The following is a 144179-nucleotide window of genomic DNA, read 5'->3' as shown; positions in this document are numbered from 1 at the left end:
TGCATGCATTAAGCGTCACGTAAATGGAATATACCAAATCTAAGTGCTTGCGAGGTGAAATGTACTTGAGTCTCTTCAATTTTTTGTGCTCAAATTTATATATTGAAATTTGTTAATTTATAAAAGATCAAATTGTTTGAGATCTTTTTGGTTTTGGATTTTGATCCCTATCTTTAAAAAAATAAGAAATAAGTTAGTATAATTAGTGTTTTTTTTTTACATTTAGTTTAATAAATTTTAAAAATATAAATTTATCTTAATATTTAAATGAAAATTAAATTGTAAATATTATCGTTTAATTTAAATATAATTAAATTAGAGTTAAAAACAATACATAAATATACGTATGCTTACAAATATAAAATAGAAAGAAATTCCAGTCATATAGAGTAAGCTTTAATTCTCGGAAAATTATATCAAAAACAATACTTTTTTTCTCAAATATAAAGCAAAACTACTTGACAAATTATGTTAAACCATTCATAAATATATGAGTTCTTTTTTAAATTTACAAAATAATTTGCATTTCAATTGCTTCAAAGAAAACTTGATAACATATACAATTAAATGAGAATGTAAATTTCTTATTAACGCTTTCAATTGCAAGCATCTACAAATCTCTAAGAACATGTTACATAGACAACCAAAAAACTTTGACTCAACATAATTCAATAATTATATATCTATTTAATGCATTAATAAGTCACATTGGCTATAACTACCATAATTAACTTTTTAGATTAACAAACAATAAAATTAAAACGTAACAAGAAACAAAACCAAAACTTATTTTTCAAATAATGACATATATTTTTTCACATTTTAATATATAATATATGTTCTCGCTCAGAATACAATTTAATATTGATCAAATTTCAAAAAAAAATATGTAGAATTATATAGAATAATTTGTAATTGCAAATCACTATGTTTGCAAGTTTTTAATGTTAATTTTACAATTTTTTTCAAATAAATAATACCAATATAATTTAGAAGTTATAATATCATGTTTTAATTCAAATGGGAGGGTGTTAACTTAATTTATAATCTCATGTTTCATATATATTATTTTAATAGGTAAACTAAACAAATTTATGCAAATTATTTTAATAGGTAAACCAAACAAATTTATGCAACAAAATATTATTATGTTTTATATATATTATTTAATAAGTAAACCAAACAAATTTGTACAACGGAATATTATTATAAAGTTATAATATAGGTAAATAAAAAAAATAATATTAGATAATAATTTTTTCTATTTAGTTTTTTAATAAATGTGTTTAATTTATTTAAAAATAATAATATAATTATAAAAATTGAAAGTAATTACAATAAAAGACGGTTTATGAAAGAGATAATGTCATGCTATGTAAATATTTGCGTTTTTTAACTCACAATTCATGATTTTGTTCTCTAATGTATTGCAATATTTTTTTTAAATCACAATATTTGAGTTTTGCCCAATTATATATATATATAAAACAACATTATTGAGCTTTGAAAGGTATGTCATATTTGAACAAGGGATACAGAGTAACTATTCTCACTTAGTTTAAATATAGTTAAATTAGAGTAAAAAAACAATAAAACAATAAAGACATACAACTTTATATTAATAAAAAATATAATTAAAATAGCAAGATAATTCATGATTGCACTATATCTGACACAGAGAGATAATAAGAACTCTATTGGCTGATGATTTATTTTATGAACTTTATTATCATATTTGTTCATTTTATTTTGTGATGAAAGTTTCTTACTAAATTATTGTAGAAGATAACTAAAAGGCATTGTCATCCATTTATGAAAACATATCTTTTTTTTCAATATACATAAATATTTTTGTATTATTTCTTTGTCATATAATCATGAGATTTATTAACAACCATTGAAATTATTTTATCTTTCACTTTCAATAATATCAATGAAAATGTTCAAGTATTTTTGTAAAAGTTAACTACTAAATTATTAGAAAAGAGAATTGAAATATGTTATATAATTTATTGCTAGGGTTATTAAAATTAATTTGTTTTTTACTTTTAATAATTATATTGAAAATGTTGTATGAATTATAAAAAAAAATTATTGTGATAATATATTATTAATTTACTATAACACATGTACATGAAGATTTTCATGAAATTTATTAACAACTATTAAATTATGTTATCCTGTCATATATATATATATATATACTTATTCTATATAATATTTCAATTAACCTAAAAATATAATCTTAATACATTATAATTATTTCTAAATCTTGATATATAAAAATAGGCATTATAGAACTAAAAGCATATAAATATTGGAAATAGAAAGAAATTGAAAAAATGATTTTTTTATCAATCCATATATATACACCATATTAATTAAATATTTTAAATATAAATGTTTTTTAAATTAAATTTTATATAATTTTTTAATATGCAATTTTTTTTTTAAATTTTAGTGGGATTTTCATCACGTCTAATATATCACCAGAATCTGAGTGAGAAATTGAATTAATGACTTTATATCAAATACCTTAACAATGATCATCTATCAAAAACCTCATAAACTAATGTGCAATAAATTTATAATTACATATATATATATATATATATATAATTTAAAATATTTCAATAATTTTTCATATATATAATATAATATTTTTTATTAAAAAATATTTCCTATATTGATTAAACATATAAATAAAAATAAATCCATTATATTTATTACCTAAAAAAAAATACTATTACGTTTGCAATAAACAACAATGACATTTGAGTGCGTTTGAATTTAATGGCCTTATCTATCCTCAAGAATCATGGGTTGGACCATTTGTACTAGAGTTTCAATTAATGCTTAGTACCTTGTAAATAACAAGGTCACATGGCTTAATTATTGAATTTTGACCACTTTTGAGCAAGGGCTACATTGTAGATACTCTTGCTTAGCGAGCATAGTTATATTGCTTAGCTAATATAGTTAAATTAAAGTGAAAAACAATGAAGACATACATGAATAGATAAACAAAATGTTTTCACTAGCCATACAACACTGCCCATATTTCCAAACAAAAAAATGTTTCTACCCTAATAGAGTAAGAGAATATTGAAAAAATGGTAAAAATATGTTGCATTGGAAATAGGCTAACTAACACTATATATATATATATATATATATATATAACTTCTCATCAAATTCTATTTTTACATAGTGTTACATTTGCAGACATCACAAATATATACTAATATACCAAGAAGAGATTTATATCAAGCACAATAAAAGAACTAATAAATTAAGAAAATGATGAAGTTGTAATGCTTTCTGTAATGAATGCACAAATACAATATTAATTTTAGGTGATATAATTTTTAATAAAATTGTGATTTTTTTTTTAAGATATTAATTTTTATTTCATTATAAGCAAAATTGACTAGTACAATTTCATCATCACTTACATAACTAGATTCCAATGTATTGTAAAAAAGATTCAAAAAAATTTACATTTGCATTAATTACCTTATGACTTTTCAAAATGAATAGAGTATTTGACAAGACTCGTTATTAAAAAATCATTTAAACAATATGAAATAATAATTTAACTAACCATTATCTCATTGACTTTGAAAAAATGCTAAAATCTAGATTAAAAATTATGTAATCTAAGCAATGTAAAATAATAATTTAGCCAACCATTACATTATTTAATTACCTCCATATTTTTCAAAGTGGAACGTTTCATTCACTAACACAATTTAGTGAAATTATTTAAAATATAATTTAAATCATACTTCTATATATTTAAAAGTGAAACATTGCATTCAATAGAAGAATTTGGGGAATTTTTTTTAAATGTAATTTAAATAATGTATAATAGTAATTTTGTCCACAATTAGGTATATTTAAAAGATTTTTTTTCCCATCTATAATTTTTGAATCACAATATTTCATTTTGTGACAATTTGGTGGGAATTATATCAAGTTGGTAAGATTCCCATTAATAGATTTTGAGTATAATCTACAAGTATATTGACTAAATTTATCACTGTTTTAATTAGAGATAATATTGAAATTAATCTATAATCTCAAGCATTTAACTATTTCAGGACTAAAAATTATAAATTCTATTAAATTCTGAAAACATGTGCAAAGCATGCTAAATATAATATTTTTTGAGTGCTCTCCAAAAGTTCGCGCTGGTGGGGAAATGGTATTTCCCGGAGTTGGATGACGCACAAATGCAGAGCTGGGTCACAAAATCATGGTCTCCCATCATTGGATACACCCCGATTATCTCCCGTCTCATGAAGGACTGGCTTTCTTTTCATTTTCAAAAGGAGGCCGATTTGGAGCTGGTTTTGAACAAACCGTGGGTCTCGGGCAGAAGCTTCCTTGCTCTGTCAAAATGGTACCTTGGTTTTGACCCCCTCAAAAACACCCCCTCTCACAGTATGATTTGGGTAAAACTACCCAACCTCCCTCTTCAACTATGGACGCCGGAGATTCTTGCCACTATCGGAGGCGCCATTGGTAAGTTTATTTATGTCGACCCTTGGGTTAGAGGCGAAAAGGACAAAAGAATCGCTTGGATTCTTATTGAAAGACCTTACAAGGGAGGTTATCCTGACCAAATAGAAATTTTATGGGAAGGCACAGCGATTCGACAAAGGCTCGACTTCTGGGGCATCCCGTTCCGCTGCTCCTCCTGTCATCGAACGGGTCATCTCCTTAGAGATTGCAAATTCCGCCGCCACAGGTTTCACTCCATCTCAATGAAAAAGATGCCGAAAGAGGACTCCGAATCCCAATCTCAAAAGGCCTCCCCCCGGGGGGAAAATTTCTCATTCAAATCCATAGAGATTCGGAGCTCACAAGATGACTCACAATTCAATCCTGAGTCTCCCAATTTTGCAGGTTTTAAAAGCTCCCCAGTTTTAGCAGCCTTCAAAGAAGCAGCTCCACCGTCCCCTCCTCCCAAGGACAGGTCACTCTTCTACAGCCCTCCCGTCTCTGCCCAATTTGAAGAAGAAGCGGTTCCCCCTCCTCCGGCCATGAATGCATCTGACTTTCTGGTGGGATCGCACCCTATTCTCATATCCTCCTCCTCGACGTCTCCTATCAGATCACCTTTTGTCTCCCTCAAAGGGAAAGAAGCACTTGCGACCCCAACCCCTAACAACTCTCCTTCAGATTCCCCGATCAATAAATGTGACAGTGATATTGAACAGCTTCTAAACTGCCACCCCTCGATTTTGGAACCCCTGACCATCCACAAGCCGGCCTTCCCCACCATCAGCCCTAACTCTGCAAAGAATATTACTGTCAGGAAGAAACAAAGAGGGAGGAGCCGGCACTTCAGAGGCCGGACCATTGCCTCTGATTTGGGTATCTCAAACCTCCCACTGATAGATGTTCCTATTTTCGAGTCTACCTCTCCACAGCCCCTTAGAGCAAATTTGGCTGGTCAGCCTTCTAAATGACCTTCCTCATTTCCTACAATATCAGGGGCCTTGGAGCTGGCCCAAAATTTTTGGCTCTAAGGGAGACCCTTCTTTCTGCTCGGGCCCACATTATCTTTATCCAGGAAACAATGCATCCCTGTTCGATGTTTTTGGCCTATTTCAGAAAAATGTTTCCTCTATGGCATATGGCTGCCACCAACGCAGATGGGTTGTCAGGAGGCTTGGTCACAATGTGGGATCCACACATGATCAAAGCAAAAGCTTTCAAGTGTTCTGCTGGCATTCTCATCACGGCCTCCATCAGAGGACGTCCAAACTCTCTCAACTTGTTGAACATATATGCGCCCTACAGACACAGAATCTCATTCTGGGACTCTTTGTTTAATTCTCATATTTTAGACATTAATTCCTTGCTTATTGCAGGTGACTTAAATCTTACTCTCTCCTCGGAAGAATGCTGGGGTCAATGTCGACCTGTTGACAGATTGGCTGACAGGATGAGAACTGAGTTTTTAAAACGGGACCTAGTCGATATCATCCCAGAAAATATGTCTCCTACATGGGAAAATGGCCGGCTGGGCTCTGCCTACATTGGAAAGAGAATTGATCGCTTTCTTCTACACTCCAGTTTAATCCGGCAATGGGGAATGCCGTCCGCAAATACGGGAGGGGCCTTCACATCTGATCACAAGCCTATCCTCCTCGAATGGCGACTCACTGAACGTCGATTGGGATACTCCTTCAAGTTCAATTCTATTCACTTACAGGATGAATCTTTTAATGAATTCATAAAGTCTAGCTGGAAGGATATCAATCAGGCCGAGGATGCTTTTCTTCTCACCTTTCGGGACAAAATCCAGCTGCTAAAGGATAAAACAAAAGTATGGCAGATTGAAAAAAAGCGCAGAGACTCACAGGACCTGCTCGACATCAACCTTCATCTTAGCCGGCTTGCAACTACCATTCAGAAAAATGGCAGGTCACTCCATATGGCTTCCCTCATTTCCTCCCTCGAAAGGAAGAAAAAAGAACTGCTTTTAAAGGAAGAAGCTTCTTGGAGGTTAAAGAGTCGAGCTATATGGCTCAAGGAGGGCGACCAGAATACTAGATTTTTCCACAACTATGCTAATGGTCGCAGATCAAAGAATGCCATATGGAAAATTCAGAAGGATGATGGAGAATGTATCTTCTCCCAACAGGAGATTTCAACAGAAGCAACCAGATTCTTCAGGGAACAATACCGGAGGCAACACAGTGATCTATCTGATTCGCTATGGGCAGTGGACCCTTTGCCGATCATGTTCGACGATGCTGCCAACGACGACTTCTACAAGCCTGTTACGGAGGAGGAGCTTTCCGAAACCATCAGGGGCTTTAAAAAAGATAAAAGCCCTGGTCCCGATGGGTTGCCGGTGGAATTTTTTACACACTTCTACGATCTATTTAAAAACGATCTGCTGGGTATGGTCGACGCCTCTCGCCTCTCCGGAAGTATTAATAGTGCTCTCTCGGCCACTTTCATTGCTTTGATCCCGAAACAAGCAAAATCCACATCCTTTGGTGATTACAGGCCGATTGCATTGTGCAATTCGCTATATAAGATCATTTCTAAAATAATTGCTGAAAGATTGAAGAAAGTTCTCAACTCCTTCATAACAAAGGAACAACATGCATTTCTAAAGGACTGACTCATAATGGACGTTGTCGCCATGGCACAGGAATGCCTCTATTCCATATACGCGAAGAACATTGATGCTGCTGCACTCAAAATTGATCTAAAAAAGGCATTTGATTGCGTGGACTGGAGTTTCCTCAGAATTCTCCTTGCCAAAATTGGATTGAGGCCCATGGCTATCAGCTGGATCATGTCGTGCGTCGAAAGTGTCCACTTCTCAGTGATTATTAATGGAATCCCATCCTCTTTCTTTCAAGCAGAGAGAGGGCTCCGTCAGGGATGCCCTCTCTCCCCCCTCCTGTTTATATTGGTGATGAATTGTCTTAGCGCGCACATCAACCTCGCTGTTGCGGACGGCCGATGCAAGCCAGTCAAGATCTGCAGAGACGTTCTCCTCTCTCATAACCTCTTTGTCGATGACATTTTAATTTTTGCAATTTTGTGTAAATCTTCTTGGGTCTGCCTCTATATGCTTTTTTCGAGGTTTCAAGGCGCCACCGGACTAAAGATCAACTGCGGGAAATCTGTGTTATACCATAATGACACAAACCCGACTTTGGCTCTCTGGATTGCTGAATGTTTTCAGATCAATCTTCGTCAGATAAAGGAAGGTTTCTCTTATTTGGGGTTCCGTTTAAAAGCCACGAGATATAAAAGCCATGACTGGGCTTGGCTGGTCGACCGTTTCTACAATAAGATCTCTGCATGGGAACTTCGCTTTCTGTCCTTAGCTGGTCGTTATATCTTGGTCCGGGCGGTTCTTTCCCAACTTGCGGTTTATTGGTGCCACCTCTTTCTTCTCCCTGCTTCTGTCATCAAGAAAATGAAGTCCATAGCTTCAAATTTCCTGTGGGGTGGACGATCCTACAACACAAAGTTTCACCTTGTCAGGATGGATACTATTTCTCGTCCAAAAGAAAAGGGAGGCTGGGGTATTCTAAATATGTATCTCTTTGGAGAAGCGCTCATCTGCAAATCTCTACACAGGGGCATTTTTGGGAACAGTCCGTGGAGTACCTTGATCAACAAAAAATACCTGAAAGGTAGGAATCTGGCTTTCTGGCACAGAAGGTCCACTCTCGGAATCAGGAGTGGATCCCCTATCTGGCACAGCTTCAAAAAGATCCACCCCTTCTTCCTCAAAAACTTAAAATGGACTCTTTCCACTGGCTCCTCTGTCTTCATTGGTATCGACCCTACCCTTCACAACCTCAAGTCTATGATCCCTCCCCCTTTACTCTCCTTTTTTCACTCTAGGGGCCTCTTTACCTGGAACCACCTCATTCACTCTTGGTCCTCTCTTGAACATAATTGGAAATCTGACATTCAGCTAGACATTCCCCCCCTCCGTCCTTCATGGCTCTCCTTCATATCCAGATTCACTCATCGGGGGGTTCTCCAAATTGGCACCAAGGACGAACTAATCTGGTCCACCAGCAACTCTATACACCCCATCTCTGTCCGGAACCTTTACTCTGTTTCATCTGCTGCTCTGCCTCCTCTTCCATCTGTCTTTCCCCTCACTCTTTGGAAAGCCCCGTGCCCTCTCAAATCCATTCTTTTTTCTTGGCTCCTTTTCTCCAACAAGAATCTCTCCTGGGATGTTCTACAAAAGAAAGGATGGCTCGGGCCCGGTAGATGTCCCCTTTGTCTCGTGGCATTGGAATCCAACTTCCACATGTTCTTACAGTGCTCTGCATCCACAGCTCTCTGGTATGAACTCTCCTGCTTCTTCGGTTTTCCTCACAAGTTGTTTTCTTCGGTACAGGAAGCTTTCTCCTGGTGGGGCACCCAATGCCCAAACTGGCAGGCTCTTTTCATTATCTCTTGTTGGAATATCTGGAAGTGGCAGAACCGGCGCATCTTTCAGGACTGCCCCCTTCCGCTATTCTCCATTCTTCCCATCATTCGGGGGTCTCTGCCTGATCCCTCCTAAGCAAGGGCTCTTTTGGTGTCTACTATACATATTTTCTTTTTACAATATAGACTCTTTTCATATAGACTTTTTCTGTTGTCTATAATCTTCTCCTCTTATCTGCTCCATCCTGCGCAGATCTTACAGCACCATTGAACAATTTTGGGTCATTATCCAATCCTGCATGCTCTTTTGGCTGCATTAGTTTTGGATGTCGAATATATGCTGATTTATCTTCACGAATGTTTATATATGGTTTCGCCCTACAAGATTTTGGTATCTGGCCAAGGCTTTCTGCCTTCTTTGTATCTGGAACAATATATTATCTGCCTGTGGCTTCTCGCCCAATGTATCCATGACCTTTATATTTTCTTAATATAATACATCCAGCTTTTTTCTCTGAAAAAAAAAAAGAAATTTTATTTTATCTCAGGGAACGTGCGACTAACTGTAGGGCCGCCAAATTTGGAGCATAATTCTTATTGCCCCAATTTCATGTCCATGGTTTCCGATTTAAATGTCGATCGGAGATCGAAGGCTTTTGCAAACATTAAATCCGGAGGCCAAACTGTTTTTCCGGGTAACGGTAATGATGTGGGAGAATGCACCTAAAATAATAATTACAAAATAAAATTGCTTTTGATTATCAATAATTTTAAATATTAATAAATAAATAATAAAATTTAATCTATAATAATTTTAAATATTAATGAAAAATAATAAATGTTAAATTATTGAAATTTTTAAATATTAATAAAAAATAATAAAATTAAATTTATAATGTTAAATTATTGAAAAACTGAAAATTGTTTTGGTAAAAAATAAATAATAATTCTATTAATAGAAAAATGGAATGTTATTTATTTGTGGATAGGCATATTTTTTGGACTTGCGAGTGGATGAAGAATTTTTGACTCTTTGTTTGGGTGACACTTTTATTTTTATTTCTAATTCTCGGTGGATAGAGCCTTGTTGACTCTTTTATTTTTTATTTTTAAATCAACGGGTGTATTGAATTTGGAGGGAATTTGCTTTGTGTGAATGCTTATGTACTCTTGTGATTTTAGTGAATGTTGTGTGGTTACAACATAGATTAATAAATATTTAGTATATTTGAAACGATGACTTTTCATTCACAAGACTAGTTAACGGTTCTCACTCATGGAGCAACAAGTGGCCTCTAAACTTCCCTCCCCAAGATGGCAACTTTATACATTAAATTATGTGGTCGTACAGTCCGTACATAATTGCATTTGTAAAAGAAACCTAATATTATTAATCCTTAATAACCTTAATCATACACAATCTAAGCTTTACTATAGTAGTAATTAAAAAAAAATCATATGCAAACGGACGAGCTCTGCGCACGTTGCCATTCTAGGGTTCCCTGCTGCGCAGCCGATTGGGCTTTCGACCTTAGCTCATGGCCCCTCCAAAGGCTCCACCGGAGGGGGTCGACATTCAACAGGCATTCTCCAACCTTGTGAAATCATTGCCACCACAACGCCCTCGACCTGCTGTTTCAAAATTTGTCAAGAAGCTAGATGGCCTTCAAGAAGTTCTCTTGCCTCCTGCCCTACCTCGCATGGCTGCCCTGTCGCTGGCAGAAAAAGGACTCATTGGTCAGTTCACGGGCCTCTGGCCCTCTCCAAAAACCGTCCAGAGATGGGTTGAGAGGAACTGGTCTGATAAGATACAAGGGAAAATATCCATCAGATTTTGCGGGAAAGGGTACTTCACATTTCACTTTGAATCCAAAGAAGACAAGGATTTAATTTTCAGAAACGGGCCCTATTTCATGGATTCCAGGGGCCTGTATCTCAACAAATGGACCCCTGATTTCGACCCTGAGCTCGATGTCCCCAGTGTTGTTCCGGTTTGGGTCCGGCTCCCTCATCTCCCTCTTCACTGCTGGGGGGATGATTCGGTTCGAGCCATTGGGAATGCAGTTGGCAAATATGTTGATCGAAGCGAGCCAAAAGACAACATGCAAGCCTGTGCCCGGATTTGCGTTGAAGTGGACCTCGGCAAAGGCCTCCCTGAAGCCATCAAGCTCAAAGTGGATGATTGGAGCCATATTCAGCAGCTGGATTATGAGCAGATCCCGTTCAAGTGCAAGGTATGTCACGAATACGACCACTTTGCAAACCGGTGTACTAAGCTTATTAATGTAGAGAACGATCCACAAGAGGAACAATGGGAAGTGGTTAAAAAAAATAAATCGGCCTCCCTGGTTAAAGCTCCCCCTGAAGCAGACCCATCGGCCTCTGCAGCAGGTCATCCTTCCCCCTCTTCTCCTGCACCCTCCAAATCTCCTCCCCGTTCCCCTCCTCCACCCTCTTCATCTAACCCCTTCTCCATTCTTTCCCTCCCTGAAGACCATCCCCTAGATCCTCCCCCCTTGAAAGCCTTCCCCAAAGTTCTTCCAAATCCACCTTGCCCCTGATCATCTCCTCTCAGCCCCCTCTGGATCCTCCCTTAAACAGAATCACCAGGAGTTCTTCTAAAGACCATGGAGGATCTAGTGATACCTATAAGAAACCTGGTCTGGGCAGGAAATCCGCCAAGCAGCATCGGGATGAGAATGCACAGAAAGATATAGCTATGGGAACTCAGACACCTATAGAATCTTACATCCTGGGTCAACATGATAAAGAAACAGATAACAAGGAACAAGGGGGGCGAGCACCACCCCGAACACCACAATTCCAATGATGAAAATCCTATCTTGGAACAGTAGGGGGTTTGGGCACCCCTCCAAGATAGCAGCCCTTAGAGATCTTATACATCATGAGAAACCTGGAATTATTTTGCTGCAAGAAACAAAGCAAGGTCAGCGGGAAATGAATGGTATTATAGAACAACAGAGACAGTTTAAAGGAAGCATCAGTGAAGCAAGAGGAGCTTCAGGAGGAATAGCCACTATTTGGAACCAAAACATATGGAACTGTAATTCGGAAATCATCAATCAACACTGGATCAAAACAGTCTTGGAAAACAAAGAGGACAGGCAAACTGTAATCATCTACAACATTTATGTGCCCAACCATTTCAGAGACAAGGATTGTTGTTGGCGTGATCTAAAAGCCAGCATTGATGAAGAAGGGAACTCCAACATTATTTTGGGAGGCGATTTCAACCTTATCCTCCATGCCAATGAAAAGAGAGGAGGTAGCTTCACTTCTGATCCCTACAGAACGCATCTGGAAAACATCATGCAAGAATACGAACTTATGGACATTGTACCAAAAAATCGACGATACACATGGAGTAATCGCAGGATTGGCGCAGGTAACATTATGGAGAGATTAGATAGAATTCTAATCAATGTTTCGCTGCTTTCCATGTTTTCTGTTGGATACGCCAGCATTTTGACATGCCCAGCTTCAGATCATTTCCTATCACGCTCACGCTGGAAAATCATAGCAATCTTGGACCCATCCCTTTCAGGTACAGCTCCCTTTGGAACGACATACCAGCAGTAGCAGAAATTGTCCTTAGCACCTGGAGTCAGCACGTCGAAGGGTCCCCTGGCTTCATCTGGGAGTCCAAATTAAAAAAAAAAACAAACAGGCAATAAAAGAATGGGCCAAAACAAGCTATAAAGAACCTGAAAAGGAAAAAAAGGAGCTTAAAAACAAGCTTAACAGCACTCAAAGAGCGATAGAGGAGTTTGGCCTCTCCCAAGAAAGCAAACAACAGGAAAGCGATCTCTATTCACAATTGTGCCGGGTTAAAAGAGCAGAGGAATTAAAATGGAGGCTAAAATCGAGGCAACTGTGGCTGCAGGGGGGAGACAGGAACTCAGCGTTTTTTCACAAGCAAACAACAGCCAGAAAGATAAGGAACAATGTAAGCTCCATTATAGATGCTGAAGGTAACAGGCAAGTAAATCAGGACGTCATCCGAAGGACAGCAACAGAACATTTTCGAGACCTCCTTACAGAAACTAAAGAACAGGAGGATTATACTGAGCTATTACAACATCTTCCCACAGGGATAAGCAAGCAAATAAATGACAGTTTAACTAAAGAGATCGATGAGGAAGAAGTCAGCAGATCGGTATGGACTCTTCAGCCTGACAAAGCCCCAGGTCCTGATGGCTTTCCCATATGTTTCTATCGAGCATTCTGGGGAATCATAAAAAAAGATCTGATAAAAATGTTAAAATGGATCCAGCGAAAGTGCAAAATAGGGGGGTACACCAACGCCACTCACTTGGCCCTCATACCCAAAGAAAACCGGCCCTCTTCATTTGCCCGATTCCGTCCTATTTCCCTTTGCAATTCTTCCTACAAAATCCTGTCCAAAGTCATTGCCTCTCGCCTCAAACCCTTTCTCCCATCCCTCATCTCTGAAAATCAAGGGGGGTTCTTAGCCAATAGACATATAGCTGACTCCATCCTTCTAGTCCAAGAAGCCATTCACTCGAGCCAGTCCAGGAATGAGAAAGGTTTTATCCTCAAACTTGATTTGGCCAACGCTTTTGATAGAGTGAGACACTCTTTTCTCTTGGCCGTCTTGAAGAAAATGGGATTTGATGCAGGCTTTCTTAACCTCATCAAAGCTTGCATCACCGGGCCATGGATCACACCTCTCGTAAATGGCAGACCAGGTGATGCCTTCCAATCCTCCCGTGGTCTAAGACAAGGTTGCCCTCTCTCACCTTATCTTTTTATTCTGATGGCCGAATCTTTTAGCAAAGCGCTGGATTTCCATCGGAGGGCTGGCCTCATAACAGGAATAAAATTTGGGAATGGAGTCAAGAATATAAACCACTCGCAATTTGCAGATGACACCTTGCTAATTGGAGGGGCTTCTATCACAATAGCCAGGCGTTTCAAAGTCCTTCTGGATAAATTCATGGATTATTCTGGTGGTCTAGTTAATCAGCAAAAAAGTTGTATTTATGGTTGGAATACAACAGCGCAGGTCCTCCATAATATTGCTGCAACATTTGGGGTCTCATGCAACTATGACTGGACTCATTTTTCATATTTGGGCATTCCTGTAAGCGCAGGGCCCTTGAGGGCAGAAGTCTGGGACACTATAATTGATAAGATGAAAAGGAAAGTTCAGCAGTGGGGCTCCATATGGCTTAACCCAGCTGGTCGTCTCATCCTTCTTAAATCCGGTATATCCTCTTTGCCTCTATACCAATTTACTCTTCTTCAAGCCCCTGCCTCCTTTCACCACAAAATGGAAGGCATCCTTCGCCATTTCTTGTGGCAAGGAGGGAAACATGACAAAAAGAAATTCAATTTGATTAGCTGGAAGCAAGTAATACAACCCCAAGATCGAGGTGGTCTTGGCATCAGATCCCCCAAATTTCTTAACTTAGCTTTTGGAGGCAAAATTGTTTGGAGACTCATAACCGGCCTTCCTGCATGGTGGAAAAGGGTCTTGGAAATTAAATATTTTAATTTTCCAAGGCATCAGCTCCTTGATCAAGACATCCCCAACAGAGACTCCACCAAAATCTGGCGCTTATGCAAAAAAGCAATTCCTATAATTGCCCAAAATACCTCCAAAATTCCCAAGGGAGGAGCCAGCATCAATATTGGAGCTGACAAAATTATGGGACAACAACCTATTAATACGCAAGCAGGAGTCAATCCTATCCTCTCCTTTTTTGAAAGAGTTGGCATCCATCATCTGGATCAGATCTCTCAGTGGGATCCTTCATCCCTACTTTGGTCTGATTGGTCCTTCCCTGTTATACCCAATGAGCTCAAAGCTAGTTTGTCAGCCCTCCATTCTCATTTGCATAGTATAGCCCCTATCAAAAAGAATGCCTTAGATGAGTTCAGATGGGACCCTTCTGGATCCTCATATACCATTAAGGCTGCCTACCATCTCCTCTGCAGCAGCAATCATCCCATGCCAATTTGGAACCATTGGAAGTCTGAGGCCCTTCCAAAAATCAAGTTTTTATGTGGAAGAATGCAGCTTCATTAGCGTGGCATCATCGGCCCCTCTCGCTGCCCTAACTGCCTGGCTGCTGAGGAATCCATCCACCACCTCTTTATTGACTGCCCCTTTGCTATCGAATGTTGGGAAAACTTGTCTCAGAACAATCAAATTCCGTGGAGCAATCAAAATACCATAGGAGAAATTCTGCACAAGTGGAAAAAGAATTACCCCTGGCAGTGAAGGAAGAATAGCATAGCGAAGAGGGTCTGGGATATTCTTCCCTACAACATGCTATGGAATATTTGGTTGGCTCGCAATCGAAAAGTTTTTAAGGATAAGGGCTCGACTATTAGAAGTCTCTGCAGCAAAGCAAGGGGCCTCGCCCTTGAAACTATATCAGCCAAGAACCAGAGGAAAATAGACATTACCGAGCTCAGTGTGGAAGAACGCAGCTTCATTGGATACTTGTTGGACAAAAACAACAGCGGGCAGATAGGCAGCGTGGCTAGTAACAGACAAAACATTGTTCCTCATAATTGGAAAATTAGACTTAAGGAAAAAGAGTTTGCAGCTTGGATTCAAAATTGCAACAGGTACTGCCTTTTCTTTGACGGGGCTTCAAAGTTGAACCCTGGGGCTACAGGAGCTGGAGGAGTGATCTTAAATGCTAATGGGGACATTGTTTTATCATATGAATGGGGTCTCGACCACATTTCCAACAACAGGGCAGAAGCCCTGGCCCTTTACCAGGGACTTATTCAGCTAGGAAAGCTCGGTATAGGTGCAGCCTTCATCTTTGGAGATTCGACTGTGGTTATTAGCTCAATGGTCCAGAAGAGAGACTCCCTCAATGTCTTCCTCCAGCAGATCTTAAGCCGTTATCACATTCTAGCTCACCTTATGCAAGATCTGTGCTTCCACCATATTCTTCGTAGTTTAAACAAAAATGCTGACATACAGGCCAACAAGGCATGTACCAGACCACTGGGTTGTTTAGTTTGCAACGGAGTGGAGACCTATCATCATTTGCCATGACTGTAAACAGCTTTTTTTCCATTCAGCTTTACAATAAATCTGTGAGTTCTGATATGATGGAAGTATTGAAGAACCACAAATCTCTCATTGTGACTACGATTTACAGAAGGCTCTGGCGCACTCAGAAAACCCACTTGCACGAGATATCAGCCAGGCGTTCATTCCCTTTTCTTCCCTCCGGCCTCTTCTCCCCTGCATCCCCGTTTCACCTTCAAGACCCCCCCTACCCTCTTGCGATTTCTCCATTATGCCCTGAGATCGCCATCCTGAGCCCCTTCTCCTCCTTAATCCTCCCCTTTTCCCTTTCCGCTCCTTTGATTGCTCGGAATCTGCGGACCAGTCTTTGTCTCAAGCCTCAGAACCCCCTCCCTCAAGGATCCTCCCTCCTGGAAGCATAATCCATCAACAGCGCTCAAAGAACAACGTCCCCAAGAGCATCGCTCCTAGATCATGCCTCGGGCCTCTCTTTTTCTCAGAATTTGACCTCATCTATCTTATGGCGCGGATCAACCAGGCGCTTCAATCAGGCATATCAAGCTTCTCGTCAACTATAACAGTCAGACATATCAACCATCTCATTATTGATTGATAATGTTCTGCAAGTGTTGTCTTTTAGCGTTTCAATTTGTCAGGATATATTTCAGTTTAGCTTTTATCTCAAAGCCTAAGTGGCGGGAACCTGGAGGATACTGTTGTTGTAAATCCCGCTCTCCTAGCACCACTCGGCGAATAATTATGTACTACAGGGGAGTAGTATTCATCTCCTTTTTTATTTTCGAATCGTAATATAGCAACGGATGATGTTAAAAAAAATAAAAAAAAAATCATATGCATTTGTAAAAAAAAAAACTAATGCTATTAATCCTTAATAACCTTAATCATACACAATCTAAGCTTTACTATAGTAGTAATAAAGAAAATCAAATTAGAGCAATGTTCTAAAGTTTAGAAATAAACTTAATTATACGGATAGTTTTGGAGCTTTAACAAAAACAAATATGTCTTAAACTTCATCATTATCGGAAAACCTTTGAAGTTTGTGTAGATTTCGTTAGACTTCCTACTTATCCGAAAACATTTGAAGTTAGTGTAGATTTTGAACTCGCCTTGGTATTTAATGTTCAGAGAGTTTTTGTGGTTTACCCTGCAATTTTCAAAAATAGTGGAATCCGTGTGAATATTGGGTAGTTTCATTTGGGATCCGATCACAATTTTTTCCCTTGGGATCAGCATGGTTATGAATGTTGGACCCAACTGTACCCAGCGAAATACAAATATACCATCATGACATAATAAGAGGAGGGTTGAGACAGCAAATCACAATTTAAAAAACTAAATTTAAAATAATCCAATATAATAATTTATTTTTGGTTATAATGTTAACATTACATATGTCATTTTAACTTTTTGGTCGAAGTAAAAAAAATTGTTGTCAACGCATTTGTGAATGCGTAATATCCTGCCGCGGCAGGAATAATAAGTTTAGGTGAGGATAGTGCAACCCATGCGCCATAATAGCTAAATTGATTAATTTCATTTTTTTAATTGATTGATTATGTTCATTTTCGATGGATTGAGAAGGATGTTTTATCATTCACTAAGAAGAAAAGTTTATGTATTGATTGATTTTTATTTTTTTATGAATAATAGGTTATAATTTAAAAAACAAACAAACAAACAAACAAACTTGAGATATCAATGGAGAGTTCATAGCCGAACTCAAATTTGTAATTGTAATATTTGATTTGATATTGTAATTGTTATATTTTTATTTTTATTTTCTTCTATAGTATAGTTATGATGGGTTTCCAAGGTATGTGATGGTTGGTTGAGGGGGAAAGATTGTGTCATCAGGGTTTTGAAGGAGTTTTGAGAGATTTTTATGGGATCTAATGGTATTTGTTTGGTGTATAGCATCATCCACATAGTTTGTTTTTCTTTCTATTACATTCTGACAATTTTCAAAAAAACGTAGTTATTATTGGCCCTGACTTAATTAATTACGCTTGAGGTGGCATTCCAGGAGGAATATTTGATGAAATACCTTAGTGTATTAGCTCATTGGAAACAAGAAGATATATAGGATGAGATGCTTAGAACTGACTTCCAATGGCTGGATAAAGTATGGTGGGCGGTTGACCATTTTCCCAGGTTAGAAGTGACTTTAATTAGTCACTTAATTAAATTAAAAGAGGGGAAAATAATTAATTGAAGGAAAAATGGCCAAAAATGAATTAGTGAAATAAAATAAAATTAAAAGTCACTTAAATAGAGTCAAAATGGAGTTTCTAGAATAATATTAAAATAATCAAAATAAGATGCTTCTAGGGACTTGGAGATCTATCTATGAAGCTTTTAAGAGGAGGAGGAAGCGATCATTTGGGAAATCTTGGATTGGAGAATTTGTCTTTGATATGGGGTGGATAATTCAGTTCTCTACCATAGTAGCCCCATGACGGAAACCCTCGAGTGATTCAATGAGAGTGGGCGAGTACCATTACCATTACCATTCAACTCAAATGCACGAGCTCTCACCTAATGATGAACTCTTTTCTTAGTACCTGGAGCCAATTGCACTAACCAAGACTCTGCATGCACTTCTTTATTCAAATCACACTTATCCACCAGGTCAGGATTAACATAACTATAATTAGATCTAGGTTCAATCAAAATAGAAACAACTTGATCACAAAGCTTACTGTCCATCTCGATAATAGATGCTTGATGATCGCCTGCCTATCATACAACGTTGGATAAATCTGATGAATACATTGTCCAACATCCACCATTGTTTATAACTCATGAACACTATAAATCTGTGGTCTACAACCATTATGATGTGGGTAATCTCTCCTGCGGTGATCCTTGCCACAAGTCCAACACTGTAAAGGCTTCCTACCATCACTCTTGTTTTGCTCCTCAGACTGAAATCCATGTCCTTTGTCAAATGCATTGAACTTCTTGTGCGATACTACATTCTCTTTGTTACCTATGTCATGTAGTCTTCCTTGCTTCTTATCCCACCTTCCTTTAGTCTTGTCATTACCTTTATAATTTTGTTTAGATTCAGACTCGTGTTTCGATTGCTCGTCACAATGTTTCAACTTTCTGATGGCTTTCTTGAGCGATCTAGGCTCACCAAACTCAATCATGTCTTTGAACGCTACCAACAACCGACTAATGAATCTCTAAATCTTCACTTTATCCTCCTTAAGATAAGACACATATTTCAACAACTCCAAGAATCTGCTAGTATACTCCTCATAGGTTATAAATCCCATCTTCAACTCATATAACTCCTTTGCCTTGTCATCATAGTATCTCTCAGATAGATACTTTTCCCTGGAAAGTCTTTCAAACTCACTCCAAGTCAACTCCTCTTCTCGAATGCCTCTGACATTCTTCACGTCTTCCCACCAAATGTTTGCTTTACCTTTAAGACTAAAAGTAGTTATCACCACTTTCATGTTTCCTGAATATTCATGCAATCTAAATAACTTATTCATCCCAAGAAACCAAGCTTTTGCATCCTATGACTTCTTCATTTCTCCATCAAATGTAGGTGGCTTTTCTTTCTTGAACTCTTCTGGAAAATACTGCTTCTCACTCCTCCTATACAGATGGTGACGGTGATGACCATACTATCTCTCTAAACCAGAACTAGGATAGAACCCATGATCACTGCCCCTCTAATCACGTGTATCTAGAAATCTGCCATCTTTGACTGTATCCTCTCTATCCAACCTGTGTCCTGATCGATACCTACTGCCATATGCCCCATTGGTCATTTCCTTTAGTCCATGACTGATCCTAAGTGGTCCCTATCTTTGCAAATTTGATAAACTCTGAAGAATGACTGCATTAACTTTTGCTTGTTTCTCTTGTGCCTTAACAAGTCTTTCCTATGACTGAATGATCCTATCGTTATCTTCTTTGCAACTTCTTATCTATGCCTTCAAACTTCTCAATGTATCTGTTATGGGAGGGGAGTACTCATTACCATGTTGCTCATTTAATCTGTAGGGAAAGTCACATGAACTATAGTTCACCATTTTGCTTGTCATATTTGATCATCTACTTCCTGCAAGCAAACTATGTCAAAAAACCAAACATAAACATAATCAAACGTACCTCAGTGAAGTTTAGGGGAGGCTATCTCGTCTGTAAGTTCAATCTAGATTAGCATAACATATGTATATATATGTATAATGAAATCAACATGTCCATCATCCCAACAACAACATCAACTTCTACATGACAACACAACTATAACAATGACCATCACCATGCATACATATCAAACACATAGACAACAAACATGCATGCATGACAAACACATTCCACTCATCCAATCCAAGTGTTGAACCTAGGAGCTCTGATACAACTTTGTAACATGCTCACCCCATATTTACCCACTTTAACCTACTCACTAGGGTAAACATGAAGATGAGAGTTACTATGCGAGACCCAATTGCCAAAATGCACTTACGGAAAATTGGGTCCATATGTCCATAACCGACTATAACCACCGAGTGAGACATGGTAACATTGTTATTAGCCCAACCTGACCCAACATTATTTCTTTTTAGGTTCGTCTCCTTAAATTTAACAAAACTTTATATTTTTGGTAGTTTTATTGGGTTCTAAACTTCTGGGCCGTTTTGAGTGCCTAAACGACATTTTTAGGGAAAATAGAGAGACCAGAAAAGTGCATACTTAATTCATTTGTTTATTTTGGCCTTCTCATAGAATTCTTCGAAACAAGGTATTATGATAGTCAATCGAAGATTGTATGCCAAAGTTATGACCCACGGAAGTTGGAGGTCCAAATTACTCATTTATACAAACACTTTGTGTACATAGTACCTGTAGGTTATAAATACATATTTGTTCATTAATTCAATAAGCTCACCAGAGAATCATAATTGACACAATGACAAAGCTAAACATTCAATCTCAACCTAGAACTTGACCTAGATTGACTAGAACATACTAGGCATTTCGTCAAACAGATTGTGAACATGTAATCTACAGGTTATAAATGCATATCTGAACATAAGGGTTTGATACTTATCTGAGAATCATCAAGAAGGTCTAATGCCCTCTCACAATGGTTGCAATAACATCTATTAGGTCATGCATTCAATAACCATTCATTTACCGATTAAAACATGTTAAGAGCCATAACTAGAATCTGTCATGAAACCATGCTTATAACCAACATATAACCAAAATAATAACAATGATAGAACAACCATCAAAGGCACATAATAACAAGTATAAATACTCATGAAATACAAAAGGAAAGGAGCTCTTATTAACATATGCAAAAGCTAACCATGTCAGGGACTTCCACGTACCACCCAACCATAGATTGGGCTGAACCAAATCTCTCTTTCAGCGAATCACCGCCATGCCATATTTCATGCATGAATGTGGGATCTCATGGAATAAACCAAGCAAAACCAAACTAGGTCTTTCAGAGGCCAAACCACCTCAACCCTCAACCAGTGATTCCACATCACGGTCGGACATCACTAACCATCACCAGATCAGTCTCTACCCAAGCTATCCAGGGCTCTAGGACTAGTAACTCAATCCACCAAGGATTCCATAACGTTTTTCCAACCAAGGCTTCTTGGACTAGTAACTCAATCCAAGTTATTCTAGGGCTTCCAAAGCATTTGTCCAACCAAGGCTCCAGGACTAGTAACTCAATCCACCAAGGATTCCATAACATTTTTCCAACCAAGGCTTCTTGGACTAGTAACTCAATCCAAGTTGTTCTAGGGCTTTCAAAGCATTTGTCGAACCAAGGCTCCAGGAACTAATAAATCAACCCACAACCATAAGTAACATGAACACCAATAAGAAAATAAATGGGAAAAGCCACAATACCATGACTATCCATGAAATTGGAAGGCTAGGCAAAACCACTATCAATCTAGGAAATCCTCCATGCCAATGACAAATCATAACCAAATAACCACATGCATATACCATGCATGCAAAGAGTAGCAAGGAAATCATACACGCAACTTGGTACCTACAAAGCAAACTCGTTGTAGCTATTGATCTCGCTCTCCCCTTGTGCTTTCTTGCTTTTCCTTTACCTTCGTTCTCCAAATCCAAAAGTATGCCAAAATCCTCCAAGAGTACTCCAAGAAAACTTTGTGTGTGTGCAAGAGTATGAGAGAGAGACTAGAATATAGCTCCAAGCTAAATTGACAAAAAGGTTGTGAACTAATCCTCATAAGCTTTTTTATTATCATTGAGTCCTATATTTTCTTCATTTTCCTTCAATTTTCCTCTCATGCAATTTTGTGATCTCTCACCTTTCTTTTCTCCTATTTTCCATTATTTCATAAGTAAAATGCCAATTACTGCCTCTTTTCCTTTGCTAAGTCTCATAGCCATTTATTAATCACAAGTGATGCTCATCACTATGTTTTTGCCCAACATTCATCTTGGAATATGTGTCCCATGACCCTGGTCTTATTTTGCCTTTATTAACTTTATTACATGGATTTTTAACGAGGGCTGTTATAGGCTCCAAACTCTCTTTTTCCTCAAAATGGGAGCCTTCAACTTTGATTATTGGGTTTGAACATCTCCAACTTTGTGACGATTGAAACAATGAAATGAGATTTTCTAGGAATCAATCTTTTGGGTTTATACTTTTTCCTTGTAAACGAATTCAATGGCCTTGAATAAACCCTCCCTGATATCTACTTTGACTATAATCTAGACCCAAGGTTTATTGATCAAAACATATCAATTAGGGTCCATAGAAATAATTCTACCAAGCTTTTCGTAAATGGTGTGAAGGGCCTACTTTGTCCATAAGACAAAGGGAGGGATCGACAATATAGCCCAAAGTTGTTGAACTAAGATATGTTTGCGAGTAGGATCAAAATCCACTGACCATGTTTCCAAGAATAGGCTTGATGGTCCCCAAGCCTATTTTGTCTCGTTGATCTTATTACAATCTCCACTCAACCAAAATTGAAAGCAAATCCAACTACGAACAAATTCATGGACCACTGACATATAATGTAGGGTTGGCATCTAATTGTCTAAAACCCATGCCACAAGCGCTGCCTTTTGCACTATCTTACCATAAAATCTCCCTACCAAAGTAGTTTCTAACAGGTTTGGGATGTCCTCGTTCCTAATATCCTTACCAATGATCATAAAAAATTATCTTGTTTCACTCTAACACAAAGCTTTGGCTTAGACAAAGCTCTAGAACCATGGGGGGCCAAAAGAGGCTTAAAAGGCTTTGATGAAAGGGATTTTGGTTGAGACTCAGGGATAGTTACCACCTCATAGCTAGAATGAGAGCTCAAGTCTTTTGCGCTACTATCTTTGTTCGAAATGAAAACAACCTTGGACAACTCGTGCTCAGATTGAATATCTACCTTGGAACACCATCCATCCTGGAAACACCCCACAATTTGGTTGGAGATGATCTATTGAGACAATAAGTGCCACTTGTAAATTCATCCTTAGATTTGAATGCCATCCTATGGACATGATTGGGCTCATAATCAACAATATCAACTTTCATCTAAAACTATGGTGGGACAAAATTAATGCTGACAGAACCCACTACAATTGAGATAGTTAAAACCCCTGGGTAAAAGAAAGAGAGTATGCAAATTTTACTTGTTGTGAGAGAAAAGTGTGGGAGCTGAAAGACTCCATCCTTCCCCAAAAAATGTTGGAACCATTATTTAATAATATCCTTTAAGAGCATAGTAAAGAAGAAATAATATTTCATATAGATATAGTGTTATTTATAACAATTTTTTTTTCAATAAATGTGTAGAAAATTCACCAGGTAATTTCCTTCATTTCTAAAATGATATCCAAACTAGAAGGATGATATCCAAATGGCTTGACACCACAACCTCTTACTTATAAACCAGATCACTCATCCACTTAAATTAACTCACTAATCTCCCTTTATATCACATGTCTTTGAACTAAAAAACTACTTTAAAAGAAAATGATTATATCACATGTATTTGAACGAAAAAACTACTTTAAAAGAAAATGATTAGAAAAATATCATATATCAAAAATACTATTTAAATAATAAGATAAATAGATGGACTATAAGTAAAATTTATAAATAATTAATATAATTTAATAATGATAATTTGTATATAATGAAAAAGATTGAATACATATCTTTAAGTGAAATCCACATTTCATCAAATATCATTTTTTTCTATGTGGTATATGGACCTCAAAGAACAATATTTATAGGGCAAATCTGGACCTCAAAGAACAATATTTACAGGGCAAATCCACCCAAAATGACCAGTTCTTGCAGGCTCAATGACGGAACCTGACCTCAAGGGTGTCAAGAGAATTGAACTCATGTGCTTTCAATTACATAAATGCTTTAAAGGCAAGCGTGGCCCAATTAGATTAACCATTCTAGCTTATTCAACAAAATATCATTAATCTTACTTGTATTTAAATGCTCATTCTTCAGAATGAGAATGAAAATACCTCAATTAATTAATGTCACTATTTTTAGATCTCAGAGTTTTGTGAACCATACTCATAATGAGATTGTCTTTCGAATTAATCATATCATCAAAATGTTTAAATAACATATATACATCTTGATCTAAAACTAGCTGATATGAATAATACAAGCAAAAAACTAGAATAAGAAATACATCCCTACAACATTCAGAAAAATAAAATTTGATTTCCTACCACATTTGAGAAGAGTAAAATTTGATTTCCTACCACACTTTCAGAAAAGTAAGATTTTTCAGAAAAGTAAAATTTGATTTTTTCCTTTTAAAACGTGTAGACAAGTTAATCTAAAAACAAGAAAAACAAAAACAACCAAATAATTGAACAAATGGAGACCTCAAAAGGCAAAGCTAAACACAAGCAAGCTAACGTGGGATGGCATTGCGACCAGCCAAGAAGACTGATTCTCGATTAGTGTGGAGACTGTACGGCCCACCAGATATAAATAAAAGTTCGAAATAACATTTTTATTTTACTTCGAAATAAAGTTTTCTATGTGTTCGGAGGTGGAGAGTTTGAGAACAGATAAATGTAAAGGAACTGCAAGAGGAGTTTAAATTACAATTGATCAACTGGCAACAGCAGTATTTTTCGCGTTTATGGTCACTTTCCTTAATTCTACTTTCCCACCATTTGTCACAAAAGAAGGCCAACAGAACAGAGCACGGCAGGATATTCGTTTCCAAGTAGAATTCCCAGGTGTGCCCGGGGAGATCGGCGGATTCGATCGATTGAGCTCTCCGATTGATCCAGAATTTGTTTTGGATTTGCTGTTTTAAGAGGCGGGGAGAATGAGTGAAGTATTTGAAGGTTATGAGCGGCAATATTGCGAGCTCTCTGCAAATCTTTCACGGAAATGCACCTCTGCGGCTCTTCTCAATGGAGGTAAGAGGATAGATCATATGCTCCTTGCACCCTTTTACATAAATTATTCAATTTTGCTTTCAGTTTATACAAAAATCAAATGGGATAAAGTTTGAATCTTGCACCTCTCCCGATCATTTGATGTCTTTATCAGTCCACAATAGGATAATTTCCACATTGCCCTTGTCCGTGTACCTTCCACCATTTTTCTTTGTTTTTCGGCTAACTGGAAAATAAAATAAAATACTGATACTTGCGATCCGATAACCATATATATGAAGACACCCTAAATCTTCGGGACTGAGACCTAGGGTTTGATATCATTGAAATCTACGCTCTGTGTTGTTGGGGTTGGTAAATTTGCTGGGTACTTGAATTCATGAACAGCCGGTTTGCAAATAATCAGCTGTTAGTTTTTTGAATTTCGATCGTAAAGTCTTTCTCTGGCACAATGGATACGAAGTCAAAAGATGGTTGGATCAGTTTCCGGTAGATTACTTAAATCCCGTTTTAATGGGAATTCAGATATCAAAGAACGTTCAATTGTCTGTCTGTCTGTATGGGAGCCTTCTCGGGGTTTGATTTATGTGGACTGCCCGCTGGACAAATCTATTGGTAATAGTTTATGGTATTGATACCCCATGACTGGAATTCCCCATTTTCTCTGTTACAATGCATGGTCTTATCAAAAGTGTTATTGTAAAAATTTTAGGAAATTGTTTTATTATTATTATTATTATTTTAAGGGTATTACTTTTCTCATTGGGACTTTTATGAAATTTCCTTACCTTTGTTTCAGATATTTCTATTATTGATGTAAATAACAGTGAGGTTATCCATTTGAATCACGGGCTAACATCCAGCTCTAGCACCAAATGCAACATAAGCTCAAGCAAATATGGCAGCTTATCTTTAGGTTATCTTAGCAATATTCCATTTTTTTTTGACTTTAAGGTCCTTGGCCAAGATACTATAAAACCTTCGTTAACATATTTGCATTACACAGATGGGTGTAGCTCCACATAATCATCCATATGCCTTTTGGTATGCCCTTTCTAAGCAAGGCACTCTCCCACCTAAAGGCTAACATTGATCATATCATTCCATGTTTGCTCATACCACTTCCCTTTATAATTTACGTGGAGAGCCTGCAATTCATACCCTCTCCACTCCCTCCTCTTGTTACTCAATTTCCCTTGGAAATTGAGTAACAAGAGCAGTCAGAATCATGAGCACAAGCAAAGCTGTATATGAGAAAGGTTTTCAGGCAGAGTTCGTCAAACATGGTATAGATTCTTTAGACTTATACATTGCCGATTCTTATAGACTTATACACTTTTTCCATGCCCTATGATACAGTGCTCAACATGTGGCTTTCAGACTAACTTAAGAGGAAGAACCTCAGAGCTAGAGGACAGTTAGGTTTGTGATGGGAATACCAGGCTTGACCATATCTTCACTGTTTGGGATATCATCAAGGGGGCTTGGCATATATCTTTAAAAGTCTTTTTTCTTTGTTGATTTTTGGAAGGCCTTTGAATCCCTTTTCAAAAGGAGCATTATCTTTAGAACCCAAATAGAAAGCTAAATTATATGACTGGAATCTGTAGATTTTCCTTGAAATTCTGCAACTGCGGTGATGACAAATTTGAAATTGGTTTTGTTGAACCAAGACACAGAATTTCTATATGATAGATAAGTAGCAGAATAAAAGAAACACAGATAAAGAACACAGTCACACAATAACGTAATATTTTTCTAGGGAACCCAACTGGGAAAACCCTCCCCTTGCTGTAGATTTTATTGACAAAAATTGAGCAAATAGATCTCTTTACAAGGCAAACTGTTTCAATAGAAAATAAGCTTGTTCTCACTACTAATACTTAGTTGAAACTCCCTGCAAGAACCCCTGATCCAGCTCCTCTTTCCTTGCGCAATCTCTGCTCCTATCTTCTAGTGCTCGAAATCTCCTATTTCCTATCGCAGATATGAGCCCCTATTATTTAGGAATTTCTCAATAAATCCTAGCACACATCAGCAAGGAAATTCTCTTTCTCTCAAACTGCATATAGGCTTCTCCCTATATGCTCTCCTAGCAAGAAGCTCTTTCTTACACAAACTCGTGCTCAACAATAATTTACGAAGGTGCCTTCATCCTCCTTTTTTGCAATTCAATCATGCCATATCTGGAAAATACAATTTTAGAACCATAAGTTGAGTTCGACTTGTTTACTAAGTCAACTCCTAGTTCAACACGTCCACTTCATGAACTCGTACTTGACAAAAGTAAAACAAATTGAAGTCTTTCTTGACTAAGGCACAAGTCAAGAAGACCTTCTTCACTACTATTTTCAACACTCCCTCTTAGCGAGGAAGGGATTTTGTACAACTCCCAACTTATCTTTGAAATGAATTATCTCTTTCTGCACACAATCTCTGGGACGATGATACTTGATCTTGATGATGAAACATTGGGTTCTCAGAGAGCTTGATGCAACCCTGATTATCACAATGTATCATAGTAGGCTCCATCCCCTGTTTGAAAAGTCTCGCAAGCAACTTCCTCATCCAAATAGCCTCACATGTTGTCAAATTGGCAGCCATGTACTTGGCCTCTGCTGAACTGAGCGCAATTGGTCTTTGCTTCTTGCTATACTAGGAAACAACTGTTGACCCAATGTTGAAGACGCCACTTGAAGTACTCTTCCGATCTGTGGAGCTCTTTACCCAATTTGTATCTGTGAAGCCGTTAAGCCTCACTCCATCAACCTTCTTATACCATAATCTATAATCTGTTGTGCCTTTGAGATACCTTAGAACATGCTTCGCAAAAATCTAGTGAACTCTGGTTGGTTCCATCATGAACTGAGTCAGCTAGTTGACTACAAAACAAATATCAAGTCGTGTATTGACCAAGTACATCAACGGCTCGATGAGCTGCCTTTATATTATAGCATCTATTCGCTTTGCTCTATTAGCATCCACCTTCCTCCAGTTTGTGACTAGAGGCGTGGCCATGGGCCTGCAATCCTTCATATGAAATCTCTGTAGTGTACTTCCCTCTCCCACGAAGATCTCACCATCACCCTGCCAAATCTCCAAGTCAAGGAAATAATGCATAAGCCCCATATCCTTCATCTCAAACTCCCTTGCGAGGTCCTCCTTGCAATCCTGGATCAAGTTGTCTGCTCCAGTCAATATAAGGTCATCAACATAGAGCACTAGAATGAGCGGAAGCCCTCCATCCATGTTGTAGTACAGGTTGGCATTTGACTTACTCTTAGTGAAGCCCAATCCTCAAAGTTAGTTGTCAATACGAGTGTACCATGCTCTTAGAGCTTGCTTGAGTCCATAAAGAGCTCTCTTCAGCCTGCATACATGTGTGTTTTTTTTGAATTGCTCAAACCTGTTTGGCTGTTCCATATAAATCTCCTTGTCAACCACTCCATTGAGGAATGCTGTCTTCACGTTCATCTAGTGGATCTTCTACTCCATTTGTGCTGCAAGTGCCAGAATAGTCTTGATGGATGAATAATGTGCGGCTAGGGCAAAGGTCTCATCATAGTCTAGGTCTCATCATAGTTTATGCCCTTAATCTCTGAGAAGCCCTTGGCCACAAACCTGACCTTGTACTTCTCCACACTCCTGTCTGCTCCATGATTCACTTTGTACACCTAGCATGAGCCTATTATTGATTTTCCCTCAGGTTGTGGCACAATCTCCTAGACATCTTTCTTCATGATGGAGGAATATTCCACCACCACGACATCTTGCCAAACCTGCTGAGAAGTTGCCTCCTTATAACTAGAAGGCTAAGTGTCCAGAAGTTGCCTCCTTATAACTAGAAGGCTAAGTGTCCACCACATCTATCATCAGTGACATATATCTTGTGTAACTTTGTGGTTGCTTGCTCTGCCTGAACATGGTGCTAGGAGCTTCAACTTGCTCCTAGGCCTCATGAATCAACCTATCAACCCTCATGGTTTCCTTCCTCCCTGTGTTAGGAGTCTCTAATTGAGTGGCTTCATGCTCTCGTCCCAATCTCTTCTCCTCATCATCCTGCTATGGATCCTATTGTGCGGCCCTCTTGCCACTTGGCTGAGACTCAATCTGTGATCTTGGCTGAGGTTCCTCCTTGTTGAGAAATCTAGGGCAGAGTCAAGAAGTGATTTCTCTAGTAATGATAACTGCTTGTGAAGTCGTTTTACTTTTCTTGATTATGTTCTTCTTAACTTGATTATTATTATGTGCTCTTCTTCATGCAACAACTACCATAATCATAAAGAACAATGAGACAAAGAACACAAGATAGGGGATCATCCAGGGCCAAAACCTCTCCAATCTTGAGAGGGAAACCCAAACAAATTCTTCTTCTTATAGAATCTTCAATTGAAGAATTCCAAGTCCCAGACCCTTGTTAAAATTGGCAACTAGGGCCAACATCCCCTTTAGGACAACTCATATGTTGGAGATGATTATTGCATTGGATTCCTCTTTTATAGAGGTACAATTTTGATATAAAGATCATCTCATTCTGACAATCATAAATGGAGTTTTGAATTTATTATTTCACATGGACTAATTGTGAAGGTCAGCCTTAGTCAGATGTAGGCTCATGAAGCCCAATAGATGTGTCTCCTCACCCTCAACAAATTGTATAAATAGGAGTGACCCTTCTTTCATTTGGACACTCACTGATCTCATCACATCATCTTCTCTCTCCTCTCTTGATTGGTTCATGCACATTGGAGGCTCTCTCTTCTTTGTACGTGTGGAAGGAAGACTGATTTAGGTGGTCGAAATTTCAGTGATTAGGGCAGCGTTGACTAGCGTTGACTTGGGTTCTTAACTTTTTTGACCAAGCATTGACTTTTGTTTTTGGGCTAGAACTTTGATCTTTTTAGGCCACATTCTTTGGCACACAAATCAAGGAGATTGGGGACAGTTTGACCACTTGATTGCAACGTTGAATTTCTCATTTGACCAGAGAAATTACAACAAGGATTGTTTGGGTTGACCGAGTTGTTTTGGGTTGACTTTGACCCTCTTTGGAGGCTGTACTATTTTGCTGTTGACCGAGTTGATTAGAGGTTGATTTGGGGCAGCTTTGACCACCGTTGACTTTCTGGTTAGGGCTGTGTTGACTACTGATTTGGTAGATCTGTTTTGGGCTTGTATTTATGATATTTGTACTCTCTCTCTCTGCTAAATTATTGAAGAATAATAAGAATATTTGATCAAAGGGTTCCCCACATTGGGGTTTGTCCTTGGCATCCGCCACATTTGGTGTCCTCTTGTCTTATGCATATGATTATGTTCTATTTGCATTTACTCTTAATGTTTATAAGTTAATGTGATTGCTACTGGATATAATCGGAAATTGTCATTGGGTTGCTAAAGGAACATTGAAGTAAATTGTGCTTAAGCATAGAACATACCATTGTTATCTAAAATCAACATGGTACCAGAGGTCAGGTGAAGACAATGCCCAAGAGTGAAGCAAAGGAATCACTAAGGGAAACTGTTGAACAAGAACTTGGAACTAGTCCCAATGATGACTACATCTTTCTTCAAATCCGAGGTCAAGCTTAAGGAGAAGTCTGACTATCATGCATGGAAGATGACTTTAGATTTGACTTTGGAAGAGAATGATGCCATGGATTATGTCAAAGGAAGAATAGCAGAGCCTCCTTCAAATGCATTTGCTGTTGCACAAACCAAGTACAAGGAAGCTGAGGTAAAAGCTAAGAAGATTATTGTTGATTCCATTCATGAGCCTTTGGTTGCCTATATTTATGATTTGGAAACATCTAAGGAGATGTATGAAAAGCTGGTTGGGATGTTCAAAGTAAACAATGCAAATCAATTTCTTTTTCTCAAGAACAAGTTGAAAGATATCAAGATGGATAGAGCGAGAATCCATCCAATCCTACTTCATGAGGATTACTGAGATCAAGAATGATCTCCTATCTATTGGTGAAATCACTGGTGACTGGGAACTCTCACTTATTCCACTTGAGGACCTCACAAGAGATTGGGATGTGTTCAACACTACCATTCTCAACAATGACAAGATTCTAGGATTTGATGAACTATTGGCCAAATGCACTCAAGAAGAAATAAGGATGATGGAAAGAGACAAGCCCTCAAATGGAAACAATCCTAATGCCTTCTCTGCTCATTCTAAGCGAAGGAACAATGCTGGTCCAAGGAATCAAGGACAAGGGTTCAAGCCGAGATTCAAAGAAGGAAGAAAAAAAAGGTGCTTCAGTTGTAACAAGTTTGGCCACTTCGCTAGAGAATGTCCTCACAAGAAGGATACTCCAAGAGATGATGAAAATAATATAATAACTTTAAGGGCAATGGCAATCAAAGGAACAAAAGGTTCAATAACAAAGGAAAGATGAATGCTCTTGTTGCTCGAAATGGAGGTGGTCGTCCTCCCAAGAAGTCGAGAAACTCCAGGTATGATGAAGTTAATGTTGTAAAGCAAAAAGAATTTTATCTTATTTCTGCCCTCTCCATCGCCTCTCCTCCGGATACATTGGACCATTGGTTGATTGATAGTGGTGCCTCAAGGCACTTCACTGGGTACAAAGAAGCTCTCTCAAACTTGGTTGAAAAGAAGACAAATATGGAGATTATACTTGGGGATAATGCCACTTATCCCATGAAAGGAATTGGGACCATTACTTTCTACTTAAATCAAGGTCAACCCCTCCACTTACAAGAAGTGCTATATGTAACCAATTTGAAAAAGAACTTGGTTTCTATTTCTGTGATTGAAGACAAAGGTTTTAAGGTGACATTCATTGATGGGAAGGTTCGTCTTTGGCAAAGGAATCCAAGAGATGCATTCACTCTAGGATTCAGGGTTGAAGGTCTTTATCAGGTTGGAGGAAGTCCGTTGGGAGCAATGACTTGTGATACTTCTCTTCAATCCGAATTATGGCATCGAAGATTTGCTCACCTTCATTTCAAAGCCTTACCCGATGTAAGGAAGATGTTCACAAAGATACCCGAATTCAACTTAAATCGGGAAGGTGTTTGTCAGGGATGTGAAGTTGGACAACATACGAGCAGACCATTCCCCTTAAGTGAGACTCGAACCATCAATATTCTTCAATTGGTCCATTCTGATCTATCAGGTATGTTGATCGTGACATCTTTGGGTGGATATTTGTATGATGCTATTTTGTGGGTGACTTCTCTTGCAAAACATGGATCTACTTCTCAAAGAAGAAGGATGAAGGATTCAAATGGTTTTGTTCCTTCAAAGCCTTGGTTGAGCATCAAATAGGGAAGAAGATCAAAACACTGAGGACTGATAATGGGATCGAATATGAGTCAAATGAATTCAAAGACTATTGTAGAGTAGCTGGCATTAAGAGGGAGACTACAACTGCATATACTCCTGAACAAAATGGTGTTGCCGAACCCAGGTTATGCTTCATGATCAAGGTCTTCTGAAGTTCCTATGGGGAGAAGCTACCAACGCTGTTGTGTATGTTCAAAATTGATGCTCTCATCAAGCTTTGGACTTCAAGACACTCGAAGAAGTATTCATCGGTAAGAGACTTGATGTTTCTCATTTTAGAATTTTTGGTTGTCCTATATACTTTCATGTGCTGAAAGAGAAAGAAACAAACTAGATGCATCTGGGAAGAAAGGAATGTTTGTAGGCTACAGTGAAACTTCGGAGGCATATAGAATCTATGTGCCTAGTCAAAGGGAAGTGGAATTAAGTCATGATGTCACTTTCAATGAAGATTTTTCTCGTAGAAAGATTCGAGATCTCCCTATTCCTAGGAAGGACAATGATGATCCTGATGTAGAAAAGTAGGATGAACCTCCGTCTGATGAATCGATGCCCGATGTTGAAGGTCCAATGGATCCCATTGATCCACCTCTTAGTGAGCCCACTACTTCAAGAACAAGTCCTTTGTGGCTCAAAGATACTCTTGAAGATGCCCAAAAACACATTGCACCAAGGGAGACATTTTGTGAAATCAAGAAGGCGAATAGGTACCAAGGGTACTTAGCTGCCATGAGTACCATTGTACAATATGAGCCTTGTACATTCGAAGAAGCTGTGAAGCAACAGTTTGGAAGGATGCAATGAACGAGGAGTATGAGTCGATCATGAAGAATGATGTTTGGGATCTGGTTCCTAGACCCAAGGACAAGTGACAAGTCTGTGGTCACTTCGAAATGGCTCTACAAGATCAAACATGAAGCTGATAGGAGTGCTGAGAAATTCAAGGCTAGTTTTGTAGCTTGAGGCTTCTCTAAAAAAGGAGTAGATTATGATGCGATATTTGCACCAATTGCCTAATATACCACCATCTGTTCGATCATAGCCCTTGTTGCCTCGCAAGGATGGAACATACACTAGATGGACGTCAAAACTGCCTTCTTGCATTGCTTGCTTAAGGAGGAAGTGTATGTGGAACAACCTGAGGGGTTCGAGGTTCAAGATCATGAGACACATGTATGCAGGTTGAAGAAAGTCCTCTATGGGTTGAAGTAAGCTCTTAGGGTTCGGTATGAAAGGATTGATAACTATCTTATGAAGTTGGGATTTATGAGAAGCGATGTTGACTCGAATCTATACTTCAAGATTGAAAAGGACAAACCTCTCATTCTGGTCCTTTATGTGGATGATCTCTTTCTGACAAGTGATGACCCTCTCATCCATCAATGCAGGAGGGAGTTGGCTTCCGAGTTCGAGATGAAGGACCTAGGAATAATGCATTACTTCCTAGGGTTAGAGGTCTCGCAAAAGCCAAGTGAGATTTTCCTTTCTCAAGCAAAATATATTGTGAAGCTACTTGAGAGATGTGGGATGGTGGACTGCAAGTCTGTGACTACTCTGATGGAACTCAACTTTAAGAAGCTATGTGGAAGTGTTGTTGGGCCCAGATTGGTGAACCCTACCGAGTATTGTCAACTTGTGGGGGCACTGATGTTCTTGGTCAACTCTCGTCCTGACATATGCTTCGCTATGTATACGTTGAGTCAATATATGGTCAAGCCTCATCACATACATTGGATTGCTGCCAAGAATCTCTTGAGAGATCTCCGGGGCACAATTCACTATGGACTGAGATACACTGCCGAAGATTTGAGCCTACATGGATACACAAATGTTGACTAGGCTGGCAGTGGGGTGGATCGTAAGAGCACGTCTGGGTGTTGCTTCTCTTTGGGATTTGCCTCTATATCTTGGATGAGTAGGAAGCAGAAATTGGTTGCACTAAGCACTGTTGAGGCCGAATACATTGCTGCGAGTATGGCCTGTTGTGAAGCAGTTTGGTTGAGGAAGCTCTTCAGTGAGCTATTTGAGCACATGCTAGATACCACCGTGATCTTCTGCGACAACCAGAGTGGGATTCGTCTATCAGAGAATCCCGTGTTCCATGATTGCTCCAAGCACATTGATATCAGGTACCACTTTATCTGGGATATGGTACAACAGGGAGCAGTTAGGCTCCAACACATCAGGACAGATGAGCAGGTTGTAGACATTCTCACGAAGCCTCTCGGGAAGGTCAAATTCTTAACCTTCCAAGAGAGACTTGGAGTCGTGGAACGACCCTCCTATGAGGGTCCCGTATGAGTTGGACATAGAGCTCTGGGAGCTCTTGGGGTACTTCTTGGAGCTAGCTATGAGCAACTGTAGGGTGAGTGGTTCACCTTCTCCTAGTGGTGCGTTGGATACAGGGTGAGTGGTTCACTTTCCCCTGTGATACCCCGTTATGGTTGACATGTGTGTAGGGTGAGTGGTTCACCTTCCCCTACCTGGACACATGTATGTAGGGCGGGTGGTTCACCTTCCCCTACGATTAACATATGCATAGGATGAGTGGTTCACCTTCTCATGTTGATGCCCCGACACACATTCTACCCATAGAATTTGGGACTCATGGGAAGTACCTCTCATTTGGCCACTGAGTTGGGAAAAGCTGGTTAGGGACCATAGCACTACTGATGGACGCATCGTGTACTGTCGTACTGCTTATGACTAGGATGCATGGTGTTCAACAACTTGATCTGGGATCAAGGACTAACTTTAGTCAGTGGAGAGTGGTGTGACACACTCTTGATCACTTCTTCATTATTTTATCATGGTTCAGCAGAGCAAAGCAGTACATGAAAATGATGACAGGGATGGTACAAGATGATAGGTTGGGATGATGATGGATTGGCAGGTGGAATTCTCCCTAGTTGAGGAGTGTTAAAATTGGCAACTAGTGCCAATTTCCACCTTAGGACAATTCATATGATGGAGAGGATTATTGCATTGGATTCCTCTTTTGGAGAGGTACAATTTTGATATAAAGATCATCTCATTTTGACAAGCAAAAATGGAATTTTGAATTTATTCTTTCTCATGGACAAATTGTCAAGGTCAGCCTCAGTCAAATGTAAGCTTATGAAGCCCAATAGATGTGTCTCCTCACCCTCAACAAATTGTATAAATAGGAGTGACCCTTCTCTCATTTGGACATTCACTGATCTCATCACATCATCTTCTCTCTCCTCCCTTGATTGGTTCGTACACAGTGGAGGCTCTCTCTTCTTCGTACGTGTGGAGGGAAGACTGATTTCAGGAGGCCGAAATTTCTGTGATTAGGGTAGCGTTGACTAGTGTTGACTTGGGTGCTTTGACCAAGCGTTGACTTTTGTTTTTGGGCCAGGACTTTGATCTTTTTAGGTCGCATTCTTTGGCACAAAAATCGAGGAGATTGGGGACAATTTGACCATGTTGACTTTTTGGTTTGACTGCAGAAATTACAAGGATTGCTTGGGTTGACCAAGCTGTTTTGGGTTGACTTTGACCCTCTTTGGAGGTCGTACTATTCTGCTGTTGACCGAGTTGATTAGAGGCTAATTTGGGGTATCTTTGACCACCATTGACTTTCTGGTTAGGGTTGCATTGACTGCTAATTTGGTAGATCTATTTTTGGCTTGTATTTATGATATTTGTACTCTCTCTCTGTTTAACTATTGAAGAATAATAAGAAGATTTGATCAAAGGGTTCCCCACATTGGGGTTTGTCCCTAACATCCACCACATTTTGTGTCCTCTTGTCTTGGCTTGTCTTCTGCATATGATTTTATGTTCTATTTGCATTCACTGTCAATGTTTATAAGTTAATGTGATTGCTACTGGATATAATTGGAAATTGTCATTGGGCTGCTAAAGGAACATTGAAGTAAGTTCTGCTTAAGCATAGAACATACCATTGTTATCTAAAATTAATAACCCTTGACCAAGAATCCTCCAAGACCAAATCAATCTTTAAGTCAAAGTAGCTTCTTCCTTGACTTTAACTTCGACCTCAACAACACTCTTTACTACAACTTCATCCTTCCTTACTGCAATTTCGGCTTAACTGCAATTTTTGCAACTTTCGGTCCTAGCTTTAGAAACCCTAGATCACATGAGAGAGAAAATAATGGAGAGATCTACCTTCCTTTGCCTTCGCTATGACTCCTCTTTCTTGGTGAATTTGTCCTTCAAACTAGACCTTAACACCAATCTTTGACACTTTGGTGTGATTGCAACTCAACCTTTCTGCAATAGATGGTGTTGGCGGGAAAAACTTCCCTAAGGTAAGGGTTGACAACATCAACAGATCGAAGGCAGACTATCAACAAGAAGCATACATTCAAGCAAGAAAACTATGTAAACTACTAAAGTTGGGTTTGAGAAGAGTACTCATAGGTCCTACGTTTGATGTCGATCTCGTAGGGTCCAAACCCTTTGCTTCCTCCAAAGTGATCAAACCTGCAACACAATTTAGAGAAGCATATACATAGCAAGTAGTTCAAAGTGTGTGCATAATAAACATGTTAGATCATCAATCATAAACATATAAATCATGATATATTAAACATGAATCATAAAAACATGAGATCATAGCATATCAGGAACAATAAAGGGTTTCTCTATTGATATCAACAAATAGTAGTGGAAGAATACAACCTGATCTGACCACGGCACCAACGAAACCTTCCTTTGGATTTGTCTAGCCCAAATCTCAAAGATCACCTCTCAAGCATGTGTAAAAGGATGTCATATAATGGAAGATGAACATCTCTGCAAGGAAACAAGGGTTTCCTATGACTGGGAGTGCAGGAGGCACAGGGAAAATCAGACTTGATCTGGGGACAAAAGGACTATAATTTCGATATCCTATCTCCTTCTATGATTTAGGCCTTCCCATGAGGTGTATAAATACCACCAAAAATTAGTTGATTCAGTTAGGCCACAGGCTCCTGTAGGTGGGCTTTCGATGAAACCCGTAAACCCTGCCTGAGAAATAGTATTTATTTATTTATTCATATTTTAAATTATGTACGCGGGATTTGTATTATGGTACTCGCGTGTGTATGCGCTTTTTAAAGGGCAGAGTCGCGTATGGAATTGAAAATATTATTTTTTAATAAATGATTAAGTCTGAATGGGAAAGGGCTGCCCAATTCCATATCAGAGCATCAAAACTACAAGAGTGCTGAATGATGCTATAACAGATGGAGACCCTAAATATCTTTGCACGTGTGGAGAGAAGCAACCCAAAACTGATACCAAACTTTGATCTTTTTGTCTTCTTTCATCCTCCTCTATCTCACATCCTTTCTTCTTCCTTGTGCTCGAGTGACAAGTGAGTGTGTGTCCTTGAGAGAGGCCAAGTACCTCCTTATATAGGCTTCTTGACCATGACTTGAGGTTGACTTGACAATACTTCTAGGCCGACTTGATCTTTAGTGATGGTTGATTGCTTTATTGAAGGCCGACTTGTTGGAGGTGCTTTGACTTGGTCTTGGAGGATCTTTAGACTTTTTACAATGACTCAAATACATATGTAACATGCCCAAATGGGTCTACAATACTTGACATTAACCCTAAGTTGCACGAAACGGGGAAACGGAAACGAGTTTCCGAAACGGGAAGCGATACGAAACGCGACCTCCCCAAATTTTGGAAACGGGGAAACGCGAATATATATATATATATGTGTGTATATATATATATATAGATATTAAAAATATTTAAAAATTATTATTATATATATGTGCAATCATAAAGCATTAATGATACATTATAATTTATTACATTTAAACATTAAGATTAAATTTACATCACATTTACTCATGAGTCATGAATGATCACATAATGAAAATAAAAATATAGGAAAATCCAAAAGCAACCTTTATTATATATCCAAGGGCAAAATTTCAAAATCAGCGTTTATTTATATTAGTATATGAGGCTGCAAGTACAATAAAGACTATAAGGCTGCAAGAACTATAGAGACAAGTCACAAAAGACTAATCCTCATCATAACAATCCTCATCAAAAATAGAAGCAGCACAATGCTCAACAGTGGATGGTAGTGCTGAAGAAGATGATGCACCAATTCCACTTCCAGATTCGGCCTCAATATTCAGGGCAGCAAGAGAGAGATCCAAATCAGGATTTTCTGCATCCACATCCCATTCTTTAGAAGGACCATTGTTGTATTCTGGACCCCTACGAGATGCAAGGCGAAGGTTGGAGTGCACATAAACAAGATCCTCTGCTTTCTGTGAGCCCAACCTATTGCGCTTCATAGAATGAATAAAACCATAAGTTCTCCAATTCCTTTTTGCTGATGAAGAGCTTGCCACTTGTGAAAGAATACGAATGGCAAGGTTTTGCAAATGTACACCATTTGCTCCATGACAAATCCACCACCTAACTGGATTCATGGTGCTTCTCTCCTCCAAAGCTGATATATCTGCATAATCATCTATTCCTGCAGCAAACTGGCAAATTCCTCCTTTACCTCCCTATGTAGATGAGAAGGAAATATTCTCATAAGGGCTTTTTTCACCCTAGTAGCCACGTCTCTATCCTTATGGGGTGCCTTCCTCTTCCCATTGCTTTTAGCAATAAGCTCCTCATCATAAAATTTGGGGTTCAAAGCATGTGCTAAAGTGTGCGATGGAGTATTGAAATTGTTCCACCTATCAACAATGATTTTCTTGATCAAACCAGCAAAATGATCATCAACAAACAAAAGTTGTGGAGACTCATGCGAAATGATTTCCATAGTTTTCTCAACCATGGAATCCATGCCATCATATACCTCTCCCAAGAAAGGTTGGTCAGTGTCAGCACTCCGGAGAAGCTCAAATGCAGGGGTTGTGAACTTTAGCAAGAAATCTACTTTGCTCCACCAATCCTCATCAAGGCACAATCTACGCACCATAGATCCCTGCCCTGAATCTGCTTGTCTCCACTCAATCCAAAGTTGACTCACCACCATAGAAACTAATGCATGCTTAACCTCAACAAGGCGGCGCAACATCACGAAGTTTGAGGCATGTCTTGTCTCAGCAACTTTTAACAACTCCAATTTGGAGTACTCTCGAAATATGGCCTGAGACTGGTGGTGGTTGGTGATGAATTTGATAATCTCCCTTGCTTCCCCTGTGAGTTCCTTTATCCAGGAAACTTTGTTGTCGATCTCCTCTAAGATTAGATTCAGATTATGGACAATGCATGGTGTCCAAAAGATGTGGTCATACCTCCCCTCAATAATTAAACCTGCAGCTTTGCAAACTGGTGCATTATTCGTGATAACTTGCACCACCTTGTTAGGCCCTATTTGTTCAATAGCTTTTATAATAACATCAACAATGTACTGTGCATCTTTCACCTCTCTTGAGCAGTCTTCTGCCTTGATAAACATTGCTCCTTTGGGGGAAGTGGCAATGATATTTATCAATGGTCTGCGCTTTATATCTGTCCAACCATCTGAGACTATGGTAACCCCAGAGCTACTCCAGGAAGAACGAATTGGAGCTAAAATGTCCTCCACAAGGTCCTTCTCATTTTTGAGAAGCTGGGTTCTGAATTTCTCATAGTTGGGCCCCTTGTACCCTTGAGGAGCTTTGTTAACTGCCCTTATCATATCTTGCCAGTAAGGAGAGCGAACAACATTGAATGGGATACCACATGCATAAATGCACCTAGCCACTCTGGAATCAGTTTCTTCTCTTGCTTGCACATTCACCAATCTAGCAATTCTGCTATCCTGAACTGAAGGGGATGCCCCTGGGCCTCTGGTATTTTTGGGTGCTGGTTGTTCATGTTGTTGAGTGTGACCAGCTCTCCTCTTTCTTGCTTCAGCTACAATCCTTGGCTCAATGTTAGATGGAGCTTGAGTAAGGTCATCATGCCTTCTCTTAGTACCATTCGCCTCATCTTGCTCTCTTTGATATGCCCTCCTTGCCAACGGATCTGATGTTTTTGTGCAACCTGAAATCCCTTGTCCTCCTCCATGCAATAGATGTGCCTTCACTCTTGGGTAGGAGCCCTTGTATGTATTATTGCAAAGATTGCATTGCCATTCCCATGAGCCACCACCTCCACATCTTTGAAGCTTCGTCACATGCCTCCAAAGAGGATAATATTCAACCCTTAGGTTGGCCCTAGGGCTTGAACTTGCAGCTGCACTTTGGCTGGAAGCCATCGCTGCAAAAATAAATTAAAAAAACAAATCTGTAAATAAAAAAGTTAAATAATAAAAACGTTTTTCATATTTTTGGCTGTATAAACCCTAGAAAAATTGAAGAAATAGTAAGAAAAAACTAAGAAATGAATGTGGCTTACCCAAATTAATTTTCCGTGGCTGAAACTACTCTAAAATGCCAGAAAAGAGGAGAAATATGGCTGTAGCTGAGCCAAATCTGCAAAAACAAATCTATAAATAAAAAACGTTTTTCATATTTTTTGGCTGCATAAACCCTAGAAAAATTGAAGAAATAGTAAGAAAAAACTAACAAAATGAATGTGGCTTACCCAAATTAATTTTCTGTGGCTGAAACTACCTCGAAATGTCAGAAAAGAGAAGAGAAATATGGCTGTAGCTGAGCCAAATCTGCTGCTACTGAAATCTCCTGCTGAAATCTCTTTCTCTTGCTGCTGAAATCTCTTTCTCCTGTTGCTGAAATCTACTTTGCTCACTGCTCAAAACACCCTAGCTGAAACAACTGCCAGTCTCCAAGAGAAACGACTTGCTGAATAGTGTGATGAGAGAATGAGACAAACTTCTCTTTTATAAGTTTAGAATAGGCTTCTAGAATTTACTGGAAACCTAAAAAAAATTAAAAAAAAATTAAAAAAAAAACACATTACAACTGGGAAACGTGGCTTGTATGGCCGGGAAATGCGTTTCCGGTCGTACTGCCACGTTTCCGTTTTGGGAAACGTGGCAGTACGGCTGAAAACGCGTTTCTTGGCCGTACCAAACGTGTTTCCGCGTTTCGTACCGGTTTCCAGCCAGAAATGCCCCCCCCCCCACGTTTCCTGCAACATAGCATTAACCCAATAGACTTTATGTTGATTTTAGGTATGTTCTATGCTTAGAGCAATTTATTTCAATTTTCACAGTTAGCTCAATATCTTTTCTTGATTAGCAATCACATCAGCATTAAACTAAATTGCAGATAGAACATAAACATAGATTGCAGAAGGCAAGCCAAGACAAGAGGACACAAGATGTGGCGCTAGCCAGGGACAAACCCCAATGTGGGGAAACCCTTGATCAATTCTTCTTATATGTTCTTCAATAGTTCAGCAGAGAGAGAGAGAGTACATATACAATAGAAGTCAACACTTTGACTTATCTAAATAAGAGCATAGATCATCTCTAAGAAGATGATACATGAGGTAGTTGAACTCAGTTGAAGACAAGCTGCTTCAACTGATTCTCCCAGGTGACTCCATCACCATGCTGCACCTATCATTGTGCTGCTCCTCATCATCATGCTGCACCTCACCATGCTGCACCCATGTGCCATTGCTGCACCATGCTTTCCATGCTGTCCTAATGTGCTTGCAGCACCATGCTTGCCATGCTGTCCCATTGTGACATTGCTGTACCATGTCATAGCTTGCTGTCCTATTTGCAGCACCGTGCTTGCTGCTGTCCCATGTGGCATGTTGTACCTTGCTGCTATCCCATTGTAGCCTTGCTGTACCTTGCTGTTGTCCCAATGCACCATGCTATTGCTGTTGTTGTGATATAGACTGGTTAGGGCACTTCAGGTTGCTGCCACAACCCTCAAACAGTCACCTAGGCAGCCCTTAGTCTCCATGCTATCCCTTGCTGTGATGGTATGGCTTGCGGCCTACCACATAGCCTTGCTGTAGCTTTATGGCCCACACATCACACTCAAATCAGCCCTTAATTTCTGCGGCCTAGGCTAGTAAGGCTTCTCTCCATTCGAGTTGTTGTTCTGAGCACTGTACAACCCTAAACCCTTTCACACTGTCCTTGTTTTGAGGTGGTTAGGCCTGCGGCCTACCACAGTCCTTGCTGTCACCTACAACCTTCTCCAAAACATAACTCCTTACCTCGTTTGCTGCCCAACTGACTTGTCTTTGACTTGCGTTTAGCCCTGAACATACTCGGCCTTCTTGCAATGGCATCCAACCCTTAGAAGGCTCCACACTGCCTTCTTTTCCTTGCTGTAGTTGCCTCTTGTTCTCCTCCACATCACGTTGTCCTATAATCTCCTCTGCCTTCTTAATTGCAGCTAGGATTTAGTGTTAGGACAACGTAAGGAATTGCTGAACTTCCCTCATTACCTAGGGCACCTAACCCTTCTTGTCATGACCCCTTGTGGACAACACTTAGGCCTTACTCCATAACTGCATTAGGAGCTAGGGCATCTCTTCTAGGTCATGCGTAGATCATCTAGGACTACGTTTTGAACTTCATGCTAGGGCTCCTTCCCTACTGCGTCTAGGGCTTGTAGAGACCAGCGTATAGGGCAGCGAGTAACCCTCCTTCTTGACTGCGTCTAGGGCTTGTGCTAGGGCTTCTTAACTTTTGCGTTTAGGGCTTCCTCTCTTAGATTTCTCTACCACTAAAACCCAGAACAAGTGGAGAGAAATCAAGAGTGAAGTGTGTGTAGAAATGACAATCAAGTCACCTCTTTTTATACTAAAACGTTGAGCACATGTGGGTGTTATTTAGTTGCTGGCCGACCTTGACGAATTGTCCCATAACACAAATAAATTCATATCTCCATGAATACTTATCAGAATCGGATGATCTTTAGATCAATCCTACACCTCTCGATGAGAGGGATCCAAGAAAAATATTAGCTACCATAAATAATATGATCCACATGGAGTTTGTCCCTAGTTGCCAATTTTAACACTTTATGACTTGATGACCAAACCTAATTGCTCACAATGGGAGCTTCACCTATTTCATGAAACCCATGACTCAAGCATTACAAAATAATTTTATTTTTCTTCTTTACATCAATTACATAAAATCACGATTACACATGTCATTATGAAGACTGAACCTAGTTACATATTCAACACTCAGGAGCGAGTAGCTCCTCCATCTCAGGTAGTCCAACCCACTCTCGCTCTAAGGACCCCCTTAGAGCTCTTAACTCCTCAAACCTCACATCTCGCTTGAGAACTATTTTCTTGAGTCCTGGTAGATACACCTTGTATGCTTGAGCTGTCTCACTATATCCCACGAAAATACCCTTTTCTACTATGGGATCCAACTTCTTCTTGTTATCTTTGGACACATGGCAATAAACTTTTGTGCCAAAGATACAGAAGTGTGAAACATCAGGCTTCTTGCCTGTGAAAGCCTCCTCCAGTGTAACTCATCCAAGAACCCTGTGTGGACTCTTGTTCTACAAAAATACTGCAATGTTGCATGCCTCTGCCCACAAGAACATAGACAGTCCCTGATCATGCAACATGGCTTTGGCTGCTCCAACAATATCGCGGTTCTTCCTCTCAGCCACCCCATTCTGTTGAGGGTTATGGGGTGCTATCAACTCTCTCCTAATGTCCTCCTTAGCAAACAAATCCTTGAAGGCATTGGAGATATATTCTCCACCATTGTCACTCCTCAATGCTTTGATTTTCTTCCCTATTTGGTTTTCTACCAAGGCCTTATACTCCATGAACTTGGAGAAGACCTCATCCTTCTTCTTCATAAAGAATATCCAAGTTTTACGAGAATAATCATCTATGAAAAAAAATAAATATAAAAAAATAGAGAGAAAAATAGAAAAAGAAATAAAAGAATGAAAGAAAAAGGAATAAAAAAAAGTAAAAGAAAGAAATAAAAGGGATAAAAAAGAAATAAAAATAAAAAATCTCAATAAATGGCATGCATGTTTAAATGCCGCCCATCATAATTTATTGTATTTAATATTTTTATATAATAAATCTGTTTGATTTGACTGCCGGCCGTCAATATTTAACTAAGACGCAACAATCAACGACGGAGATTGGGCTCGCACGAATTAACGACCCCCGGCTAATAGCGAGACCCCTCGCATACCCAAACGATAATGAAGGGGGGGGGGGGGGGGGGGTTCCGCAAAGCGGATTTCTGAAATCCGTCTTTTTCTACGTGGCAGTCCCCCTCCACTCAATACCGCTTACTACTCCGACCCCCCTGCAAACCACTCTTCTGCCATCCATTTCTCCCGCCATCCGATATTCCGCTATTTTCGCCGCCTACCAGCATTCCGCTGTATTCAACCATTGCTATCCCTCCCGCTAAACTAGAACATAACCGTTGTTCATTTAATCTCCTGCCAACGTTCATTTGCATTAAATACCCCGCGACAATAACGGTTAAACTAACAAAGAAACCATTATTCGCTCCTAATAAACATAATTATCCTTTTTGAATTGCTAATTCTGCCAATTTTGCCTGTCATTGCAATTCACAGAACGCCATTGCACTGCATGCAAAATTAGCAGACAACGATCTCCAACCGCCATATTTTCGGGTAACTCTATCTCGATTTTCTCAATAATTTTGTTTTCCTAATGGCTTCCCATAAAGGAAAATCGAAAGTCTCTGTAGATAATCCTTTGCTGCCCCCTGTCATTAATCTAGATGAACTCCCACTGGTTGACACTCAGTTTAAGATTGTAGAGACCAATTGTGAGTTCGATCTGTATGAACTTCACAATTGGACATTTCAAAAGTTCGAAGACGCTAGTCATGAGTTCTATTTTTGGGAATCCCTACTACCCCAATTTTGCTTCCCTCAAACTCATCATTTCCTAGAATTCGTAGCCTAGTATGGAGCTCGATATCTTCCTAGTCAAAGAGTTATAATTGCTCAGAACAATGAAACTCTTTTCCATATTACAATTATGTCAATTTTCCAAGACCTATAGCTAAATCCTCAGGACACTTTACGCCCTTTTTCTTCTTATGCTCTAATGGAAATCTATCAGAAACTTTGTTTCCCACTGAGAGCTCACATATTTGATTAATTTTTACCAGAAAACTCATAATTACCTAGAACTACCCACCTTATCCCTCTACAATGTTTCATAAGATGTCTAGGCAAGTTATTTCCTTAGTGTCTTGTCTGTTAGGAAATCCCAGTGATCAGTGGGTTGATGAAGTCATTTTGGGCTTTCTATCAGTATTTTCTTCTGGTAAAAAACCTTCAATTATGTTCAACTATAGTTAGTTTCTTTTTGATATTATTCATGATCAATTCTTAAAGTTCAGCGCAAAAGGATCATTTAAGCATCAGTCAGTTTTGGTTTCTATATCATCGGTTTGAAAGATTCAACTTTCCTTTACAAAAGTTGGATACTGAAAGTAAACCTCTGTCAGTGATCCATTGGACATCTTTGGTGAGGAAAACCTCTGAAGAGTTTTCTTTCAATGATTTTGTTAATCAAATTCTTGTATATAGCTACATGTTTGTTAAACAGTGATGCAGTCCCCAAGATTTCAATAGAGATCAAGAGAATTTGCATCTGAGTGAGTGGACTAAGGTTGGAGACTAATATTTATAGTCGAATTTCACTGAATTCAGGATTTATGGCCCGCGAGCTTCAACCATACAAATTGCTGGTGTTTCTCCCCATTAGAATTTTTGCACTTCAGTACATAAGACAAATGATGAACATGGATGATGTTAATTTTGTTTCCAGAAAACAAAAAGCTCAGTTTAAATTGAAACTGTAGGCTGGTCCATTCATAGTCAACACCAGATGTGCAGAGAAAGAGGTCAATGGCTTATTGAGCCAGATGAAGTTTAAGTTGAGCTTTAGTTTATCACATGATCTATTAGGAGTAAGGAAAAGGAGCAGTAAGCTGAGAAAGTGGAGCATAAAGCAGAAAACTCAGTTAAAGTCAACAGTCTTCAAACAAAACCCTTAAATTGTTTGCTGATTATTCGTATCAGTTTACAATAGCTATTTTCCAGTTCTATTTTTGTAAATCAAAAACAATTTAAGATATTATCTCATTTTGTAATAAATTTTGGCTTAGATCTAAGATATTTTGGAATTAGATTCTATAAGTATTTGGTAGTTCGAAGAAGTCAGGGTTGAACCCTTGTAATGAACCAATGACATGCTTGTAATGTTCAAAGCTATTTCTGAAGATAATTGAATGATTCTGGATTCATTCTGAACAATTTGTCTCAATTTGTCTATGTTAGTTTGTCTTTTTATCAATTGTGTTTTTCATATTTATTTCAACACAGTTCAAGATAACACAGGAGTTTGGGCAAGGTTAGATTGAATATCTCCTTGAAAGCCCCTGCAAAGTTATAATTATTAAAAGAGATAAATTGACTAAACAATTTGTATTAGTTAATTCCTCTAAATCTTTTAATTGTTGCCTTCTGTCATCTCTTGAATGTGTTTTGTTTCGCTGTAGAAAAATTCTACATGCATCTATTGTATATGATAAATTAAATGTTTAATATGAATGTTTGACAATTATATACCTTCTTTATTTATGATTTTCAAATCAATTCAAAGATTAATTTTGTTAGGACTGAAAATCGACCCTTTAGTTTTCTCAAAAATACTTAGAAATTACATTTGTTTAAAGGTTTAATGCACTGGTAATCCATTTAAATCAAAACCTTAGTTTAGATGCTTTGGCACAGTTCCCCAGCATAGATCTGTCTACAAAGATACAACAATACTTGTTTCTCATAAGAGACAAAGAAGAGAAGGGGGCCGCATACATCTGAATGGACCATTCCTGTTGAGTTATGGTATGTTCTATGCTTATAACAGTTTACTTCTTTTTTTTATTATATTCCACCGATTAGCAATCACATGTACATAAAGTAAAGTGCAGATAGAACATTAAACGATCGACAGAAAACAAGCCAAGACAAGAGACACAAGATGTGGCGGCTAGCCAGGGACAAACCCCAAAATGTGTGGGGAAACCCTTTGATCAAATCTTCTTTTATCTTCAATAATTCAGCAGAGAGAAATAGTACAATAAATCTGATTCATATCAGCAGTATCAAACCCTAGATCAGTAGCATCAGCATTAGCGGCTTTATTATCAAACTAGGGCAGACCATATCTCACAAACCGACAGCCGGATTGACTTCATCCCACCACCAAATGTTTCGGCTTCCAGAGGAGGTTTAGATGAACCTACAACACAGTTCAGATGAGGAGATCTTCTAGGCCACGCAAGTCAATCTTTGCTTCTGTAGTTGTAGCTTCAGTTTCAGCAGTTTCCGGCTTCAAACTAGGGCAGTCGATATCTTGCAAATCGTTCGTCGGTTTGACTTCATTCCACCACCAAAAGTTGCGGCTTTCAGAGGAGGTTCAGATGAACCTACAACGCAGTTCCAAAGAGGAGATCTTCTAGGCCACGCAAGTCAATCTTTGCTTCTGCAGTTGCAGCTTCAAATTCAACAGCTTCCGGCTTCACATGTGTGAGAGAGAGAGACCCATTTCAGCGCAGTAGAAAAGAGACTCATATCTGCGCAGTAGAGAGAGAGAGATATGTAATGAGATGAGTGAGTCCAAATGAGGAAAAGTCCTCTTATATTTATACACAACGTTGGTGGGTGAATAGATGCCACTGTTGGGCTTCTGAGCCTACATGAGTTGTAGGTCGGCTTGATAATAATTCAATAATCAAAATAATTTCATATCTCCATGAATACTTATCGGAATCGGATGATCTTTATATCAATGCTACACCTCTCGACGAGAGGAATCTAATAAAAATATTATCAGCCATGAATAAGATGACCCACATGAAGTTTTGCCTTGGTTGCCAATTTTAACACTCCCTCTCAACCATGGAGAACTTCATCTGCAATCTGTCTATCGATCGTTACTATTCATCCATCAAATGCACTGCCCTGTACAGCCTGACCCTTGCCCTGCTCTGCTCTATTCTGCCTGTTCTGCTTTGTCTTGTTCTGCCCTGCACTGATCTGTACTGTTTTGCCCTGTTCTGCTCTGCTCTTGCATTGTTCTGTTCTGCTCTGCTTTTGTCCGAATTATGAAGAAGAAGAAATGATCGAGGATGTATCATACTGACTCAAAGTCAGTCTCAGAGTATGTACCACTGGTCCCAGACCAGTCTCAACCAACCCAAAGTCAGCGTCATAGTGAGTACAACTCCAATGGTCCCAGACCAATATCATCCTCCACTGACTCAAAGTCGGTCTCAGAGTATGTACCACTGATCCCAGACCAGTCTCAACCGACCCGAAGTCAGCGTCATAGTATGGTACAACTCCTACCACTGGTCCCAGACCAGTATCATTGATCCCAGATCAATGGAGGTCATCATAGCGTAGGGAGTACGGTAGTTACAACGATGCGTCCATCGGTACTACTATGGTCCCTAACTTCATTTCCCTGCTTATTGATAAGATGAGAGGTACTTCCCATGAGTCCCAGACTGCATGGGTAGGATGCCTCGACAGGAGAACTAATCAATCCTGTCCTCACAGGAGAACACATCAATCCTGCTACAATTGCCATGAAGAACACATCAATCCAGGCCTCACAGGAGAACACATCAATCCTGCTACAATTGCCATGGAGAACACATCAATCCAGGCTGCCATGGAGAACACATCAATCCAGGCCTCACAGGAGAACACATCAATCCTGCTACACAGGAGAGCGAATCATCCTGTTCCATAAGAGAGCGAATCATCTTGTCCCACAAGAGAGCGAATCATCTTGTTCCAGTGTGCCCCACCAGGGGAGGGTGAGTCACCCTGTGGTCATATGTTGCTCCAGTAGGAACCGCAAGCCCTCAGAGCTCCCAGAGCTCAATGTATGCAACATGCAGGACCCTTGTACAAGGGTTTCTTGCCGACTCCAAGTCATTTGGGAAAATCACAGATTAGATCTTTCCTCGGGGCTTTGACAAGGTGTATCAACCTGTACATCATCTTAATGTGATGGAGCCTCCTTGCTCATCAACTTACCATATCCCAGATGATGTCTATCTGCTGGAGCAATCGACGAATACGGGATTCCTCAATAATCGAATCCCACCTCTGGTTGTTATAAAGAATCACAATGGTATCCAATGTAAATCCAAACAGCTCACTAAAGAGCTTTCGCAACCAAACTGCCTCACACGAGGTCATGCTAGCAACAATATATCCTGCTTCAGCGGTGCTCAAAGTCATCGACTTCTGCTTCCTGCTCATCCAGGATATCGAAGCAGATCCCAAGGTGAAACAGCACTCGGAAGTGCTCTTACGGTCCACCACACTGCCTGCCCAATCAACATCAGTATATCCAAGTAGTCTCACATCTTCGACAGTGTATCTTAGCCCGTTATGCCACGAAGATATCTCAGAAGATTCTTGGCATCAATCCAGTGAGGCTCAACCAAATATGAGCTCACAATGCTAACTGCAAGACATATGTTCGGACGGAGGTTCACCAAGAACATCAATGCGAATGAGTTTTTGAAACTCAGAGGCATTTCCCAAGTCTGGTCCGACATCACTACCATATATCTTCTAAAAGTTAAGATCCTTGAGGTAGTCACAGGCTTGCAGTCCATCATACCGAATCTTTCCAATATATTTACCCCATATTTTCCTTGAGATAGGAAAATTTCCCTTGGCTTCTGCCACACTTCAAGTCCTTGGTCCTTCATTTCAAATTCAGAAGCCATCTCCCTCTTACATTTGTGAATGAGAGGGTTTGCACCTGTTAGAAAGAGGTCATCCACATACAACACCAGTATGAGAGGCTTGTCATCTGCAACCTTAAAGTAAAGGTTAGGATCAGCTTTACTCCTAGTGAATCCCAACTTCATCAAGTAGCTATCGATCCTCTCATACCATGCTCGGGGTGCTTTCTTCAGCCCATAGAGAGCCTTCTTCAACCTGCATACATGAGATTTTCAATCATAAATCTCAAATCCTTCAGGTTGCTCCACATAGACCTCTTCTTTGATAGAACCATGCAAGAACGCGGTCTTAAGATCCATCTGATGTAGGTTCCATCCTTGTGAAGCCACAAGGGCTATGATCAAGTGGATGGTCGTATATCTGGCAACATGTGCAAATATCATAGTCTATACCTCCCTTCTGGGATAAACCACGAGCAACAAAATGAACCTTATACTTTTCCATACTTCCATTTGCTGCATGCTTTATCTTGTAAAGCCATTTTGAAGTAACAATTGTCTTGTTCAGGGTCTGGGAACTACTTCCCAGACATCATTCTCCATAATAGACTCATATTCTATGGTCATAGCATCCTTCCATAGTTAATGCTTGATGACATCTGAGAATGATGAAGGTTCATTTTGTATGATCGTGCTCATGATGGTCAGGTATCCCTGATACCTGTTAAGTTTCTTACTTTGATGGAAGGTTCCTCAGGGTGCAGCATGTCCTGCAGCATCATCAAGTATCCCCCTAAGCCATGAAGGCCTCTTCCTAGAAGAGGAAGGCTCATGTGGATGAGGATCAGTCGGATCCATGGGCTCTTCTACATCAGGCATTGATTCATCATCCTTTTCTTTCGGTTCCCTGGTGTCGGCTTCTTGAGAGCTACTCAAAGTCAGCAAATTGTCCACCTTGCTGAGAGCCATATCTTTGTCAAAGGTGACATCATGACTAATCACGACTTCACTTTGACCGGTGGTGAACATTTCTTCAGGAGTTTAGGAACCCAATGCTTGATGAGGGCATAGATTTTGTACATATACGACGGTGATTGTAGTTTCAGCCCATAGAAACTTTGGAAGTCTTTGATCATGTAGCATGGCCCGGACAACTTCCATCATCGTGTGGTTCTTCCTTCCCACCACACCATTCTGCTCAGGAGTATGTGGTGTAGTAGTCTCCTTCTTAATGCCAACCTCAAGTATGCCTGAGTAAACCAATTTTAATATATCGGAGGTCTTGCTTTGGCTTGAGGGGAATGGTCCCCTTTTGAGCTCTCCTTTGGCACATACCGAACATACACCTTCTTTCTCTACTTGGAATTCGGGCATCCCTGTTACCATTTGTCTTACATTGGGTAGAGATTTGTAATGAAGGTGCGCAAACCTCCGATGCCAAAGTTCGGACTAAAGAGTTGTGTCACAAGACATGACACCTAGCGGACTTCCATCGACCTGATATAATGAATCAACACTAAACCCAAGAGTAAAGGCATCTTTAACATTATTTTTCCATATACATACCTTGCCATTGCTGAAGGTTACCTTGTAGCCTCTGTCTTCCATTGCCAAGATGGACACTAGGTTCCTTTTGAGGTCAGGTGCATTTAATACATCCTAGAATTTCTAGCCTTCTTGAATGCTTGTCCTCTTCCTTGATTCCCAGCTCTCCTCTTACCTTTGCTGTTGAATTCGTCATTCCTTTGATTGCCATCAGAGGGATTTCGAGTTGCACCACTGCGTACTGTACCATGCTTCTCTAATCATGATTATCATCATGCTGCCCATGTCCATGATTTTATCCATCATAATGCTGCTCAAACTAGTGTGCATCATCATCATGCTATCCTATATGTCCATGATCTCATGTTGCCCTTTATGTCCATGATCTCATTCATCATGATGCTCATGATCTCATACATAGTGACTTGCTTTATCGCAAATGTAACATCGACATTTTCTTCTAGCCTTAGATCCAGCCTTTCTTTTCGATTTAGACCCAGAATTATTTCTTTTCTTAGAATGAGAAGAAAAAACAGCAGGAGGACCTTTAGGTAAGGGCATTTCCTGCTCTTCTACTCTTGTTTGTTCTTTAATGCATCTAGCCATTAATTCCTCAAAACTAGGAATTACATTATTGTTCAGAAGAGTAGTCCTGAACACATACCATTCAGATGGTAATCCTCCGAGAGTTGTGAGTGCCATTTCTCTGTCAGAAATGGTTTCCCCAATAGATAAGAGATCGTTCTTGATCTCGGTGATTCTTAAGAAGTATGCTTGCGTACTTTCATCTTTACCCTTCTTGATTTCCCTCAGCTTATTTCTAAGAAACAAAACTTGATTTGCATCATTAACTTTAAATAAACTCAGCAGTCTATCGTAGATTTCCTTGGAGGTGTCCAGTTCAGAGATATAGGCCACCAAGTGCTTGTCGATAGAGTCCCGGATTATCTTCTATTGTTTTGACTTCTCCATTTTTCCATTTGTTTCAGGCAGCAGCGGATGCATTTGATGGAGGCTCAACAATATTGCCTCTCACATGATCCAACACTCCTTGATTCTCAAGGGTTAGATCGATAGACATCTTCCATCCGTGATAGTCAGCTTTCTCACGGAGCTTGTCTTCAGCAGGAAAGAGTGTTGAGGACCCCATAGTTCTTTTAGGATAGTCTTGCCAATATTCTCTTCGATGATTGCTCTTGCTCTTGCTCGGGCTTTGTCTTCACCTCAGCTCTGATACCATGTTGAGTTATGGTATGTTCTATGCTTATAACAGTTTACTTCTTTTTCTTATTATATTCCACCGATTAGCAATCACATGTACATAAAGTAAAGTGCAGATAGAACATTAAACGATCGACAGAAAATAAGCCAAGACAAGAAACACAAGATGTGGTGGCTAGCCAGGGACAAACCCCAAAATGTGTGGGGAAAGCCTTTGATCAAATCTTCTTTTATCTTCAATAATTCAGCAGAGAGAAATAGTACAATAAATTTGATTCATATCAGCAGTAGCAAACCCTAGATCAGTAGCATCAGCATTAGCTGCTTCATTATCAAACTAGGGCAGACCATATCTCACAAACCGACAGTCGGATTGACTTCATCCTACCACCAAAAGTTTCGGCTTCCAGAGGAGGTTCAGATGAACCTACAGCACAGTTCAGATGAGGAGATCTTCTAGGCCACGCAAGTCAATCTTTGCTTCTGTAGTTGCAGCTTCAATTTCAGCAGTTTCCGGCTTCAAACTAGGGCAGTCGATATCTTGCAAACCGTTCGTCGGTTTGACTTCATTCCACCACCAAAAGTTGCGGCTTTCAGAGGAGGTTCAGATGAACCTACAACGCAGTTCCAAAGAGGAGATCTTCTAGGCCATGCAAGTCAATCTTTGCTTCTGCAGTTGCAGCTTCAAATTCAACAGCTTCCGGCTTCACATGTGTGAGAGAGAGAGACCCATTTCAGCGCAGTAGAGAAGAGACTCATATCTGCGCAATAGAGAGAGAGAGATATGTAATGAGATGAGTGAGTCCAAATGAGGAAAAGTCCTCTTATATTTATACACAACGTTGGTGGGTGAATAGATGCGACTATTGGGCTTCTGAGCCTACATGAGTTGTAGGTCGACTTGATAATAATTCAATAATCAAAATAATTTCATATCTCCATGAATACTTATCGGAATCGGATGATCTTTATATCAATGCTACACCTCTCGACGAGAGGAATCTAATAAAAATATTATCAGCCATGAATAATATGACCCACATGAAGTTTTGCCTTGGTTGCCAATTTTAACAATTCCAAAATCCTTTTGGCTCTGCTGTCTTGGCCCTGAAAAGAAGTCTTGGCATACTTGCCAAGTGTGCACCCCTTGCACACATCATGTTGATCAAAATTGTATGTTGGTATTTTTGTGGCTATCTGCTAAAGAATCTTCAGCGTCCCATGTGTCTGTGCCAAAGTTCTCCAACATCTCTACTCTGCTCACCAGTTGCCTTGCTGCTCAAGGTTGCACATGTCTCAACCTACAACTTGTAAAGGTTCTTCACCCTCACACCTATTTGCGTCATTGCTCCAAAAGCTAAGTGTTTGAGGTACACCTTACCTTTATGACATCATATCCCTTTTTCTCAAGGGTAGCTACTGAGACAAGGTTCTTCTTCAAGCTTGGAACATAGATGACATCATTGAGATGGAGAGGGCTCCCAGACTCCCTCTCAAAGTTGACAGTACGAACTCCCTTGGATATACTTGCCATCATCTCCTAGCTCGATCTGAAACTTGCATGTCCTTCTTCTTTGGTTGGCTGAAATGCTCCCTATTCTTGGTCATGTGGAAGGACACTCCATAATCAATATACCACATGTCGTTGCCTACTGAGCTTGCCATGCAAGCTATCAATGATAAATATTTCTCAAATTGAGAAACATACCTATCTTTCTCAGCTGATGCAACCACATGATCCTTGTTGGATCTCTTCTTTTGGTTAGGACACTTAGTAGCATAGTGCCCAAAATCATGGCAATGGAAACACTTGATCTTACTTAAATCCTTCTTCTTTGTGTCACCCTTCTGATTGGACTTGGCCTTCCCTTTGCCTTTTTAGCAGTTCGCCTTGCTTGTATGTTAAAATTGGCAACTAGGGCCAAACTCTATCTGGGTCTTTTTATTTATGGACGTTGATATTTTTCTTGGATCCCTCTCGTCGATAGGTGTAGGATTGATCTAAAGATCATCCGATTCCGACATGTATTCATGGAGATATGAACTTATTTGTATTACTTGAAAAATTGTCAAGGTCGGCCAACAACCAAATTACCCCCACTTGTCCTCAACGTTTTAACCATAAATAGAGGTGGTCTTCAAGTCATTTGGACACACATCTCTTGTGATCTCTTCCTCTCCGCTTGTTTGCGTTTTGGTGGAAAGAGAAGTCCCTAAGAGAATATGCTGCCCTAGAGGAGATGTCCTAGCCTTAGACGCTGTCTAAAGAGTCCTATACGGTGCCCTAAATTACAGTCAATGAAGCAAGCCCTATAGACGCAGTCATGGAGCATGATTATCACATTGAAGAGAGGTACCTATGCTGTCCTAAAGGAGGCTCCTACGCAGTCCTAGGAGAGGCTTTAACACAGGTAAGGAGATGTCCTAGGTGCAGTTCAGTTGTTGCCTTATCCGCTGTCATAATGTGCCCTAGCCACAGGCTTCTGAAGAGATCTATGTGCAGAAATGAGGAGACCTATATGCAGCTTAGAGAAGCCCCTATACGCTGTCCAAAGAGGGAGATCTAGCCACAGTAAATGAGGTCTCTTCACAGCTGAAAGAAAGTCCCTAAGACACAGTCCCTTGTGCCCTAACTGCTGGTGTTATTCTGTAGCAAAAGAAGGTCCAGATGCAACTCTATATTCACAGTTGAAGGAGGCTCCTATACGCTGCATAAAGGAGGTCTAAACGCTGGCAAGGGAGACCTAATCTATACGCTGTTAAAGTGCCCTAATCCACAATCCTGTAGGAGACTAGATCACAGTCATGGAGGAACTATTTGCTGCCTGAAGAAGCTCCTTCTTAATTCTGTCAAGGAAAGGCCTTTGACACAGTTAAGAATGATGCCATGCCACTGTTAGTGCAGCCCTCATTCCGCAGCAAAGAAACCCTATATGCAGCAAAGAAAGAGACTACTTATCCGCAACATAAGATGGCAATTATTCACAGTATAAGGAGGTATGAAAGGACAACATATAAATTCGGATTGCTGTAGGTGACAACATGATGATGGAAGTCATGTAAGTCATGCCTTAAGGACTGTGTGTAAAGTTGGTAAGTCACTGTTACATAATGAAGGAATGCATCTGCCCTAGATCAACGTATGTAAACAACTGGATGTTTTTATGATGCTGCTTGGATGCTGGTTGATAATGGTCTGGAGGCTTATCTTGTTGCTGGGCTAGGCTGCAGGCCATAGCCAGCAACAAAGGCAGTTCTCAGGGTGCCAATGAAACCTGGACATTGTTACAGTGGGACAGCTTATGCAGCAAGAAGACTACAACTTTCTCGGTATTATATTGAGTCAAGGCTTGACTATGCTTAGCTCTGTGTGATGAGCTTCATGATGATGATATTTGGGTGAAAGTTTCTGTCCAGTTTAACCAGCTTTGACTTCTCTGGTCAAGGGTTTTATATTGCTGTCACAAAATCTCAGATTTATGAATTTGTACTATTTCTCTCTCTGCTGAACTATTGAAGAATATAAGAAGAATTGATCAAGTGTTTCCCCACATTGGGGTTTGTGCCACATCTTGTGTTCTCTTGTGTTGGCTTGTCTTCTGATGTTTATGTTTATGTTCTATCTGCACTTTACTATCATGCTGATGTGATTGCTAATCTGAATATTGTCATCGAGCTAAAATGAAAAGTTGAACTAAATTTCTCTCAGCATAGAACATACCTAAAATTAACACTGTAAGAGACAAATTCTCCTTGTCCTCTGTCTTTGTTCACTACCATCTTTGGTCCCTCTACGAATGTCTTCTTGAACGCAGTCAATCCATAACCTTTCCCAACCAGGAAAATTCTCTCGACCACTGACAACATCCAGGAAACCATACCAAGACTTATGAAGTCCTAGTAGAGCAAAGCTCACAAGGTCACTCTCTGGTACAATGACACCCACACCTCCTAGCTCATCTCAAACTAAGTGAACTTCAAAAGATATGAGACAATGGGCTCTTCTATGCTCATCTTGATGCTCCTTAGCTTCTCCTTGAGGGCTAACTTCCTGGCATCACTGGTACCTTGAAAAAAATCCAAGATGCCTTTGAACATCTCATATGTTGTCTTCTTTTCATAGAGATGAGGAATGATATGATCTTTGATCCCCTCTAGAATAATCCTCTTTGCCTTGATATCATTCTTAGTATGCTGGGCAAACAGTTGGGGATCTTGAGGTGGTGGGATTTAATTCTTGATAAACTCTCCCACTCCATTATCCTCCAACATTATTGTGATCATTTCCTTCCATGAGGAGAAGTTCGATGCTCTGTCTAAACAATGATCTATGCTTAGTCCTTGGTATGCCATCCTCCTTGTCCAAAGAATTGCTCTTCACAATTTCTGATCTTTGTTCTTCACAAATCTGATCCCTTGGTGCTAGTCTTTACGCTGTTCTTTGCTCTGTTCTATGATAGATAAGCAACGGAATAAAACCAACGCAAAGATAAAGAACACAGTTACACAATAAAACAATATTTTCCTACGGAACCTAACCGGGAAAACCCTCTCCTTGCTGTAGATTTTATTGACAGAAATTGAGCGAATAGATATCTTTACAAGGGAAACTCTTTCAATAGAAAAGAAGCTTGTTCTCACTGCTAATACTTAATTGAAACTCCCTACAAGAATCCTTGATCTAGCTCCTCTTTCCTTGCGTAGTCTCTACTCCTATCTTCTAGCTCTGGAAATCTCCTATTTCCTAGCGCGGATTTGAGCCCCTATTATTTAGGAATTTCTGCCTAAATCCTAGCGCACATCAGCAAGGAAATTCTCTTTCTCTCAAACTACGTAAAGGCTACTCCTTACACGCTCTCCTAGCAGGAAGCTATTTCTCGTACAAACTAGTGCTCAACAATAATTTACAAAGCTGCCTTCGTCCCAATTTTATGCAACTCAATCATGCTATAACTGGCAAATACAATTTTAGAACCACAAGTTGAGTTTGACTTGTTAATTAAGTCAACTCCTAGTTCAACACGTCCTTGCTTCAATCAAGACTGAAGCTCGTCAAATCATCTTTTTTTAAATATGAACTCGCACTTGGATAGCCACATAATTGAGCCTCCATATCCGCGCATGAACAAACTAACTCATCCACTCCATGAACTCGTTGACAAAAGGAAAACAAATACAAGTCTTTTGCTACTCTTTTCAACATAATCTGATATGAATGCAGCTGTTGTGAGCCAGACTTGATAATTGCCCATAAACTGACTGGAAAATTCTGTCGTGATAATCTTTTTTCCTTGGAAAAAAACCATAATTCCATTGCAACTTAAAATCGGAACAAAATTACATTTTGTAGATGCTAAGAGCATTTAGTATGAGCAAGACTACAATCTTGTGAGAATAGATTAGATTAGCAACCTCTCGGCTCAAAAACAAAAACAAAAAAAATAAAATATAAAATATAAACAAAAGAGAAATTAAGTGTTATAATAATCACTTAACTTCTCTTTCTTTCCTTTCTTTTTTTGGACCTTCTGCCATCCCCTTGAAGGAGGGTCAACAGGTACCACTGCCAACTTATTCACAGTCACTATGGGGGGGGGGGGGTGTTCTTTATTAGAATTTGAACTTTCCAAGACATGGACTCTCTTTGAGCCCACCAAACCATCATCTTTTCGTGCCACTGCTCCAGGATGTTTAGGTTCAAGGATCGATTGTGTTTCTAAAGCATTCTGTAGGGGATGTGCATGTCCATCAGGAACCGGAGTACTCATATCATCTTGTTTTGGATGGAAATCCTTGATTTCTTCTTCGTCATTCTCCGTCAAAATGGGATCAAAAGGTCGCCAACCTTTTGTTTTGGGGACCTACCATTTTTTCTTTTTTGAGAGTTTTTTAGCTTGTGGACGGGTGTCCTGTTTGGAAACAAGTGTGACATTTGAATGCAGTGTTTTCATAATCCAAGATTTGGATCATCTGATAGGATCTATGTTTCAGCAAAATATGGTCAGATAGGCCTTTACTTGGATCTATTTGAATACAATTTTGAGCAAAAGTAAGTGAACCTTTCTCTGTTCTTTTGGCATCCATTTTTTGGAAGAAGCCCAAAGAATTTCTACCATCCTCTAGTACCTTGTGATGCCAAAAAGGAAGAGGAAGGTTTGGCAACCTTACCTAAACCAACATCTTTGTTACCACCATTGTTGAAGAATCAAACTTCAGGAACCAAGAGGTGATGAAAATCCGTGATCTTCCCCAAAATCAAGGTCCTTCCTGCAAGACTTTCATGAAATCAACCTGAGAGTCAAATTGAACAATGAAAAATCCTTTTGAACAGAGATAAATGTCATAGTTTTTGTCCAGGCTGTAAAGACCCTGTTAATTTTAGTTAACAATGATATGTTCTATGCTTAGCACAATTACTTCAATGTTCTTTTAGCAGCCCAGTGACAATTTCCAATTTAGTTTTCCAATAGCAATTAGATTAACCATAAATCACATTGACAACAATTGTAGATAGAACATAAAATAAAGTGCAGAAGACAAGCCAAGACAAGCGGATGCCAGGGCAAAACCTTAATGTGGGAAAAACCCTTTGATCAATTCTTCTTATTATTATATCAAATGTCCAGGACAGAGAGAGAGTACAAAAAGTCAAAGTTGACTTGCCAAATCAAAGTCAAAACAACCCTATCAAATCTTTAGTCAATTGTAGTCAAATTCAGCCCTAACCAGGAAGTCAAACATGGTTAATGTAGCAACAAAACCCCTTTGAAGCTCGGTCAAAGGTAGTCCAACTCGACCTCTAGCAATGGTCAAAGTCAGCCCAAAACAGTCATAAAATTTGTGGTCAAACTTGGTCAACTTGAAATCAACCCTGCCATCAAACAGGCCTGTGGTCAATGCAGGCAAACAACCCATAAAATCTCGTTTTTGTGCCAATCAATGTGGTTTGGTCCAATAGAGTCAAACCCTCCAAAATCATAGTCAAACCTGGTCAAACAGTCCCTGGTCAATGCTAGTCAAACTTAAATCAACTTCTAAAATTTTTGGCCCTGTACTTCAGTCTGAAATTTGTTCTCCTTGCCACGTGTGAGAGAAAGAGAATGCCCAATAGTTATATGAACCAATGAGAGAAGGAGAGAGAAGAATGTGTGAGTTATGATGATGCCAAATGAGGTGAGAGGTCACTTGTATTTATACAAGTTGTTGAGGGTGAAGTCACATGTCTCTTTGGCTTCATGAGCCTATATGATGATGTGGCTGACCTGAACAATTTACACGTGTGGGCATAAATTTAAAAACACATTTTTACTTGTCCAAATTTGATAATCTTTAGATCAATTTGGTCATCAAATGATCTGTCCAAAGTGGAATTTTGCCGTAGTTGCCAATTTTAACAGACCCATTGATGCAATGCTTCAGAGTTTGGTGAAAAACCATTAAATCTACAAATGACAGCCCTAGACTGTAAAACAAAAAAGAGACGATGTACCTCTTTATTATTGACCTCTAGTGCTGACATTTGATCAAATCATTCGACAATATATGGTCTTGGAATGAATGAAGGCTAATATGTTGATATGGGCCCCTTACCCCTTGTCACATCCTTATATGAAGCTGAAGCAACTGGATTCTTGGACCCCATTGCACCCCCACAAAGGCTCAGTAGCATAACAGTGTTGGAGTTCCTAGAAATACTATAATCATGCAAAAGTAACAGATCCCGCAACTGTTTCCCTTCACAAATTAGCCGTTGCATGTCTACAAGAATCCCTAAGCGATTCTCCAAGACCTGCTTTAGGGACACCACTGTTTCTAATTCAGAAACCCAAATCTGGATTAGTTCCATTTCAGTGTCTTGACAAAAATCGGAAACCCTTTTGCATGGTTCAAAACATCTAAGCTTCCCAGTGGCCCCAATGAAGTAGAAAGAGGGATTTTTTCTTTCAAATCTATGCTGATCTGAGAAGACCAGTGTATGCTGTGAAGGCAGAGAAAAAAAGAGACCTGATGTCCTACCCATGCTAACCATAAAATCTGAAGAGAGAGGGTAGAGCCCAAAACAACCCATCCAAAACCTCCAAGAGAAAAAGAAGCTAGGAGCCAAACCACAAAGAATCCTCCAAACCACCCCTAGATTTGATCAGATTTGGCGAGGTGTACATCATACCTCCAACCTGAGATGAAACACTCACCACTGATGTGTTGGAAAATGTAACTAGTGTTGGTCTTCATAATGAAAGAAAAAATATTAATGAATTTATTTTTATTATTCTATTCTTATTCAAGCATGTTGTTTATGCTTTACAAGTAAAAAAGAATCAAAGACATTTGTAATTGAGTCTTGTCACATTTGACATTTTGCAAGAAAAAGGAAAGAGTTTTCTCTCTCAGTCATGTCGGCATATGTGGCTATTGGACACCTCTTGAACGACTATTTAAAGCCTTCTAGTCGAGCTCATTTGGTGAACAAGCAAGAAATAACAAAGAATTCGATCTCTGCAATTGAATAGAAGCCGAGCTATAGAAGAAGTCTACAAAATAAAGGAATTGAACTCTTTCATGGTCTGTACTTGTGATACGAATATTTGAAATCATCTGAAGGAGCCAAAATAAAGAGACTACCAGTCTGCAATTGAACCGAAGCTATCTGAGGTGTGCAAATAGAGCCGAAGTTTGAAGGTAATTGCAGTCTATGACAAGACCGAAACACTGAAAAGAGAGAGTTCAGATCATGACGAGACCAGAAAAGATCCAAAAAGGATTCATAGGTGCATTGATTGGGGTTGTATTGAACCCTCTTGATCTCAATGTGATTGGTCTTGTCTATGCAAACATTAGGATAAGTGGGGTTGGGAAGAGCTCCTTGAGAGTATCCAACCTCAGTGTTGGTGACACCATGGATTCTTTGGAAAGCACGCCCCTGTGAAAATTCCACAAACTGGAATCCTATTGCAACAACTGATATTATTTCTCCTAATTGTTAATTAATTAACAATTTATTTGCTACAACAAATATCGAAATAAATACACTACAACCTTCACAAATAAAATTCTATGGAAAAATAAAAGGTTGGAAGCTGAGAAATGCTAGCGTGCACATAAAATATGAGAATTATTTTTGGACAAATGTCCCCCGGAAAAACATAACTTGGGAAAACTGGTGTAGTAGTGATGGTTTTATTATTAAGTAGCAGTGAGAAATTATGAGTACAACTGGATGTCGAAATTTGGAAATCCTACAGAGAAAAACACTGGCAAAAATCTAGTGAGGAATTTCCTCACCCCACAAGCAATCCTCTACACAACTTGCCTATAAAAGCTCAACCATTTGACCCCTCTGCATTGATCTGTGCAACCTGCTTGACATGAAGCCTTTGACTGGTCTTTAATGAAGTCACTTTGCCATCTGCTGGCTGGGAAAATGCTTTTCTGACACTCTGGGACTCCTTCCCAGCCTCTAGAACTGAAGGTGTCTTTCCCTCTCAGCAAATTAAACTTGGCTCTAGAAGCTACTGCGTTGCCTCAGTGTCAGCTTCAATGTGGCTCTTTTGCCCCTCGGCAAATGCACTCAATGGATCTGGAATACTTCCTCCAGCCTCACTGTCTCTCCCCCTCACTTACTGCTTCCATCTCTAGCTCTCTTCGGCAACTGATTGCTGCTACTCTGGAAACCGATCTGCCAAGAAATCGAACTGCTCAAGTGCCTTCTCCATCACCACATCGACCTCCTCTTATAATCCACTGTTGGAGCACCAACGACCAAGATTAAAACATAATCGATATCTAGGATCATGTATGGATCGATCCGTGTGAGTTTCTACACTATTCTCGCCTTATCTCAATTAATACTGATTAGTTAACCATATTCCCTAAGTTTAGACTTAGGAAATATTAAAAAAGAAACAATTAATAATCTAATTGAGACACTTCTAAGCGAAATTTCCAAAAACGATTTCTGGGTTTTGGAGATCTCATTTATTGTAGCCTCTCCACCAAATTTCATGGCTAGGACACGTTCGATGTTACAAAAACTAACACTCCCTCTTAGCGAGGAATGTGTTCTAGTGCTGCACACCTTGCCACAACACTCTGTCTTTGTATCATCTCCTGTCACGCAACCACTGCGCAACTTTGATATACTTTGCATTTGTGTCGCTGCTGATGCTGCGATATTGCTGCTAACACTGCATCTGCAACTCCCTCTTATCTGTTGCTGCTGCAACTAAAAAGCATACAAAATACTGAATCAACTGTGTTCAGTATGATGCAACTGTCTGCATCTGCACTGCAACTCCCTCTTATCTGTTGCTGCTGCAACTAAAAAGCATACAAAATACTGAATCAACTGTGTTCAATATGATGCAACTGTCTCTCGAGTCTCTGACTGCTACTAGCATCTGCACTGTCACTGAAGAATCTGTGCTGCTGCTGACTCTGCACTGCGCTCCCCGGCCTCTGACTCCTACTAGTCTTTGCAACTATCACTCGGTCTCTTTCTGCATCAACTGCCACTGATCCATCTTGCTACTGAATAATGTGGGCCCTGTAGCAAGTTAATGATCCATGAGGTCCTCAAGGACCCTGCCCAATCTTTATAGCTCTATGGGGCTACAACACCAAGTCACCCCACCTCACTCCTGGAGGTATATCTGCACATATATGAAGTCTTCCTCCAGACTGGAGGAAAGCCTATTGACCTCTGTTGAAGTTGCCTATTGGTCTTGCTTCTCCTCCTTGTCCCTCTTCCTCAGAGGACACTAGGTACTATAGTGGCCGAGCTCACCACACATGAAGCACTTGACCTTTGACAGGTCCTTATTCTTCTTTCTCTGCTCCCATTGTCCCTGACTAGGACCCTTTGATATGAGGGCCACATTCTCCTCCTCCTTCACCGTTTTCGATCCGCTGCTGCTGCGATTGATGAAGCTCTTTAACAGAGCTTGCCTCAACTCCTCCTATTGCAAATCGACACACTTTCTATCTTAGTCTGGTAGCTTATCTCTACCCAATATGCTTTGGACAAAGACCTGCCAATCCTCTGAGACGTTATTGAATGCCAATCACACTAGCTCTGTTGGTTGAAGCGCTGCCCCAACAATTGACAGCTGGTCTGGGACCTTCTGAATCTTGGTAAGGAAGGGGTCTATCCCTTCCCCTTTCTGCATCCAGATGGGTCTCAACTTCTCCCCTAGGTACATCTTCTGCTGCTCAAAAGTACCTTGATATAACGTGGAGAGAGCATCCCACATCTGTTTGGCAGTATCTTTGCCAGCTATATGTGAGATGCATGATCCCCAACTCCATCTAGGATCAACCGCTTCGCCCACACGATCTCCTTGTATTATTGTTATTGATTTGCATCCCGAGGAACCGCCACTACTGCATCAATATAGGTTTTCAGGCCATATTCATCTAGAAGGAAGGACATCCTTGCCTTCCAGATGACGTAGTTGGAAGCTCCATCCAACCTGTCCTGATCACGAAGCCCAGCAGTGGCCATCTCAACGAACTGTCAAAAAATTCCTCTTTCCTTCTGCTCGGTTGCTGCTCTGCTATTCACACTCGTTTCTGGAGTGAGAAGGTCTGCTCACAACCATTGCGATTTGCAAGAAAAATTGAACTTCTTGAAACTAGAAGTTCCCTGAGGAAAATTTTCCCTCTGTGTGTGACTTCTCTCTTCCACCCCAATGCTGGCTTTGCTCTAGGCTCTAGCATACTGCTGCAAAACCTCTGCGTCTAGCTAGAGATCTACCCAACGAAAAAATTTGAGTTGCTCCCCTTGCCTTTGGAATCACTCGATCTGGAAGGATTGAATTTTTCTTCCCCTCAGAAAAATCGAACCTCCTCAAGCAATTTGACTTCTTGACAAAAGACTTTGTTGCCCTTGGGAATTTTGGCCTGTTGCCCACACTGAGCAGTGAAATTCCTTCTTTTCACCTTTGAGCTCTTCGGTTGATCAACTGCGCTCTGATACCATGTGAAAATTCCACAAACTGGAATCCTATTGCAACAACTAATATTATTTCTCCTAATTGTTAATTAATTAACAATTTATCTGCTACGACAAATATCAAAATAAATACACTGCAACCTTCACAAATAAAATTCTACAAAAAAATAAAACGTTGGAAGCTGAGAAATGCTAGCACACACAAATAAAATATGGGACAATTATTTTTGGACAAATGTCCCCAGAGAAAGCCAACTTGGGAAAACTGGTGCAACAGTGAGGGCTTTATTATCAAGCAGTAGTGAGAAATTCTGAGTATAATTGGATGCCGAAATCTGTCAATCCTATAGAGAAAAATACTGGCAAAAATCTAGTGAGGAATTTCCTCACCTCACAGGCAATCCTCGACACAACTTGCCTTTAGAAACCTGGCCCTTTGACCCTTTGTATCAGCCTTTGCATTGCTCTGTGCAGCCTGCTTGATGTCAAGCCTCTCATTGGTCTCTTATGAAGTCGTTATGCCTTTTGCTGGCTGGGAAAATGCTTCTCCGACACTCTGGGACTCCTTCCCGACCTCTGGAATTGAAGACGTCTTGCCCTCTTAGCAAATTGAACTTGCCTCTAGAAGCTGTTGCGTTGCCCCAACGTCAGCTTCTCTGTGGCTCTTCTGCCTTTCTGCAAATGCACTCGTTGGATCTGGGATACTTCCTCCAGCTTCATTGTCTCTGCTCCTCACTAACTGCTTTGATCTCTAACTCTCTTTGGCAACTGATTGCTGCTACTTTGGAAATTGATCTACCAATAAATTGAACTGCTCTAGTGCCTTCTCCATCACCACATCGACCTCCTCTTGTAATCCACTGTTGGAGCACCAACGACCAAGATTAAAACATAATCGATGGCTAGGATCATCTCTGGATCGATCTATGTGAGTTTCTAGACTATTTTCGCCTTATCTCAATTAATACTGATTAATTAAACATATTCCCTAAGTTTAGATGGAAATATTTAAAAAATAGTTAATAATCTGATTGAGACACTTTTAGGGGGGATTTTCAAAAATGATTTCTGGGTTTTGGAGATCTCATGTATTCTAGTCTCTCCACCAAATTTCGTGGTTAGAACACATACGATGCTACAAAAACTAACAACTCCACCCCCCAAAGCACCAACTGTGAATTGATAGTATCTGTGGTCAACCTTCTTGATGTCGTAACCCAAATACACCTTTCCAAATGACTTGATATGTTCCATGACTCCGTTCAACAAACAAACACTCCTTCGCAAGCCAGAGAGAAGCTCAATAATGGCCGCTCTCTCCATCTGGGGCTCCAGCAGAAGCATACAATCGTATAGAGGAATTCTCACCATCTCCCCTCTTCTGTACATCCGCCACATATCAATTTTATAGTGACTACTGTGAGAACTGAAGAATGCAACTTGTACCCGAATCTGAACTGGAAATATGAGATTTTTTTTTTTTTTTGGGTAAGTCAGCACCAACAGGGGGATTGGAGCCGGTGGCATATCGCATGGAGTGCTCTAACAGTGCACCCTTCACCATCGAACCAAATCCCTGTGGGCGAAAATAGGAGATCTTACAGCCGAAACTAATTATGAATTTTCTAAACTGAAATTGGAAATGGAAACTAATTTTTCTAAAGAGAATTATGAAAGTATCAGCCAAGGGAACTATACTGAAAATCTGGTAAATGAACTCATTTAATCAATTTTTATTATTGCAAATGATCACATAAAATTAAGTAGCTTTTCTGAGGAGGTGTGCTTTGCCAACTCAGGCCCAGCCTCCAAGGCAATATGGAATGGAAGAAGTCTCATAGATTTCTTGTAGAATGGATTCTCCAAAAGACTCATTTGATCTTCATATTAGTGTGTTTAAGTAGATTTTTGTCCCTCCAAGATTAGTTGAGACAACAATAGGATAAGATAAGAACAATTTTAAGATAGGTACTAGGTGAGACAAGATAAGGTCCTCTTGGCATCAGATTGGAAAAGATAGTAGTAGATGGGATAATATAATATGGTAGTCAGCAGTGCATAGGTCCCATCGCTGTTGTATACCTGAAATCTGGCATTTCCTCCTCTGCACTAGTGGCATCTTCAGTGTTCACCCTTTGCAGGTCTTGAGGCTGCTTCTTCATCTTGCTCTTCTGTCTTTATATCTACTTCTATTGAGACATTGAAGTATGACATTCTCACCTTTTATTCATACTGTTGTCTATAATGTTGCTTTTTCCTCCCTCTTTTCTCTCTTAGCGTCTAGCTAGAGGAGTTGCTTTTGCTTCCCATTGCTTATCACCACTGATGTACTTTTTAAGTCCCATGACCTGCCTTTTTGGCCTCTTGTGGACATCAATAATATTTATTAGTATCTTATCTGTGTTGTATGAGAAAGGTTTGCTATAACTTATTATGTCCAACCCTAAAAAATGAGCACCATCTTCAGTATGATCACAACACTAATAGAAATGGGTATTGTTTTGTGCATTTATCTTCCATCTCCTAGGGCATATCTTAGCGCTTTTGTCCTGTTTGACCCTTATTTCCATGTTCATTTGGTATCACAATATAATAATCCACCATTCCAATGTCCAGTGCCATTAATGCAAATGTATCTGGCAATCAGAATACACCTTCCACAATTAGCAATGATCAACATAATTTTATTAGCTCTAAATAGTTACCATGTTATGTTGTCTTGTATTGTATTTGTCTTTAGTGACACACACATGTGATCAATGGAACTGTTGTTAGCATATTATGGTTTAGTTTAGTATTTTATGAGGGGGTTGCTAGCTACCTCTCATGGTCTTTATCAAGACATCATTAGAAAGTCCTAATTAATCAAGTGAATCATTGTGTTCCTCAATAGTTGAGATAGCATCATGAGTGGAGGTGACTTCTTTGTATACTTTGTATCACACCACCGTCTCTGTTGAAGATGTGTATATATGTGTAAATGAGAATGTGAGTTGGCGTAAGAGCTTTAATGGAAATTCTTGTGATCTAAATGTTGTGATTGTTTTTTCCTCTTTTTATCTATTTGATTCATGTGCTCATATCTTTTTTAATTAAAATTGTCTTGTTAACATTTCCATTTGGATGGATTCACACTTAACATCTAGTGCCATTACTGGCCTTGGAATTTGATAGTGAGCAGTCCCAACCTGCTGGATGATTATGATTGTTGATAATTGAGAACCCTGTTGTGATTGGTAACAATAGCAATGCTGAAAAAATTACATGAGAATGCAGAGATGTGAAAATGGCTGTTTGATAGCTCATGGATCTGAGGGGGCAGATGCTGTGACAGGGCAATGAGGAGATGTAATAGGACCTTAACTAAAACTGTGCACATGATTTTGGAGAGTTTAGGAATCATTCAACTATATGGATGGTATTTTAATTTTTTTGTGTTTTCATTTGCTGGTTACATATGATTGTGAATGTTGAGAAAGAAATCATAGCGAGGTAATAGGCTGAGAAGTCATGGACAACTATAGTGAAGAACAATACAGATTGGTGTTTGATTTGTCCAGATTGCACCTCAACTATACTCACAAATGAGGAGAATGACAAATAGGATGGGATTTCCTCTTTAGTTTGAGAGAATTTGCGATGGCAGAGCAGAGGCCAAGAGGAGCACTTCATTTATCAAGCTCTATTCAAGGAGGAAATCAAGTTTGGGTCCACATCTAGGAAGTTGCATGGTGTTAAGGACCAAGGAGATGTCCAAGGAGGCCAATGAGAGAGTCTTAGGGAAAGTACATCAGAAGATATTCAGAGAGTAATAATTGAACTTCACCTGACCCCATGTTCTAGATATTTTATCATTATTGATCTGATTTAGTCATCGGAGATTCCACAGTAAGAAAATTTTTCTGCCAACGTTTCAAATCCCAACCGGGATCCATCATCAGGGCAACTTGAAGCTTGATAGAAGAAGAGCAGATTACTAGCTTCAAGCTTCAAGTTGCCCTGATGATGGATCCCGGTTGGGATTTGAAACGTTGGCAGATAATTTTTCTTACTGTGGAATCTCCAATGACTAAATCAAAAATATTGTACCACAGAGGTCTCAAATCCAGAATTATTGATCTGGGTCATGTGAGATTTGTATGTCTTTATTTTAGATATAATATGCCAGTAGTTTGTGTCATGTGATGCATTAATTTTTTTACAAATCAAAGATTCCTTAAAATTCACCTTCTAAATACCCATTTGGTCTAGGTTTACTTTTGATGTTCTATAATAGAACTGGGGAAAGCAGATTTGAGCCCATTAAATATCAAATGAATGGCTTCTGAAGAACAACTCAAAATTTTGAGGGCACATGCATCATGATAGCCCTGAAATTCATTGTCCAGATATTTCCAAACTGTGCAAGAATATCACAACAATCGTGCTTCAGTTTGTAACTGGATAACTTTTCTTTAGTGGACATGAAGATGAAGCCTGCATTTGATGGTAGGTGCAAGTTTGCATTTCATTCAACTTGAATACATTAGATCAACCAAAGTGTACAATGGCATCTATACATAAAGATTGTATAGTTTCACTTTTCTACAAATTCTATGAACAAAGATTACACAAATTATTGCAGTGAGAGGTGCATTTTACAGCCCATTATGAAGAAGGTGTGCAATGTCTGTGCCTAATACTGAGCTGAGTCCTGACGTGATATTTCTAAAAAGAAATTCAACATCAACCCTAAATAAAAAATAGAATACATACACACAAACACCACATATATGTCAAAAAAGATTGAATGTAGATCCATTACATACACAACAGCATAGATGCATCACGGACACGTACACACACATAGATCCATCCTAACTTACTATCCTTTAAGCACTGAGTGATTTGCTCCAACATACATTAATATTAACAGCAGACAACCTATTGAAATGAATCAATTTTCACCTTTTATTTTCCTAGTTTTAACTTTTGGTTGATAAGGCAAATCATAAAATCTACCTGTTTATATCTTTTGGAGGAACAGGACTGCCTAACCTTAACAAAGAATTTGGCACTGGCTGATATAGTACTAGTTTAGATGTACTTTTATAGGTGCATTAATTATTGCATAACATTTTCAAAATTAGTTGACCTTATCCTTGAGGTCACCCAACAAAAATCTGTGTTATGGGTAAGAATCCAATCATAATGTAGCTTAATCAAATATCCTATGCAAAGTGGCCCTAATAAGGATTGTTTTCTTTTCTGAAATTGCTTTGTTGCCATTTTCACTTACAGACAAGGAGCTTGCAGACCATTTTACTATGCGTAGTTAATACAAGCTTCTTGTATGCCATTTTCAGGGATGGCACAGAATAAAGGGCAGTTAGTTGTTTATGAAAGATAAAGGGCCAAAACTGTTATAAATATTCAACAACTTTGTCTAATAAAATGAGTATAAACACTTCTAATGGAGATATGGTACCAAAATTTTAATAAAGAATTTCCATGCAACAACTGATGCAATTGCTTAAAGTCTGAGTTTTCATAAGAGATGTCAAATAATTTGTTTTGCTAATTCTTGCATGTCAGTTTCTGCAAGCACACTAGAATATTTGTGGACTTGTATTGCTGGAAAGATTGGGGAACATGCTTATAAAAGTGTTTTTCCCTACTGTATTCAATTTGATTGTGATTGTTCTCACAAGGTTGCATAACTTATATAGTATCAGATGATCTTTTCATGTCGTCATTATGTAAAGATCCCACTTTGACATCATTGTACTGGGTTACATTTCCATAAAACTTAATTTTGAATATTATTTGAAGTTGATCCAACCTAGTCCAACAGCTGCAGTCATGGATTGACTCTTATTGTATATAAAGGTTTGTCATCGAGATTCAAAACATTATAAAACTTCTAATACAGACTTAACAATAAAAGGCCAAACTAGATCACCCAGTTGAGTCTTTGTGACTATTTTTCATCGACACTGTTTTGAATCTTTTGATAGTATATTCAAAATCAGTTTGCTCACTTTCATGCTTGGACTTGGCTTTGCAGAGCAAAAGAAACAAAAAATTACGGAGTTGAAATCTGGATTAGACGAAGCAGAAGCTTTGGTATGCGAATACTTTAATTATCTGCATTTGCTTGTTTCGGAAGGTTATTTGTGTTTAAAGGTTATGATGTACGATAAGATGTGTAATTGCTTATACATGGATATCTATAACATTTTCGCACAACTTTTAAAATTTGTGCAACCAGATCCGGAAAATGGACCTTGAAGCAAGAAGTTTGCAGCCAAGTCTGAAGGCTACTTTTCTTGCAAAATTAAGGGAGTATAAGTCAGATTTGAATAACTTAAAAAGAGATGTTAAGAAGACTTCATCTCCTATTGATACCCAGGCTGCGAGAGATGAGCTACTTGAATCAGGGATGGGTGATACATTAATGGTAATTATATTTTCTCTGCATCGAGTTACATGTTTACCATACAGATGTGATTTTGTATAAAATGGATATTTAACAAGTAATTATTATTTTTTAAATATTTTGCAACATGGCAGTATATTAAAGTTGTGAGATGAGGTCACCTCATAAATTTATCATTTTTTTGTGAAGTATATATTTTGTATTGCCTGAAAACATATTAGGTCACTGAATTCTGACTTGGTTGGTCACTGCGAAGACCAGACCAGACCCAGAAATCCAGTCTTTTCAAAAGAGCAGAAGATATGCTTCTGCCTGTAGTTTCAAAAACCAAAAAAGATGAACTAGAAGCAGGACTACCTGGGTCCTTTTAAGACTGAAAAATACAAAATGGAAACATAGAGAAATAAGGACAGGAAACAAAGAGACAATCAAGAGTATTTATCTGAATCTGTAGCTTCAACTGGTATGGGATCCTTATTGCTGCCCAGATAGCAGAGTGATTCAGGAGGGATGCCTGTATGTTTCTCATGCATCCCAGCATTTTGATCCAAAGATATAAATTGTCACTCATGGGATATGAAGAGTGGATAATGTGCTCTCTGCTCTCATTTCTGGCATGTGGCCTGGTGGGATGGTGGTAGCCTGCCCCCACTCTCTCTTGGTCCAAACACTCCACCCGGGGCCCCCATAGATTTATTATTATGGTAAACTGAGACTGTATTATTTTCTAGTTCAAAGCATCATAGTACTGCAGTCATTGCATGTGAATCATTAATTTTCACAAATAGATGGGCATGCAAAATTTTTGTAAGCATATCTGATTACATAAGGGAGTTACAGTGAATTCTTCAGAGTTACAAGGCACAGTTACAAACTTATATATATGTCTGATGTCTAAGGAAAGATAAATTACCTTGTAGAGAATAACCTTTCTCACTTTAAAATGCATTGGAATGCCAAAGGCATTATTAGTCATAGTTTGAACTTTGTGTTCACCTTTTCAATCTGCCCACTAAGGCAAGCATGACAGCATTCTAGTAATTGCTTCAGGACCTAGGGTATAGATACATGGCTGTTCAGTGTTGAATGCAATCATGCTATATAGAAGAGGCAAATAGGAAAGTTGAGAATAGTTACCATTCATTAAGAATAATTATTTGTAATACATATTATACAGCTGATTGAATGTTTTCTGATAGTAAATTTTTCCCTGTCAACATTGGAACATATTTTCTAGTTTATTCCCTTTGAAGTGCCTTTATTTTTCCTTAGTTTTTTAATTAATTTCTTTTTGTCAAATGGTGTAGGCATCAGCAGATCAGAGGGGTAGATTATTGAATTCGACAGAGAGACTTAACCAGACAAGTGACCGGATCAAGGAAGGCAGGAGGACCCTTCTGGAGACAGAAGACCTTGGTGTGTCCATTCTTCATGACCTTCATCAGCAACGACAATCACTTCTGCATGCACATGATACGGTATTGTTTTAAAATATCAGTTTTTTTGTTTTGTTTTGTTTTTTGTGAAACCTTACCAATTGTTACCGAATTTGAATTCTCTTTATTATAATACATCTCCATCGTATCCCGAGAAATAAGAAAATGTTTGTATCATGGCACACTCTTGTATATAGATCTATTTGATGAGAATTCCTGTGATCTTGGAAATCATTCTAGAGGCAACTGTTTTTCAAAAAATACTAATTTTAAACGTGTATGAAGCACTGTTCTTGTTAGTGTTTTCATGTTGAAGAAATGAGCACTTTCTTTATGGTTCATACACATTAGACAGCTGCTGTTATCTGCTTCCATGTATTATTGGTCAATTCCAAATGAGAGCTGCGATGATAAGGCATTTCTGAAACAATTAGAAAATTTGCTATAGTGTATTTACTTCAAATTTCAACTGACAGACTGAATTCTTGATATTCATTAGATGTAACCTGTTAAATGTTCAAAATAAAAGTTTGCATATGTTGTGGAGTATACTTCAATGTTAATAATTCCTTTCCTTATTGACAAGTTTGAAACTAGGAGCTTTGCCCCTCTTTGCAAATTATCATAAAAGCTTTCTTAAAACCTTCATCAGACTATTCCACAGATGCTTTGGAACTAACAAACTGGCTCTACCTTCCTTCATACCATCAATAGTAAATAGACATTTTTGGGAGGTTCTCTTTCTGGCAGCATGTTTCCAACTACCCTTTGTCCACACTTGAGAATATGATCTTGTTACCATCTAAAGTTTCTGCTTGGTTGAATCTGGTCAATTGCTTTACAATTGGATATAAAGACCTGCAGGGTTTTATGTCATCTTATTTGGGTTGATGGCAGTTTTATGGCTAGAGAGAAGAAGTGTACAGATGCTGGATAGGCATCCCATGTTAAGTACTTTTCATAAGTTCTCTGACAACTTTCTGCAGCTGATGCAATCGGCTGTCACAAATGGAATGGGTTAGGTTTACTAGGTTCTGCAGAGGCAAAATCACAGGACGATAAAAATGAATAAAGAGCTGCTTAAGCTTTAAAAAGATTTCTGAACAATAGAAGAACACCCATTATCCAGTTTTTGGTATCAGCGGGTGTGCCAAAACAATGTTTAGAAATCTGTCTAAGGCTTAAGCAGCTCTTTGTAGTAAAATTGGTAAAATGGAGATACAATTCAAGGAGTAACATTGGTTCTTACCTTAATTTACAACTATGGGAAGCAAAATGGGCTATTGCTTTAATATGCAACTATATAACACAGTTTTAACTATTAACATGAAGTGCACTTGCAGCAGCACTGCTCTGCTTTCTTCATAATTCAACTTTGATTTGCTCAAGGCTTTAATGCAACAGTATATTCTCATAGGATAAGACGCATCTACTTAATACTTTATGATGGGTGTTGATTGGAGTAGAGAAGTAAGGGTTCTGCTTGCCTAAGTGCTAATGCTGGAGGAACCCACAAGACAACCACTTTAGCAGAATATTGATTTATTTTACTATTTTCTAAAGTTGGACTCAGGGGCCTACAGGGCTTTGGATTGACGGTAAATGGGTGCATTGTTAAGGCACTCCTTGCGATAGGTCACTGGTTCAAATCCCCATGGGTGCTTAGGTAGTATTATATAGAAAAAAAGTTGGACTCTGGAAAAATTAAAATTTCCTAAGTTAACTTATGATTTATTCTTAGCCCTTCATCACGAATCAATCTTAGCCGTTGAGAGAGATATTAGGGTTGAGGTCGAAATTATAAGAGGAGATAGAGCAAGTGGTCAGTTCGATGAGCACATAGAGTGTGTGATTGGCTCAACAAGAGAAGGGTTTTCAACAGTCAGCGAGTAGATCAAGGATTGAGAGGCTAGAAGAAAGATGCTGAATAGGCTTACCCAATTTAGAACCAGTGCAACCTACAACGAGTGTTAGTGCACGGGGATAGATTGATTTGCATGGTCGTACAATGCAAATCTATGCGCAGAGGAGCAGATTTGCGGAAGCATTCCGCAGGGGTTGTCTTGCTTTTGATTCAAATCAGTTTTTGAGTGGAGTTTGTTGTAGAAGGGAAGCTTTCCTTGCTGTATAAATCTTGAGAAAATTATTATTTGCTGAGCTAATAGAAAACACACACATTTGCAAGTTTTCCTCAGAGTTGGGGTTTCTTCGGTATATCTTGTGTTCTATGTGTTGAATGTGTTTGTCTATTGATTTATGTTACACTTGTTGGAAAATACAAAGTGGCAGCAATTGATTCTTATTTTCCTTTACTTTAATATTTGCTTGTGAAATTATTAAACTTCTTGCGTTCTTTACTTAGATCTTTTCATCAAACAAATATCACGAATAGAAGCAACAACAATAGAGGACATAGATATTAGGCTCTCAACCAAGGCAAAACCCCTCCAAGGGTAAAACCTGAAAAACTCATCTCTTCTTAGAATCTGCTTCAAATGAGATACGAAGACCCAAATCCTAGACCAAGTCCTCCTAGTATTAAGTCAACCATTCTTCAAGTCCTTTGATTTTGCACCAACCAGCTACAAACTGCAACTTTGATCTGTCACCTTCAATACTGCAACTCGTCTTGCAATTTCGACCCTGCAATTTTGGTCTTGTAGCTTCCAAGGAAACCCTTATTCAACCTCCTCCTAAGACCTTCCTAGAGCAAGACAACTCTTCCTAAGGTCAACAAGGTCTAGATAGAGTATTCTTCCTTCCAGCTACAAGATGCTACATTTCGTCCCACTACAACTTGGATCTGAAACTTCAGCCTCTTTCTGCAGCCCAAAATCCCTTAGAATTTCAGACATGTGAAAGAGATAGAGCCCAAAAACAAGATATTTCGTCCTCCTTTCTTCTCCTAGACCTTTGCTTCCCTTTTCTATTTCTCCCAGCTATAGGTCGAACTTCTTCTTGTGATATCGAACTTGTGGAGTGAGTGAATACCAAATGAGGCCGAATTGCTCCTTTATATGGCTTTTCCAAGGGGTAAAATTCCCTCCTTTAGGCAGATTTGATGCTGCCAGGGCTGACTTGTACTTTAGGAGTTTCTAGGACTTCTAGACTCAAAAATAATTCTTTTACATGATATATTTTGCCTAGAAGGGGCTTATAAACACGATGTTGACTCCTTTGACTGATGATAATAAATCCTAAGACCTAACAATCCCTAGAAGCATGAAAAACATGCTTTTAGCTAGAAGACCATCAATAAAGAGCATAAAACCCATGATTTAATAATAATAACTTTTTCTTTTCTTCTCTTGTTTGTTACATAGGATACATATTGAAATGAGTACAAAAATTATGAAGACCGAAACTAGTTACTTTTCCAACACGTCCTTTTAACTAAGGAGTTATTCATAATTGTACAATTAAAACAACATCATTTATCAAACTAAAGAGTTCTCACAACAAGAGTTGGATTGATAAGTGTTAATTATAGATAACAATGGTATGTTCTATGCTTAAGAGCAATTTTACTTCAATTTTCTTGTTAGCTCAATATCAATATCCAGTTCATCAATCACATCAACATGATAGTAAAATGCAAATAGAACATAAACAATAACAATCAAAGACAAGCCAAGACAAGAGGACACAAGATATGGCACCAGCTAGGGACAAACCCCATTGTGGGGAAACCTTTGATCAATTCTTATAATTCATCAGAAGTTCAGTAGAGAGAGAGAGTACTATATACAATTTTCACTTGCCCAATCAAAGTGAAATTTGACCAGTCAAACAATAGTAACAGAAAGCCCTAACCAGAAAGTCAACGCTAGTCAATAGGGTAGATTTTGACCTTCAAAACAACTCGGTCAAACTCAGTCAACTCAGCTTCCAACAACTAGTCAAATCAGCGCAGAAACAGTTTAAAAAAGTCCAGTCAAATCTGGTCAACGAAAGTCAACATTGTAGCGAACCATTATGCAGTTAACGTTGGTCAAACAACCTCTATTTTTGTGCCTAGAAATGCAGCCTACCCAAACAGAGATCCCTGACACAAAACCACAGTCAAAACAGGTCAACGTTGGTCAGCGCAAGTCAAAACAATCCTCCTACAATTTCGGTCAACGTTGGTCAACGCAGGGACATAAAACCCTTATCTTCTTCGCACCTGTGGAGAGCTGCCTCTAAAATTCGCACCCAATCAATGAAGGAGAGAGAAGAATGAGTGTGAGTGAGATGCCAAAATAAGGAGGAGGCTCCTTGTATTTATATGCAACGTTGAGGTGCAATTTTGATGGCTGACCGATTGTCCGTAATGAAAATAAATTCATAATTTCATTTGTACATGTCAGAATGGGATGATCTTTAGATCAATCCTACACCTCTCGAAGAGAGGAATACAATAAAAATATCAGCTGCCTCATATGAGTTGTCCAAGGTGAAGTATGGCGCTAGTTTCCAAATTTAACACTCCCTCTCAACTAGGGAGAACTTCACCTGCCAAATTGCCTGATAATCTATACCATCCCTATCTCTGCTCTGTTGAACCATGAAGAAAAAAGAAATGATTGAGAATGTATCATACCATTCTCCACTGACTTGAAGTCAGTGTCCAATAATAGAGAGTGTGTCATACCACTCTTAATTGACCCGAAGTCAGTCTCCATTGGTCCCAGATCAGTCTGAGGACCAATGGAGACTGGTTTCGGCTTCCAGAGGAGGTTCAGATGAACCTACAACACAGTTCAGATGAGGAGATCTTTTAGGCCACGCAAGTCAATCTTTGCTTCTGTAGTTGCAGCTTCAGTTTCAGCAGTTTCCGGCTTCAAACTAGGGCAGTCGATATATACTGGTTTCGGCTTCCAGAGGAGGTTCAGATGAACCTACAACACAGTTCAGATGAGGACCATTATGCAGTTAACGTTGGTCAAACAACCTCTATTTTTGTGCCTAGAAATGCAGCCTACCCAAACAGAGATCCCTGACACAAAACGACAGTCAAAACAGGTCAACGTTGGTCAGCGCAAGTCAAAACAATCCTCCTACAATTTCGGTCAACGTTGGTCAACGCAGGGACATAAAACCCTTATCTTCTTCGCACCTGTGGAGAGCTGCCTCTAAAATTCGCACCCAATCAATGAAGGAGAGAGAAGAATGAGTGTGAGTGAGATGCCAAAATAAGGAGGAGGCTCCTTGTATTTATATGCAACGTTGAGGTGCAATTTTGATGGCTGACCGACCTTGACAATTTGTCTGTAATGAAAATAAATTCATAATTTCATTTGTACATGTCAGAATGGGATGATCTTTAGATCAATCCTACACCTCTCGAAGAGAGGAATACAATAAAAATATCAGCTGCCTCATATGAGTTGTCCAAGGTGAAGTATGGCGCTAGTTTCCAAATTTAACACTCCCTCTCAACTAGGGAGAACTTCACCTGCCAAATTGCCTGATAATCTGTACCATCCCTATCTCTGCTTTGTTGAACCATGAAGAAAAAAGAAATGATTGAGAATGTATCATACCATTCTCCACTGACTTGAAGTCAGTGTCCAATAATAGAGAGTGTGTCATACCACTCTTAATTGACCCGAAGTCAGTCTCCATTGGTCCCAGATCAATATCAACATCCTAGCATAGGGAGTACAGTAGTGAACGATGCATCAATCGGTAGTACTATGGTCCCTATCCTCATTTCCCTACGCATTGGCCAGATGAGAAGTACTTCCCATGAGTTCCAGACTGCATGGGTAGGATGTGCTGGTAGGAGAAGGTGAACCACCTGCTCATATGCCATAGGAGAAGGTGAACCACTCATCCTTATGCATATCTCAACATGGGGCATCATAGGGGAAGATGAACCACTCACCTTGTACATCACGCACCATTAGGGGAAGGTGAACCACTCACCCTATGATCGCTCATCACTCCAAGAAGTACCCCAAGCCCCCCGGAGCTCCCAGAGCTCAACATCCATCTCATACGGGACCCTCATAATAGGGTCTCTCCACGACTCCAAGTCGTTCACGGAAGGTTAATAATTTGACCTTCCCTAGGGGCTTCGTATGAATATCGACAAAATGATCATTAGTCCTAATGTGTTGGAGCCTCATTGCTCTCTGTTATACCATATTCCGGATAAAGTGGTACTTGATATCAATATGCTTGGAGCGGTCATGAAACACGAGATTCTCATAAAAACGAATCCCACTCTGGTTGTCACAGAAGATCACAGTGGTATCCAACACATGTCCAAACAACTCACTAAAGCGCTTCCTTAACCAAACAACTTCATAGGAGGTCATACAAGCAACGATGTATTCAGCATCAGTGGTGCTTAAGGCAACCAACTTCTGCTTCGTGCTCATCCATGATATCGAAGCAGAATCAGAGAGAAGCAACATCTAGATGTGCTTTTACGATCCACCACACTGCCAGCCTAGTCTACATCAGTGTAACCATGGAACCTCACATTCCCGATAGTGTATCTCAGTCCATAAGTGATTGTGCCCGATATCTCAAGAGATTCTTGGCAACAATCCAATGTATGTGATGAGGCTCGACCATAAACTAACTCAATGTATTCACTGCAAAACATATGTCCGGACGAGAGTTCACCAAGAACATCAGGGCCGCCACGAGTTGATGATACTCAGAAGGATTTCCCAAATCGGGCCCAGCATCATTTTCGGATAACTTTTTGAAGTTAATTTCCATTGGAGTAATCACGGACTTGCAGTCCACCATCCCAAATCTTTGAAGTAGCTTCATGATGTATTTTCCTTGAGAAAGGAAAATTTCACTTGGCTTTTGCTAGACCTCCAACCCTAGGAAGTATTGCATCAGTCCTAGGTCCTTCATCTCGAATTTAGAAGCCAAATCCCTCTTACATTGATGAATAAGAGGGTCTGCACCTGTCAGAAAGAGATCGTTCACATAGAGTGCCAAGATGAGAGGTCTATCATTATCAACCTTAAAGTAAAGGTTCAGATCAACTCTACTTCTTGTAAATCCCAACTTCATCAAATAGTTGTCAATCCTCTCATACCAAGCTTGGGGAGCTTGCCTCAACCCATAGAAGGCTTTCTTCAATCTGCATACATGTGTCTAATGATCTTGAACTTCGAACCCCTCGGGTTGTTCTACATAGACTTCCTCCTTAATTGAACCATGCAAGAAGGCAGTCTTGACATCCATCTGGTGTAGATTCCATCCTTGCAAGGCAGCAAGGGCTATGATCGAACAGATGGTGGTGTAGTGGGCAACTGGTGCAAATATCTCATCATAATCTACACCTTCCTTTTGAGAGAAGCCTCGAGCAACAAATTTGGCCTTGAACTTTTCAGCACTTCCATCAGCTCCATGCTTGATCTTGTAGAGCCATTTCGAGGTGACAACGGATTTGTCCTTGGGTATAGGGACCACATCCCAGACATCATTCTTCATAATCGACTCATACTCTTCGTTCATTGCATCCTTCCAAACTTGGTGCTTATCAGCTTCTTCGAATGTGCAAGGCTCAGATTGAACAATCGTGCTCATTGCAGTTAAGTACCCTTGGTACCTATTCGGCTTCTTGCTTTCACGAAATGTCCCCCTAGGTGCAACATGTCTCTCGACATCTTCGAGAGTCTCCCTAAGACATGAGGGTCTCCTTTTTGAAGGGGAGGGCTCATGAGGGGGTGGATCAATGAGATCCATTGGTCCTTCAGCGTTGGGCATCGGCTCATTTTGCAGTTCTCCCTGCTTTCCTAAATCTGCTTCTTTGTCCTTCCTTGGAAGAGGAAGGTTACTAATCTTCCCAAGGGCAACATCCTCATCGAAGTTGATATCATGACTTATCTCCACTTCTCTTTGACCAGGCACATAAATTCTATATGCCTTAGAAGTTTCAGTGTAGCCCACAAATGTTTGTTTCTTCTTAGAAGCATCCATTTTGCTTCTCTTTTCTTTCGGCACATGAAAATATACAGGACTACCAAAAATTCTAAAGTGAGAAACATCAGGTTTCTTACTGGTGAAAACATCTTTGGGAGTTTTGGAGTCCAACACTTGATGAGGGCATCTATTTTGAACATACACGACAATGTTTGCAACTTCGGCCCATAAGAACTTCGAAAGGCTTTGATCATGAAGCATGGCACGAGTGGCTTCTACAATAGAACAGTTCTTCCTTTCAGCAACTCCTTTTTGCTCGGGAGTATATGCAGTATTAGTCTCCCTCTTAATGCCAACTTCTCTATAATAGTTATTGAACTCATTTGATTCATATTCGGTTCCATTATCGGTCTTCAATATTTTGATCTTCTTCTCGGTTTGATTTTCGACCAAAGCTTTGAAAGAACGAAACCATGAGAATACTTCGTCCTTCTTCTTCAAGAAATATATCCAAGTCTTGCGAGAGAAATCATAGCATAATATAAATATCCTCCCAATGAGTTCACATGCATCATACCAGATAGATCAGAATGAACCAATTGCAATTTGTCGGTAATCTTGCTATCACTTGAGGGGAATGGTCCGCTTGTATGTTTTCCTTCGGCACACCCCTGACAAACACCTTCATGTTCTACTTTAAATTCGGGCATACCTGTCACCATCTTCCTCACATTGGGTAGAGCCTTATAATGTAGATGAGCAAACCTCCGGTGCCATAATTCGGATTGAAGTGATGTGTCGCAAGTCATAGCTCCCAATGGACTTTCTTCAACTTGATATAGGCTATCAACCCTGAATCCAAGTGTAAATGCATCTTTGAAATTTTTATTCCACACACGTACCTTTCCATCGATGAATGCCACCTTGAATCCTTTGTCCTCCATTGCCGAGATAGATATCGGGTTCTTCTTTAGATCGGGTACATATAGTACTTCTTGTAGATGAATGGTGTTACCTTGATTCAATTGAAGAGTAACATTCCCAACTCCCTTCACGGGATAGGTGGCATTGTCTCCAAGGATAATTTCCAAATTTGTATCCTTTTCAATCAGATTTGAAAGAGCTTCCTTATACCTAGTGAAGTGCCTCGAGGCACCACTATCAATGAACCAATTTCCCAAAGTGTCCGGAGGAGATGCAGTAGAGAGGGCAGATATAAGATAAAATTATTTTTGCTTGTTATCAACAACATTAGATTCATCATACCTGGTGTTTCTTGATCTCTAGGGAGGGTGGCCATTTCCTTAATGAGGAGCGGGAGCTTTCTTTTTTCCATGGTTGTTGAATCTGCCATTCCTTTGATTGTTGTTGCCCCAAAATTGTGGTTTTTGTGGTTGTCATCATCATGAGGTGTATCCCTTCTATTAGGACACTCCCTAGCATAATGGCCAAACTTGTTGCAAATGAAGCATCTTCCCTTCCTTCCATTGTTGAAACCTGGCCTTCCTTGACATTGCTTCTTTGAACCTGCATTGTTCTTCTTTTTAGCATGAGCGGAGAATGCAGTAGGATCATTCCTATTTGAAGGCATATCTAGTTCCATCATCGTTGTTTCTTCTTGAGAACATCTAGTCAACAATTCTTCAAATCTTGGAATCCTGTTGTTATTAAGAATAGTGGTGTTGAACACGTGCCATTCACGAGGGAGTCCTCCAAGGGCAACGAGAGTAAGCTTCCTATCAACAATAACATCTCCAATCGAAAGGAGATCATTTTTGATTTCAGTGATCCTCATGAAGTAGGATTGAATGTCTTCATTTCTTCCCTTCGTTATATCCTTCAACTTGTTCTTGAGGAAAAGAACTTGGTTTGTATTACTAGATTTAAACATGCCAACCAACCTGTCATATATCTCCTTTGGTGTGTTCAAACCGGAGATGTAAGCAACTAAATGCTTATGAATAGAATCCCAGATGATCTTCTTGGCTTTGACTTCACCTTTCTTGTACTTTGTCTTAGCAACAACCAGTGCATTTGAAGGAGGTTCCGAAATCTTTCTCTGCACATAATCCATAAAATCTTGCTCTTCTAAAGTCAAATCAAGAGACATCTTCCATGCATGATAGACAAACTTATCATGAAACTTATCATCAGACTTGAAGTAGGATGTGGAGGCCATTGAATCTTGTCCTTGATCAGTGATTGCTCTTTTCACTCTAGCTTGGGCTTTGTCTTCACCTCACCTCTGATATCATGTTAATTTTAGATAACAATGGTATGTTCTATGCTTAAGAGCAATTTTACTTCAATTTTCTTTTTAGCCCAATATCAATATTCAGTTTAGCAATCACATCAACATAATAGTAAAATGCAGATAGAACATAAACAATAATAGTAGAAGACAAGCCAAGACAAGAGGACACAAGATATGGCACCAACCAAGGACAAATCCCAATGTGGGGAAACCCTTGATCAATTCCTCTTATAATTCTTCAAAAGTTCAACAGAGAGAGTACAATATACAATTTTCACTTTGCCCAATCAAAGTGAAATCTGACCAGTCAAACAACAGTAATAGAAAGCCCTAAACAGAAAGTCAACACTGGTCAACAGGGAAGATTTTGACCTCCAAAACAACTCGGTCAACTCGGCCTCCAATAGCTAGTCAAATCAACCCAAAAACAGTCCAAAAAAGTCTAGTCAAATTTGGTCAACAAAAGTCAATGCTACAACAAATCCTTATGCAATCAACGTTGGTCAAATAGTGGTCAAACAACCTCGATTTTTGTGCCCAAAAATGCGGCCTACCCAAACAAAGATCCCCCACACAAAACTGCAGTCAAAACAGGTCAACGCAAGTCAAAACAACCCTCCTGCAACTTCGGTCAATGTTGGTCAATGCAGGGACAAAAAACCCTTCTCTTCTTCGCACGTGTGGAGAGCTTCCTCTGAAATTCATACCCAATCAATGAAGGAGAGAGAAGAATGAGTGTGAGTGAGATGCCAAAATGAGGAGGAGGCTCCTTGTATTTATATGCAACGTTGAGGTGCAATTTTGATGGCTGGCCGACCTTGACAATTTGTCCATAATCAAAATAAATTCATAATTTCATTTGTACATATCAGAATGGGATGATTTTTAGATCAATCCTACACCTCTCGAAGAGAGCAATACAATAAAAATATCAGATGCCTCATATGCGCTGTCCAAGGTGAAGTTGGGCTCTAGTTGCCAAATTTAACAATAAGCCATACTGTAAGCATAATCATTATGACCAACACTGTCTCTGAGGCCTAACTAGACAAGCTCTTCCTCATTCAAGAGCATCATGATGGGAGGCTTTATGTGTAATACCTCACTACCTCGACAAGGCACATACCCCATCCACATGTTCCCAAGGCATGTGTTTTTAGAACTATTCTTATCTTGGATCTTCATACTTGAGTCCTCAAAGAATAATCGGTCCTCTTCGACCACTCCTCTTGAATGCCCGTCTCATTCTCAAAGAGTGTTGGTACCTTTCCTTTCTTGGATGTTATATCCTCAAGGAAACCACAAATGCTTATCCAATCCTTCACCATTCTCTCTTCATCACTTAAAGAGGAGAATGCACATGTGATGTCCAACATCACTCCCTCTCAAACTGAGAGGACATCCCTATTCTCCTTTTAATTAGAGAATGGATCCTTGCTCTTATTCAAGGAGACTCCTTTTTGCTCCCTCTCAAAACCAGAGGAGATTCCTGACTTCCTTTGAAATTAGGAAGTCAACATCACAAACCCCATAGATTGTCTTCATGTGAGTATCAACTACTTGTTCTTCATAGCTACATGGCTCCCTCTTCCTTTCACATTTCTGGCATCGAGCTTTGCTTCCTTCCGAGGTATCATGGAGCCATCTTTTCTGCTCAATCTTGTGACAGGATCCAGATCGTCTTTCATCCCTTTCATCTTTGTCATGCAGGCATTGTATTGACCCTTTCCAATTCTTCATTGTATTGAGCCTGTCCAATTCTTCAAGCTGATTATGAAAGTGATCTTCTTTGACCTTCAGTTTATCTCCTCGCATTGCTACCTTCCAAGATGAACACATCTTGACTTCATAGTTGCAGGTACTAGATATTGAGCTTCCCTCAATACTCTTTTATCCATACAATTGAACTCACCTTAATTGTCTTCATGTATTCTTGCAACATCCTTTCTAGTTTGCAAAATAATATGTTAACCAAATGACAAACTATAAACAAATTAGACTTACCTCAACCATGATGACCTTCTCACTCATGCATCAACATCCTTATCGACCATCTCCTCTTGAAACTTCCTTCATGCATCAGAGTGCCCAAGGATCGAACTTGATTACTATCATCCCTTTGATAATATTGGTTCCACATTACATGGAATGTCTACTTCCCTTGTCATGATGCTTTCCCTAGGATCTTTCAAAATGATGGTCCTTCCTGGATCATGATGATCCATTAAGCAAGATGACAACCTCTAACATAATGTTAGATAACACTTGAATGAACATTATGCAGAAAAAGGTCTATCTATCTAGATGATTTCTAAAAAGCAACCTATTCATGTAAATTCTAAATATGCTACTATCACATGCTTCTCTCTATGATGCTCTATATAATCAAGATTTAATAATGCATACTATCCTAAAGGAAACAATATTTATATAAAGAACCTGCCAAACAAAGTGCCTCCTTTTATAGTAAAGATCCTTTACTTCTTCCTTCTTCGGCTTCTTCTTAGGTTCTCCCACGTCCTCAACTACATGGGCTTCACTCCTTTCCTTTCTCTTATTGTTCTGTTGGCTTGGACAATCCCTCTTAAAGTGTCCAAACTCATTGCATTTGAAGCATTGAACCTTGGACATGTCTTTCTTCTTGGACTTACCAAACTTTCCTTTCTTCAACTGCTTGTCTCGAGCTAGAAAGGCTTGAGACTGCTTATTTGATCCAATATCATCTTTTACTTTAATCCTTGATTCTTCCAATATGCATTGAGCCCACAACTCATCAAAGGGAGTTGAATATTTCTTGGAGTAGATGCTTGTTGCAAAGTTGCTCCATTCTGGTGGCAATGCATTTAATACACAGATGGTTACTTCTGAATCAATAATTGATTCCCCAAGCCCTTGTAGATGGTCTCTTAGCTGAGAGACTCTCATGAGAAAGGATGCCATATCCTCATCCTTTGATTTCTTTGTTCTATATAACTTATTCTGCAAAGACATCTTCCGTCCTGATGTACTTACAGAGTACAAGTTCATTGGCTTGTCATACATGGCCTTGGAAGTTCTTAATTTTGCGACAAATGGAACAAGGGAATATTTAATGGACTTGACTATGATCCTTTGAGCCCTTAGTGTTGAAAAATGTGTAACTAGTTTCGGTCTTCATAAATATGAAATGTACTTTTGATTCTTGTGTTTTGTAAAATGAAAGAAAAATTATTATTGTTGTTTTTGGAGCATGGATTTCATGCTCAAGGTCTTTTATTTTAGAGGTCAAGCACCCATTGAGTGCTTCTAGGGTTTGTCCTAGGTCAAGAAGTCAAAAGAGTCATTGTCATAAGTTGAAGACCCCATCGGGCACATTGTAACTTGTAAAGAAAATTATTTTTGTCATTAAAAGTGTCAAAATACCCTTCAAGACCAAGCGAACCTGGCAGTTGAGAAGTCGACCTATTTTGAGGAGCCACATCCACCTTAAGAAGACTATATAAAGGAGGGAACTCGACCTCCTTGAGACACATTCACTTCTCATCTCATTCAAGCAAAGGAGAAGAAGAAAAAGGCTAGCGAAGAAGGAAGAGGACGAAGGAAGAAGTTTTTGGGTTAATTCTATCTCACATGTGCGAAGAAGGAAGGCTAGGGTTTGCTGCTTCAAGGTCGAAATTCTCTATTTGCTAGAAGAGGATCGAAGTTGCTGGAAGAAGGGCCTACTAGGTCATCTTCTAGCCTTAGACAAGGAAACAAGGCAAGCGAAGTTGCTGGGAGGCCTTGGAAGCTAAATTTCGCTCCAACGTGTGGATGCAATAACAGTGGCAGGGTGCCGAAAATTTCAGCCTTGCAGTAGAGGCCGAAATTTTAAAGCTGGGGGTCGAAGTTGTGCTGTTGGAAGAGATTTGACTGGGTTTAACTTGGACAAGGGAAGCACATCATCAAGAGAGGTCGGACTTGGTCTTGGAAGGGTATTGGTCTTGGTCTATAGGTCTTGGAATTCATCAATTGAAGAATCTATAAGAAGAGAAGAGATTTACGGGTTTTCCTCTCAAGTGGAGAGGTTTTGGCCTTGGCTTGCAGCCTATATCCTGTGTACTATTGTTCTTCTTGTTTTTGGTAGCTGTTTGATGATAAAACGAACATAATAATAAGAGAAGAAGCTAATAAGTAAGAAAAAGTAAAAAGATATCACAAGCAATTATCATAGAAAGAGAAATCATCCTAACCACTGCCCTATAGATTTCTCAACATGGTATCAGAGCCAAGTTTGGCTAAGGGCATAATGGAGATCTCTTCTACATTGAAGAAGTTCCTAAAAAAGTGTATGAAGGTGGCAAGTCAACTCAAGAAGGGCATCAAAGAAGTATGGGATATCCTATTTTCTTCTAAGAAGGAAGTGACCAAGACGTCTACAATGGATGAAGGCTTATTCTCAACACTCACTGGCACATTTCAAGATGAGAATATTTGGGTGATCGACAGTGGAGCATCAAGACATATGACTTGTCAACACAAACACTTGAAGACATTATCAAAAGGGAAGTCCTCTTACTTTGTAGAACTTGGTGACAATAAAAGCTACCCATTGAGAGGAATTGGATCAACTTCACTTGAACTGGAGAATTGAGGAAACATTCATCTCAAAAATATCTTATTCGTTCCAAGTTTGCACAAGAATTTACTTTCCATTTCATGTATAGAAGACAAGGGTGATAGAGTTGCTTTCATTGATGGAAAGGTCGTAGTATGAGGTAAAAACTCAAGCATAGAAGATGCAAGAATGGTTGGGATCCGTGAAGGAAGACTTTACAGATTGTTAACTCCCCTCGCTCAAGCTTTCGTTCACATTGAAGTTAGCCCATGTGAACTTTGGCATAGAAGATTTGTTCATCTTCACTACAAAATCTTACCAATCCTAAATTCAATAGTGAATGGTATCCTCGAATTGAAAGAAGATCATGAAGGAGTATGCAAGGGACGTGCATTGGGTAAGAACACCAAGAGACCGTTTGGAAGCAGTGCTTCAAGGTCAAAAGAAATTTTAGATCTTATTCATTCCGATGTCTGCGGTCCTATGACTCCAAAGTCACTTGGAGGTCATCTATATTATGTCACATTCATAGATGACCATTCAAGGAAAACATTGGTTTACTTAATGAAATCCAAGGATGAAGTATTTATAAAATTTCAAGAATTCAAAGCTGAAGTAGAGAACCTTACAGAAAGGAGAATCAAGATATTAAGGTCTGATAATGGAGGAGAATACACATCCAAGGAAATTATAGCCTTCTGTAAGAGTTTGGGATTAAGAGGAAACTAATAGTCCCATATAATCCCGAGAAAAATGGAGTTGAAGAACGAAAGAATCTGTCCATTGAAGAAAGTGTAAAACTATGCTACATGATCAATATTTGCTGAAATTTCTATGGGGTGAAGCTACGAAGACAATTGTATACATACAAAATTGAAGCCCTCACAGGTCACTAGATAACATGACTCCTGAAGATGCATTCATTGGGAAGAAACCAAGCGTGGATCATCTCCGAATTTTTGGTTGTCTTGTTTATATTCATATACTGAAGGACAAGAGAAAGAAGTTGGATCCATTAGGCATGAAGGGAACATTCGTTGGCCACAGTAACTCCTCTTAAGGCCTATAGGATCTACATAAAAGGACACTGAATAGAATTTAGTCGAGGTGTGATATTTGATGAAATTATTGCATTCATGAAATCAAAGGATCTCCCTATGGACTTTGATGATGAAGAACTTCTGATATTTGAAGAGGAAGTTACTAGGGAGGAAGAATAATCAAATCATGAAGATGAAGGTCCTAATGAACCTATACAACCTGTGGTAATCCCTGAGACTAGAAAGAGACCTAACTGGTTGAAATCTACTCTATTAGATGCAGAGGGACATGGAGCAGCTAAAGGCACATTTAGAGAAAGCAAGAAGCCCAAAAGATATTCAGGGTATGCAACATATATGACAAAGTTAATAGAAGCATAGCCATCCACCTTTGAAGAAGCTGTCAATCATCAAGAATGGAAAGATGCCATGAATGAAGAATATCAATCGATAATGAAGAATGGGGTATGGGAGATCGTACCTAGGCCTAAAAACAAGTTTGTGGTAACTTCCAAGTGGCTTTACAAGATTAAACATGCGGTAGATGGAAGTATTGACAAGAGTAAGGCAAGATTTGTGGCTAGGGGCTTCTCTCAACAAGAAGGCACCAATTAAGAAGAGACATTTGCTCCAACAAAAAAGTATACAACTATACGATCACTGGTCTTTTTGGCAACATCGATGGGACGGAATATTCATCAAATGGATGTTAAGACTGCATATTTGAATTCCACAATTGATAAGCAGGCACCAAGGGCATGGTATGTAAGTATGGATGCATACCTACAAAGATTGGGCTTCACAAAGAGTTCTGCTGATCCGAATCTCTACATCAAGGTTGTAAAACGTGAGTCTGTGATTATTCTTTTATATGTGGATGATTTTCTCTTACAGGTGTAGAAGGTCAAATCTAAGAATGCAAGAAGTAGTTAGCAACAAAATTCGATATGAAGGATCTTGGTTTGATGCACTACTATTTGGGACTGGAAGTCTAGCAAGGACCTGATGAGATCTATCTAGGTCGAGGGAAGTATGTGATTGAGATGTTGAAGAGGTTTGACATGATGGATTGCAAATCAATGACAACCCCGATTATCACAAACTTGAAAAGGCTAAGGAGTTTCGAATCGAGCCCAGTGGATTTGACCAGGGATAAACAATTGATTGGCTCACTGATGTGCTTGGTGAATACCCGACCAAACATATGGTTTGTAGTAAATGTTCTTAGTGAGTTCCAAGTTGAGCCAAAGCATGATCATTGGATAGCAACCAAGCACATTCTGAGATACCTGCAAGGTACACTCCACTATTGCTTGAAATATGAAAGGAGGAATGATGTCCACTTGATTGGATATACAGATTCCGATTGGGGAGGCAGTGAGCAGGATGAAAGGAGCACTATAGGAGGATGTTTTGGTTTGGAACCCTCCACCATCTCATGGATGAGCAAAAATTAAAAATCGGTTGCTTTGAGTAGTGATGAGGCTGAATATATTGTAGCTTGTGAAGTAAGCAGAGAAGTTGTTTGGTTGAGGAAGTTGCTGTCCAACTTATTTGAAGGAACAATAGACCCTACAATGATACATTGTGATACCACAAGTTGTATAAGATTGTCTGAAGACTCAGTGTTTTGTGGAAAGTCAAAGCATATAAACAAGTATCACTACATTTAAAAGCTAGTACAAGATGGTGTGTTGCAACTTGCAGCTACAATATATCTCCACCAATGAGCAGGTAGCTGACATATTGACAAAATCTCTTCCTAATAAGAAGCTTGTGTATTTGAGAGACAAACTCGGTCTGTTTGATATATCCTCCCTAGTTGAGAGGAAGAGATAGGCACATCATTCTTGTCTTCACTTAGGAAGACAAAATGGAGGATTGGGTAAACATCTGGCATTCGATACTCTTTGAGAATGAGGTAGGGCATCCGACATAAGAGTAGTCGAGGACCGATATTCTTTGAGAACTAGCTATCCAAGATAAGAATAGTCCAAGAAGGACATACTCTTTGAACACCCGGGTGGGGTATGCGCCTTGAGAGACAATGATGATGGTGTCTATAAATCATTGGTCTCGCAAGCATTGTGCTCTGATCTTGTGGAGAGATAAAGTTGTTAGTCACAACCTTGTTATGTGACAATGCTGGTTGTTTTGATGCTAAACATATGGGTTACCAATCTGACTCTTCTTATGAGATCTCTTCAGATTGAGAATGTCCATGTACCATTTATGAATACCTCCCTAGTTAAGAGGGAGTGTTGAAAAATGTGTAACTAGGTTCGGTCTTCATAAATATGAAATGTACTTTTGATTCTTGTATTTTGTAAAATGAAAGAAAAATTATTATTGTTATTCTTGGAGCATGGGTTTCATGCTTAAGGTCTTTTATTTTAAAGGTCAAGCACCCATTGAGTGATTCTAGGGTTTGTCCTAGGTCAAGAAGTCAAAATAGTCATTGTCATAAGTTGAAGACCCCATCAGGCACATTGTAACTTGTAAAGAAAAATATTTTTGTCATTAAAAATGTCAAAATACCATTCAAGACCAAGTCGACCTGGCAGCTGAGAAGTCGGCCTATTTTGAGGAGCCACGTCCACCTTAAGAAGCCTATATAAAGGAGGGAACTCGACCTCCTTGAGACACATTCACTTCTCATCTCATTCAAGCAAAGGAGAAGAAGAAAAAGGCTAGCGAAGAAGGAAGAGGACAAAGGAAGAAGTTTCTGGGCTAATTCTATCTCACACATGCGAAGAAGGAAGGCTAGGGTTTGCTGCTTCAAGGTCGAAATTCTCTATTTGCTGGAAGAGGATCGAAGTTGCTGGAGAAAGGGCCTACTAGGTCATCTTCTAGCCCTAAACAAGGAAGCAAGGCAAGCGAAGTTGTTGGGAGGCCTTGGAAGGTTAAATTTCGCTCACATGTGTGGATGCAGTGGTAGTTGTAGGGGGACAAAAATTTCAGACCTACAATAGAGGTCGAAATTTTGAAGCTAGGGGTCGAAGTTGTGCTGTTGGAAGACATTTGAATGTGTTTGACTTGGACACGGGAAGCACATCATCAAGGGAGGTTGGACTTGCTCTTGGAAGGCTTTTGGTCTTGGAATTAGTCAATTGAAGAATCTATAAGAAGAGAAGAAATTAACGGGTTTTGGCAAGTGGAGAGGTTTTGGCCTTGGCTTGCAACCTATATCCTGTGTACTTGTGTACTATTGTTCTTCTCGTTTTTGGTAGCCGTTTGATGATAAAAGAACATAATAATAAGAGAAGCTAATAAGTGAGAAAAAGGAAAAAGATATCACAAGTAGTTATCATAGAAATAGAAATCATCCTAACTATTGCCCTATAGATTTCTCAACACTTACTTCCCCTTTCTTTTGTACTTTGCTAGTTCTTGTGTCTTGTCTTTGCTAGGTTTAGTAATTTCCCAAGTAAAATATTCCATTACTTCCTGTTTTGTGGGTATTAGGTCAATCCTTTTCTTCCATGCTAGGTAATTTGATGCTTTGACGAGCTTATTGCTCTCCTTGCAGAAAGAACCAATGTGACTTGTAGATTCAAACATAAAGTAATAGAATGATACTTACTTGATAGCCAAGATTTTCCTTAATGATGTCTCCAACCTTCTTGATGCCTTCAAAATCTTCTTCTAGAAGAGATCAACAACTTTCTTGCAGGCTTTCTTCCAAGCCTTCTTTTGATGAGAGTTTGATGTAGCCTTGACCTTCTATATGTAGAAACCTTCCTTCTTGATCAATAAGTTTTCTACCTCCTTCCTTGAGTCTCTTTGTTGATCCCTTCAAGAGACAATTCTTCTTGAAGTCTTCTTCATCAGGTTTTGAGAACTTCCTTTTTCTTCCACTTAGTGTCCTTCTAGCTGCCTTCCTTGTTCACCTTAGCTTTGATACCATGTTGGAAAATACAAAGTGGCAACAATTGATTCTTCTTTTCTTTTACTTTAATATTTGCTTGTGAACTTATTAGACTTCTTGTGTTCTTTACTTAGATATTTTCATCAAACAAATATCAAGAATAGAAAAACAACAATAGAGGACACAAATATTAGGCTCTTAGCTAGGGTAAAACTTCTCCGAGGGGAAAACTTGAAAAACTCCTCTTCTTAGAATTTGCTTCAAATGAGATACAAAGATCCAAACCCTAGAGAAAGTCCTTCTCCTAGTACCAAATCGGCCCTGTGGTCGCTCAGATTGTACAGGCATTACGACAACGACTCAGGTCGAGTGTTGTCACCCTAATTCTCGTCCTCGCCATTCTAGTTGTGTCCCAACAACAGGCTATGGGGGGTAGTCCCTATGGAAATGTGAAGGCGAAGGACAAGTTGGCAACCAACAAGTCTGGGAGACACGATTGAGTGGCCTAACTACTTGGGGGTTAAATTTAGCAAGATCTCGAGAATTAGATTAAATTCAAATATGAGACCTTATGGAGTCAAAACTCTTGCTTATTATTAAATTAAGACCAAGCAACCAGATAGACAACCGCTGCTTAGATGCTTCACTAACCTATATGCGATGCAAATCCTAAGATCTAGGTGCGATGCAAGGATCTTGGTTACTTTTAGTTATATGCCTAATCTAAGTATAACCTTCCCTTAACTGTTTTGAAGCTAGGCTCCAAGGTAGGTTGTGGGAAGGAGGCTAACAGGAAGCAAGCAAAGGCTTGATTAACGATACCTTCTGTTAGGCTACCATCCCCTAATGCCTTTGTCGCTGCAGAGACTGTGGCTCTGACGACTGCAAGGTCACTGTGTTAACCACATAAGAGTTGCTAAGCCCCTCAAGCTAGATGAGAAGGATGACCCTAGAAGTCTATCAGCCAAGTTTATGCTTGGAGGTAAATTATTACTGCAACTAGAATTAGAATGCTTATGCAAAGAATGTGAGTGAGTCTTGAGCTGAGATTGTTTAATCACTTAAGTATGATTAGCTTCTTATGACAAGAGTACTCAATGATGAATTATGAAACAATTTTACAACCAAGAATGTGCCAACTTACTTAGGGCAAATGCTAAACAATATACCAATCCACCAGATGCTTAACCAATGATGGTAATTAAAGGAATTTAGGGAACTTATTCACTTAACAATCAACCAATGATTATCAGCACAAGATGTTAATCACAATTACTTAAGATATTCCAATGGTGATTATCAATAATCTTATGCCAATGATAACTATTTGAGATAATGTTAAGATTATGCTCTTTAGACAACGCCAATTATTTAATAGATGTTTGATTAAATTTAGATGTCAAAACAACCAAATAGATTCTCAAATGCTTTAGATCATAGATTTCCCAATAATGCACAATTAGAACAAGATATTCAAATGCCAATCTATTGCTTGCCAACTTAACACAACTAGATATCAAGAGACTTAAGATATTCAACACCAAGTGATTTGAGATTAGAGTGCTTTAGTGAGTGTTATTATTAGATGTGAACTTATGAATTTCCAATCAACTCACAACAACAAATGTGTTAGTGCACCATGAAACAATTAGAAACCAACTTGACATAAAACCATGAAACAAGAATACTTATGATCTATAGAGCATGAGCAAGGAAAATCTTATGTTACTTATACCCAAATCACATTCAAATGAGCAATTATTAGACTTTTAGGACAGCAGCAAGTAAATCACTCTAGTTCCAAGAAATAACAAGCATGCAAGAACCCAATATGATCAATGAAACATTAAATGACTTGCCAAGTGAAAATACAAGCTAGTTAACCTTCGTATGATGTGTTATTCAATGTTATATCAGATCTGAAAACAGTTATGACAGCAGTGAGGAAATAGTGAAAACAGTGAGCTATCAATGTGAGAGTGTGTGCCAAAAAGTGCCCAACATTCTCAAATGCCAAAAACAAGCTTATTAAGTTCAATTTTGGATTCTTTAGCCTTATGTGATGAAATCTTCAGATCTGATCCACTGATTATGCAGAGATATTTCAGTCAACAAACAAGTATATCTATGCTCAATGGTCAATGCCCAACTTACCAAAACACTAGTAAATTTCTATCATGAATTTCTTAGTGTATTAAGACCAGTGTTACTTGGGAGCAGGAGCGAAAGCGGGTAGCGGGAGCGAAAACGGGTGCGGGAGCAACATTTTCAGAAGCTCCCAGTTTGGGAGCGAATCCCGGAGCGTTTTATATATATATTGATACATATATGTCAACAAAAACATGTAGAATGATGAATTATATATAAAAAACATAAAAAAAACATAGATTGAACCATATAACAACAATCATCTCGAAGTTATAATCTTCATCAACCACGTCCACAAGTTAGTAACATAGTAACATACAACATATTGAGTCTCATGATTCATCAATCTTAAAGTTTCAAGCTTTCAAAATTCAATATATAACATTTATCATCATTGATCGCCAAAGTTGTACTTGTAAGCTAAGTGTAACCATTACCACAAATAATATCTAACATGAAATTAAATGTTATAAAATGAAATGAAATGAAACAACTTTCAACTTTCATGAAGCATCATATTCATAATTCATTACTAATGAGTTATAATAGCCAACTTCAAACTTAAATTGTCATAAAATATCATAATAAATATGAAAGAGTCAATAGTTATAAAAACTACTAGAAACTAGAAAAGACAAGTAAATCTATTATCTATTGCTTATGCTTGGGCCTCTTGCCACCACGAGAAATGTCTAATTTTTTAGTCTTGTTGGAAAATTAGGATCTTTGTCATTAATATCACCATCTAAGCATTAATATCCAAAGGTATCTTTGTCATTACCTCTGTATCTGTATAGGGATCTTTGTCATTAATATAAACCTCTAAGCATTAACATAAGATAGAAAAACATAGCATGTCAAGTCAAGATTTTGTTTGAGTGATGTGTACATTTTTAGGAGGGTCATGATAGACGAGTTCGACAACCAATATCACTAACATCAAGGTACATAGAAGGATTGGTGCTTTTGATTAAATATGAGTTACATACCCTAATACATGACAAAATTCAATGGAAACATTGCAATCCCCCAATCCTGAAAAACTGATAAGTCTGCTAGATTTTGAATGAAATCTAAAATTCTACTTTTTCCATATGAAATCCAATGAAGTCGGAACCACTCTCAAACATCCTGAGTCATTTCATGGTAATGTTAAAAATTTAAGTAAAAGGATGAAAATGAAGATCAAGGAGAATGTTACTTTTACTTTAAGAATTTAACATTACCATGAATCGCATATCAATACTAGGGCCATAGGTTTGATCATTAAGCTGCCCCACTCGAAACTTATTTGTTTCTTTGAAAAAAAATTGCATTTGGAACATTACTGCAAAAAAAATTTCAAAAAAGGCTAAATGCTCTCGAAAACGCAGGGAGCGTTTTCAGGAGCGCGCTCTCGAGGCACTCTGAAGCCGCTCCTGCTCGGAGTGCGAATTGGGAGCAGGAGCGAGAGGGGGGGGGCACTCCCTCGCAACCCTGATTTAGACCACTTAGATGTGATTTTTAGGGCACTTTAGCATGAATTTTATCATTGTTATACATGATTCAGAGAGATGTAGCAAACAATGAGGAAAATGGAGGGTTTAGAGATCAATCCCTAGGCCCAAGGCCTTGAAGATTACTTGCCCAAGTTGCCTTTTTTTTTCAATAGACTTGGCCCCTGAAAATACCAAACTTGAGCCAATTCTTACCTGCAAAACCCACCAATATGTTGAGAAGTGTAACTAGGTTTGGTCTTCATAATGACATGTAATTATGATTTTATGTAATGAGACGTAAATAAGAAAAATAAAATTATTATATGGACTTGCTTCATGGGTTTCATGAGCAAGGGATTTTGTTTTTGAGTTAAGACTCCCATTGAGAGTCTTTAGGATTTATTTGTCATCTAGTCATAAAATGTTAGAGTCATTGTCATGTAATGAAGTCATGTTACACTTTGTAAGAGAGTCAATCTTGTCTATGTAAAGCAATGTTTTAAAATTCTGACTCCGACTCGGAAATTGCCGAGGGTCGACTCCGACTCTGACTCAGAAACTGCCGAGGGTCGACTTCGACTTCGACTCGGTATCAACTCGGCCGGTTTGATTTCAATGATTCGGTCGTTGTAAAAAATACATTAAATATTTATTTTTTATTATCAAAAAACATAATTTTAAAGATTTTCATTCATGTTTCCAAACACAAAGCTTTAGAATATAGATATAAGACAACATATGATCAAAGTAGGCTCATGAATATATCCATTATATCAAAATGGCACCCAGTGCACTGTCCAATACATACATGATGATGATATAGAGATCAAAACAAAAGCACATAACCAAGGAGGCTAGAAAAGTAAACTATGTAATATCACTAGTCACCACTGACCAGTACTACTGGCTACTGCTAGAGGAGCTAACATCATCTGGCTCAACCTCTGAATCAGAGTCAGATAGGGAAACCCATGGCTCCTCTTCCGCCTCATCTCCAATTGCAACTATAGTAGTGGTACCATTAGTACGCTGTGCAACAATTGCACGCTAAGATAGACGAGATATGTGCTTCCGCTCGTGGCTGAGCAGAGGAAGCGCCTGCGACTGGGGGACTTGGGGCTGGGCCTGAGGTTGGTACAAGTGGATTTGCATTCAATTGAACATTTTGTTCAAGTGATGCCACTGCATGTAAATCCAAATCAAGATCCTCATCAGAATCAAACTTTGCTGGATGACTCTCCACTACCCAATCTGATGTTGGATCAATATCTTCCAACGCAATGGTATCTGAATGAGGTCTTTTGTTCAGCAATTGGTTGCGTCTGAGCCGGAGGTTGTATTGGACATAGACTAGATCATTTAACCGTTTTTGATCCAAACAGTTTCTCTTCTTCGTGTGAATCCTGTCAAAGACAAACCAATTGCGCTCACACTCAATAGAACTGCAAGTTTGACTCAAAATACGAATTGCAAACTTCCGCAATTGAGGACAATGGCTACCAAAAGTCTCCCACCATTGTGCTGCAAAAAACATAGTAGTGTAATGAGTTAACTCAAGTTTCAACTTTCAACAAATTATATCCAACTTTCAAATTATAAACAATTTAACAAAATAAGTATTAAGAATTTGAAAATTGAAATTTTTGTTTACCTGGCTCATCTGCTTCCCTTGCAATCTTTGCTAGGTTCTTCCCAAAGGTACCTGTGGCTTTGCTGAAGGTTGTGATCTGTTGGTGTATCTCTAGCTGATCACACTCCAATGGGATCATGCGACCAATGCAATCAATCAATCCATCTCTAACCTCCCCATTCAAAGCTCCTGCCGCTTGAGCTTTATAATGATACTGTGGGTTCAAAAAATACCCAATTGCATGTATAGGGCGATGGAGTTGATTGTTCCATCTTTCATCAATGATTGCCCAAATGGGCCCATACTTAGCCACTTTATCCTTGTATGCCCTCTTTATTTGCTCCTTTGCTTGATCCATAGCCTCATAAATGAAGCCCATAGCCAATCTTTCCCCATCCACGAACCACAACACCTTAACCAGTGGCTTAGCAACCTTCACAATCTCGGTTGCCTTTATCCAAAATATTTCTTTATTAACTTTCTTTTTCAATTATTTGCCTTCCTGTTTGTTAGACCACTGGCTTTGATTCCATTCATCACTGGAAAATATCTTTTGCAAGTTTCTATGTTGTGAAAGTATAGATTGCAATGTCAAAAAATGAGTTGCAAATATAGTGATGCAGGCCTAATAATATCCCTGCCCCTTGTGTGTCTCCTCATAAGACTCAAAATCCATGAATGATTGTAGATAAATTTTGTTATGCTTTTGGCATGATCTACAGTGTTTTTGACCCAATCTAATTTGCCAATATCCTCAAGCATGAGGTCTATGCAATGTGTAGCACATGGGGTCCAAAAGACGGTTTTGTGGTTTTCCTCTAATAGTTTACTAGCAAGGACATAGTTAGAGGCATTATCTGTGATGACTTGAACAACATTAGCCACCCCCACCTCCTCAACAACCTCATCCAATAGCTGAAACAACAATTGTCCATCTTTCACCTTATCAGATACATCAACTGATTTTAGAAACATGGTTCCTTGTGGGAAGAAGATAAGAAAGCTTATGATGGTACGGTTACGGTTCCTTTGATCAGTCCATCCATTTGACATGATGGTACATCCTATTCTTGCCCATGAGTCTTTGAAATCTTTCAAATACTCATTAATGGAGGAAATTTCTTTCTGCAAACAATACCCCCTTATCTCATGCATAGGAGGGCCTTTGAAGCCTTTTCCAGCAACAAATATGGCATCAAACATAGGCTCATAATATGGTGAATGGGAAGCATTGAAGGGGATATCAGCATCATACCACCATCTACATATGTAATCACTAACAATCTCCCTCAATTCTTTCTTCCAATGTTCATCTAAAGTGGGCTGCAAAGTTCTACTAGCTTGAGGACCATGTGCATCTGATGGAGAGGAGGGTGTTACAGTGAAATTACTTTTGATATTCATATCACCCTTCTTTTTCATTTTACCCTTACCCTTTTCTTGAATAGACTCCAAGGAGGGAGGAACATAGCGGAAGGGGTTGGATGCATTAGTACAAGGGATAGAAGAAGAACCCTCAAAATCAAAATGGGGGTTGGTAGCCATCATTTTTTGTATACTCCTCTTCCCCCCAATTTCAGCCTCTATTTCTTTTTGCCTAGATTTTTCTTCTTTAAACTTCTCAAAGCTATTTAACAACTCTTTCTTAATCTCCCCAATTTGTGGTGATTCACATGGAGTAATTTGGCCTCTAATCCCTGCCAAGTGTTGTTTCAGCCTATTAATGCCCCCGGGACCATTCTTAATTTTTCTATGGCAAAATTTGCAATGCATTTGACTATCAACCATTTCAACATATGCCCAAGCAATATCTTTCACTCTAGGTGCCATTTTTTGATTTGGAAATGAAAGGAAAAGTTTTGAAAATGAAAACATAAAAAATAGCATTGCTTCAATGTTCATTTCTTTAACAAAAAACAGTGTTTTCAATTTCTAGATTTGCACAAAAAAATAAATAAGAGAAAAAAGATTTTTAGAAGTGAAAAAAATACCTCTAGGCACCAACTGCCTCCTCAAAGTTGCTCCAACAAACCAACTCCTCAATGTTGCTCCAATGGCTGCCCAAGAAGCTCCTCACTTTTGCTCCAATGCTTGCATAAGACTCCTCAGTGCTGCTCCAAAAACAAACTCCACAACTCTTCATAAACTCCTCACAAATTCTCACTCAAATGCAATAAGATGGTTGTGAGAAAATGAGAGGGGTTGGGTAGGTTTTATAGGGTTTGGGAGAGGGAAATGGACCCCAAAGAACCCAAAGGCATGTAAGAATGGACTTTGGGGTCCCCAAAAAACCAAACAAATTTATTTATTATTTTATTTTATTTTTTTGCTTTTCGCTTTTTGGTCGCGCCCACCGAGTCGGTCGAGTTGGCTCGGACTCGGTCGAGCCGACCGGGTTGTTACCGAGCTGGCCACCGAGTTGACCTGTTCATGCTTTGACTCGGTCTGACTCGGCCGTTTTGGAGTTTGTTTGGCCAAATCGTCAAATGCTGATGCAAAGTATCCTCCAAGACCTTGTCACTTATCCTCTTCAAGTCGGCCTACAACAATAAAGGAACTCTCTAGAAGAAGTCGACCTACCTCCAACAGTCATGTCGGCCTAAGGGACATGTGGTGAGGTGTATATATAGACACACTCGTCCTCCATTATAAGTATGCAACTCGACTTGAAAAAGTGCGAAGAAAAGCTGAAAGCAGAAGTACGAAAAATGAGTGAAACAGAAGTGGGAAGAAGTGATAGAGGAAGGGTTCCTCTGGGCATACAAAAGGGTTATCTTCTAGGGCAATGAAGGAGTTTCTTCTGGGCAGTGCGAAGAAGGGTTTCTTTTGGGTTTGGGCAAGCGAAGGAGAAGTTTCTTCTGGGGGAGAAAGGGAAGGATTCTTCTGGGAGGTCGAGATAGAGACCGAGTTTCTCTAGAAGAGACCAGTGAAGACCTAGAGACCAAGATTCTCTAGAGGAAGTTGAGAAAGAACAGTGTGAAGAATAGAGACTGAGTTTCTCTAGAAGGAGCCGAGGAGAGCAGCTCTAGATCAAGAAGAAAGTCGAAGAAGGGAAGATGCAGGGCATCAAGGTTAGTGACAAGGTCCTTGGGAGGATACTAGAGTCAAGGGTCTGTCTCATGGTCTTGGTACTTATCAATTGAAGATCTAGAAGAAGAATTTTGATCGGGTTTCCTCTCAAGAGGTGAGAGGTTTTGGCCTTGGCTGAGAAGCCTGCATACTGTGTCACTTGTTCTTTTATTGTGCATATTTATAATTATATTGATGAAGAGAACACATTAATAAGCTAACAAAGAAAAGACTATAAGCTAAGGAAGTAAAAGTATATCACAAGCAATTATCAAGTAGAGAAATTGTTAACTCTGAATGCCCTAGATTTCTCAACATGGTATCAGAGCTTAGGTGCTGAAGACAAGAAGGGGCATTCAAAGCAAGTAGACATGAGAATTGAACTTCAAAAAAGGATCAAAGCAAGTCAAAGAACGCCAAGCAAGAGATCTAGATCTTCATTAAACCAAAACCCTAGATCGAAGAATACTCCAAGCAAGAGTCTTGAAATTATCTTCAAGAAGGAAGCAAGAAGAAAGTCTGAAACCCTAGAAGCACTTCAGAGATCATCATCAAAGGAGTGGATGCTTTTCAAGAAAGAAAGAAGACTAGAACATTCAAGAAGGATCGTGAATCAAGCTCTCTCATCAATCACTCAAGAAGTAGATCCTCTATCAACATCGATATTAAGAAGGAAGTAAGCATCAATCACTCAAGTAAGTCTATGACTATATTTGATAATATCAAAATGTCTTTTTGCAAGGAAAGCAATAAATTTGTTGGGGCTGTAAATTACCTTGCATGGAAGAAAATGACAAACCTGAATCTTATTGAGAATGGGGTCATGGATCACATCAAGGGATCAATAACCCAACCTCCAAAGGAAGATACTCAAGCACATGCTAGATACATGAAGGGCGAAGTGAAAGCCCAAAGGATTCTTATAGAATCTATAAAAGACTCTAATTCCATATGTATCAAAGTTGGAAATCGCAAAAGCTATATATGACAAATTGGTAGAGTTGTTTTCCATAAGTACTACATGAGAAGTAATCGCATTAAGGAAAGAACTCTACTAACTAAAGATATCCAAGGAAGATTGAATATCCTCATACTTCTTGAGGATATCAGAAATTCGAGATCAACTGCAAGAACTAGGAGAAGTCATGTCTGATAGAGAGATGACCACAGTGGTACTAAATGCACTACCGAAAGAATGGGGTAACTTCACTTCAAGTTTATATGGGAAGAAAGAGACTACTCCATTTCAAGATTTATGGTCACTCTGTAAGATTGGAGATGTTGATTTGGGGTAGCATCAGATGTGCTCTAGCCACGAAAATTGGTGGAGAGGCTAAAGCACATGAGATCTCCAATACGTTTGGGCAGAATCTAACTAGCATGGGAGATATTAAAATAATTAATTTTTTTAATGGAGTTCCTAAGTCTAAACTTAGGGAAAATAAAATATTAATGTGAATTAATATAAAATTGAGTTAAAATGGTCCAAAAGTCATGGATCAAGCCAGATCTAATCTTAGCCGTTGATTAGGGACTTAATCTCCGCTGTTGAATTGTCAACGAGAATAGTATAAGAAGAGGCTTGAGGGTCAGTTGGAACATACATTGAGGGAGACCAGTCAGTTCGATTTCTAGAGCGGGGTTAGCTAAGAAATTCGAACTAGTGGTCTTGAGAGCAGCAAGAGGCAGCAAGTATGGAGCAAAGAGTCAGGATCAACAACAGAAGGCCAGCGCAGAGGTAGGAGAGCCAGACGCTAAGGCAGCAGGAGACTACGCAGTCACTAGAGGGCTTGCATGGGTGACGCAGAGAGGCCCAGGGCTAACGCAGTCAAGCAAAGGCTGATGTAGAGTGTCTGGGAGCTACGCAGAGGTTAGCCAGGCTGACGCTGGGATTGGGAGAAGTGCTAGATAATTTTTCTCTTTGTTGGGTAAGCGAGTTTGGAACTTGACTATATTGAATAATTGCTGAATAATAAAATCTTCCCTCGCTGCACCGGTTTCTGGATTGGGGTTTTTCCGGGGAATGTTGTCCAAAATATCTGTGTCGATGTGTTGATTCTTGTGCATGTGTTTGTTTCTGTATTATGGTGTGATATCTGGAGCAGAATTTATTTTAATGTTTATTGAATGAATTTCATAAATAACTTATTGAAAATAAGTAGGCAAAGTAAATCAGATATTGCAGTGATAGAATTTTCACAAAAGAAACCAGACTGAAGGCAAAAATTGATGTTGGGCCAAATGAGCAGAATCAAGCATATGCTACAATGACAAGAAGAAAGAGAAAATTTGGAAAGTTCGGTCCTCAAAAGAAAAAGAGGACATGGATAAAATAAGAAGCTATGGATGTCAAGAACTTGGGCACTAAAGAAGAGATTGTCTCAAACGTAGTAAGGACAAGAGAAATAGGGAAGAAGCCCACATTACTAAAGAAGTGAAAGAGCTTGAGTCAAAGAAACTTAAGAATGAAGAAGTAAAAGATCTCTACTATGACTGAGATAATCTTCTTCACTAGAAGGTACCTTTCACTTGTAATTTATAGATAGGATGTAGTATGAATAAGATAGAATGCATCAGAGTCGAAAATAGCATCGCGATAGAAGCATTAGCAATAAGAGCTCTTGACATGGAAACAAAAAGTATGTCTGGAATAAATTGTTTACAAAGTATGAGAAGCTCTTAGGAAACCTCATTGATACTTATAGAAAGAAGCAGAGTTAATCATCGACTGGGATCATTATAGTCAATAAAGAAAACATATGTCAAGTAAGGATATGAAACATCCTCGGGTTTCTCTAATGAAATCCTTATCAATGGATTCAACGATTTAGAAAGGAAAGCAAGGTTTTCATCAGGAATTTGAACTTGTGGGATTCGAGGAATGATGGTATGATGACATAACAAGAAAGCAGGGCTAAAGGATGAAGTTCCTTTGTTCAAATGAAGCTGCTACAGGAAGTGTGGATGACCAAAAGGAAAGATGAGGTATGTATCCTTACATAGGATATTATGAAAGTCATGTCATATGGTTGCAGATAATATATTTCCATCTTGGGAGATATGATCAAGAGAAGAAGGGTCTCCTCCCCCGAAAGATTGCAGAAAAGCATAAGTCACACTAGATGAAATCAACATAATATGTTCTCATATGAATCATGAGGAAGCTGACTACAATCAAGGAACTCTGATTGGAAGCTCCTGGGAATAAAGTGTGAAAAGATAGGAAGAGATTGTGATAATATGCAACGAAGATAGAAGGCATTTAACATCCAAAGTCCAAGAAGATTTGACTAGAATATCTCCTGGAAAGATGTGAAGACTCTGATGAAGGTCTGAAAAAGATAGAGACCCTTGACAACGGATATCTGTGGGAGATTTGTCAATCTGCATGCAGGGTCCTGATACTTACATGAAGATGTCATGGTGAAAGATGATCACAAAGGTAATTTTCATTTGAAGTGTTCATTGATTATTTTTGAACTAATATTTGGATGGGATTATGTAGCACTGCCAATTGGAAATCTGTGGATGACTACCAAGTGGACCATATAGAAGGATGTAATGTCCTCCCGAAAAATATGGCATGAAGCAAAGTGAGATGGAGAATTTGATGGATCACTTTCTGATGAGTTGAGGATATGACTAACTCATGAATAAAAGTGATGGATGATCCGTGCCCTATGTAGAAGTTCCCAAAATATGAAGACTCCTTGACGAAGAAGAAATTCATGACATTGAAGGAAGGAGCTCTTCAAGCAGCTGATTGTTCCAAGATCTCCACATGAGGAGCTGTGGTAGGTCCCTAGTTAAGAGGGAGCCTGAAAATAAGTTTCTTACTTGGAAGAAACTTGGAAAATTCCTAAGCAGGGAGCTTAGGTACATTCTTTTGTGATAGGAATGATTACATTCCTTTAATGGAATATGTCCTCCTGGTTTGAAAAGGAGAGATAGACATGTTGTTATGGTCTTCACTTGGGAAGACAAAATGGAGGATTGTGTAATCATTTGGCATCCAATACTATTTGAGGATGAGATAGGGCATCCAACAGTAAGTAGTCGAGGAGGACCGTTATTCTTGTGGGACTAGGGAGTCCAAGAAAAGAATAGCCCTCATGGGACATATCCTGAGTACCTGAGTAGGGTATGTCCTGAGAGAGACAATGATGAGTGTGTCTATAAATCATTGGTCTCACTAGCATTGAAGCTCAGATCTTATGGAGAGATGGAGCTGTTAGTCAAGGCCTTGCTATTTAACAATGCTGGTTGATATGATGATATACAAATGAGTGTTGAAAAGTGTAACTAGGTTCGGTCTTCATAATGACATGTAATTATGATTTTATGTAATGAGATGTAAATAAGAAAAATAAAATTATTATATTGACTTGCTTCATGGGTTTCATGAGCAAGGGATTTTGTTTCTAAGTCAAGACTCCCATTGAGAGTCTTTAGAATTTTTTAGTCATCTAGTCATAAAATGTTAGAGTCATTGTCATGTAATGAAGTCATGTTACACTTTGTAAAAGAGTTAATCTTGTCTATGTAAAGTATCCTCCAAGACCTTGTCACTTATCCTCTTCAAGTCGGCCTGCAACGATGAAGGGACTCTCTAGAAGAAGTCGACCTACCTCCAGTAGTCATGACGACCTAAAGGACATGTGGTGAGGTGTATATATAGACACACTCGTACTCCATTATAAGTAAGCAACACGACTTGAAGAAGTGCGAAGAAAAGGTGAAAGCAGAAGTATGAAAAAGGAGTGAAACAGAAGTGCGAAGAAGAGGTCGAAAGGAAGTGCGAAGAAGTGATAAAGGAAGGGTTCTTCTGGGCATACGAAAGGGTTATCTTCTAGGGCAGCGAAGGAGTTTCTTCTGGGCAATGCGAAGAAGGGTTTCTTTTGGGTTTGGGCAAGCGAAGGAGAAGTTTCTTCTAGGGGAGAAGGGGAAGGATTCTTCTGAGAGGTCGAGATAGAGACAAAGTTTCTCTAGAATAGACCAGTGAAGACCTAGAGACTGAGATTCTCTAGAGGAAGTTGAGAAAGAACAGTGTGAAGAATAGAGACCGAGTTTCTCTAGAAGGAGTTGAGGAGAGCAGTTTTAGATTAAGAAGAAAGTCGAAGAAGGGAAGAGGCAGAGCATCAAGGTTAGTGACAAGGTCCTTGGGAGGATACTGGAGTCAAGGGTCTGTCTCATGGTCTTGGTAATTATCAATTGAAGATCTAGAAGAATAATTTTGATTGGGTTTGCCTCTTAAGAGGTGAGAGGTTTTGGCCTTGGCTGAGAAGCCTGCATACTGTGTCACTTGTTCTTTTATTGTGCATATTGGTAATTGTCTTGATGAAGAGAACACATTAATAAGCTAACAAAGAAAAGACTATAAACTAAGGAAGTAAAAGTATATCACAAGCAATTATCTAGAGAAATTTTGATTGCCTTAGATTTCTCAACACAATATTCAGTCCAAAAATTTCAGAGGCCAACCGGGGATGGAGAGGCAAACTATAAGGCCAAATAAGGCTAACGCTAGGCCCAATAGGGCTAGCATTGGGGTGAAAGAGGTCTAGAAGGCCTAACAGCTAGGGAAAGAGGCCAAAAGGAGGGTTGAAAGGCTCAAAGAAGAGGTCGAGAGAGAGAGAGGAGGGCCGTAGAAGAGGAGGAGGAGGAGGGCCGAGGGTAGGGAAAGGCCTAGAAAGGCCCACGGTCGACCCTTAGGGCTGTCGTCTAAGCTCAAGGAGGGAGGCCAAGGCCCTAAGGGCTCATGGCCAGGCCAAAAATGGCCTTAGGATCCCACGACAAGGGCTAGAGAGGAGGCCATGGTTGTTAAGGGCTTACAACTAGCCTCTAAAAGGCTGAAAAGGGTGATGCAAGGTCTCAAAGGACTGACGCAGGGGGCAAGGAAGGTTGACGTTGAGGCTGGAGGAGGATGCTAGGCCTTTGAGTGCTAAAAAAGTTGCGACCCTTACCGGAAAATAAATTTGCTTCAAATCTTCATTTTCTTGCAAATTCTTTAGTAGATGTCCTTGCAAAATTTCTTAGAGGCTAGATCTTACCCTCAAGGGCCTAGATCTAGCTCTAATCTAGCTATTTGCCTTTGATCTCACCTGCACAAATGAATTCACAAATACCCAAAACCCCAATATATATAAAATTTCAAAAATTTCAAAACCCTAAAAACCCCAGTTGCAAAACAAGAATTAGAAAATAATTTACAAAATTATATTTTACAAATTCTATTTACAAAATGTACAAAGAGAGATTTTGAGCGATAATTGTTTTTTTTTGAAGATTTTTGATAATGTACTTTGAAAATAAATGCAAATTACAGCCTTAGAGAAGTTAGAAAAACCATAAAAATATTTGAAGTCTAAACAAGGTCAATGTGTGCCGACAGTTTGTGAACTTGGAGCGGAAGGGTCGGGGAACCTGCAAACACCGTGTAATTTCTCAAGCATAAACTGTTAGAACAATAATGAATCAGATCACCTAAGATAAGCCCAGAACTTATTAATAGAATGTTCCTATCATCTATAATGAAATAACGATTTAATTTAAAAATTTAAGACACAATATAGGAATGCCCATACCCAACACATACCACAAATCAATAGAACAAAGACACCATGAATTGCACCCTAAAGTTTTTATTATGATTATTCAAAACATTCCCAATGGGACAATGTTTTACATCACTTTTTTAACAGAGTTACATTAGCCAAACATCAAATGGCATGAGGCACAAATGACTTATAATTTATAGATAAATCCTCCAAGTGGAAAATAACAGCTAGTTGGCTTGATCCATGTCAAAATAATTTCGGCCGTCGGCAAGTCGTTGAAAATATTTTTTTGAAGAATTTTCGAATTTCTCATTAAACCCATTTTTTATTAGCTCAAAAATAATCATTTTGAGCTAATTTTCTCAAAAAATTGACTTTGACTTAACTACCAAGGCCCAAGGGTCCATTTTTTCTTGAAATTTCCAATATTCCTTTGGTGGGAGACATCCAAAATTAATTTCTTCAATACCCACGAATTTTTCCGCTTGGAAATTTAATTTATCCATGAATTTAATTTTTGACTGTAATTAATTAATTTTCTGGCTTAGGATTAATTTTATTTTTGCCAAAAAAGTTTAATTAATTGACACTTGAGGGAATTAATTATTTTTTCCACCCTCTAATATTTTGGCCATGGTTAAGTATGAGGGACCATGCACTAAAATATTTTTTACATGAGATTTTACTAATTCTACCCTCAAAGTGGGAATACTTGTTCGTTATAGACCCGCAAAATTCATATCCAATTTTGCGACACAACATGATCTGCTAGATCAAGCGATTTGTAATAAAATAATTTAGCCAATTAGCTTAAATTATTCCTAGACCACTTTTATAGAAGACTCGACTAGAACACTAGGACTCACCTAAGAGTTTGACGATAAATTCCACCCTAGCTTTGGGGTGAGGTTAGAGGGAATGACTTTTCCGATCATCCGTGTTTAAAAACATAGGTGAACCAGTGAGAAGAAAATCCTCCTAGGATGAAATTTATCGTCAAAATAATAGGTTTACCTAGGTTGTTACATACATACACAGTCTTACTAGCATCATTTACATTACAAATTTGCAAAATGGGTTTACAACGACTCAAGAGCTGATCACTGATGATCTCAATCTTTGAAGAAAAATATGGTACCACTGCTTCGTTGGAACTTTGAAAAAATGTGTGCAATAGGCCCTTCTTCAAGTCCTTTGATTGCGCACCAGTGAACTACAAACTGCAACTTCAACCTGCTAGCTTCAATACTACAACTTGTCCTGCAACTTCAACCCTGCAATTTTGGCCTTGCAGCTTCCAAGGAAACCCTTATTTCACCTCCTCTTGAGACCTTCCTAGAGCAAAACAACTCCTCCTAAGGTCAACAAGGTTTAGATAAAGTATTCTTCCTTCCATCTATTAGATGTTGCACTTCGTCCTATTGCAACTTAGATCTGCCACTTCAACCTCTTTTTGCAGCCTAGAAACCCTATAATTTCGCACGTGTGAGAGAGGTAGAGCCCCAAAACAAGATATTTCGTCCTCCTTTCTTCTCCTAGACTTTTGCTCCCCTTTCTGCTTCTCTCAGCGACAGATCAAATTTCTTCTTGTGATATCGAACTTGTGGAGTGAGTGAGTACCAAATGAGGTCGAACTGCTCGTTTATATAGCCTTTCCATGGGGTCAAATTCCCTCCTTTAGGCCAACTTGATGCTCCCAGGGCTGACTTGTAATTTAGGAGTTTCCAGGAGTTTCTAGACTTGAAAATAATACTTTTACAAGATATATTTTGCCTGGAAAGGTCTTATAAACATGATGTTGACTCCTTTAACTCATGACAATAAATCCTAAGACCTAACAAACCCTAGAAGCATGAAGAACATGCTTTTACCTAGAAGACCATCAATAAAGAGCATGAAACCCATGCTTTAAAAATAATAACTTTTTCTTCTCTTCTCTTGTTTGTTACATAGTATACATATTAAAATGAGTACAACAACAGTTATGAAGACCAAAACTAGTTACTTTTCGAATAACGCTGTGGATTCTAAGTTAGAAAACTCAGTGTATTTGTAATTTATGTTTCCAAAACAACAATTGTTTGTATTTCTGGTTTTACACTTAGAAATTGCGAATCAATTACTGGGTTATAAGGAAATCTAACATGGTATCAGAGCTTAGCCTCTGATTGAAGACCAAACATAGTTTTATCATCAGGAGCAGGTGTTGCAATTCAGAGGGAGCGATTTTATTAGATCGATTTGGCCACTAAAGTTTCTGGGTAGTGCACATTGTTTCTGGGCTGTGCGAGTTGTTTTGTGTAGTATGATTTGTCAGTATGGTGTATGAGGGTCTCAGATTTGAAGACACATTGGATGATGCGTCCAACTTGTTGAGAAATCTAGGGCATTCAATGTTAACAATTTCTTTGCTTGATAATTGCTTGTGATATGCTTGTTCTTCTTTTACTTATGATCTTTCACTTTGTTAGCTTGTTAGTGTGTTCTTTCTCATCAAGACAATGATCAACATAAAGAAAAAATGACACAAAATATAGGCTTCTCTAGCCAGGGCCCAAACCTCTCATCTCATGAGAGGAAAAACCTGATAAAATTCTTCTTCTAGATCTTCAATTGATAAGTACCAAGACCATGACACTGACCCTTGACTCTAGTATCCTCTTTAAGAACCTTGTCACCAACTTGGTCTTCCTTGCCCTTCCTTCTCTTGCTCCTTCTAGAGAAACTCAATCTCTACTTCTTACGTTGCACCTTCACAATTTCCCTAGAGAATCTTGGTCTCTAGGTCTTCTAGAGAAACTTGGTCTCTACTTCTCTAATTCAGAGGATTCCTTCCCAGAAGAAACTTGTTCACTGCCTCCTGGAAGATTCCTTCTTCGCTGCCCCAAAAGATATTGCTACGCCAAAAGATTCTTCTACCCCAGAAGATATCTATTTGCTGTCCTAGAAGATCCTTCTTCGCTGCTCCAAAAGATTCTACTTCATTTGCCCCAGAAGATTCTTCCTTTGATACCCTAGAAGAGTGTCCTTTTCTCTTTTGAGAAAACCCTTTCTCACTATCTCTTTTTCACACTTCTTTCTGCGCTTCTTCACTGGAATGGAGTTCAAACTTTATGCTTAGAATGGAGGCCAAGTTCCCCTACTTATACCCCTCTTCTTTGGGTCTTTAGGCCGACTTGTTCTGGCAGCTCCAAAAATGTTTGTAGGCCGACTTGAAGAGGTTCAGTGATAAGTTCTTTGGAGGATACTTTACATAGACAAGAGGACCTTTTACAAAGTGTAACATGACTTCGTTTACATGACAATGAATCTTATATTTTATGAATAGATGACAAATAAATCCTAAAGATTCTTAATGGGAGTCTTGACTCAAAAACAAAGTCCTTGCTCATGAAACCCATGAAGCAAGTCAATATAATAATTTCATTTTTCTTATTTACATCTCTTTTACATAAAATCATAATTACATGTCATTATGAAGATCGAACCTCGTTACACCTTTCAACACAACTTTTGTTCATTTCATGAAAGGATAACAGTGATGATGAAGGAGCAAGGGGTATGGGATTTTGTTGATAATGTCCCAACTGCACCAACTGACCCTTAGTAGTTGGCTCAACATAATAAGATGGATGCCAGGGCAAGATGAATCATCTTGGAGGGAGTCAAAGACCATATTATTCCTCATCTGTTTGGGAAGAAAACAACCAAAGCCATGTGGACAACCATCATTGGTCTTTGTCAGGGTTCAAGCAAGGCTAGGAAGTTGGTATGGAAGGACAAGCTTAGGAACATTGCAAGGTCCAAGTCAGATTCTGTGGTGTCTTACCTCACCGAGTCTTCCAAAGTAAAGGAAGAGTTGGCTAGGGTGAGACAGTTCTAGACAGGGATCTGGTAAATTTTGCTCTATTGGGTTTAACCAAATCATGGCAAGCCTTCATGGATGGGATATGTGCTTGAGAAAAGCTTCCAGATGGGAGCAATTATGGGGAGACGATGCTTATTTGGAGATTCACAGACAAACTCAATTTGGGTTTTAAGGAAATCAAAACAACATTCCTCAATGGGGTTGTTAAGGAGGAGATTTATATTGAGTAGCCGTAGGGATTTAAGACATGCAACAAAGAGACACACGTATGCAGACTCAAGAGAGCCTTGAATTGGCTCAAATAGGCTCCACGGGCATGGTATGTTTGGATTGACATTTACCTTCAGGGATTGGGCTTCACCAAGAGTGAAGTGGACACCAACCTCTACTACATTTGTTAGGAACTTGACTACACTGGGGGGGAGGGTGAATCAATGTAGTGTATTTATGGACATCAAATTTTTTGTTTACTTTCTTTTCAATATTTATTTGAACTATTAAATGACCAACAAAACATCATATCAATAACAAATTTAATATGTAAACAACATTTAAATCATAGCATAAGAGACATATAAAAGCAACACATGTGGACACCAGATATAAGTGGAAACCCATAAAGGGAAAAACCATGAATTTTTTGTTGTTGTGATGCAAAGGAAAGCTCCTACTTCCTCTATTACATCAGCTTTTGGAGGCTCCAACCTCTCTGCTATTTTGCAAGCTACAACTTGTTGGGAAGCTCCTACTCCCTCTTTTACAATAGTTTTCTGTATGCTTCAACCTACAGAAGGCTTCTACCTCAATTTATTTTTGCAAGCTACGACTTGCTAAGAAGTCCTTCTCCCTCTTTAACAGGCTCCAACTTGCTCTTTATGAGGCTACTACTTGAAAGGAGAAAACAATCCCCTGATACATACAACATTTAATGTGATGGTTTACCTAGTCTTTGTCTCTGTTTTGAACCATGTTTTTTTTGCTCTTTACATTTGTTTATTTCTTGCTCCTCCTCCCTATTTCTGCATCACGTTTGCTCCTCCTCCTCTTTCTCTTTTTGCCACGTAACTTACGAACTAGGTCTCACCACAACTCAACCATCTGTCTAACCAACTAACTCTGCCTTCGAAAATAACATCTTTTATAAACATAACTTGATGGCTGTTAGTATTCCATAAAGCATTCACCATCGTTCCACGGGGCACATCCCTGCACCCCACGCTTCCCACGCACTTGGGACGGGGGGACACTTGCGGAAATGTTTCCCCATGTCTCCCTTTTGGGGAGACATTGGGGGAAACGTTTCCCTAGTGCGGGGGACGTGTCTACCCAAAAGGGGTCCTTCTGGGCGCACCCCCATAAAAGGGAGACACCCAGAAGTAGGGGATCCCCAAAAGCACCCCTTTTGAGTTTCAAAAACTTTTGTGTGGGGAAACCAAATAACCAAGCCTATGGACCTATTATTGCCATTACCATGAAATGACTCAGGATGTTTGAGAGCGGTTCCAACCTCCTTGGATTTCATATGGAAAAAATTTTAAGATCTTACTTAAAATCTAACAGACTTGACAAATTTTCAGATTTCAGGATTGGGGGGATTGCAATGTTTCCACTAGATTTTGTCATTTACAAGGGTATGGAAATAGTATTTAATCAAGAACACCAAGCCCTCTATGTACCTTTATGTTAATGGCATTGGTTGTCAAACTTCTCTATCATGAGCCTACTAAAAATGTCCTCATCACTCAAACAAAATCTTGACTTGACATGCTACATTTTTTCTATCTTTTTTTAATGTTTGGAGGGTGATATTGATGATGAAGATCCTAATATAGGTAATGATTTTGATGATATGTAGGTATTTATTGTAGCATGATCTTTTTTTGATGCTAGAGGCCATCTAGAGTCTATTTGTTGATGTATTGTCTGTTCACAGATGGATTGCATTCAGTGATATTTTTGATTATGTGCACCCTTACATGCTATATGAATCACAAATTTTGCTTATTTGTGTATATATGTTTTGGATTCATATCAATGCACATGAATATATATGTTTCTCTTTAAAACGTGAATATTTTGATTGTTTTTGGTCGATCAATTTTTAGGTCTGGTTTCATTTCTAGTTCCGGTCCGGTCCTTGGTTTAGAAGGTTTTACAGTTCGATCACTAGTTCAATTTCGATAACTTTGGTATCTACTATAGTGTATTTTGCTTAGTACTTATCAAATTCTAGAATGATGAATGATGAATTTAAATTTTAAATCAATTTACATTCTAGAGTGATGAATGATAAATTTAATTTGTAAATCAATGTATATTTTAGAATGATGAATAATGAATATGGATCAATGTATTTCATTATTGAATCTCGTGGTGTATGGATGAATGATGTATCTACCAATATGAACGATGAATATGGAACAATGTACTACATTATTTAATTCGATTATGTATGGATCAATATATTTATGTTTTTATTATATATATAGAAGTCTCCCTGCCCTCCCTAAATTTTCCTAAAATTTGAGGGTACTCCCACACGTCACCCTTGTGCGTCTCCCCACACCCACGTCATCACATCACATTGGCATTCACATCACAACATACCTCTGACAAACAACACATACTCAACTCTTTTACCTCCTGATCAACAACACCTCAACAACATGAGAGCACCAATTGAGCACTTCAATGTCCTTTGCAATCAATGACAACTTTGCCAACAACATTTTTGTTGGAGGTGAGTCGCTTATTCTGGTGTTATATCTAGACGATCTAATTTTGACAGGTGTAGATAAGCTCATCTAGGCGTGCAAGAGAGATCTTGCAGGCAAGTTTGAGATGAAGGATATGCGGTTGATACACTATTTCCTTGGGCTGAATGTTTGGCAGGGTGACAGGGAGATCTTAATGGGACAGGGCAAGTGTGCCCTGAAGATTCTTAGGGGATTTCACATGTAGGATTGCAAGCCCATGACCACACCCCTAGTCACAAACTGGAGGAAGGTGGATACATCCTAAGTCATCGGGTTTGACGAATTTAATCCTAGGGATTTGAAATTCACCGAACTTCAAGTGAACTCGAATTTGTTCGATCAAGTTCGCCGAACAAAATGACGAACTCAAACCCGAATTTTGAACCCGAACTTAATCGCCGAACTTGATCGCTGAAAATTAAATTCATCTTGAAATTTGCCATTGAATTTGTTCAGGTTTGATTTTATCTGGTTAAAAAAAAAAGATTTTTTATGCACGCCCATCTAAGTTACTTAGGGTTTTGTTTTTGCCGCTGTTTAAAAAAATGACAAATCGTTGTTTATGTATGCCGTAGGCAAGGTGGGTTTCTTTTTGTTTCATTCTCACAAATCGCACTAACATACACATCGTCTCGTGACAGAGCATTGAGTTGCCACTGAGCACTAGCAGTAGCACTGGGTGGTAGGGCACAACAGGCTAACAACGTGCTGCGTCATTGGCTATAACATTGCCACTAGAGGCCCACTATGGCCTACGCCGTGGCCTGTCTCTAGAGTCCAAAGTTCAGTCTCCCCGTCTTGTGGCCGCCGACGTCGACTCCAAAGTCCACTGTCCAGACTCCCGAGCATCTGTTCTAGACTTCCAGTTCAACCAAATCATAAGCAGTCTTCAACGAGGCACACTGTCCAGACTCTAGCCTCCAAGTAAGTCAAAAATTAAAATGCACATTTTTTTTATTGGTTAAAAATTAATAAGTTAATATATACAATTTTACAAATTACAATTTACTAGTTTTTTTTAATATAGTGACTGGGCTCTCAGGGTTCAACCTGAGAGATCCAGACTCTTTAAATTTATTTTACAAATTATAGTTTCATAATTTCATTCTGCAAAAAAATATAAAACTAATTAAAATGTAAATTAAAAAAAATGGCAAACATTTCAATCTTCAAGCCTTCACTTGAGTCTTCAACAATCAGAAGTTCAAAACCTTCAAATTTCAATGGCACCCCCAAAATCAACCGATGTAGCATGGAATTTTGTAAAAAAAGAGGGGAAAAATCTTTTGTGTCAGCTGTGTGGACATCAATTCACTGTCTCTTTAACTAGAGCAGTGGATCACCTTGTCAGTATTAACAATGGAAGTGGAGGTGGTGTTGAAGGCTGCATTAAGATCTCTGATGAACAAAAAACCGCAGTGGAGAAAGACTATTCCACTTCAAAGATGGAAAAGGAGAAAAGGGAAAATAATAGGCAGCGAATTGAGAGGTAGATTGCGATGTCTTCCTCCAACACCATTAATTCAATCTCAACCATTGGTGGATCAAGTTCTACTCAAGTAAAAACAGGTGGAACCAAAACATTAAATCAATTATGGAAACTTGTGGAGAGACAAGAAGTTGATGATGTTGTTGCAAAATTCTTTTATGCATGTGCAATTCCCTTTAATGTGGTGAGGAGTCCATATTTTAAAAATGTAATTAAAAAGGCCATTGAATTTGGGAAGGGCTATGTTCCTCCCGAATTTGAAGCTTTAAGGACAACTTTGCTAAAGAAAACAAAAGACAGAGTGACAGGAAAGTTGGTTCAAATTAAGGAGTCTTAGAAACTTACAGGATGCACAATTTTGAGTGATGGTTGGTCAGATTTGTGTCATCGCCCATTGGTCAATGTGCTTGTTTATAGTCCTCAAGGGGTACTTTTCTTGAAGGCAGTAAATGTAATGGATCAAGTAAAGACATTAGAATTTATTTTTGGAATTTTGGATGAAGCAATTCAAGAGGTTGGGGAGAAAAATGTGGTCCATGTTATTACAGATAATGCATCAAATTGTGTTGGTGGAAGGAAGCTGATTATGGAAAAATATAATCACATTTATTGGACCCCTTGTGCAGCTCATTGCTTGGATTTAATGTTGCATGACTTAGCCAAATTTCCTTGGGTCAATGAGACAATTCGAAGAGCCAAAACAATTGCAAACTTCATCATCAACCTTTGTCTCACTTTGAGCATATATAGGAAGAATGCATTAAAAGAATTGTTGAGGCCTTGTGATACAAGGTTTGCCACTTTTTATATTACTCTGAAAAGAGTTGTGAGGAAAAAACAAGCCTAAGAGTTGTTTTTTGCAATACTGAGTGGGAGAGATCTACCCTTTCAAAAGAAACTAGGGGGAAATATGTTGAACAAATAGTGCTCAATAATGGCTTTTGGGAAAATGCAAACAAGGTTTTAAAAATATGTGGCCCAATTGTTAATGTGCTCCGCATGGTTGATGGTGACAAACCTTGTATGGGTTTTGTTTATGAAAGCATTGATCGTTGCCGAGAGACCATTGCAAGTGCTTTTAATAATGTGGAAGCTGATTACTTGGAGATATGGGATTTAATTGATCAAAGATGGAAGTTGATGCATAGTCCATTACATGCAACAACATGCTATTTGGACCCTAGATTGTTTGGGTTATCAAAACATAGGGATGAAGAAGTCATGAATGGACTTATCCAGGCTATTGAGAAGCTAAATCCAGATCCAGTAATTGCAGGTTTGGTCAGAAGTCAATTGTGGGCATGCAAGTTAGAAGAAGGGTTATTTGGAACACAATTATCAAAGTATGATAGGAGCATAAGTGATCCAGCAGTATGGTGGGAATTTTATGGTTCAGAGGCACCAGAATTGCAAAATTTTGCAATTCATATCTTAAGCCAAGGATCAAGTGCATCAGCATGTGAAAGGAATTGGACTTCCTTTGACCACATTCATTCCAAGAAAAGATATAGATTGTTATCTGGAAGATTAGAAGATCTTGTTTATGTTCGTAGTAACTGGCAGTTGGCTTTGAAAAATGTGGCTAAAGAGTCATCCAATTCCTTTACTCCGTGGATTGATCTTGTTCCAAATGCATCAAGGGATGAAGTTGATTTTTACATTGATAGTGACATTGATAGGGAATTGTGATGAATCTGATGCTGAAACATCTAACAGATTCACAGCTCTTACTGCTCTTGATGATATAGAATTTTTTGATATAACAAGTGGGCCACAAGAACATCAAGAATAAAACTTGTGTTCCTGTTTTAGATTTCTAGTTTACCTTTGCATGAACAATTTTCTAAAACTGCCAAGTTACTTTAAAATTTCGAGTTTATATATTTTGAATACTTTTTTATCAGATTGTTTTTCAATATATGAAATCTGATATGGCCCATGGTTTTGTTGAATTTGATATGGGTGCCAATGTCTATGATGAATTTCTCATCTTTTTTACTATGTATGGAAGTTGGTTCTTTACTGTGTTCCACGGGGACATGTCCCCCAGGGTCTGGTGCGCGCACCCCTTGCACCCCACGCACTCGAGATGGGGGGACTTCTGGGGAAACGTTTCCCCACGTCCCCCTTTTGGGGAGACGCAAGGGGGGACGTTTCCCTAGTGTGGGGGACGTGACTCCCCAAAAGGGGGATGCCTGGGCGTTCCCCCTCAAAATGGGTTATGTGTCCCCCCTTAAATTTGCTTGTAAACAATGATTTATGACAGGGAAAACGTAGTATTTGACCATCTTTCCATACTAATGCTATTATGCTATTCATGGTAATGTTAAATTCTTAAAGTAAAAGTGACATTCTCCTTTATCTTTCATTTTCATCCTTCTACTTAAATTTTTAACATTACCATGAGGTGACTTAGGATGTTTGGGAGTGGTTCTGACCTCATTAGATTTCATATGGAGAAAGTAGAATTTTAGATCTCACTCAAAATCCAGCAGACTTAACAGTTTTTCAGGAATTCAGGATTCGATGGAGTGTAATGTTTCCATTGCATTTTGTCATGTACAAGGGTATGGAATTAGTATTTAATCAAGAGCACCAAGCCCTCTGTGTACTTTAGAGTGACTTTTAGACTCATCACTCCATTGTTTTTGAGTTTTAGTTATATCAATTTACTATTCCAGTCTTTAGATTAGTTTTTCAGGAATTCAGGATTCGATGGAGTGCAATGTTTCCATTGCATTTTGTCATGTACAAGGGTATGGAATTAGTATTTAATCAAGAGCACCAAGCCCTCTGTGTACTTTAGAGTGACTTTTAGTCTCATCACTCCATTGTTTTTGAGTTTTAGTTATATCAATTTACTATTCCAGTCTTTAGATTTCAGTATGCATTATAGTCTGTTTTGCTTAGTACTAATTAGATTCTAGAATGATAAATGATGAATTTTAATTTTAAATCAATTTAGAATCTAGAATGATGAATTTAATTTTTAAACCAATGTAGATTCAAGAATGGTGAATAATGAATACTGAATATGGATAAGAGTATTTCATTATTGAATCTCGTGGTTTATGGATGAATCATGTATGTATTAGTAAGGATGATGAGTATGGATCAATGTATTTCATTATTTAATTCAATTATGTATGTATCATTCTATTTATGCTTTCATTATTGAATATGAATTTGAAATATATATATATATATATATATATATATATATATATATTACAAAGGAAAAAAAAATTATATACTCCGACATCCACCCTAATTTCCCTAAAATTTGAGGGTACTCCCACACGTCCCCCTTGTGCGTCTCCCCATCTTGGAGTCTTGGTAGAACATTGGTTCTTTATTGGCACTCGTTTTCATGGTTTATAAAATTATGTGGAAATGATTTAAATGTTTGAGCAATAATCTTATGTGTTTGCAATGTGCATTATGGACTTTGAATGACTTTAAATTGATATATATATATATAGACATTTTTTTTTTCAAATTTATATATGTCGAATTTTACGTTGAACTTTATCGGAAATATTTTAGGTGCCGAACTTTATTCGAATTTCAAGGTCACTGAACTCGAACACGAACACGTACATGGTGACTCATGAGACATCTAGTTCAGAGTGAGTAGATCCTTCACTTTTTAGACGATTGATTGGGTTGTTGTTGTATATGGTAAACACACAACTACATATATGTTTTGATGTTAACTCTTTGAGCAGTTTCGGGTCGAGCCTACTAGAGCACATTGGGTTGCTACCAAGCACGTGTTGAGATATCTCAGGAGTTTGGATTGTGGTATAGACAAGTTGATGAGATGAGGCTTGAGGGCTTCATTGATGCAGATTTGGAAGAGAGTCTGATAAACAGGAAGAGCACATTGGGATGCACATTCAATGTTGGATCAACAACTGTTTTGGTTCAATCAGAAGCAAAACTTGCATTGAGCTCAACTGAGGCTGAGTGCATGGCTGCTAGTTTAATTGTGTGTGAAGCTATTTGTTTGAGGAAACTTCTCGTGTGCTCATTTGGAATAGAGTTGGAACCTACCTTGATCCACTGTGACAAGTAGAGGTGCATCGAGCTCTTTGAGAATCTTTTGTTTTATGATCGCCCAAAGCACATCAACATACGTTATCATCACATCAGGGGTATTGTTCAAAGAGGTATAGTCTCACTCCAATAAGTATATAGAGGAGCAGGCAACAGGCATTCTGAGTCCTGACCAAGGCTTTGCCAGGGAGCAGATTGGTTTACCTTATAGAGAAGTTGGGTGTAGTGCTGAACACCTTGCTCTCTAAGAGGGAGTGCTGATTGGAGTAGAGAAGTAAGGATTTTGGTTTCCAAAGTGCTAAGGCTAGCAAAGGAACCCACAAGGCAACTGCTTTAGCAAAATATTAATTTATTTTACTATTTCCTAAAGTTGGACTTAGGAAAAATTAAAAATTCCTAAGTTAACTTATGATTTAATCTCTGCCTTTCATCACGATTTAATCTCAGCCATTGAGAGAGATGTTAAGGTTGAGGTCAAAATTATAGGAAGAGATTAGCGAGTAAGTGACTAGTATGATGAGCATAGAGAGTGTGATTGGCTCAACAAGAGAAGGGTTTTTAGCAGTAGCGAGCAGATCAGGGATTGAGAGGCCAGAAGGAAGATGCCGAATAGGCTTAGCCCAACTCAGAACCAACGCGGTTGTACATTGAGTGACAATGCGCAGTGAGAGATCGATTTGCATGGCTGTACTGTGTGCAGGGGAGCAGATTCGCCCAAGCATTTCATAGGGGTTTGTATACATCTGTAGAAAATTTATTATTTGTTGAACTAATAGAAAACACAGTTGCAGGTTTTTCCTCAGAGTTGGGGTTTCTTGGGTATATCTTCTGTTCTATGTGTTGAATGTGTTAGAAAACTCAATCTATTTGTAATATAAATTTCCAGAACAACAGTTGTTTGTATTTCTGGTTTTACACTTAGAATTTGCAAATTGGTTAGTAGAATTTAAGGAAATCTAACAATGGAAAAACTGAACCCTTCCTTAATAGAAATTTAAATGAGGTAATTTCTTGCATGATGTCCCAAATTATCCCTTCAAACTATTTTGAAGGGAATTTTCTTTCTTCTACACTTATTTGATGTGTAAAATCTACTCTGATGGGCTCCAAAGCCTTCAATATTGACAGCTGATCATTAGAAACGTTCTATCTCATGTTGAAGTAACTGCAGTGTGCTTGTAAAGGAACGAAATCATGTCATAACCAAGATTTTAACCTCTGGTCTGTGATTCTGTCAGTCTGAATTAGATTGTTGCTTGTCTATGTTGGAACTCATTACTAATATGTTTCTAGAGTAGAATAGCCTAGCCCTAATTCTCTAGCAGTCAGTTTAAGCCTTAAGGTCAAAGTGTTCTCTCTTAGAGGTTCATAAATCAGAAGAGAAGCTGGTGAATGAATTAATGCTGCAAAGATTAGTTGTCATGAGCCCTTTTAAAAAAGTCCATAATGTCCAATATTGTCTGGAATGCTGTGGTGTCTCGAAGTACTACTCTTTTATGTCGAAAACTGTTGACTGGACAGAGTGATTATTTCATTGAAATACTTATACATTCAAAGGGCATACATCAGCAACTATTTTTTGCAAATTTCCATCGGTATTTTTATTCTCCCTGAATAATAAAATTAAAGTTTGATTCTCCTTTTTGAGGTAAGTTGTGGATATTCTAGGCTCTAGCATCTTGCTTTCTTGAGTGAAGATATTTTGTACAAGAATGATTAACTGCTGAATTTCATTTTTCACATTTTTGTGGTCTTGTGTTTCAATAAAAGGGTTGGCTCATATGTTAGGTTATTGTGGATTGAAATATGGTGGTTAATGTTTTTAATTTCTTATTGTTTTATTATATTGTTTTTTGAAAGAGGAAAGTAATTTGCTTTTGTCTTGACAATTTTGTGTTTAAGTATTTGTCTAGCATTTCAGTTAACTTTTTTTATAACTGGTTTTCATCTTGTTGCCTGTTGGATATAATGAATACTTACCAACTTTTTAATGAAGCTATACAACATATACAGGGAAAAGTGGTCACTTTTCATGGGGAAAGCATGCATGTTCCTTCGGGGAATTGTGATTACTGAGTGTTTTAGCTTCTAACTTGATGCTTAAGCTTCAATCAACAATGTCATCTGTTTATACACCCGATGACACATCAACTTCTTTGCAGGGTTCAATATTATGAGCTAAGTTGCAGAAAACGTTGGAGAAGTTTCATTTTTCACATTTTTGTGGTCTTGTGTTTCAATAAAAGGGTTGGCTCATATGTTAGGTTATTGTGGATTGAAATATGGTGGTTAATGTTTTTGATTTCTTATTGTTTTATTATCTTCTTTTTTGAAAGAGGAAAGTAATTTGCTTTTGTCTTGACAATTTTGTGTTTAAGTATTTGTCTAGCATTTCAGTTAACTTTTTTTATAACTGGTTTTCATCTTGTTGCCTGTTGGATATAATGAATACTTACCAACTTTTTAATGAAGCTATACAACATATATAGGGAAAAGTGGTCACTTTTCATGGGGAAAGCATGCATGTTCCTTCGGGGAATTGTGATTACTGAGTGTTTTAGCTTCTAACTTGATGCTTAAGCTTCAATCAACAATGTCATCTGTTAATACACCCGATGACACATCACCTTCTTTGCAGGGTTCAATATTATGAGCTAAGTTGCAGAAAACGTTGGAGAAGGGTCTGTTTCCAGCTGGAAACGAGGAAACTCGTACCGTACGGCCTGGAAACTCATTTCTATCCGTACTGGCCCGTTTGTTGAGGAGGAAACGTGGCCAGTACGGCCGGAAACCAGTGTCCAGGCCATATGGTGGAGTTTCCTCTTCTAACTTGACTTTTTCTTGTATTTTTTAAAAATTTTTCACTTCTAATTCTTTATTGGGCGACTAAAATATCTTATGGATGCTTCTAGATGCCTCTCAAGTTATAAAAAAGAGGATTTTTTTGAGTGGGGCAACCTAATGTTCAAGCCTATGGCCCTAGTGTTGATACGTAGTCATGGTAATGTTCTCTTTTATTTTCATTTTCATCCTTTTACTTAAATTTTTAACATTACCATTAAATAACTCAGGATGTTTGAGAGTGGTTTCGCCCTCATTTGATTTCATATGGAGAAAGTAGAATTTTAGATCTCACTCAAAATCCAATAGACTTATCTGTTTTTCAAGATTTCAAGATTGGGGGATTGCAATGTTTCCATTGGATTTTGTCATGTACTAGGGTATGGAACTTGTATTTAATAAAGAGAACCAACCCCTCTCTATAGGGGAGACTCCCAATGATCAAGAGCATGTAGGGTACTAGGGTATGGAGCTTGTATTTAATCAAGAGCACTAAGGTCGTTCGACTATGTAGGAGGAGACTCCCAATCAAGCACGAGACAAGAAATTAGAAATTTCTCGTCGCTGATTTTGGATATTGCTATTTTCATTATGTGATCATTCATGAGTAAATGTGATGTAAATTTAGAGACTTATAGTTTATGCATTGACAATTGACAATTTAATCATAATGTAATAAACTAGAATGTATGATATATGCTTTATGATTGCACATTATTTCTTAAATGTCCTATTATATATATATATATATTGCGTTTCTCCGTTTCCAAAATTTTGGGGGGGAGGGGGGGTCACGTTTCGTACTTGTGCTCGTTTCGGAAACTCGTACCCATCTCCCCATTGCGTGCAACTTAGATTATGAGTAATTTTTAAAAGCTTTGCAATAAGCCTAGTCTGCTGTGCATATCCAATGTTTTATAAGAGTGTTACACGACACTTTTTGATGTATAATGAAACTTTTCACCGTGTGTCTATTAGTAAGTGAGCGCTTTTAGCATGAGATTTCTTCGCAAACCTTAGGCAGGATCCTTGTGTAACAATATATTCCAAGCTATAACTGTTTTGGTATATGAAATTCTTATTAAACTAGGTCTATGGATTAGTGATTGGTTTTATGTGTATTTTAGTTATCTTGTAGAAGATTATTATTATTTTTAAAAGAAATAGATATGAGGGTTTATATTAAAATATAGATCCGAGAACTAGCCCAGAACCATTACATTTCTTAAGAGTTAACAATATCCGTAGTGGGTTTGAGATTGAGCACTTTGGTTCAATCCAGACCCTCAAATGAGTACTCCCTAATACACAAAATTTATTCCCTTTCCAGCTAAAGATTTTCCAAAATACTCCCAAAATCTAGATACATTTACATTCCATTTTTTACTGCTTGTTGATTTGATTTTGGCTGACTTCTCGTTTTCCTTGGCGAAATGTTTTTGCCCCTTTTCCTGACTTGGATCCAACCTGTGTTTTCTGCTAAATCCAAGTAGTCACCCTTTTGTGAGTGACCTTTGTTGTTTACAACACCTTTGTCACTTTTTAAATCCTTGTTTAGTTGTGCTACCTAAGGAATTGCTTTTTCCAGTCTTGTTTCCTGAGGGTTCACAGGAGGATCTAGTATTCACAAGGGGTTGTTGAAGATGGGGCCTCCTTTGTCTCTGTATCCGGTGGATCCTCTTTGACATGCTCTTCTTCTTGACTGTCTTTTGCTTTCTCCTTATCCTGGGTTTCTTCTTCCTTGTATACTGTATTTTGCAATCGCTTGGGGCAATTTTTGATTACATACCTTGTTTCATAACACACCTGGTATAGGAATGAAACATTTTCACAATCAAGCTTTTGAACCCATACATAGTTTGGAGTCGATAGGAAAACCCTTATCAAAATCCATCTCCACACATATTCGAGCATAAATGGTCTTAAAAAAATGCCAAGTTTTAGAACTACGACTAAGATTTCCCTATTTCATTTTCAATGGAAGTTAACGAAGGAATATTCCATAGATGCAGGGGAAGGTTTTGGAGCCTTTACCCAAATTGGAGCTAACGAGATCAATGTCGATATTGGATCAAAAGAAGGAGACTAGAGCTGCATGAAGTGACCAACATTACACCAAAACCAAGGCTTGGGATCACAAATAATCTTTTTATCTTGAAGGTTATAAAAAAACAACAAAAAAACACCGAGCCATTAAGTTCTTGAGTCAAAAGAGGTTTCTACATATTAGATATCCACTTATGGAGATTGATAAGCCACAACCAAAACTCATTAAATCTACAGACCAAAATTAGTTTTGAAAAATATTTTGCACAACTAAAAGCTTCTTCCCCCAAGGGAACATTATAGGCAGGAGCTTGAACTACCAGAAGAGCAGATCCGAATTTCAACATGGCACTATAAGAAACCTTGGCTTGAGCTGCCTGTGAAGAAGACTCTGCAGAACCGACTGCCATTCCTTCAAGAGGGATTGTCTTTTCCGCAGAATCACTAGAAATCTCCATTAATCTTCGAGATCTGCGCAGTAGGAGGCTATAGGGAGATCGTGCGAAGAGAGAGCAGCTAGCTAGGGCGAAACCATAACTGCTGCAGGGGTTTGCAGAGCTCATTACATTCCAGTTTGCAATCCTCCCTATTCAATTTGTAGATCTCTTTTTTTTTTTTGCAAGTCAAAAGGTTTTTATTAATCAAAGAGCATATACAAAGATGTCAAAATGCATGTGGTCTCACCCTGACCAAGATTGTTGACCAATGCGATAACCATACAACAAACAAAAAGAAAAATTGCCAGAGATCCATAGCCTGAGAGGCCTAACATGCCAGAAAATTAGAACAAGAAAAACACCAGTGATCATAATCAGTCGTCAGAGGTAATTAAAGCAGGATTATCTGGCCCTGTACTTGGAGGGGGAGGAGGGCAATGTAGACAATTGACATGGTGCTCAAAGTGACCAAGCCAAGTTTCTAGTTTTTCAACTTTCTCTGTTAGCGATTTTTACCCGCGCCAAACAATGATCACCTTTTCACGAACATGGCACTGGAAGTATTGGAGTTGTTCAAGTTTGGCCATGACGGTCTCATGCTCCTCCCTTCAGGCTCGATCAAGAGCTTCTAACTGAGCAGTGAGGGATTGCACCAGTTCCTGGACCACTGTGGAAGTCCCTGGATGCCTAGAAAGAGCCCGATCTGCACATCCTTGACTATTGCAACCTCGAGAAGCCATAACACGACCATGATGCTGCCCCCGACCACCTTCGTTGTGCCACAACCACACTAAGGTGACATGCTGATGCGACTACCTGTCATGGAAATTGCTGAGGATCTGCGTCCCCCCACGGGATCCGCAACACCCACACCCCACACCACTCATTGAACCTGCACCCCGCCTGGCACTGCCTCCATGCACAATTGCAGCGCCACCCCGAGAACCTACATGACTAGGTCAACCTTCTGTCTTTGCTGGGGCTAGGATGCGCTAAGAGCGAGGGCTATGCTTCATGATGGAGTCTAGAAGGAAGCCGAGGTCTCAGAGACAGTGACCAAAACGAACCAAAGGCCATCGGAAATAACCCAATCGGACACAGGCAAGAATTGAGAGCTCCAATGCGCAACCACCTTCCACCAGAGGCCAAGCAGACCCCACCGCAGACCGAGAGGGAAAGATAATCCAACTCAAAAGTTCCCACCACGGGAAATTCACCACCATACTAGAACCGAACCAGACCGAACAAGCGAGAGAGACCAAAACAGAAAAGACCAGAAGGGGCAGAGCAAATAGCACACGAGAGAGATTTGAAAAGCGGGTTCCTAGATTCCAAACCAACCAATGCCGCAACGAGACATCGAAGGGAGGTTTGAAACCAGTGACCCTAAAAAGGAAGAATCGAGAGACGAGAACGCCCAATGACCAACACCACCCCTAAGCAAATTCCACGACCCAAAAGGGAACGACACCACCAGTGGACACGAAACCAGTAAAACCAGTAGCGGACACCAAACACATACAACCCAAGAAGCACCCACCAAAATACCAAGGCGAGAAACCCAAAGAGTGCAAGGCAATTAAACCCGGAACCAACTAGAGCCACAGACGACACGCCCTCCGGTTTAGGATGGAGAGGGAAAGTTTCTCAAATTGCAGGAAGGAGAGAGAGAATATTGAATTAGGCTTGCAGGAGGAGCAAAAAACAGACAACCACCACCCTAGCCCAAATACCAGAAGAGATAAGAGCACAGAGGAGTGTGCAATGTTCGGTGAGCCATAGAACAACCAAATAACTTCACGTACCATGCAATTTAACCGATGGTGTGACGACACCATTGACACCCAGATCAGAGTTAATCTATTGCACGCAGGCGAGGGAGAATGGTTCACCCAAGCGAGCCCAAGAGCAATTACATTCGTGTGGTTGAGGCGCTGATCTCCTGCCCTCCCCCGTATTAACGGAGGACCATTTGTCATCCATGACGTGACAGGTGGCTTCAGTAGCCCAACACCCTCATCGAGGATTGTAGAAAAATATTATTATTTCTTATTTATTTATTTTGTTTGTTTAATGTGCTTTGAGGTGCTCTCCAGCCTAGTATGTAGGAGATTTTGTAATGTCCTATCTTGTAAACATTTTGACTTGGTCAAAATAAAATAAAAATAAAAATAACCTTATGTTAAAATAAAAATTCTACATTATTATTTTTATTTTTTGTATAAATTTTTATTTGGTAGTTAACGCAAAGTTTGAAATAGAAATAAAACCAATGTTAAAATAAAAAATTTACATTATTTTTTTATTAATTGTTGTTGGGTAGTTAAGGTAAACTTGACTTGGTCCAGTTATTAGTGGTTTTTGAGCTCTAGGTTTATGAGAACCCATGGTATTGCACGTGGTATCATGTAGAATATAGCCTATATAAATGGGGGAATTAAACCAGCGTAGATCCATTTTAACTCTGGATCCGCGATGTGCCGAGAGGGATCAAATCTCTAGAGATACAAATATCTTAAGATGCAAAGAGATTTGATCCTTCTCGGCACTTGGTAGATCTGGATTTAAGATGGATCTAGGCTGGTTCTATATAAATTTGAACTAGAATCAACTTAACCTTGTTTATCATGTTGTCTCTTTCATCTTCTTAGTTCTTAACTTGAAATATCACACAGGGCTAATGGATGCATACTTGTTTTATGTGGTTATTATCTTCAACTTCAGGATTGTTGTTTTGATTGGTACGATCTATGAATTAAAACTTTACTGTTTGGTCTAATGCATTTTATGTGATGCAGCTTCATGGAGTGGATGACAATATTGGTAAGAGCAGAAAGATTCTTACTTCAATGACAAGGAGGATGAGCCGAAACAAGTATATTATAGGTGGCCTTATAGGTGTCCTGGTTATAGTGATCGCTGTGATTGTTTACTTTAAGGTTGCCCACAAGTAGGTTTGAGAATCTTATTAATTTTTGTGTGGTGTGTGTATTAAAAATATATCTACCAAAAGTGAATAATGCTTCTGAATCTAGGGGTAATTGTGAGTTATGACATCAATCTGAAACATCCTGTTCTAAGTTTGTATTCTACTCGAAACTCATAGCAGACTTCATATGTTGTGGAACATTCTGCATGCTGCGCAGTTCTGGATTGTACTGAATTTTTTATGGTCCATCCATATCAATGGCAACTATGTTTTACAAATATCAACGATGATGTCACGAAGGGCTTTGATGTTTTAGGTGTCAATGACAGTTCTGATGATTAAACTTTCAAATTCTGAACAATATTCGTTTTCTTTGATTTCTCATTTATGCTTGAAGATGTTCCAAGTTACAAGGAACATTTGTTGACTAATTGACTAATTGCATTGTGCTTGCTTAGCTAAAATGTTTTTAGCTTGAAAATAGTGACTTGAATAGATAGGTGTAAATAAAAGTTGTGTCATCTTTAATTTGAGTTTTTCTAGCATATGGATTTAAGATGCTTTAAAATAATTACATAAGTGTTTTGTTTTAGAATTTAAACGCAATGCTCTGGGAAGTAGGTTTTATATGTAGCTACATTCTCAAAACTGAGAAATTTTGGTGGTTGTCATTAACAGGAAATGGCAATTTAGCTGTTCCAAGTTTGATAGTCTCTTATATTTTCTTCTTTATTTTAGATGAAGGATAGTTTACTATTTTCTTGGTTATCCACCATTTATAGACTGTATTTGGGTATGAAGTTATTTTGACAGCGGATTGTGTAGGCGAATGGTGGGATTTCTGTAATTCTTTTTTGGCATATTATGTCTGAAGTTCTAGGGATGTTGATGTCCTTAAACCCATAGTGTTTTCCAAGACTCAAGGTTGAGGTCTGTCAATTGGGTACCACAATGATTATACCATACATAGTGATATATGCAGGTGCTAGATAGGCACATACACACACAGCAGCGGAATGTTTATGGAGAGGGAAGAGAGATTATACTTGATTGTATTCATAATGGCGAATGATGATACATAAGAGGAACAATGTTTCAATACATCTTACAATCATGTTACTATATTAAGATATAACGTGATTTAATTAATTTAATTTAATTATACTAAATGACTAAAATCAAATTACTAAACTATATCTTTCTTAATGAGGATATGGAATCCAAACTCTTTTCCAGAGCTGATGCTATTACTAAATGAGAAGTAATGTTCTCCATGACATGTCACTTATATTATAGATCCAGAACAAGTCTTCCTGACAATGCCCTAATCAACACGAGAGTCTTCAATCATACGAGGCTCAATCCTGGGTGAATTTTGAGCCAACCATTTGCAGATGTAAAAGCATATTTCAACTCCCAACGCTACTTGTTTCTACATTAAGGTACCAAAGTTTATCGCGTTGAAAAAATGTTTGGAGGTTGCAGTACCTTGTAAAGAGTCTAATCCACATTTGCATACTTCATGCCTTGTAGTTGATCATCCCGTATGAATTACAGCCCTTGAGGCCCTCTTTACGTCCTTCATCCGACCATATTAACAACCACATCAGTTGTTGAACACATTGCATGCCTTCTATTTTTGCCCTTCCACTTGCTTCTCCATCACTAGACCTTGAAGTTTCAATTCCTTAACGTTTTTTCTTCTCTACATCACCATCTGAAGCAACAATTTTTCTTGATTCTCCCAAAGCAGTGTTGCCTACCCCCGTGCTACTTGCACAACATCACACATTCATGGATCAACTTCTTGCAAATGCCTATTTATCAGTGTTAAGCGTATGATCATCAACATAATTCATATTGAACTTCCATATATTTTAATATCTTTGCCCGCAACCACCTTATTTATGCAAGGATAAAAAGGGCTCAATTTTTCTTTGTTAGCATAAACAAACCACAATGATTTACTTGTGGCGTCATCATAAACATAGATTTTCTTATTATACTTTGATTTCTTCTCAGACCATGCCTTTGCAGGTGTGGTTTCTGTCACTTATCCACTGAGATACCTAATTAGAAAATCACTGTCTAGCGTTGAATTTATACACAACATATATTGTGGCATCATCGTAACCATAGATTTTCTTGTTTTATCTTTGATTTCTTGACAGATTATACTTTTTGAGGCACGAGTCTATAACTTATCTAGTGAGATACCAGTTTAGAAAATCACGATCTAGTATTGAATTTGTATGCAACATATACGGTGGCATCACCATAACCATAGATTTTCTTGTTATACTTTCGATTCTTATCGGACCATGCCTTTTCAGGTGTGATTGCTATCATGTATCTAGTGATATAACTATATAGAAAATCACTATCTAGCATTGAACTCATATGCAGCATATTTTGTGTTCTATATGATTGTTGTTTCTGCCTCCATTGCCATTTTTTAGCTTTTTGACCGTCTTTCTTACAAAGGTTACTGTACGTTTGAAATTCCTTTTCACTTCTTAAATAGGAAATTTCAACCTTTCTTTTGCATTTTCTATTAATGCCTTAAATTTCTTTAAAGAATCGAAGTATTTAACTTTCCCTTATGAATGAAGACCCATAATTTCTTTGAAAACTTGTGAAAAGTAATGAGGAAGTACCTAGCTCTTGTAATGATGGTATGATTGGTGGAACACAGCGTTTTGTGTGCACAAGCTCTAATGCTTTGCTCTTCAAGCTCCACTCATGTCAATGCCATCCTTGTGTTGCTCCATTGCAAAACAAGCTACACATCCTTTCATTCCTTGTGCTGCTCCATTGTTGCTCTTCAAGCTCCACTCATGTCAATGCCATCCTTGTGTTGCTCCATTGCAAAACAAGCTACACATCCTTTCATTCCTTGTGCTGCTCCATAGTTGCTCTTCAAGCTCCATTCATGTCAATGCCATTCTTGTGTTGCTCCATTGCAAAACAAACTACACATCCTTTCATTCCTTGTGCTGCTCCATTGTAAAAACAAACAATTCATCTCCTTCTATTCTCTTGAATAATAGGTAGATTGAAAACCAACTCTAACCAACACCACGTAAAGATGTTGAAAACAAAGATGAAGATGCCTGTATGTATTACGTCAAAGTGACTAATGGTTGGTGCCTCCCATGTCTGCCCTTTCGTGTGAATTTGTCACATTGACTTCCTTATTGCCACATCCTCAAACTTGTACAACCCCCATGCTTTTCCACTCGTGGCTATAATCTTGTTAGTTGTGTCCCGGCAAGGACCACTAGAGTTTAGCACCACTAGAGGTCTTATATTCATCTCATCATCACATAACCTAAAGCTTAAGGTAGATTTAGGTAGCGATTCAGATATTTATGCTTAAGTTATGGCGTTGAGAATTTTGGTTAAACATGCTTTGGAGAGGGATGTGAAGCATATCCATACATTTTGTGATTCTTTGTTGGTAATTAATTGGATGCAAGGATCCTCTTAGATATACAATGTACAACATAAGCCCATTGCTAAAAAAAAATTATGGAGATATTTTGAATTTTTGAACATGCCACGTTTATTCACATTTATAATAAACCTAATGAAGACGCTGATATATTGTCGAAGGTCTAATTGGGGGTTCTATAATACTAGAAGAAACAAGGGATGAGTATCTCTATCTCTTCAATACTCTTATAATTTCTGTATATTTTTCAAATGCCTTACTATGTATAAGACGTAGAAGGGAGATGTGAACTGTTCACATTTATAATAAACGTAGTGAAGACACTGATATATTGTCCAAGGTTGGTCTAATTGAGGGTTCTATGATACTAGAAGAAAAGAAAGAGGTGATGGGAGTCCCTATCTCTTCAAATTTCTATTTATTTTTCAAATGCATATAATTGAGGGTTCTATGATACTAGAAGAAAAGAAACAGGTGATGAGAGTCCCTATCTTTTCAAATTTCTATTTATTTTTCAAATGCCTTTACTATGTATAGGACGTAAAAGGGAGATGTGAACTGACTAAAACAACTTTAACACATATATGATAAATCAGCAAAGTTGTGGAAATTTGAACAAGATTTTTATATTATGGATGCAAATGTTACAGAGGTAAATCTCTTCCTCAGATGGACTGCTGCAACGTTTAGTAGATATGAGTTAGCTGAAGCGTAACAAATCTACAGGCTACCTGGCATACAAGCAGACTGAGTCTCAAGATTAAAACAGACTTACAAACTCATAAGACAACCTATGAACCGGCCACTTTAGGTTCACACTGGCGTCAAGCACCAATGCGCAGGTTTCTCAATTCTCCTAAAGACTTGAGCTCTTCTCGTGGTGCAAGCAGTTCAGACTAAAAGTCCGCAGATGCAGAGCAGGAGAAAAGTTCGACTCAGACCTCTAAACTCTCCAAAACCCGAATGAGTCTTACTCCGAAGTTCTTTCGTATTTATAGAACTTGGAGGGAACAAACATCCGTGAATGGACTGTGTACAAACTGATGACTCAAAAGAAAGATGCTGGTCAGATCTGACCAAATCACCGAAAGCTAGATTCGGGCATGGGAGGACTGTCCCATGTTATCTCATCCCTTCTCCTTTTACGGATAGCCAGAGGCATGTGGGGACCGAATCGTACTAGACTCATATACAAAGTGGAGATTCCAATGTATAGGAACCCACGAAACCATGTGAATGACTCAAAAGAAAAGATATGCAAATCTCCAAAAGCTGTACAAAGATTACACTGGGGATATTGCCAGAACGAGGGAATCCCCGAAAGCTCGTCCAACACCAACGTCGGTTGGAAAGACAACACTTAGTACATAGTATAATAATCCACTTGTGGATAGGTGTAGTGCTGGAAATTCCATCTCTCGATCATGTAATTTGAATAGTATTGTACCAATACTTATTTTTCGGTTTCCCATGTTGCACTGTCATGTGGATCAGGTAGGTCCAAGTAATTTAGGTTCATGAATGGGTTCAAATCTGGGTCGATTTGTCGGTGGAATTCTTCATAATTGGTACTTGGAATAATCTTTCTGCATTTGTAATGATTCATTACGAACCATCGGACATGACCGCATCTACGGACCCCATTTAGAAAATCTTCATCACTTAGATTTAACAAATCTCCAATTGTTTTGTACAATACTTGAGTCACGAGCATGCTTGAAGGACTGAAATTTGGAATCTTCAACATTGTGAATGAATATGGTTTTAGGATTAGTGGTGATAGTCCAAATCTTTTCCACCAATCCATAAACCATTCAGGAAGTGGATCATCTTCTTCCATGTCTTCAACTGGGACGTCTTCAAACAAGAATGAAAACTGCAAAGAATAAAACATGTTAGTTGAAATTTTTTGTAAATTCATTGCTGTGTAGAAAGCTTCCTGCTGTCGTCCTGGATCATAATTTTCTTTGTTTAGATGATTGTCAAATCTTCTAAATGTTATATGACAGCTGGTGATTCTGCTACTGTCTTCATCATCTCTCTCAAGCCTATAAGCAATGCTTCCAATTTGCCTTAGGTAATCAAGGGCTTCCAGAGCTTCATCATTCATTTGATCTTGATGTGGATTTGTCAGTAGATATTCAAAACCTATTCTGTACCTGATTTCATTGATAAGAATCCAATTATCATCATGATATAGGAGTCTTTTGCTCAGATCATATGAAACCCATCCTGAGGAGGTTTCAATCTCAATAGTGCCCTCTCTTCTTTTGAGATAATTGCATTGAAAAACTGAATGTTCAGACAAAAATTCTCTGCTCAACATGTCAGCAAATCTATTTTTGTTTCCTTTTACAAATTCAACATCAAAATCATACTGGCTGAGCTGTATAATCCATCTTACCATGGCGGCGTCTTCAAAGTCGCACTTATGAATGGCATACTTTAGTGCACAATAAACTTTTTGTAAATAACAAAATCTCTGAATTTTGCTATTCCCAAACAAACTGCTCTAAGTTCCTTCTTCAGACTGGACCAATTTAATTGGTTCTTAGCCCAAAGACTAGATGCATACTGGTAGACTTCAACCTCATTTTTGCTGCTACGGTTCTTCTCGCACAAAACTGCTCCCCATCCTTCGTGGCTAGCATCTGTCATTATGATCTTCTCCCATTCTTCTCTGATAGGGGAGAGTGGCTGTATGCTCCTGACTTTTTCTTTTATTGCTCTCACTGCTTGGGTGCAGTCATTATTCCACGGAATCAGATCTTTCTGAAGCCTTCTATTTAATAATTTTCTTTCCTGCGCACAATGCTTCAGAAAATTCAAACTTCCCAAAAAACTCTGCAACTGAGTTTTATCTTAATTTCATCAGGGAAGTGATCTACAAAATTCAGACTTCTTTGTATTATAGTATAAGATCCATACTGTATGTTGTAACCCAAAAAATCTATCATTGGCTTGAATAATTTCATCTTGGATTCTGATAATACTAGACCCATTTCTTTGACCCTTCGCAGGAATATTTTCAAGTGTTTAATATGGTTAACAATATTATCAGAATGAATTAATAAATCATCAATGTACTTTTTCAAGAATTCATCCATTCTTTCAAAAATTTCATCCATTATTCTCTGGAAGGCTGAAGGAGCATTGATCAGACCGAATGGCATGATGTTCCATTCATAATGTCCTTCAGGCACAGAGAATGCTGTTTTCCATTTATATTTTTCTTTAATTCCTACTTGCCAAAACCCAGATTTTAAATCAAATTTGGAAAATATTTTTGATTTTGATATTTGGGCAAGTATGGAGGATGGCTTAGGCAGAGGGTAAGCATCATAATCCATTACGCTATTGAGAGGCTTGGAGTTAACAACCAACCTTGGCTTACCTCTGGCGATCTCTGCATGCTTATTGACATAGAATGCAAAACATGCTATTGGGCTCTTGCTCTTTCTGATGAGTCCTTTCTTTAGGAGGTCCTTGATCTCTGCTTTACACATCTTCATCTGTTCTTCATTCATTGCCACTGCTTTAGATCTCCTTAGCTTTTTGCTAAAATCCCTTTTAAGAGGGAGTTCTACCTCCTGTTTCTTGATATGCCAAAAGGCATTAAGGTCATCTGAACAACATTCTTTAAATCTAGCAATGAGATCTGCTATTTCTGTGGCATATTTTCCATTGTCCAAATGTTCTTCTGTCTTCAATATTTCCTTCTTTACTTCCATTTTTGCTAAAAGATTCTCCAATCTTTCAATTCTCTTTATTCTATTAGGCGAATTGGAGTTTATAAATGGAAAAAAGATTTCTTTATTTCCTATGCTAAAGAAATATCCATGCCTTTGGATATTCTCATCAAGCTTAGCTCCATGTTTTTTGAAATTCTGGAAAAAAGGAGTTCCGAGATACATGGCACAGTCTATCACTGGAACTACTAGACAGACTAGATGTACTCCTACTTCATTAGTCAGGAAAACATCTACTTCTGCTTCACGTTTAGTGGCAATCTCACCAGTAGCAGTGATTACTCTAGGGCAGGCAGTTAGTCTTCGCATATGCATGCTGACCACAGTGTTGCTGACGATGTTTAATCTAGAACCAATATCCAACAATATTCCAATATTCAGACTGCGCTCCAATTTTTACTTACATTTTGACACAATACATCACATCTCGATTCATTTTATTGCGTCCAAAATCTGATCTATCTTTCTCCTCTTCTTCTTCTGGACTGTCTTGCTGCTGAACATGTTTTGAATGATAAGTCCAGTTCTCTGTTTTTCCTGATATTTTAGGTCCTTGTGAAGTAGAGGCAAAGGCTGATAGTGCATTCAAAAATCTTACATTTAACTCTTCGTGTCTTTCTATGCACATTCTCCTGTTGTCTTTTATCGTCTTTCTGAGCTCTTTAATTGCCTGATGAACCCTAGGCAATGTCTGCGGCAAATCTTCTCCAAAATCTTCACTTATGAACTGCCGAGTTAAGGCTTCAACTGAGAATAGGGTCGCTGGGGGTACATACCCTTAATTAGGAGACTTTTTTGATTCCGAAGGTGCCTGCTTCAAATGTTCTGTTAAAAGAGATTTGTACATATTTTTTATTTGAGGATTAGTAGCATTCATCATTTGTGCAAAAATATTTCTACTGGTCTCATCGTAGTCAGATTTCATCATTCTGATTGCATTGCATTTACAGACGTCAGGCTCACTACAATCACAATCCTTACATTATGTACAGTGAGGATCCCTGCAAAATTCATCTTTAGAAGTTTCTTCAGAATCGACAAAATTCAAATCATATTCTGATTCTGAACCAGAGGATATAAGTTCATCACAGCTACTTGGTAAATCAAAGAAATTAATTTTTCCTTTTTTTTTTTGTTTGTTTCTGTACTGCACTTTCTTCTTTGATTTATCTTTCTTCTTTTTTGGGCAATTTGGAGCTGTGCGGCCTTTCTGATTACAATTGTAACAAACAATTTCTTTATCTTTAGAAAACATCTTCGTATGTTTATATGGCTTTGTTTTACTATGTTTTCTTCTTGGTTTTTCTTGGGAGGACTGGGAATTCTTCTTTCTGAAATGTTTTTTCTTTCTTCTATGCCCCTTAGAATTGCCAGCCTTGCCAAGGTGCCATTGCTTGCAGAGCTGTTGATAGCCATGCGACTTCTTAGGATTAGTGGCTGCTCTAGCAATCTTCATTTGTGAGCACAATTCAACAATAATAGCCTTAACAACGTCCCTGATTATTCCAAATTTGTAATCACCAACCTTCCCTGGTAATTTGTTCACAATGGCAGAAGAGACCCACTGGGGAAGTGATGCTACAAAGATTTCCTTCCATTTTGGCTCAAGGATAAGATCCAGAGTCAGAGTGTGTAACCTGTGAAGGAATTCATTAAAGTATTCTTCAAAATGTTGCATATTATGCAACTTCATGGCAAGCAAAGTAATAGTTGTAATGTCATTGGTTATTTGAGGAAAACCAATGAAATTCTCTGTAATGCCATAGAGGAGTTTTCCTATCATGTTATTGACAGGCACATGGGTAACAGGTTCTATGTGTGTAGACCCGTCTTCATTTAGAACAACAAATTGTTCTCAGTTTGGCAAAAGACATGGATCTTTGAGGGTTTCTGCTTTTAGCCAAGAGTCCAGGGTACCCTCAAATCCTCCAATGATTCTCCTTGTAGCATTAATTGGACCTATATCATCAGCAAGGTAGGTCCTATAACAAACAAGCATGCAATGCATAACAGAAATGATTTCAGCTTCAGTGCAGTTGTCTATATTCCATGAATAAGTTGCATTGGCAGAACAATCTTTATGGTATTCAGATTTCATAAGGTCCTTGCGATTAGGAGCAAGATTCCAGGTAGTTTCCCATCGGGATCTGGAAGAGGTAGCATTTACCTGGTCTTCATCATTTTCAGACTGTTTTCTGTCTGAGATGGAGAAATTATTGATACAAGCCTCAAGGTCTTCAATTTCTGGCTCAACATCAATCTTATGGATACATGTACCAAAATCTTCTTTTTCTTCTTCATCCCTAGAGGATGAACCAAATATGAAATCAGAGGAATCTTTGCTGGTTTCTTCAGGTTCTTTAGATTTGGAAACTATTTGGCTAGGACTGAAAAAACTGGGATTGGCAAACAAGGAATAGGGGTGAGTAGAATTAGGAGGTGGAAAGTTTATGGATTTGGGAGTTCTGATGAGACTTTCCACAGAAAGGGTAATGGAGTAAGGAACATAAGTCTTGGGTTCTGAAAACAAGGTTGCAGATTTGTAGGCTTCTACTCGAGGCTTATTTTTCAGAGATTCTACTCCTTTAGATACCTCCCAAACTTGTTTTTTAACAATATCCAAAGAAGTCCTGATTTTAACTATTTATTTTCCATGAGCATAGGCGGCTTCTTGGATCTTCTTTTCTGTCTATATGGATAGCTTGTCAAGACTCTGGGCAAGAGTCTTATCATTTTCTGCTAAAGTAGTTACACTGCTATTCAAACAGACGGTGTTATAATCTTGTTTCTGCAAGATTCTTTCAAGCATAAGTTTCATCTCTGAATTAACAGTTTCTACTTTATCAAACTTAGATCTGACAAATTTTTCAAGACCGGACAGAGCCAGATTAGTCTAGTTGGTAGCAGCAATTGAATCTCTTGCTACTAAAGTCAGATCATCTGTGTGAGATGGAAATAATTTATACAATTTTCCATCTTGGCTTCTCAGGACAAAATTCTTCCAAGGGGGAAATTTTGTATCTGTTTCTAAGAGATTTCCATCAAGGAGTTCCCACTTGTGTTTATTTGGAGTTCAAGTCCGCATCATATTTACTTGGAGCTGGGAACAAATTTTTCTTAGTAATTTCTCGCCTTCTGTTTGGACAGCAATCAGAGTCCTGGGAATATTGGGTTTATTCATCATACTTTGAATTTTTGGCTGGAAAACATGAGCTTTAAGAGGTGGAGGAATTACTACTGGATTTTCTTTCATTTTTTCTTCTACAAATTTCTCTGAATCCTTGATCCTTTTCTGCTTGGCTTGGTTTCTGAATTGCTTTATCAAGGAATGTTCAATTATATTTGCAGAAGGATAATACTATTCGTAGAATGATATCCATTGGTTTTCTGCCTTCATCCATTCTTTCCATTTCTCAACATTCTGTCTATTAAAGGCAGGACGATCATCTTTTGGAAGAAGTCTTACTTTTTCGAGGTACAAATGTTCTTTTTCATGTGTGAACATGTCCCAATTGAACATTCTCTTCTTCCACTGATCTTCCGGATCATATGGACTATTTCCCTTAAAAACTTTTAAAAAGGCAATTATCTCTGAATCAGAAGGAATTTCTACATGTTTTGGAATTTTGTCAATGGGATTCCTCCTATATTCAGGGATAGGTGAAGAATCAACATAACCTAAACCATAGGTAGAAGAACCAGAAACTGTATGTACAAGCAGTTCTTCCTGAGGATGAAAGAATACAACTTTTTTGTAGCTTTCTTCAGCGGAGTCAGATGAAGGAGTGAATTTGATCATATTGATTCAGTGACGATCTGAAGACTTAGCATGCGGTGTAGGTGGTTCTGAAGAAAACTGGCAAAATGTCTTAGAGCAGTGTGGATGGTCACAGACTGAACTGAATGGCTGAGAAGGGCCTGGCTGTGAAAATAATCTTCTGATAGAATCATACACTGCTTGGTCAATTACAAAGTGTGGAGGAGTTTGGGCTTGAGCAGGATGTAATTGGTTGATTGTTGTTGGAACTGAAGTAACCGTGGATGAGGATCCACCATGCTGGACTGTGTTTATTCGGGGAAACCTAGTGATAACCCTACCATCGGTTTCAGTGATGATAGACTGAGCAGCAACAACATATCTTTTTGTAGGTTTTCCCTAGTTGGTAACCCAATCATCAAGGGGACACAGGGCTTTTCGAGAGACATACACAGGGGCCACTGGATTACAAGAGGAGTCGTACTGTACAAGGGTGACTCTTCCTGAGTCTTTTCCAAGGGAATGCAAGACTGCAGGGATAGTAGTATTATAAAACCGGACACAGGTAATATAAAAAACTGTCAAATTTTTTGATTTTCCATGAAAGTTTTCATATCCTTTGGTCTGGATTCCAATGGTTAGACATTTCAAAATATTTGGGTCATCCAGGGCTACAAAGAAATCCGGGAACACATCATATTGTACTTGACCATCTGAGAGACTGGTCTCAATACCTCCTATCATGGCTTGGACAAAAGTTGACCATCGATTATCAAACAGGGCTGAGAAGACAAATGCTTTCTGTCCTTTTCTGTGTAAAGCATTCAGACCCACTCTCACCATCCCGAGATGGGCATACTGGTACCCTGCTTTCAAAGCGGCTTGGATATGTTTTTGTTCAAGCAAAGGGACAGTCATCATGACATTTAAGCTTAACTCTGTTTTGACTGATTTCTCTTTTATTTTGATTTGACTAAGAGCTCGGAAATTAAAAGGACCAAGATTTTTATATACATCAGTAGGTGAAACAGAAGGAAGTTTCCAATCTACTGTGGGACTATCTTCTTCTTCATTAATGCAAGCTTCATTTCCAGAACTTTCTTCATTATGGCATACATCATACATTCCAGATCTTAATTCATGCTCATTTTGCATTGCATCAAAATATTTCGAACCAAATTTTCCCATAGACTCAGAACTACTGGAGGCATCCATTTTCAGAAGATTTAAGAAAGATAAATACCCGTTCAAAGACTTGCAGAATGATACCAAGAAGAATTGCGGCTTTCTTCTGTAGGAGAAATTGCAGTTTCTTCGCGTACTGAGGTACGAATTCTCGTCCAACGTCTTCAACACCCTTCAACGCTCACTCTGGCAACAATGAGCTACAAACGCTATTCAGGACTCAAGCGAATTCGCGATCCACTCAAACAATATCTCACAAACAAAATCCACTCAAACAATACTTGGCTCTGATACCACTTTTACAGGACCTTTAACACAGATATAAGTCAACAAAGTTGCGGAAATTTGAACAAGATTTTTATATTATGGATGCAAATGTTACAGAGGTAACACAAATATGATAAATCAGCGAAGTTGCGGAAATTTGAACAAGATTTTTATATTATGGATGCAAATGTTATAGAGGTAAATCTCTTCCTCAGATGGACTGCTGCAACGTTTAGCAGATATGAGTTAGCCGAAGCGTAATAAATCTACATGCTACCTGGCATACAAGCAGGCTGAGTCTCAAGATTAAAACAGACTTACAAACTCATAAGACAACCTATGAACCAACCACTTTAGGTTCACACTGGCATCAAGCACCAATGCGCAGGCTTCTCAATTCTCCTAAAGACTTGAGCTCTTCTCGTGGTGCAAGCAGTTCAGACCAAAAGTCCGCAGACGCAGAGCAGGAGAAAAGTTCGACTCAGACCTCTAAACTCTCCAAAACTCGAATGAGTCTTACTCCGAAGTTCTTTCATATTTATAGAACTTTGGAGGGAACAAACATATGTGAATGGACTGTGTACAAACTGATGACTCAAAAGAAATATGCTGGTCAGATCTGACCAAATCATCGAAAGCTAGATTCGGGCATGGGAGGACTGTCCCATGTTATCTCATCCCTTCTCCTTTTACTGATAGCCAGAGGCATGTGGGGACCAAATCGTACTAGACTCATATACAAAGTGGAGATTCCAATGTATAGGAACCCACGAAACCATGTGAATGACTCAAAATAAAAGATATGCAAATCTCCAAAAGCTGTACAAAGATTACATTGGGGATATTGCCAGAACGAGGGAATCGCCGAAAGCTCGTCCAACACCAAAGTTGGTTGGAAAGACAACACTTAGTACATAGTATAATAATCCACTTGTGGATAGGTGTAGTGCTGGAAATTCCATCTCTCGATCATGTAATTTGAATAGTATTGTACCCATACTTCTTTTTCGGTTTCCCATGTTGCACTGTCATGTGGATCAGGTAGGTCCAAGTAATTTAGGTTCATGAATGGGTTCAAATATGGGTTGATTTGTCGGTGGAATTATTCATAATTGGTACTTGGAGTAATCTTTCTGCATTTGTAATGATTCATTACGAACCGTCGGATATGACCGCATCTACGGACCCCATTTAGAAAATCTTCATCACTTAGATTTAACAAATCTCCAATTGTTTTGTACAATACTTTGAGTCACGAGCATGCTTGAAGGACTGAAATTTGTAATCTTCAACATTGTGAATGAATATGGTTTTAGGATTAGTGGTGATAGTCCAAACCTTTTCCACCAATCCATAAACCAGTCAGGAAGTGGATCATCTTCTTTCATGTCTTCAATTGGGACGTCTTTAAACAAGAATGAAAACTGCAAAGAATAAAACATGTTAGTTGAAAAATTTTGTAAATTCATTGTTGTGTAGAAAGCTTCCCGCTGTCGTCCTGGATCATAATTTTCTCTGTTTAGATGATTGTCAAATCTTCTAAATGTTATATGATAGCTGGTGATTCTGCTAGTGTCTTCATCATCTCTCTCAAGCCTATAAGCAATGCTTCCAATTTGCCTCGGTAATCAAGGGCTTCCAGAGCTTCATCATTCATTTGATCTTGATGTGGATCTGTCAGCAGATATTCAAAACCTATCATGTACCTGATTTCTTTGATAGGAATCCAATTATCATCATGATCTAGGAGTCTTTTGCTCAAATCATATGAAGCCCATCCTGAGGAGGTTTCAATATCAATAGTGCCCTCTCTTCTTCTGAGATCATTGCATTGAAAAACTGAATGTTCAGACAAAAATTCTCTGCTCAACATGTTAGCAAAGCTATTTTTGTTTCCTTTTACAAATTCAACATCAAAATCATACTTGCTGAGCTACATGATCCATCTTACCATGGCGACGTCTTCAAAGTTGCACTTATGAATGGCATACTTTAGTGCTTGGCAGCTTGTTCTGACAGTAAACTTTTTGTGAATAACAAAATCTCTGAATTTTGCTATTCCCAAACAAACTGCTCTAAGTTCCTTCTTCAGACTGGACCAATTTAATTGGTTCTTAGCCCAAAGACTAGATGCATACTGGCAGACTTCAACCTCATTTTTGCTGCTAGGGTTCTTCTCACACAAAACTGCTCCCCATCCTTCGTGGCTAGCGTTTGTCATTATGATCTTCTCCCATTCTTCTCTGATAGGGGAGAGTGGCTGTATGCTCTTGACTTTTCCTTTTATTGCTCTGACTGCTTGGGTGCAGTCATTATTCCATGGAATCAGATCTTTCTGAAGCCTTCTATTTAATAATTTTCTTTCCTGCGCACAATGCTTCAGAAACTTAGAGATATAATTCAAACTTCCCAAAAATCTTTGCAACTGAGTTTTATCTTTAATTTCATCAGGGAAGTGATCTACAAAATTCAGACTTCTTTGTATTACAGTATAAGATCCATACTGTATGTTTTTTTTTTTTCTAAGTAAAGCTAAACTATTATATTACAGCAAGAGCAAAGTTACATTATCAAAATTACAACGGGGCCGCGGCCCTGTAAGATTTGTCCGAGGACAGACAGTAGACACCTGAGTATTCATGCCAGTATTACATAGGACACATGGACAAAGACTTAGAGCCACACTCATGTAGCTGACACATGGACAAAAACACTTGAAGAACATCGACACAGAACAGAGATAACATAAAACCGACACAATTACATAGAGACAGAGTGACAGACTCATATATAACCGCATAGGGAGCTGACAGAGAAAAATTCTTGCTGTAGAACCTGGAGCGCGAGCTGGGCATGTTAATCTTCATCAGTAGTCTGCGGTTCATCTTCCGCCTTGCAGTAGGGAGGCTGGAGGATGGCTTTACCAGAGTTGCGCGTTCCACGGTCACTTGGGCCAGCGCCATAGTCACAAACAGGTTCTCTCAGGCTTGCTCCCGGGTCATGTATGGGCCGCATCATCTCAACAGCAGGGAATTCCATTTCCACCGTAGGAACAATCCCAGGAACACGCGGAGGGTTGGCCCGGGGATTACCATCCTCATCTTCCCAGGGATTGCTGCAGTGCTCCACAGAGACAGTCACGAAGAAAGTAGAATTGGCTAAGGTGCAGGGGATGCGGTATCTCACCATTGGGTGTTCCGTATGCCCACAGTCCATGCGCGCTGGAGGTTCCCCCATTCTACCTCTGCCCGGGGGCCTTCCCCTCGGCCTTCTGCACTCAGAGGTTTCCTCAATTGAGGAAGAAGTCGAGGGGGCTCTACCACTGTGACCTCCCCTACCACTGTTGCCCCTTCCACGATTGCGCTGCATTCTGGTCCTCTGAACAGAGCGCTCAATTCCGCAACGCAACACCACTGTTGGCACAGGTTTATTGCCAGACCGGATCCTTGCCTCCCAATTGCCCAAAGCTGTGGCCGCAGAGCCTTGACCCTCGCTCTCAAAGCTTGAATGAGAGCCGAGACTCTGAACCTCCACAACTTCTATCGAAACCAGAACAAGAGCCAACGAGAGACGCGGGTAAGTAAGCACTGCCAAATTCTCAGAGTCGCAACTGGCTTGCTTGTGAGCCTGCCAATTGCCCCACTCTGCAGCAGCTAAACACTCACAATCACATTCACGGCCAGACTGAGAGTCGAAGGGCTGAACCTCCGTCACCTCCGGCAAGATCAGAACAGTTGCAGATAGGAATTGCGGGAGAATGTCCGAGAGAATGCGGTTATGAAGCGCCATGTTACGCTTCTCAAGACTCGCCATGAATGTCGACAGGATGCCTCTGTCAACTCCCTTAACTCCCTTCCTTAAATGCAGCGGGTTGATGAATTTATGGTGTGTCCTCCTG

At 38.9% G+C, this 144179-nt stretch overlaps 1 protein-coding gene across 1 annotated transcript; it reads left to right on the top strand.

Moving 5' to 3' along the window:
* The first annotated feature begins 25027 nt into the window (after positions 1–25027).
* On the top strand, positions 25028–128153 carry LOC149180119 (vesicle transport v-SNARE 11-like). The gene is made up of 5 exons (XM_089415905.1): positions 25028–25441; positions 71142–71200; positions 71346–71534; positions 72821–72991; positions 127739–128153. Exons 1-5 carry the CDS (start codon positions 25348–25350, stop codon positions 127892–127894), a joined length of 669 nt encoding a protein of 222 aa, XP_089272031.1. The 5' UTR covers positions 25028–25347; the 3' UTR covers positions 127895–128153.
* Positions 128154–144179: the final 16026 nt, after the last annotated feature.

Source organism: Pinus tabuliformis, chromosome 3_2, assembly GCF_031772625.1.
Source record: "Pinus tabuliformis cultivar Carrire ecotype Pingquan chromosome 3_2, CPIR1, whole genome shotgun sequence".
Taxonomy (NCBI): domain Eukaryota; kingdom Viridiplantae; phylum Streptophyta; class Pinopsida; order Pinales; family Pinaceae; genus Pinus; species Pinus tabuliformis.
This window is presented reverse-complemented; position numbering and strand designations above follow the sequence as displayed.

What these genes read in the sequence shown, in the direction of transcription:
- LOC149180119 (XM_089415905.1), top strand. Translation starts at nt 25,348, where the DNA reads ATGAGTGAAGTATTTGAAGGTTATGAGCGGCAATATTGCGAGCTCTCT. An exon ending in TGCGGCTCTTCTCAATGGAG is followed by an intron (nt 25,442 to 71,141) that starts GTAAGAGGATAG and finishes TTGGCTTTGCAG; the next exon opens with AGCAAAAGAAACAAAAAATT. An exon ending in GGATGGGTGATACATTAATG is followed by an intron (nt 71,535 to 72,820) that starts GTAATTATATTT and finishes CAAATGGTGTAG; the next exon opens with GCATCAGCAGATCAGAGGGG.